This window comes from Tauraco erythrolophus, chromosome 16 (genome assembly GCF_009769465.1).
Source record: "Tauraco erythrolophus isolate bTauEry1 chromosome 16, bTauEry1.pri, whole genome shotgun sequence".
Taxonomy (NCBI): domain Eukaryota; kingdom Metazoa; phylum Chordata; class Aves; order Musophagiformes; family Musophagidae; genus Tauraco; species Tauraco erythrolophus.
This window is the reverse complement of record NC_141480.1, coordinates 5,016,513-5,145,179: the sequence shown is the minus strand read 5'-3', so window position 1 is coordinate 5,145,179 and position 128,667 is coordinate 5,016,513. Positions and strand designations below refer to the sequence as shown.

The 128,667-nt window shown below is 43.3% G+C and overlaps 5 protein-coding genes across 9 annotated transcripts; 1 reads left to right on the top strand and 4 right to left on the bottom strand.

Moving 5' to 3' along the window:
- Window positions 1-10,741: 10,741 nt before the first annotated feature.
- On the bottom strand, window positions 10,742-14,280 carry WNT8A (Wnt family member 8A). 2 transcript variants are annotated; one of them, XM_086621536.1, is made up of 6 exons: window positions 14,207-14,277; window positions 14,081-14,114; window positions 13,729-13,867; window positions 12,615-12,740; window positions 12,349-12,491; window positions 10,742-11,305 (listed from the first exon to the last, which is right to left on the bottom strand). In XM_086621536.1, exons 1-6 carry the CDS (start codon window positions 14,275-14,277, stop codon window positions 10,742-10,744), a joined length of 1,077 nt encoding a protein of 358 aa, XP_086477662.1. The 2 variants fall into 2 exon arrangements, with proteins under 2 accessions (XP_086477662.1, XP_086477663.1); XM_086621537.1 differs by having other exon boundaries at window positions 12,349-12,740; window positions 14,207-14,280.
- A 14,370-nt stretch (window positions 14,281-28,650) lies between these two features.
- Window positions 28,651-29,861, bottom strand: LOC104381940 (thymosin beta 4 X-linked). The gene is made up of 2 exons (XM_009989769.2): window positions 29,693-29,861; window positions 28,651-28,688 (listed from the first exon to the last, which is right to left on the bottom strand). Exons 1-2 carry the CDS (start codon window positions 29,859-29,861, stop codon window positions 28,651-28,653), a joined length of 207 nt encoding a protein of 68 aa, XP_009988071.2.
- An 11,163-nt stretch (window positions 29,862-41,024) lies between these two features.
- On the top strand, window positions 41,025-91,349 carry FAM13B (family with sequence similarity 13 member B). Of its 3 annotated transcripts, XM_086621359.1 has the most exons (25): window positions 41,025-41,104; window positions 51,757-51,923; window positions 52,891-53,081; window positions 53,552-53,764; window positions 57,635-57,812; window positions 58,430-58,574; window positions 61,120-61,277; window positions 67,789-67,830; window positions 68,839-68,994; window positions 70,952-71,087; window positions 71,325-71,348; window positions 74,882-74,949; window positions 75,674-75,728; window positions 76,145-76,292; window positions 79,280-79,345; window positions 80,399-80,609; window positions 81,775-81,904; window positions 82,392-82,473; window positions 82,751-82,980; window positions 83,342-83,425; window positions 84,608-84,703; window positions 87,010-87,093; window positions 87,191-87,363; window positions 87,751-87,852; window positions 89,112-91,349. In XM_086621359.1, exons 3-25 carry the CDS (start codon window positions 52,925-52,927, stop codon window positions 89,233-89,235), a joined length of 2,862 nt encoding a protein of 953 aa, XP_086477485.1. In that variant the 5' UTR covers window positions 41,025-41,104; window positions 51,757-51,923; window positions 52,891-52,924; the 3' UTR covers window positions 89,236-91,349. The 3 variants fall into 3 exon arrangements, with proteins under 3 accessions (XP_086477485.1, XP_086477486.1, XP_086477487.1); XM_086621360.1 differs by lacking the exon at window positions 79,280-79,345; XM_086621361.1 differs by lacking the exons at window positions 79,280-79,345; window positions 84,608-84,703.
- Window positions 91,350-94,371: 3,022 nt separating this feature from the next.
- Window positions 94,372-106,321, bottom strand: PKD2L2 (polycystin 2 like 2, transient receptor potential cation channel). The gene is made up of 14 exons (XM_086621480.1): window positions 106,264-106,321; window positions 106,053-106,154; window positions 105,619-105,749; window positions 104,149-104,405; window positions 103,187-103,408; window positions 102,359-102,587; window positions 101,306-101,476; window positions 99,672-99,853; window positions 98,085-98,205; window positions 97,246-97,347; window positions 95,986-96,065; window positions 95,824-95,893; window positions 94,926-95,047; window positions 94,372-94,489 (listed from the first exon to the last, which is right to left on the bottom strand). Exons 1-14 carry the CDS (start codon window positions 106,319-106,321, stop codon window positions 94,372-94,374), a joined length of 1,965 nt encoding a protein of 654 aa, XP_086477606.1.
- Window positions 106,322-107,988: 1,667 nt separating this feature from the next.
- Window positions 107,989-128,452, bottom strand: MYOT (myotilin). Of its 2 annotated transcripts, none has more exons than XM_086621589.1 (14): window positions 128,390-128,452; window positions 127,701-127,842; window positions 127,330-127,353; window positions 126,665-126,784; window positions 125,797-126,055; window positions 118,878-119,480; window positions 116,614-116,767; window positions 114,043-114,144; window positions 111,960-112,009; window positions 111,197-111,329; window positions 109,880-110,087; window positions 109,245-109,410; window positions 108,597-108,730; window positions 107,989-108,161 (listed from the first exon to the last, which is right to left on the bottom strand). In XM_086621589.1, exons 1-14 carry the CDS (start codon window positions 128,450-128,452, stop codon window positions 107,989-107,991), a joined length of 2,331 nt encoding a protein of 776 aa, XP_086477715.1. The 2 variants fall into 2 exon arrangements, with proteins under 2 accessions (XP_086477715.1, XP_009976772.2); XM_009978470.2 differs by having other exon boundaries at window positions 116,614-116,764.
- Window positions 128,453-128,667: the final 215 nt, after the last annotated feature.

Here is a 128,667-nt window from a genome sequence, read left to right as displayed (position 1 = left end):
TTATTCACTCTTTTTTCCCCAGCTGTTTGCACTTTTGCAGTGGTATCATTTGTGTGTCATGCACTGCAGGCCTGTGGTGAAGTTAGTCAGAAATAGCTTTCTGCTGGAAACAGTTACCTCTTTTGCAAAAAAGTTAAAAAAATACATTAACAGGTGGCAAGGAACGCTGAATGTTTAGAAGAAAAAAATAGTGCATCGTTGGCTACCTTATCTGTGCAACCTGAAGCTTTTCTTAAAGGTAAATGCTGCTGAAGGTGTTTCAGCAAAAGAACGCTTTGTAATTTGTCACGGAGGGACTTGCCATGGGAAGCATGCCATAGCAGCAGCCGTTGGGACCATAAAGTGCTATCTTACCGGGAAGTGAGGACTATTTCTAACCTAGACGAAACCAGAGTGGTTCTCCTTCAAGGACTGGTGGGTGGATTAGCAGTCAGGCCTCTGAGGAACAGGCTAAAAGCCTCTGTGTCCATGGCGGTGGGGACACAGTTGGAATTAAGGAGGAAGACTAGCACGTCCAAATGTTTTTCTAAGGACTTCTGTTGGTTTTTACCATTAGACCTTTTCTGGTTTTAGTTAGTTGTCTTGAGAATCCATGTCTTTCAGCAAGCAGAGTGTGTGTCTTCTCTGGTACATCAGAAAATAAGGATATGCCTTTGGTCCATCGCAGGATCAGCTACGCAGCAATGAGATGGGTGAGCTGGAGATTTCATGTCCCACTGGTCGCTGCCTGTCTCTAGTAGCCGAGTGCTCGTGGAGAAGCCCCTCGATCATTAGATAGCCACCGAACGATGATTGATGGATCCTTTGCTCAACAGAGCAGAGGACAATGCTGGCCTAAACCAGGGGAGCAGACCTGCCATCATGGCTCTTCCCCGCTTCTCTTCCCAGACATCTGCTACCACGGTGACAAACTACTGCCAAAACATATCTCCTGCATGGCCTGTTTCTCTGGTGAGTCTCCTTGTACCCCGTAAGCTCCCACCTGCTTGTCTCAGAGTGCTTCCCTGTGTTTTGGTTTCATTTTTCCAGCCTTTGGGCCTTAATTTTTTTTTCCCGTCACCATGTGGCTGTGAAAAAGAAGAATTTTGGGAGTGAAGAGGCACTCCCAAGATAAAACCTGCTTATTGTTCAAAACTCAGGCCAGGGTGGCATTTGTTCCAGAGAGTACTACCTGAAGGACAAGTCTGTTATTCCATGACTCCTTAGTTGATATGTTTTCCCAAAAGTTGGTAATCTCCAAGGAAGAAACATCCTGTCTGGGAAAATAAATCAAGACAGGTAGATTGCTTTAATGGGTTGCTCTAATACATTTATGTCTCCTTAAAAGGAAGCTACACTGCGTGCACAAGATGATAGATGAGTTTATTTTCACATGTGGATTTAATAGCCTACCAAGATGTAACTGCGTTTCTAGTGCTAGAAAAAGCCTCCAGGAAAACAGTTCCCTGCGGTGAGGTCAGTGTCCGCTTACAGCCAAATTTCAAGGGAATGAGTTGAAGAGTTTTTGTCAGCGGTTAGCTTAGTTACCAGGCAGGCAGTTAATACCATACTGAACAAATCAGTGGAAATTAATTATTTCTCCATGGAACAGAGAGAGTAGAAGTGCCCCAAAGACCATCTGGGGCTTAAAGCTCAAAGCAGTTGGAAGGAGCTGATTGCCACTCTTGGTTCTCTTCATAGCGGTATCTGTTACTCTTCCCAAATATTTACTTGATCATAGCTGTAATTAAATTTGTGCTGAAAACGTACAAAGCACCCCATACTTAGTTTCATGTGAAATCTGAGATCCTCTTCACTGAAGCAGAATGGTGGCGAATCCTTGGCCGGCGCAGTCCCCTCTGGAAAGCGAGATAATCTAAAATGATCTAAACAAGACTGCCCCACCGATACAGCACTTGCTGGCTTAAAACACAGGAAATTGTGAATTTTGGGCTCCATCCTGTTTGACCGTTTTCATTATCTCCTTATCAACATACCTGGCCTGGCTCTGGGAGATTGGATGGTGTCTGGATACGAGAGGTACAATTTAGTGTTCCCAAATCACTTGAAAGGGACCGGGGGGTGATTTGTGACCTCTCTGGCGATGGGTAAGATAAAGCTCTGCAGTGGGGATGTCCTCTGCCCTGCCACTAATCCTGGCCAGAGCCAGCCCAGGCTCCCCGTGCACACCTTGGAGCTGGAACCGGAGCTGAGCAAAGCCTGTGACCCAAATCATGGGCTGTCCCAAATCCAGATTCAAGTCTTGCAAGCCTGTAGTAGATCAGAGGATGGAGGGGGGGTGGAAAAGAATGTGCTGCTGTCAAAAGCATACAGATGTTTTACAGGGAATTTAAATAGTAGGCTGTTTGGCAAAACAGAAGCTGGGACTGCTGCCTCAGGTGACAGCCCCGGCACCCCGCAGGGGGAAAGCCCGTGGAACAAGAATCAGAGGGTAGAGTAGTCCAAACTGGGAAGTACAACTGTGTTTGCCCTGGGATAAGGCTTATTAAATTAAGCACATTAAAGTGTAAATGTAGCTGTTTTACTCCTGGACCCGAGCTGGCTTGAGCAAAGCCATCGTGAGAGCCTCTTCCCAGCGCTCCTGTCCAGGATCGGCTGCCGCCGGTGCTCCCACGCCAGCAGAGATGTCCCCGGGAGCCGCATTTGCAGCCGGCCACCAACTGGAATTACCTGATCTCCAGACACCTGCGGTGCCACTGCAGTACTGGGAACGCTCGGCACCTCAGGAGGCATTCGGGACTGAGTTAATTTAATTATTCTCTTGCTTATTGCCTTCGAAATCCACTTAGTGATAGGGAGGAGGTGCCTTGTCTCTATCATAGCTGATGGCAGGTGGCCAGCAGAAGTCTCTGCCTGGCAGGAGTGGGAATGGAGAGCTGTGTCAGAGTGGGTTTAGCTTCAAGGCACTGAGCAAAAGGGAGAAATTACTGTGTTTAAAGCTGTCAGCTGTATTCTTGATGGATGAGCCCCTAGAAGTGTCACGCCAGGAGCTGTTGTGTCGTGAGTTAGAAAAGTCTGTGGAATTGGGAAGAAACATGAGAATTGTTGTCTTCATCCTTGTCTGACTCCGACTGAACTGACAGGCTTGATCTGAATCAACGACGAGAGTCCCACCAACTTCACAACCCAACATTTCAGACCAAATAACTCAACCCAGCAGAGTTTGAGCACTGGCAGCCAGGCCCTATGGTGGGACGTGGAGTGCAGCCACTGTCTCAAGCAGAAGAACTTGCAACCAGCAAACTCGGTCCATGCATGGCCCGAGTTTGAGCCCAAGTGAGGTAACGCTTGTGCCTCTCCCCACTGTTTTACAGTCTTCTCTCTGACCTCGTCATTATCATCTTTTATGGCATCCCATGAGCTATTGAAAGCAGCAGAGGAGGAAATTAAGGGCCGTATACTGTCCAGGCTCTGTGGTCGTATGTCCCCTGATGAGCTATTCTCTCCTGGACGTGCCCACAAGTAGCTTCGATGAATGTTGCATGGGACACTGAAGAAAGGCTATAGAGAAAGAAAAGAAAAGCTAAAATACTACTCGAGATCTCCCTCTCTATTTCCCATCATGTTCTTCTGCTTGTAAACCTCCATGCTCCCCTTCTACACCAGATTTATACTTATTGTCTTTCATTTTCTGGCCCTGTTCCACTCTGTCCCACACGATTGCTACCCTACTTCCTAACTGCTTTTGGTGAATGTTTCCCAGCTGTGGTCATCAGTCTCTGCCCCTCACGGTGCATGGAGTTACCTTCCACTCTCTCTCCCTTCCTCTCTGTGTTTCAGACCCTCTGGAAGGGATGAGTTCAGGCCCGAGAAGTGATACGGGCTTTAGACAGAGTCTTTTCTAAACCCCAGAAGTGTTTGGACTGAGTCCACTCTGGCTGGGAGGGCTCTCGTGTGAAGTTGTCCCAGCAGTCACCTCTGAACCCAAAAAATAGTTTAGTTAGGGAACACGTGACCTTTCTTGTTCATAAATTATGGGTCACTGCGTGTGCTTGGAGGAAAGGAGAGTGGGATGGGAGAGGAAAAGAGGAGGAAGGAATTAATTTTGAAAGTACGTTGCAAGTTACATTTATTTGATGGTCTCTAATCTGTCAGTCCTCTGTTATATTGCTCATCTCCTCGGGGCTTGTTTGAAAAGGGGGAATTTACTGCACTGTAAGCCAGGGCCGTGATTTGCAAAGTGGGGGGCATGGGATGTAACCTAGGAGAGAGCAGGGAACCAGAAAAAGAGCTGGGGGAGCTTGTGAGTCCCTCCACAGAGGTGTAAATCTGCTGTACGCTACCAGCTCCCTACTCATGGTGAACATGGACTTGTCCTTTCAAGCCAGGGAGAGCAGATGGCGATGCCTCCCTGAAGACAGTTACTGTAGGTGTTCTCCCCAGCTGAGAAATGTTTGGGAAACACTTGTAATGCTTTTTCTCAGGTGTTGCAAAGAGGATTTGTTTTGTAAATAGTGAAGCTGTTAATTGCCTTGACTTTATTAAGAGGGAGCTGAAAAGGTGTTAACAAGTTTCTGTTGCTGTGCTGGAGATGAGCCACCATAGAAGGAAGGTGGCAAAGTTGCTGTGAAGGTACCTGTGCTCTCCAGAGAAGAAAAAAAAAAATTAGGCACCAGTTTAGCCAAAGACTTGGGATAGTGTGTGAATTTCATAGGAGGGATTTAACTTGAATGGCCACATATTTCAGCTCTAGGGGATTCCCTTTCTGTCGAGCAACGTGGACTGGAGCATCCTCACTGCAGCACAGCCATGAAGGTCCAAGATGGAAGGGCTTTTAAGGGTTGTGTTCTCCTGCTTCTCTCAAGAAGCAGGTAGAGGGAAGCTCCTGCTTCCTGACATGCTCTGTCTTACATGAAAAACCTCCTGGTTTTTCCTGGTTTGAAAACCAGGCTGGCGGGGTTCAGGGGTCTAACTTTAAGCACCTCACTTAGAAAAAGTGTTGCTTAAGATCAGAGTTGAGGTTTCAAAGACATTAACTGGTCACAAAAATCCTTCCTATGCACTCCAGCAAGGCAGACACCCAATTTCCCCATCTTTCCCTGAAAATCTCTGTCAATAAATCCTGCAGAAGGCATCGCCCAGATGCTTTTTCATCCTTCTCTACAGGACTGGCATTAGCAGGGGCTAACCAGGGGCTGATTAAGGCCCTTTAACTTTGTCATGCTAAGGGTTGGTTTTGCAAGTCGAAAAGGACCTGTGACTTGTTTTTTAAGACTTTAGGGAATTGCTGGCACTCACTGGCTTCACTGCACCAGATGCAGCGTGACCGGGAACCTACGCTGCATATGAAAAGGTCACTTACCCGGTTCAAGAGAGGAGATTCTAACACTTGTCAGCTTGAGTGATGGAGACTCCGCATTGAGAGCCATAATATTCATGTCAGAGAATTGCCAAGCCCCTGCGGAAGCGTTGAAGATGGATGGCTGGGGGATGTCCTCCTGACACTTTAATATGGGGGGAGTATACAGCACAAACATCTCATACGGAATTATAATCCATGAAAGGGCACTGGTGGTGTAAATTAAAGGGAATCTGCCAGGCAAGGAGTTTAACGGCTGAAGCAGAGCAGGCTGGGGTGAAGGAGGGCTGATGGTGGGGCTGCTGGGGTGGGAAGGAGCAGCGTTAGGCCAAAATCTGTCCCCTTCCAAACTGCTTTGCAAAGCCCATCTGTGCATGTGGCTCGTCTGCAGGCAGCCTTCCCGGCTCCGCTCCTCTCTCAGGCTTGTCGCTACATCAAGCAGATGCTGTCCTGCTCCCCTGCAGTTAACAGCAAAGCACTTCGTCAATTACATAAGCTCAATTATAAAATCATGGAATGGTTTGGGTTGGAAGGGACCTCAAAGATCATCTAGTTCCAACCCCCCACTACACCAGGTTGCTCAAAGCCTCATCCAACCTGGCCTTGAACACTTCTAAGGATGGGGCATCCACAGCTTCTCTGGGCAACCTGTTCCAGTGCTTCACCACCCTCAGAGTCAAGAATTTCTTCCTCAGATCTAATCGAAATCTCCCCTCCTTCAGTTTAAAGCCATTGCCCCGTGTCCTATCACTATATACCCCTGTAAAAAGTCCTTTTCCAGCTCTCTTGTAGACCCCCTTCAGATACTGGAAGACTCATCTTGCTGATGGTCACCGTACAGCAACGTGACCGTCGACCAGAGGGAGACTGGGGCAGGTATTTCTCACCGCAGTCCCTCACCCTCCAAGCACAAACGGCCGTGCCAGCCTGCCGGGAGAGACTGATGAGGCAGGTGGCTGATGAGCACGGTGGGAATTTTCCATCAGGGCTGTCCCTGCACTTTCTTCTGAGAGAGGGAGCAAAAGCAACAGCATGGATCCAATTTCTGCACCGGGTGACCTCCTCAGCTCATACTGGTGGCCCCGCGGTCTGCGCTGCCGCTGCCTGCGTGAGCGTGGGCCCCACTTGCCTCCGTGTGCTGGGGCTGCCCCGAGGACGCGCGATCCCTCCCCATCAACAGCGCCCGGGCACCACGCACGCCTCAACTCCACCGCGAAGGCGACCCTAGCCAACGCCGTCCTTCATCCTGCCTGGAGGGGAATCAGGGCATTTCCACCCACGGGGAAGAAGAAACAAGAAGAAAAGCTGGCGACTGCCGCTCCCAACAAGGGTGCCGGGACGGGCGCCTGGTCGGCAGCACGGCACAGCCAAGAGACAACAGACGAAAGGGTGACAGTGGTGATCCTGGGTTAGATGGGAAGGACTGGGAAAGCTTGCGGGCTCAACCTGGGCTGTTATGGTACAAATACCCCAACACTGATTTTCTGAAACCGTATTAGCTGAGCAGCACCTCTGACACACACCTGCCCTGGTCTGGGGTAACTCTGAAGCTGAACTTTATTAGTTCTTTATTTAGAAGATGTTTCCCTTTCTCGTTAAAAACAGAATATAAACCAGTCATTTTCCACAATAAAGGCACAAATACACTGCTGAGACAGTGGTGGCAAACCCCTACAAAGCCAATGGTGATTTCAGGTGGATTTGGCCACCGTCCCCCAGGTCTCTTATCACAAAGCTTACTCCTCCATGGCAATGGCTGTGCCCCTTCAGCGCAGTTCTGGAGAAGCCTGTTCAAACATGAAGGTGCAGCTCCAGGACCATCCAAGCAGCCCCACAACCCTGCCCATAGTGTCCCCTTGGATGACTTGGTGGGGTGCACCCGCTCCAGGGCATCCCTGGCACCCCCGCAGTGCCCCAGCACCACGGCCCTGATGGGGAGGAGCCATGCCAACGGCTCTTCAGGGACAGGCAGCAAGATTTTTGGTTTGAGTTCATGCAGCATCTGGCCCAGATAAAATTTTTACTTTTCCATTGTAATTAGGATCATTTCTATGGCTGCAGTCAGGTTCCTCATCAAGGATTTGCAGGACAGTCCATCCCTTCCTCCAAGCGTGCAGTGAATTACAGGTGGTCGGGATCAGGGTCCTCAATTGGATCTGCCGTTGGGAAATCATGAGTAAATACATTCAGGTTTGAAGACATCATCAATCCCTTCAAATGCTCTTTGGCTCTGGTTAGAGAATGAGCTTTTTCCAAACCAGCAGGTGGCAAAACTTTGTTCTACAGTTATTTATTTTGAAAACTGCTATGCAAGAGTTTGCTGCTCAGGTAAAATCACCACTAAAATGAAGGAATCAGCCCTCTGGGTTGAGTCCTGCAGGCTTGGGATGTGTTACCCTGTGCCACCCTTTGCACAGGACATTTCTGTGTGTGTTGTTATTGGAAGCGAGTAGCAGTGGGCAGGGGTGTTGGGGTCCCTGACAGCGCTGTGATGGATTAAGATGATCCTGAATTTCAATTGTTTTGTAGTGAATGTGGTGAGAATTGATGACACTTGTAGCCAAGCAACAACGGGGAGGCTGAGACAACTTCAGCTTCTCCAGGACTGTAATATCTCTGGCAAGGTGCAGCTCTAAGCCATAGAGTTGTCTTTGTATTTGTTCAGACTTGGTATTATTTCTGTGAGCTATAAAAAGGGAATGGAAATTTGTATCATGGGATGGCACGTAACTTTCTATTGAGTTTGCTTCAATTTGCATTTGATCTCTGGCTTTTGCATAAAACATGCATGTTGTCTTAGATAATCTGGATGCCAAGAATGTAAATGGATTTAAAAAAGCAATTAGACAAATTCAAGGAAGAAAGTTCATGTCCAGCATTTAGATGCAGCACAGCAGATGTGAATGCTGGCTGGGCAAGCCCCTGGCTGCATGTCGGTGGGAATGGGAGGGTTTGGAGGGGGAAGGATTGGTCTCTGCTGTGGTATCTCTGCTCCTCTCTGCAGCCCCTTTTTCCCGGATGGGACCTGTGCGGAGCATCTTTTTGGTCTGGTGCTGTGGGCACCTGTAAACCTGTCACTTCTTCTTTTCTGCAGTAGCATTAGTTTGAAAAAATGCTGCAGAGAGACATGTAAGACAGAGCATGTCATGAACATACCTGCTCATGGGGAGCCCTCATCTCCCAAGATTAACCTGTGCGGTTTATTAGCCCTGCTATTGATGTACAGCAAGATGTTTTTTTATGGGTGCTTGGGAGTTATCCTGGTGAAATACTGTTTTTCTCCTCCGAGCGCCCATCGGTAACACCTGTCCTGCGCTTTGTGTAACCTCACTTGGTGGCTTTATGGGATTTTGGCAGTGTGCTGTGCCCGGGGCTGCCCCGGCGTGGGGCAGCTTGGTGGAGCAGCAGCAGTCAGGACAACCACAGCTGATACTGCAACAGCAGAGCCCGTGTCTCTGTGCAGATGAGCCAGCCAGTGCACAAGATGCAGAAAAAGGGGTTTATTTGTGTGGTTTTATAATTTTTTTTTAGTACAGCCTGAATTTTGGTGGGTTGTAAGTGCTGTTGTGGCAACACTGCAAAAAAAAACCTTGTGGGGTTTTTTTTTTCTTTGGTGGTGTGGCCTATTAGTTATAGAAATCTTAGAAGCAGCTGCTCTGAAGGCAGCAAACAAGCCCCTCGAAAGTTGTGCTTCCCGTGTTGTGCATTTTACACCCTGAGCTTCCTGATCCGGCTGGAGTGCGTGTCGAGGCTGTGTTTGTGCAGGAACCGTAGGGATACCCGGATACAACAGCATCAAAGCATTTGTAGTGTGGGCGCAATATGCCAGCAGAGCTGTGGGTTTGGGGTTTTTTACTTGTCTCTCCTCCTCCCTCCCTGGCTGGGAAGCCAACCTGGCAGAGCATCCTTTGCCCTGCATCATGGGTGCGGGTGGTGGCACAGCCCCTGCTCCTCTTCAGAGCAACACTGTGACTCTCAGGAGCAATCCAGGCTGAAGGACGGCCCTGGAGAGGCCAGGAGAAGAGCAAGAGATGGCATCAGCTAGCCTGAGTCCCCTCCTGCCATCCCCACCGTGGCGTGGGGCTGTTTGCCCCTGGAGCAGCAGGGAACCAGCAGACACATTCACAACTGTCCCCAAATTTTCTCTCCTACCTCCAGTTCAAAGGGTTCCTCTTGTGCCTCGAAGAATTTGGCAGTGAGTGCCAATGCTTTCCACATCAAAGCGGGGCAGCCTCGCATTGTCTGGGGGATGTCGGGCCTGGGCAAATTAAAGAGGCATCGGGAGCTTCAAAATTGGCTTTAGCCAGGCAGTGCCTGCGTACTCAGCACTTGAAAAAGGTTAGATACTACGGTGATAGGTACTAAAGCCAACCCTCCAGGGATTGAAGGCTGCAGCCAACTTTTATTGAGGTCTAGGAGAACAACCTTTTCGTTGGCTTCAGTGGCTTTTGGATTAATGATGTGAAATCTTGGGAGTGCTGGGTTTACACAGAAATTTTGCGCCCAAAGTCCTTCTGCTAGGAAGCCAGAAAGGAGAAAGCCAATCCTTTTCATTGTGGTGTTTATTGCAAAATACAGTCCAAAATCTACCTCTTTAGGGATACCTTCAAAATATATAGAGAAAACAGATTGTGCTAAGCAATAATACAACTTAGTAATAAACAACATCAGGCATAAAGAATTCTGAATTCTTATTTGCTAATTAAAGAAATAAAAAAGTATAGGAATTGTCAGCTGCTTAATTTCATCCAGTACGAATACATGAAGCTACTGTCTATTGGGGGCAGGGGTTCTGGTATCAAAATACAAGATTTAAAAAAGAGGGGGAAAAACGAAAAGGAGGAGTGGGGAGAAATCTGTAAACACTGACTGTAAACTTATCAAAGCCCTCAGAAGGCTGCAGTCTCGTAATACACACCCTGACACTGCAAAACCTCCTCTCACATCAGAAAGTGCATAAGTTTTCCGCTAGAAACGCTGCCGAGCAGCTGCTGTGCGTGAACCAAGGGGCCAGGGCTGCTGGGATGGAGCCACCCAGCAGGACCCACTTTTGGCCACAGCACCCGTCCCCCACCACACTTGCAGTGGGGCTGAGACCCACCGCTGGCCTTGGCTGACCTGCTGGTGGTGGCACAAGGGGTTGAGCCCACCTCAAAAGTGAAATTCTTCCCTCTGTCCAATACGCAGATAAAGTGACTCTCAACAAGAAAGAAGATACTGGTAAATATTGAGGAAAAACCACAGAAGCAAGAAGGACCGCGGTCCCTCGGCGCCTGCGCCTCGTGCTTCCGAATCTCACAGCATCTGTCTGCAGGAGGACTCATCGCCTCGCGTTGTGCCCCGCTCAGCCCTCCGGACCCCGGGGAGGGGACGCTCCTTCCCACCCCAGCTCCGCCGACATGGGGACACCCAAGCGTCCTCCTCATGCGCCACGGCTGCCCTCTATCTCTTGTGACCTTTGTTCCTCCGCTTGATGTGGTTGGGGGCGGCGGCGGTGTCGCGGCGGGCGCAGAAGTGCTTGGCCACCAGCTGCCGGCACTGCTCGCACCGCACCGTGCAGCACCAGTGGAACTTGCAGTTGCAGCTGGCCACCACCTCCGTCCTCCTCTCCTCCACGCGGAGACCGCACTCGGTGCACAGCCGCCGGCAGCTCCTCTTCTCCCACTGCGAGAGGTTCTTGCCGGTCTGCAGGCACTCGCGGCCCTCGGTGCCGTGGTGGCCCAGGCTGGCGTTCCTCGTGCAATAGTCGGGAGAGTCCTCCAGGAAGACGAGCTCCGTGGCGTGGACGTGGTGGAAGGCGTCTGCCGTGGCCCCGCGGCTGTCGGCGCTGTTGCCGGCCCTTATCCGCCTCTTGTCCATCTCCAGCTTGTGGGCTTGGTCGTATTTTATCTTCAGGTAGTTCCCGATCTCACGAAACTCAGCGAGCTGGAGCCAGCAGGTCTGGATGCTGCAGCTGCCCGACACCCCGTGGCACTTGCAGGCTCGCTTCATCGTGGCTTTCACGGCCTCGGTGGAAAAGGTGGAGAAATCAGGAGCAGCAAGGCATCATCACTTAAATCCCCAAATCAGGCTCTATGGCACTTCTGATTCGGGGGACAGTGGGTCAGAAGCAGCCTGTGCTCGGTATGACTTCAGGTCCTTCCAAGACATGAGCTGATGCTCTTAATTCCTGGAGAACATCTGTCTCCCTTCACTAATTTAAAGGGCAGAGATAACGAGTGGGCACAAACTACTGTCTCCAGCCCTTACAGGAGCTGTTTCTTTGGGCCAGGAGAAAAGCCCCTTTGTCGGGTCATGCCCTTCTGGTGCTGCTCACCTCGCTCATCGCACCCATCATCCCTCTCAGAGGTTTCATTCAAACTGTGTGAAACTGCTTCTTCAGAATAATCATACCCAGCCTCTCTGCATCTCCTCCAGGCCAAGCACTTCACAGATATTATCTACCTATCTCCCTCTGGTATTTATAAGGTCCCAATCACTGGTATCTATGTGAGATTAAGCCCTGACACACCCTATGAGATAGGTATGTTAAGTGTTGCCGTCCTTGTTTTTACAGACAAGGAGGTTTGGCGAGATGCTGAGAGCCCCAGCTGGCCCAGGCAGGAGTGGGGGGTGAGTCTGGCAGCCAGCTTGTGAGCAGGGCCAGCTCACACCTGGCTCCCTCAGCCAAATACCTTGGAAATGCATGTTGCAAGAAAATAAGGTGGTTCTTGCTTTGTTCTACAGACCAGGCAAGTGCTAAGGGAGTATAAAACCTGTGCATTTCTGAAAAAGTGGTGCGTGCCAGTAGTTCACTGCATTACACACAGCTGCAGAAGCTGGAAGCGGTCACAACTCTTACTGCAGTTCCTTAAGTTCAGGTTTAGGGCCAGATTCTGGCTCTATATTTTTTTTCTCCCATGCACATACTAGATTGTCACAGAAAGCCAGAGACAGGGACCTGAACATCCTGCCAGATCCTCAGATTTTGTTTTCAATACAGACATTATTATTGTTATTATTATTATTACTACTATATATTTATAGCAATTATTATATATTTGACTTACAAGTCTCCCCACTTCATTGTTGTGCAGGTTAATCAGCGCGCGGGTATCATGTCCTGTTTCCAAAGCATCCACAAAGAGCTTGGAAATCCTCTCCCCAAACTCCACGTTGTCGCTGCATCCTCCCCAGACCCAGCCTCGGCCACCTGCAAGACAGACGCACGCTGAGCGCAGAGCCACCCCGGCGGGCCCAATCCTGCCCTGAAATCCCGGGGGCTGTGTGCAGGGATGGGGAGATGCTGTCGGCCCGTCTCGAGACGGCAGCTCACCGACGCGGCCGTTCCGGGAGTCGTCGCAGCCGCAGCTCTCGAAGTCGCCCATGCTGCAGTTCCTGGTGAGGGTGTACATGACGCCGGCCGAGCTGATGGCGTGTACGAAGGATGTTTCCCGGGTGGCTGCGGGAGAGGAGGAAAAAAAAAAAAAGCTGTCACAAGGAAACATAGACATTGGTCTTGGTTTGTTGGGAATGGAGCTCTCCTGTGCTGCAAAAGTGCAAGAAGGCAAAAAAAAAACAAAACCAGTTTGTGCCAGAGGTAAGATGCTACAGCAATCAAACGCTCATGACCGGAGTCTCTTCAGGCTTCAGCATCAAGGGTTTCAGCAATTTGACACAATATTATGCAGGTGTCCATGCACAGGAGGGAGTTCCTTGGCAAGAGCAGGATCTCAAAGCAATGCTCCAGTCCTGCTCTGGCCAAGGGTGGTTATCGCTGCCTTCACCTGGCACTCGGTTCATCTCTGTCCTTTCCTGCTTGGGGGGGGTTTGTTCCTGCTTTGATCTTGGCTGCTGGGGAAAATCGCCATTGATCTTGTTTCAGTCGGCGGTTGAACCTGTGCTAACAGCTGTCTGCACCTACACTTCTAATTTGGTTCCTTTTTTGCTTTTCCTAACAGACTCAAACCGAGATGCTGCTCTGGGGAAAAGAAGAGATTTCTGCTTGTTGAAGTAGATGGTATTGAAATACATCCACGACTTTCTTATGAAGGGGGTTTCTTAGTGCACGGCTCTGGTTTCTCCCTTCTTTTCTCCTGCACTTCTCCCCTTTGCAAGCTCAGGTGCCTTTAGCAATGCATTCCCTGGGATGCTGCGCACAAAGCGGCAGGAGCAAGCCCACGGAGCAGCCCTGCGGGAAGGACCGAGCTCTGGCCCTGCACGGGCACAGATCCCAAGAGATCCTGGGGTTCCTAGCAAGATGTTAGTGCTATTTATCACACCAATTAATACAGAGAGAGAAAAACAACCAGGATTTTGGGGACACCCAAGCCTTTCTCCATCGATCGGTTTAATTAGCAGCCCCAGCTCTCTCCAGGGCGTATCCTGGCTTGTACCCAAAGGCATCCCAGGACGAGGATGCTGGTGCTGGCAGGTAAAGGCACACTCACCGCTGCGGAGCCGGTTGTGGGTGGAGAGCTGCAGGGCACTCTCGGGGCAGTTCCAGCGCTCCCATCCAAATTGGAACTTGCACTCCTCCATCCCGCTGTGTGCCCCGGCCGCCACGCTGCTGGAGTAGGTCAGGTAGGCCTGGCATGGGAAACAGTGGGGTTAAAATCCGCCGTGTTTTGCCATTTATCAATGAAAACAGACACACACAGGTTGTGAGTCCTTTCCTTCTTTACTCAGCAGGACTTGGAGCCGACATCCTGCGGGAAATCTGGTTCCTTGGGAAACTCCTGCTTCCTATTTGCAAACCAAAATTGCTCTACTTAAATCCCTGACAGTCCGTGTGTTATTTACCTTAGGTCCTGTCATCAGAAAGTTATTCACAGACCTGAAACAAAGAAAAGAAAATGAATCACACAGCTTACCGCAGGCTGAACAGCATCCCTAAAAAAACGCCCTTTCCATTGGGTTGGACCCTACCATGCTGCTGCGTGGAGAACGGCACCGTAGACTCCTGCGATGGAGAGGATGAGGAAGGTGCTTCTCTTCATGGCTGTCACAAGGAGCGGGGCTGGATCCCTTTCGCTGAGCCGTAGCTCTCCGCACTCCGAGCGATCAGGGCCGCCTCCCTCCGCTCCTTCCCAAGGTGAGCTATCGGGATGGAAGAAAGCTGCAGGAACTGACAACCCTGATATTTATAAGGTGAAGTTGTGAATAGTCAAAAACCCCCCATTCATTTGCTACCCGATGACTTAATGTGGTAAAAAAGCTCCCGCTCCAATGGGTGACAAGGAACCGCCTAAGGTCGCACTTCAAAAGGCGGCGGGATGTCCCTGGGAGCGGGATGGTCCTTAGGAGAGCAAACTTCCCTAACAATGGGACACTTTTAACTCTCTTCCCCACCGCCAGCCATCCCTTTCTCTTGGCCTCAGGTCCGCTTGCCTTCTCCTTTTCATCCTCGGCTTGCCAGCCGAGGCTCAGTCCCGGCGTCCCTCCGAAATAACAAGCTGATGCATTTCTATAGTTCCCCTGCTATCTGCCCCGCTCCCTCCTACCAGAACTCCCCGAGGAGTTTTAACAACCCTTCTGTAAAGATCTATAGGGGATAGACCTCCCAGGTCTTCTCGATTTGAAGAGGCGCGTTTAACGGCGGGGCTTTTTTCCCCTCCTCGCCTCTTTATGATGAAAGTTTCTGCATTTCCATCCTGATACCAGCGTGCGCGGCTCGGGAGCCTTTGGAAATCTCTCTAATTGAGGCGGCTGCAGCTTGGGAACGCTGTGTGAATCATTTATGTGGTTTGCTCCATGCTCCAACGCTGTAATCAGAGGAGCAGTTTTCCGGGGTTAGCAATTTCCCTACGGCGAAGGCTGCCGCAGCGAAAGCGCGGCTGCTCTCGCTGGCTCCGCAGGCAGGAGCTCTGCCTGCACCCCCTGCACGGAGCGAGGGGCTTCTGCTGCTGCCAAGCCGTGGGCTGTGCTCAGGAAAGGAAAATCCTTATCAGAGGAAATCCAAAAAAGCCTCTTAATAGCTACAGCCAATATCATTAAGGGGAGCTGTGATGCTGCGGATGGAGCAATAATGAGATGGTGTTCGTGGAAATATCTTGGTCTGTTTTCCTGTGGCTGAATGGTCCCAGCTGGGGGCTGGCTCACTCCAGGTTGAGATGGTCAGTGTGGGTGCTTAGCCTGGAAGCAGTGCTGTGCTGTGCAGTGCCAGCTGTGCCAAGCAGCCCCTGGTTCTGCCAGGCACTGCCCCATGGCACAGGGGTGCAGCACCTGCATGGCAGGGCAGAGGTGCTGCCCTCCTCCTCCTCCTCTCAGCTCCCTGGGTGACCCCTGGATACCCCTGTCTGTGGGCATTAACAGCTGCTACTGCCGGGTGCCTCAGGAAGGGGCTGCGAATGTGGGGTTCAAGGGAACGGGACGGCGTGTGGCACCGGGGAGGGCTGTGCCACGAGAAAACGGGGCCACAGGGATAAACCCTGTCTTTGCAGCCCTGGCCAGTGGCACTACGGTCGGGCAGGAGGTGCATGTTAAACACTAAATGCTTTGCTGTCTCGCTGTGAAATGCACGAGAGCATCGCAAAGCTGGTACCTGCCCCATGGCTTTGCACATCGCGGCGCTGGGTGCCCGCAGCGCGGGTCCATCGGCTCGGGTCCCAGGCTGCTGGGGGGTGTCGCCCTTCTCCGTCCTTCCCGGGCACAGGCAGATGAGCTCCTCAGCGGGAGCAGAACCCCCTCGCTCCAGACCCTGAGGAAGGGAAACCTGGAGTCAGTTGGGCAAAGCCGCAAACAACTGTTTGCAGCTGGAGGATTAAAATTGCAGATTGGTTGAAAAGCAGGGATGCAAAATACCTTCCAAGTGAGCACAAAGCTGGTGTAGTCCTGCCAGCACTTCCAAACCCTCTGTGAGTCAGCATTTTAATCGTTACCATCCCGAACAGATCCTACTTGTTAGAGCTGTCAAAGGACAATAACTGGGAATAAAATGTTTCCCATGTATCGGTGAAGTTCATTGATTAAAGCCCACGCATGCGATTTGGAAATCTGCAGTGCATTTTCTATGTGCACCCAGGTATTTTTTGGGCTTGTGTCTGGCTGTCCCCAGGGGCATATTGATGTGTTTTTGTTTTTTTTTCTTGTCTGAGAGAGCTTGTAGAGCTAAAAAACCATTGGTGTGTCTGCTATGTCAGTTCACACACGATATTCCTATCACATGCCAGAAGAATAATAGCGTCCCTGGGCGTGAAGCTCTGCCGCGAGCCGTCGCTGCGGTTGGCAGGATCACACGGCTGTTTGCCTGGGCTATTAAAAATGTCCCCTCCAATTAGAGTCACAGGGATCTTAAAAGTCACTGGCAACGTTGTCACTTACGCTAGTTGTCAGCAAACAAAGCAGCATGCTGGGACAAGCCTTCCCACACTGCTGCAGGTTTTTTCCACATCTACAGCTCGATCCTGGCGAGTGGGAGCCAGTGCTTCTGTGGGGTCATCCCATCCTGCTGGACTTTCCCACCTTATGCAAAAGCAGACTTTGGTCTTGCCATCTTGATCAATTTTGCATTTATAGAGTGCTTTTTGCAATGTCCTCGCAGTGAAAGAGATTAAATATAGCTGTCTCTATTTCACAGTTGGGTAAACTGAGGCACAGAGCCAGGTGGTCTTGAGATCTCAGGGTAAATCAGTGGCAGAGCTGGACGGGGCATAGCTGTTCAGAAGCTGATTTTGATGCTTTGCTCCATACATCACAGGGTGCATGTGGGTGAAGCCTGGATGGGCTCAGGAGAGCTGCAGCGGGGCTGGGTGCTCCTCTGTCACCCGTGGGAAGAGCCCGCCTGTCATAGCCTGGGTTGCGTGACCCATAGGCCCCATCTGTGCAATGACACCAACGGGTTTTCTCTTTGGTTCTCCCACTGCCTAGAAACTTGGATGGAGGGGAAAAAAATCTGAAAGGAAAATTCTGTCGAATTTACCTGGTTATGCAGAAAACTGAGTTGTTCTTGGCAGCCTCAGAGCTCAAAGTGAGCCGTGAGCTGCCCAGCACGGTGGCACCATGGGAGTTTGCCTTGGCTACACATGAAGGCTGTTTGGAAAGTGATGTCCTGAGCGTCAGCTGGAGCCCCTTAGCTTTACTGATAAAATATTGAGGCTTTGTTCCTTATTTTCTTGCAACATGCCCAAACAGCCAGTGCTAATCATGGGATGATCAGCATCCTAAAATATGTGGGTATCTGCTGCAAGTCATGAGACAGTAAGAGCATATACAGCCCCATACACCCCTAAAACCCTCTTCACATCAGAATACGGGTTTTAAGAGAAGACAGACGTGAGATAAATCAATTTATACAAGTGCCACACACTCTGCCAGGCAGCGAGTCCCGCAGGGATGGGCTCTCGGCTTTCGGGGCAGCGAGCGCGGCGGCTGTGGACAACAGGGAAATAAAGCACAGACCACTTGCTAAATTGCCCTCGGCAGGTGACACATTCAGACCCCTACCGTCAAATCCTGCATTGCTGGCTTCGTCACAATAAAACCCCACCTGGGTAATCGCTCACTGGCGAGGTGGAGGATGTTTTATGGTGCTCTCCCACACCGCTCGCCCCAGGAAGCTGCCCGAGCCTCCGTGGGCCATGCCATGTCCTTGGTCCGTAGGCAGCCAGCTGCTCAGCAAAGGGGACGTGTCACTTTGCTTCAAAATACTCCATCGTGGAGGACTGCAGCTGTGGGGCAATCCTCCTGCACGCTCAGTTCCATATAGAAATTGTTGGGGTTTTTTCAGTCTTCTCAATTCTTTACCATCCTATATTGGGGAAAACATGTCCTCACTGGTCTGCCTGCTGTGTGGTCCCTCGTGGGTGGCTGTGGTTCCCAGCAGGAGCAACCACCAGCAGGACCCCAGCCCTGGACCTGGCAGCGCTGGTGGGAGTTTTGCCTGTACAACAAATACGTTTTGATTAGTGAATGGTAACTGAGGACGGAGGTGAAACTGAAATCAGGTTTTGTGCCACACCTATTCCACAGGCTCAGTCTGCTTCATTCCTATTTTGGCACATAGAAGTGGCCCGAAGTTCACTGAAAATAAGGTTAAAATGTCCAACTGTGACGGTTTAGGTGTGCTTTCCTTGTGACAGAATTATCTCAAGAAGATCCTGTCTCCTGCCTGCTTGCAGCAGTTTGTCCCCCCTCAGTTGTACCAATGCAACCAGTTTTTCTGTCTTATTTTTAATCCTGATTCCCAACACAGCCTCATGTGCGGCATGACGAGGCGAGCAGCGGACCTCAGCAGAGAAGCCAGGAACAAGCAAGTCCAAGGTAAGCGGCTCTGCTGTTGAAGGAAATACATCCTGGAATAGAATACGGGACCGTCAGGATGCCAAAAAAACAGGACCACAGAAGGTCGCAGAGTTCGGGCTTTACATCTTGGTGATGCCCGGATTCCCAGGTGATGCTGCCCATGGAGCGAGTGGCTGGTGGGGCTGGGATGGCTGCTTGCCCGCACAGGGCGAGCTGGGAAGGCTGCATCCCTCGGCCAAGCTGCCTGGGGAGGCTGCGGGTGCTGCTGTGCGGGAGGCGCGGGCGAGCTGCGTGCTCACGGAAGGAGAAGCTCAGACGAGCCTGCGAGACAGAGACAAAAACCTCAGCCCAGGAGCCGAGCTGGGATGTTGCTCACAGGCAGAACAAGGCTATTTCACTTGCAAGCAGATAAAGGGCATTTCTTCCCTTTCCTCCCTCCTGGTTTTGCATTGTGTGTACTTTTCCACTATCTTCTCACTCCAGTGACTTCTCCACTCCCTTTTCCAAGCCTCTGTCTCCCTGTCCTCACCCATTTCCAGGCTCCTCAAAGCAGTTCCCTTGCTCTCCCAGCATGGGGGCAATGAGCCTGCAGAGTCAAACGTCTCGATAGCAGCTCTGGCGCGTCCCTGTGTGGACACACCTCCCGGCCCTTCCAGTGGAGCAAAGCTTTTCCTTGCTGAGCATCCACCCCTGCGAAAGGGCTGTTGTGGGGCTGTTGGTCCATCCTGGCTGAGTTCCCTAAATCCCAACGGCCGCTCTGTGCCTCTGTCTCCACGGCTTCCAAAAACGATGCAAAGCTACTTGTGGGCAATGACGTGTCTGAACTTGGTCCTGCTGTGTCTCGAGCTGTCCCAAAAAGTGGGGCAGAGTAAAACACCCACGTTTAGATCAACCTCCAGATCTCAGCGACACTCCAGAGGGCTCAGCTGCTGGGTTGGCCCCGGGAGAGGCATCTCGGTGACCTGATCAGCCTCCCCTCACCTGCATCCTTTAGGTGTGTCCTTCAAAGACTATGGGGCTGTTTACACGATGGCGTTATAAAGTGGGGACAAGCATTTTGTTTTTCTCTCCTTCTTTAAAGGAAGTGTCATGCAAAACGGTGTTAGTGCAGCAGATAGGTTACTGCCTGGGCACCGACAGATCTCTGTCCTGGCAATGTGTCACCTCGGCAGATAAAAGCCTGTCCAGGAAGAGATTGGGCACTTGATACGAAGGAAAATTATCACCTCCTTCTTAATCGTTCCCAGCCAAACTCGAGTTAAATTAACTGATTAGAACCCGGCTCACGTGGTGCTCCCCGGCCTTTCTCAGCGGGGTTCCTCGCACTTTGCGGCCGTGGCTCTGTCACCCCTCCTGCCCCCCACCCACTTTGTGTCACAGAGAACAGATTAAGTCCAAAAATATTAATTTCTGAGCTGGGGACACATGTGTTGGCACTGGCTGTGTCTGGCACAGCGAGTGTGGGAGGTTTTGAGGCTCCGAAGAAAACGGTGATTTGAGCTATGAATATTTTCCTAAATCTCACCTTTATTTCTTTGAACTGAGGCAATTCTGAGTGCACAAAGCTAAGACTTCCTCTGGGATCCTGGGCCAAAAACTAACTTTGAAAGCACTTTTAGTCTTTCTGGGAAAAACAAAGTGAGGAGAAAACTTGCTTTTGGAACCTCCTTTGCCCCAAGAAGGCGGTGGGGTCCCTGCGCGGTGTGGGGGCTCACTCCCCCCATGGTGCCTGCTGTGGCTCTGGCACTTTGCTCTTCTCCTCCTCCAAGGAAGCTCTTCTTGTCCTGCCTGTCTTTTCACGGGTGTTGAGCTGCATATTCCATTTCTTAATGGAGCGGGGCATTGATGTCATGTTCATTTATACGCTTTAATCAGCCTGCGGATGAAGGCAGTGCCAGGCATTTATTAATCTTTGAGATGGGAGGAGATGTCTCCTGTGTTGCCTGATTTCAGAGTGAGGTGACAGCTTGTGGCAAGGTCTCTGGCTTTACTAAACCAGTTTTAAGCTTTTACTGTTTGGTTTCAAGTTGATCTGATGGGAAGGGTAAGATGGAGATCTGGCTCACCGGTCCGGCTTGTCAGCATCCTCCAGGCATGGAGACCTATTAGGACCCTCTGTAGGCTGAATTTTTCCCAGTGACACCCTTTGAAAACAGATTTCCTTGATCATATTACCCCACTGAAAACCTCAGTTGTGGTAGTTTTGGAGGGAGCTTTGCCCAGTCCCTTGGGGGATGAAAACAACCCGTTTTGCACCCGTTAATTCAGAGGAGGTGGAAATGGAGCAAAACCTTCAGTGCCAGGATCAAACACGATGGTGCAGGGTAGCACAAGCAGAGGGTGCAGTGGCCGGTGGGGATGGCCATGGCCATGGCTGTGTCCCCAGCAGTGTCCCCACAGGCTGGTGCCGAGGCTCCCTCCTGTGGGACATCCTCGCACCGCACACCTGTCCCAGCCTGTCCCGGCCACACGTGCACCCACCCATGTCCAGCAGTGCTTGGGTGGCTGGTAGACACATATGGATGGGACAGGCTTGCAAAGTCCCCTCCCATCCGAGGAGCTCAAGTGGCAGCTGGGATAAAAGTCACCCAGTGATCCCTCCTGATGGAAAAACTTGGTGATTTTTTGATGCTCATTGCTCTGGTTGGCTGGTCCACCCCTGGGTTTTTCAGGCTGTACAGATAATACAAAATACCTACATTGCAGCCCTGTGGTTCATCTGGTCAGGCTTGGCACGAGGAGAAGCTGTATTTTAGCAAAATGTCCTTTCAGGGGCAGGAAAGCCTGTCTGCACACAACTGCTGGGAAACAGGAGAGGCTGTATTTGGGGACTCTGTGTTGCACGAGACTTTGCTGCTTGCAGGAACAGGCGCGAGGCTGCCCAGGTGTCTGTGGCACATGAAGGCGGCCGGTATCACCGCTCCCGGTTCACACGTGGTGGAACCGAAGCGTAATGAGACAGTGAGACTTGCTCAAGAGGAGAGGTCCGGAGGGCAGGTTTCCTAAATCCTGTCTGGCTCACCTCCCTGGCAGCCCACCTCGCTGAAATCCCCCTCGGTGTGGTTGGTGTTCTTAAGGTATATTAACTGCGGGGTGAACTGGGTGCTGTGGGTCCTGAGTGCTGGTGGGTCCGGTGGGAGGCACCTGGTGCCTGTGAGGAAACTCGTCTCGGCTCCCATCGGTGCTTCAGTTCCCACTTGATTTACGCAGGAGTTAGCAGCGCCGGGGGTTAACCTCAAGGCTCAATAAATTGCCTTTCCGAGGGGTCTGAGTGCGGCACGGTCTCAAAGCAGGACCCCTCCCAGGGACTCGGTGCACACTGATACAGAGATCGAAATCACTGATGGGGTTTGCCCCAGAATTACGGAGAGAAACAGCATCCCTGCCATTTGGGCATCGTTCTGGGATTTAGAGTTTTTAGATTTTTTTAGCCCATTCTGGATACTGAGTGCTATTTTAGGTTAACCTCTTTTATTTCCTCCTTGGCTGTGCACCACTGAACACTTTGGACATAAAGTTTAGAAAAGCAGGGAAGTCAAAGCTTTATTAGTGCTTTGTACAGCTAGAAAATAAACGAAGCCGGAGTCAGCACCGTGGGAGCCAGTGCTCACGTTGAGGCAGCTCTGGTTTGAAATAGTCTTCAATTACCTATTGTGATCAGGGAGGCAGATTCCTGCGGCTGATATAGCCACGCCGGTGTCCTGATATTTCCAATTCCCTGGGTATTTTTGAAACATATTAAAAGAGAAATAAAAATTAAATTGGAGCCCTGGCTGTGTGCGTCGTGCTCGGGATGTTAAAGCAGCGGGATAATAAAATGGTGCCAGAGATGTTAAAACAGAGGCACGATGATTTTCGACTGGGAGCATTAGAAGATGCGATGCCAGTGCAGACCTAAACGAGGTGGCAGACCCCTGGGAGGGAGCACCATGCCATCCTGTGCCGTGCAGTGCCATGCCGTGCTGTGCTGTGCGCCCCGGGGCTGCCCCACGGCTGGGGGATGTCTGGGCAGGCCCGTGTTTGCTGTGCGGTCATGGCAAATCCCGCTCACTCACTCTGGGAACAGTTTCCTCCAGGTTTTTCCCACTCTGAAGCCCTGCATTGAGCAAACATCCCCTTTTGCTATGTGACTGCGATGCGGGGAGCGTTGGGTGGGCAAGAGCAATTCCCCAGTGGCTCCCACAGCCTTCCTGCACCCAGGCTGAAATAATTTCAGCTGCCCCAATCTCAATCTGGATTAACACTGCCAAAATCATTAGTGTTACTGGGGACGTCTGCCAACGCAGGAGAACCACACCTGGCACAAAAGTTGTTTGACGCCTCCTCCATCTGAGCGTCCTCGCCAATGCTGGTACCAGGTGGGGTCCGTGCCAGAGCTGATGCACAGGGCTGATGGCCGGAGCTGGCACGAAGCAGCGCCGCCAGCTCAGGTTACCCAGCTCCAGCTGAAATAGCAGCCTGGGCAGGACAGAAATAAACCAGTACAAGCCAGGAGGAGTTGTGGAGAGGCTGGAGCTATTATAAAGCCTTTACGGAGCTATGACAGTGCTATTAGCTATTGATCCTCCTCCTCCCTGGAGGAAGGGTCCGAGGAGCGATGCTGCTGCCCAAGGACACCCCTGCAGTCTCCATCCCCTCTCCTGAGGCTCGGCCCCGGAGGGGTGCACCTTCTCCCAGGGCATCTCATGGCTGATTTCTTCATTACTGAACAAAACGTGTGATACAGGACCCCGCACATGGGCTTCTTTAACATTTTGAGGTGGTGACTCTGGTGCTAGCAGGGAAGGGAAGGAACCAGCCGTGGTCAGGTGTGACCTGGGGTAGCTCCCATGGAAGCCAGAAAGAGAAAAGCTCAATTCTTCCTCTGAGGAGGAGAATTATTTCCAGCATCATGAGAAAACAAAGCAGACCAAGAGGGATTATTTTCCCCAAACAAGATGCTGTTTGAAAACACCCACTTGGAGTCACACATCATTTTTTTCTTCTCTGCTTGTTGCAACTTTGCCAAATCCAAAAATTTCAATACTGAGTTGGCCTCTAAATTCACGAGACCAGCTTAAAATTCTTGAGACTGTTGTTTTGTTTTGAAAAATCTGACTGTTTTTTTGTTCACTGCCTTCTTCTGGAGCACTGAAAGACCCCATTTTCATGTGTGTCTCTGACCACAGCAGCTAGAAACATTCTTTTGCTCCCTGCTCTGCTCCCTATTTTCCTGGTTCCCCATCAATCGAATGAATTCTGGAGCCAGGCCTCGAAGCAGGCACGGATCGTTGGGAGATTTGCAGCTGATGGTAGGAGTTGTCAAGAGCTGTTGTCAGCATAGCGTACAAGATGTGCACGAACCATCCCCAGCAACTGTTCCTTCCCAAGCCAGCTCTTCTGCGAAGACAGAAAGCACACGGAGCCGCCTTTCCCAGCACGGATACGTGCCGCAGAAGATGAAACGAGAGCTTACCCTGCTGTCAGTTTGAGCGGCGTTGGGTTTGAGCTAAAGAAACACCCCCGCACACGCACACACCTGCTCCCACACTCCCTGGCTCAGTCCCAACCGTCCCCACGCCACGTTTCACGTTCCAGGCTGGGCGGGTTTTGCTGCCGGGACACGTCTCAGTGCCCAGGATCAGGCCGGGACGGCCAAAGCTCAGCGGGGACCCACGGACCCGCTGGGTGGGAGCAGGTGGAGCAGCCGGGGCCGGCTGCCCGTGCCCAGGCTCCGGGAGGACACAGCAGCTTTGTTTGCCTGTGCGCGGTGTGGGAGGCTCCCCCAGCTTGGCACCAGAAGGTTAGTGCTTTTTAAAAGACTATTGTTTTCGCTCCATGGTTTTGGAAAAACAAGGAGCGAGCTGGGCAGAGGCACGAGACCCACCCTGACTTCTCCTGCCTTGAGTTTCTGCTGCTTTGGGCATTTCCCTGGCTGCATTCCCAGCCCCTCAATCTTCTCCTTTCCACAGCCTCAGCTCAGCCCCCCGATCCCGTTGAGCTTGGGTCAGAGTCCTCGTTCCCTCACATCTCCCCCTTGTTTCTCTGCCCGTTCTTCTCTTAGTAGGACAGTTCCCTGCCGTGTCAGGAGCACCACCACGGGCAGAGCAGAATCACGCAAAGGTGTTGCCCCAAAGCTAAGACTTCTCCAGCCTTGGCCTTGCAGGGGCATCTCAGCTTTCGTTGAGGTAAACCAGCCCCTGGCTAACGCTCATTGTCCACATTGCTGCAGAGCTGGACCTAAAGATTCGGTGTGAGATGCCTCAGCAGCTGTGGGGCTAATGACCCAAATAAGAGAGAACCCCCAAATATATTTGGAAAAGACCTTGATGTGCTTTGGGTCTCAGTCTGTCACATCTGAGCTGGGGTTGGCAGGATCTCCAGGGGGTTTTAGCTGGGGTCCAACCGAGACACAACACACACGTGCCCCTTTCTTAGGAGAGCTAGGTTCAGGGTTTGTCCTCCCTGGCTTTCACTGTTATCAAACACCTGCCTAACGAGATTTATTAAATCAAATAACTTCTGTATAATAACAAGAGGAACGCAGATTTCCTCCGCTCAGCTGAGGCTCGCTGTGACTTTGCAGAGCAATTAGAGGTGACTCACAGGTGCAGGTGGAACTCAGCCAGGATCCCAGGAGGGCTGGCCCTGTCCCCGGGATGCAGGGGGCAAGGTTGGCTTCATGGTGGTACCAAAAAAGCGGGTGTTTATCTGCACATAATGATTTTTTTACTGTAACAGGATTAGCATGGATGGTGTTTTTCCTTTGGAGGAGTTGCAAGGTAAAGTCTGGTTATGTAAAGGATCCAAACAGCAAAGGGCTGTTGCTAATTGGCAAAAAATATTTAAGCTCCCCACCTGGAGCTGGTTGAGTTTGCTGTGAAGTTGTCTGCAGCTCAGCTGCTCACCAGTATGGAGGCTGGGGAAGGACTTTAGCTCCTGGAGCGGGTGGCTGTTGGTGATCCTCAGCGCTGGAGGACGCTCTTCCCAGGAGTGAAGGTCAGGAGCAGGTTAACACCCAGAAGGTGTTTCCTAGATGCAGGTAAGGGGTTTGCTTTGGCTTGTAGGTCCCTTCCAATGGCAGGAACAAATATTTTCTTAGTATAATGACTGGAATGATGAAAATTCAGTCTTGGCCTTAAGTGATGAGCAGCTTCCTTGTTTGTGTCCCCAGCTTGCCCTGCAGATAAGGGCTGTAATGCCCTTTGGTTAAGATAACGGGGAACCAGACCTGTCCCTGCTCTTGACAAATTTTAATCTCATGATCCAGTTCCTGGGCTGAAGTGGTTTCATGCTGCAGCAGAGAGGGACCCTTCTTGAATTGGGGTACCGTAACTACATGTCTTTAACTTTAAGCCTCTCTTAACTGCTACTTGTGAAGGAAATGGTCTCCAAACTCTGCCATAAAGCCGTGTTCCACCTGGGGTAGGTGGGTGAAGGGGAGAAGATCCGGCCTTTAACCTTGAGTTTTTCCCAATGTGCAGCTGCTGCATACGCTGCTGTAGCTCGACAGTTTTTGCGGTCAGGTCCAGCGGAGGGGAACTTGGCTGAAGTTTTTCTTGTTTATGTGGCCGTTTCAGTGGGGTAAGATGCGTGAATAAAAGTGCTGAGACTTTGAATTTATGGTGTCAGGCTTTAAAAGCAAACAGCTAAATCAGGAGGAGGTTTCAGGGGGGCAGAGTGAGCCCTGCAGAGGCACTGGGAGCAGCTCCAATCTGCTTGGGCAAACTCGATGTCTCCAGAGCTGCAGACAGTGCTCTGATCTCTTGCATTGCTCCTTAGAGCCACGCTGCTAATCCTTTGTATCTGTGCAAATGTGAGAGGAGAATTTCTCTGTTGTTTTCTTGCTTTGGCCAGACCTTCTTTCCCTTCCCCCTGCCAAGTGCAGGCTTGAGGACACAGCCCAGACCTTGAGTTTCTGGAAGAACTTGGGAGCCCAGACACCGGCCATGGGTTCAGTTGCACCAAAGGGTTTTTTGGTGATTTACAGCATATTGTGCTGAGTGAGTTGGCAGATGCTCTGAACTGGCAGAGAAGGAGGGAGATGATCACGTGGAACAAAGCGCTGTCTCCTGGCAAAAACAAGGAGAAAATCTAGTCAGGGGGCTTACCCGCTGAGTGCAACGCGGTGCTGGAAAATCATCCTGCAGAGAAGTAATGGATAATCTGGTTGCACAGTATTAACTACATGAGTTTCCAGGAGGTGTTGTTGCTCTACATGCTGTCTCTGAATGCTCTCTCCATGAAGGAACTGTCATAAAAGTAGATATTTAAGTCATGTCAAAGGCTCTTTGACCCCAGTGCCATGTGCGGGTGAGGGGAGGGCATGAGTCACAAAGAAAATAGCACTGTTTTCCTTATTGCTCAACCTTTCACATTCTTCACCCTTTATATAAAAATGAGTACTAATAAATCCAGCAGACCCTAAAAAGCCCCCTTAGAGTCAGGTGCCCGGGGGAATGAGGTCCTCTAAGGAGAATGTGCAAAAAAACTTGGCCATGAAAAGAAAACAGCAGCAATGTTGAACTGATGAGTAGTGATTGAAATGTCAGTCTTGGCCCTTGGAACACCACTGACATCAAGGAAGCTCTAACTGAAATCCGTGGTCCTGCATGCCCTGCCTTTTCCTTTGGCCTCTGGGCCACCTCTGTTTACTTTTCCTTGCCACTGAAAGTCACCCATTTCATGGCTACGCTGCTATTGTTTAATTGTAATTCGGACTATTCACATTAAATATCAAGTGTCAAGCAACCTTTAAGTAAACAAGAGCTTTGTAAGCAGCCCCCTCAGCCATTCATTTCTGTTTTCTGAAGCCTGTAGGCTGTTTCTGCCTCGTCTTACACAGGCACAAGCCCAGGGTAGCCCTGTTGAAGTACACCGAATTATTCCTGTTTCACAGCACAAGTAGGATCAAACTGAAGCTCCAGGGACAGGAGTTTATCCTCCTAGAATAAGCACTTGTTTTTCTAATATGATTGCAAATTAATTCCAGAGATAATGTGATACTGTGTAATTGAGAGTCCCCTGAGCTGGTACCAGAGTGTATTTTTGCTAAGCCCTCCGCAGACGGGTGAGGATGTTATTGCACCACCAATAATGAAGATTTAGGGAGTCCTTGCTTGCTTTGAAGGTTTGTGTCCTACACCTCTGTGCTGCTGAAGGTCTCTTTCTCATCCCAGAAAATCAGTGCAATAATAAATTTTCTTTCCTTCTGCCACCTTCCCGTATTCCTATATTGCTTGACATAAGAAGGGCCGAAGGCTAGGTGTGTGGCAGTTAACCCGAGGCTGATTGGATCTGGGCAGGCTAAAGAGAGAAAAAAGCTGCAGAGAGGATACTGCAGCACCTCTCTCATCCGAGATGCTAATTTGAGTATTTCCTCAGCCCAACCACCAATTTTTCGTGGAATTTGTAAGCGGGTACTCATCTGAGGCCTCTAATCTAGTGTTGGACAGGACAGAAGCAGGCCAGCAACTTCCCGTTTTATTCATGCCTGCTGCCAAGCTGGAGGTGTAAAAGCTTAGGAGCTACTGGCATACAAAAATTGTCCCTCAGAGTTCCCCTGAAATGTTCTTTTGAGTGAGATCAAGAGAGGGAGTGAAGTCTCCAGGCTGCTGCGAAGGCAGTCAGGGGATGGCTGGGGGTTGGTGCCATCTGTGGCTCCAGGAGTCTGCAGGATACAGATGTATGTGCTGATAGAGATGGGCTGTGCACCAGCCAGGGGGATCTGTGGGTGCCTGGGGTGACTCTTCTCAACCTGGCCATGCTCTCTAGATGCTGTAGCAACACAAAGTGAGAAGGATGCTAGCAAGAGTCACAGTGTAAACCTTATTTCTGCAAGGCTCAAAGACAGCTGATCAGAAGAAACCTGTTTATTGTGAGGTTTAGAAAACAATTTTTATGCAAATTGCTTTTTTTGGCCCGTAATGGGGTTGATACAGAACTTGGAATCACAGTTTTAAGACTACAAATACACAGTATCTCGTTCAACAAACATAAAAAACCCTTCTTCCCTGGGGAACATTAAATGAGCAAATGTTTGCTAAAATAAATGGGCAACAAATACAGGATGGTGGTGACAAAACAAAACAACCCGAATCGGAAGCCAAAACCCCACTGAAGAAGCAGCAGTCACATCTTCAATTTTATGCTCAGGCTGTACTTTCACTTTGCTTTTCCTGTTCGATAGCTGTCAGAAAAACAGAGGAAACAAAACCATCGTCAATAAACACTACAATGATTCTGCAGGATGTAGATTTCTACGGTCATTCTTAAAGCCAGGGGATGGTAAGTCCCCACCTGCTTTCTTTGGCCACCCTGGCAATGTCAACTCACTCCCACGTCTGTGTAGCTAGTAGGGTGCAACTCGCGATGTGCAAACCTCCTTTTGTACTTCCAGCTTTAGAGTTGGTGGGGATAATAAAACAGGGACAAAAGAGGTATCTTATGTCAAGGGACAGTGCGTCTCCATGGCTATCTATACTGACATATCTGAAGTGGTTAGAGAGACCCTTTTGAAGGAAACTGCTCACAAAGTCTGGTCCAAATACAGAGAAATGCCATTTTCACATCCAAAGTTGAATGTGAATCACAACCCTCACCTGGCTGCCTGTGCATGTTGCGTGTATGGGAGAAGACCCTGCACAAGAAAAGCCCAGGAGTGCCTTGTTAAGGAAGATTACCTGTTAGATGAGGATGATGATGGGTTTCTCTTGCAGTCTTATTCCCAGAGAAGGTACCTGGAGCTCTCCTGGCCAGGGCTGACAGCAGGTACCACTGTGGAGCAGCAGCTTATCTGCCTGAAAACATGTTAAATCCAGAGCCCAGGCACCTTCTGGGGATGCTGCCAGGGATGTGCAAGGGTTCCCCTGTGCCTCTGAAGAGGCTGGTAACATGGCAGTTACAAACAGTTTGATCCTATTACCTGCAACCAGCAGAAAAACTGGTCTTGCTCTCAGCAGAAGCAAGAGCAGTCCTATCAGAAAGAATATTTCAGACAAAACACACCATCAATTATAACTGCTTCTATCCTTGGAAGCCCAGCATAGAGTACAAGTCTTAGTATTATCCCCAGTTAAAGTCAGGGATGAGTTTGAGCCTGTAATCCTGTGATTAGTATTCATTTTGCATATGAACTGCAACACAGATTGTGTCCTTGCTACTCTTAGTTCAAACAGCCTCATAAACACTTACTTTCTTTAGTGGGCAATGGATTTTTCTCTCTGGTTTCTGTCTTCTTGAGCTTGGTCTTGTCAAACGTTTCAATTTCTGCAAAATCTGGTTTGTCGGACATGATGGGTCCTGACAAAGAAAGGAAAAACACACCCGTGGCTTCATTAGCTAGTGCTGTGATACCAGCCATCTGCAAAGCATTTTATGTTCAAAAGAAAAAAAAAAAAGAAAATACCATAAAAATGTTTACTCGAAAAACATCCCACAAATCTAACACCTCAATCTGGGACCTCTCCCCGAGGCTTGGCTCTTTCAGAGCAAAAGAGGAATGGCATAAATATAATTTTATCTAGATTTCTCAGATGAAATTTCTAAAAAATCATATTTTGCACATGGAAACAAGAATATCCCAGTAAAGACAAGATAATGCATTAATTGCCAACAATCCACAGTACCTCCTGACGTAAACCTCTATTCTAAGGAATGCTGCTAAGCAGAAAGTCTACGATAAACCCCCAATCCAATACGAACAAAGAGCTTCAATTATGATTTCGTTTTAATTAACAGGATTTGCCTTTAATTCCGAGCACCCGGTCCTGAGTGCGTACCTACCCCTGTATCTGGATGAGCTGCTGTGGACACTTGTGCTTAACAATAGAGGACCAGTTCGCCCAGCCCTTTGTTTGCTCTCTCGCACTCAATATCCCAGTCCCAGGCTCAATGGGTTTCATTATACTCTATTATAGGAGAGATCCACAAAGAACACTGGCATTCAACGCTTCACCTGTCAAAACTTCCCTAATCCAATTCCTGTTTTTAATGGAAATTCAAGTTAAAATCCAGCCTGGGTGTTATTCCCCTTATTTCAGTGGAGTTTCCCATCAAGGCAAGGCTTGGCCCGGAGATGGCTGATATAATTTTTTTTTTTTTCCCCTTCCTGAAGACAATCAGATTTCATTGCTATCTGCACTGACAGAAATAAATATTCACAGGAAAAAAAAAAGATATATGAAAAGCTACTAAAACCACATGGTATTACCGTCTGGCTGCTCTCTCCTCAGCTGCTTGGTGGCCGTCTGAGGCAGTGTGAGTTGGAAAAGGTCAGGGTAATCCCTCCTCTCCTCGCTTCTCCTCCCCCCGCCCGAGCCCATCGCTATTAATATTGATTAGTTTGGTGCCTGGATTGCTCAGCGTTCAGGGAAAGGACAGATTGCCGCTGCAGAAAGTGCACTAGGGAGGCAAATGGGAAAACTGACATGGAAAACTGCCAAAATACATCTTGATTTCCACCCCCCCCCCCCCCCCCCTATTTTTCTTTTCTTCTCGTTAACCAAGACAATAATATTTAAGTTGCCCTTCCTGCCCTTCTTTTCCAGTGCTGAGGTTCAGAGTTGATGTGAGGTTTAGAGTTTGTTTAAGGGCTCGTGCTGCAGTTTGTGAGGACATTATAGGTGCATTCAGAGAAGTGCTTGGGATTCGTCCCTGACCCATCCAGGCTGGCAGAAGCACATGCTCGGGAGGACTCCGAGCTCAGTGGTGGTGATTGCCACAATCATTGAATGGTTTGGGTTGGAAGGGACCTTAAAGATCATCTAGTTCCAACCCCCCTGCCACGGCCAGGGACACCTTCCACTACACCAGGTTGCTCAAAGCCTCATCCAACCTGGCCTTGAACGCTTCCAGGGATGGGGCAGCCACAACTTCTCTGGGCAATTGAGGGCCAAATCTGAGATAAGCACAGTCTGAGCACTGTGCTGGCGTCCCAGAATGTGTCCTGAAAGGAAAAACAACTAATCTTTCATTTGCTCCCATTTTGGTAGCTACAAACCTAATTGCTGGTGCCTCCCTCAGCCCAACGGTGCATGGCTCTGCAAGCCAGAGCAGGCAGCTGCCTGCAGCTGACCTTCCTGCCTTCACTTTGCAAGAAGCCACATTCGTCCGTCCTGCTCGCGTGGCCGTTTCCTCTCCCTGTACTCCACCCACCTCGATGGCGTGGACCACGCTGGACTCGCTTGCAGGGAGCTTCTTCAGTTGCAGCGAAGGCAGAATGTGCTGTAGGTGCTGAGTGACATTATTTCAGAAAAACCTTTAAAAGGGAAGTGGTTGAGTCACCATCCCTGGAGGTATCTAAACGATGTGCAGATGTGGTGCTTAGTGACGTGGTTTAGTGGTAGACTTAGCAGTTTGGTTTAGTGGTAGACTTGTCAGTGTTAGGTTTATGGTTGGACTTGATGATCTTAAAGGTCTTTTCCAACCTAAATGATTCTATGAAATAGCCCTTATTTAGCATTTATTTGCGAGATATCTTCTGTATTAGATGAGAAGCTGAATGGAGACAAGATGTGCTGTTGTGTGAACAGTACCTGTACCAATCTCCTAGAGCCACTGCTCTCGAGGGCTGTGGACAACCCCGTGGCTGTGACACGGCTTCAGCTACACTTCCCACTTTGCAGCACAAAATGACTTGGGGAATCCTTTTTCAAGGCCCTCTGGTCTGGAAGGGAAGGGCTGTGCACATCCTCCTAGATCCTGGTATGGGTTTCCTCTTGTGCAAGCTCTTGTAAGTCCTCAGGACTTGGTTCTCTTGCTTCCATCCCCTTACTCCAACTAGTTGCCAAAAATAGAAAGCTGTGCTTTTGACCGAAAACCTCTGGGAATAAGCAGGAAGGCGGATGCTGGGTGAATACTCGGCGTAAGCCATAGCTGAGATCTGGCACTGAACAGTCTTAGTGTCTATTTAAAGAGAGTGCATTAACCTCTTCTCGTTAGGCTGGACACCAGATTTAGAACGTCAGAAAAAACTTTAAAACACAATGTGAATGATTCATGAATTCAGGCAGTTCACGAGTTTCAGTTTTTAAAATATCTGTCCATTTTTGCAAGTAATAGAATTCTTATCTGACAAGAGATTATAAGGGGGAAAACTCCAAAACTTTTAGACTGGAGCAAATTGTCTCAGATGTAGAGAGCAAACAAAGTGTCCAGGACAGCAAAGGAGAAGAATCTGGCTTCTGTTTTTCTGTGTACAGTCACAGGTTTGGCCCCTACGATCTACAGCCGAGCTCAGACTTCCTGAAGCAGTCTTGTGTTTTCCCCACCACCATTTTATTCGCCCAGTTCATTGGCAGACCTAGTATGAAAAACAGTTTGGAGTGAGTTGTTTGGGTTTCTAGGCTGAAGATGACCAGCCTAGAAAAATTTTATCAATTTTTAACTGATATTGGGTTGAGTTTGTGAGGAAGGTGCAACAGTGTTAGTCCACGTGACATGATGATGAGAAATATACATGTTCTCACACTCAGTTGAAATCAGTAGATACTCATCGCCATAATGAACATCTTGACCATTGCCTAAAGTGCCTGTCAAGTTTCTGTAGCTTGTGAGTACGGTACTGTGGGCAAACACAGCTCGTGTTGGATTCAAGCCTCATGTTTACATATTCCGTGCAGGACAGACAGCTGTATGTAGCTTTTATATGGAAAGTTTGGAGTTTGGCCTGAGAGCATTGCACAGTGCGTTGAGGCTGGTCCTGGGACGGAAAGATGGGTAGGTAATATTTTATTCAGATGCCTTTTACTTTCACTGGGAACTAAGATATTCTTGCTATATAAGCAGCAAAGCAGCTATTTGTCAGGTTTTTAATGGTAGGATTAGGAGTCACTGTCATCAGTAAGGGGAATGTGGCACTTACCTGGCCTTGGGATGACTGTGGTAGCAACAAGCCACAATGGTCTTTGAGGTGCACGGAGGCAGCTGAATGATCCAGAATATAGAGGGGAGAAAAACCAGCAAGCCAGCCAAGCAAGCAAACTATAGGATCTTTACAGATCCTATACACACAAAGCCATATTGGTATGGCCACATCTGAAAAGCTGCCTCAGACACAATGGAAATTGCGTTTTATTTCAATCTGCTGCCAAAAGATGAAGGGCTGAGTCAAATCTGCCAGGACTGACACCTCTGATACCAGTGAGTCACCCACCACTGGCAGCATTAAACTGTGCCTGGCAGCGCAAAGCCACCGAGTGTCTGTCAGACACCCACAGAGAAACAGGGGAAAACAAATACTCGCTACCAGGATGCAGTAACAGGTGAGAGGAAATGTTTAAAGGGAGCTCAAGTGCAAAGTAAAATTTGGAGGAGGGTCTGAAGAATGAGGCTGGGAGGTTTGGAGCCTGCTGCCACTCAGCTTTTTCCCTTGGCTGTTCTTGCTTGGAAGCAGCGAGCCCAGTCTGCACGGGGCTGGGGCTGCAGGAACATATATATATATATATGTATATATATAAGGGCTATAGCCTTTCATGGGCTGGGGGGATGCTGTGCTCATGTTTGGCACAAGAGGTGCTCAGGAAATGCAAAGTTTCATGGAGACTAGGTGGGCAACTGCAAGAAAGAAGGGATTTCTTTCTCTTTGGTGCAACAGTGGGAATCAGATCGCACCTACTCCTATACGGAGCCGAGGAGGGACAAGGCACCCCAACGCGAGCAGCCGGTTAGAGGAACAGACGCTCGAGCAGATCAGTGTCTGTAGCTGAGCCAATAAGCTGACACAACTGATTTTATAATCACATTAGTGCTGCCTCGAAATAACACACCCACTCAAATGTAACAGTGATTTCATTTTCAAAATGTTGTGGTATTTTTTGGTGCGAAAGGTAGGGGATTAATTTTGCAAGGTCAAAAGCTGAGCTGGAATCCGCAAGCACCCTAATTCCTTTAGGTCCTTATGAGTATTGAGCACCTTCCAGAAAGGTGTCAGGATTGGGTGTGTTATAAGCTGTCCTTAGAAGGTTTCCCGTCCTTAGGGGAACAGAAAAATAAGACTACAGCTTCATTGAAAGGGTTTTCTTAGTTCTCTTTGTGCCTTTTGTTCCGTCTTGCTGCCAAAAAAAATATCCATGTTTGGGAACGGAGACAGGTTCCCAGGCTAAGAGACAATGAATCCTGGGGGTGTAAGGAAGGCAATGATCTCTCTTTGGCAGTGTCTGCTGCAATGCTGCACTGTTAGTGGGTAAATGCTCAATACTTGTCTTCTACTGTATGATTTATCATTACCTAAGGCGTTTCATTTTCCTCATTGAGACCACTGAGCCTTAAGGGTAGGTGCATACAGAGGATGAGGGGAGAGGAGAGGCTGGCTGTGCAGAGTCCTTTTGCTTTGGCTATTTTTTTCCCAACCTCATGTTTTCCAAATTGCTCTGGAGTTTAGAGAGTCTATACTACGAGTCCCATTGCAGCAAAGAGCAAAAAGAGAAAACATAAGCTAGTGGAAGTGAAAATTTCCCCTCTCCCTCTTTTTTGGAAGTGGGAATTTCCATTCTCCCTCTTTTTTTGGTCTCATAAAACTTGATATGGGGGTGAATTTTTAAAAGCTGAACCAGATGGGGATTCTTGCAACAGGACTTTCTTGAGAACTGACCCAAAAGTGTGTCTTCCAGAATAAAGTACCTGGCTTTGGCCTGGCCTTTTCTAGCAAAATGCAGTGACACATGCGTGCATTATTAAAGGAAAAAAAAAAATACAAAATGTCCGTGCACATGCTTCTCTCCTAAAGACAGGATGGGGAAAGAAGCATGTGATGTATTAGTCACTTAGTTAATATGCTATAAAGCACATGACAGTTGTGTTGAACACTGGTCTAGAAACACTAGTTTAGCATGACTTGCAGTCTTTACTAACAGTCTTTGTTTTCCCTCTCTCCTTTTCTATCTCTGGATAGAAGCACCTCTTGCAAGCAGAAGCTCTTAGGGAAAGAGTAAGACTGAGAAGCCTCAGGTAGGCATTGGGAGTGTGCTCAAACATGGCTCTTCTCAGTGCAGCTGGCTGCTCTGGAATTAAACAATCCACTGTTGGATTTCTTCACTCTCTTTGCTTTAAACAAATAGAAAATCTGCATTCCTTACGATGATTAAACTGTGGCACCCAGTGTGCAGCAAACAGATAACCAACATAATCCAAGATAAGATGATCAAAGATAAGATAGTAAAATCCGAAGATCTACTAACTTGATTTTAACTTCAGATTTTCTTTTTGTCCAGAGGAAAAAGGAGACTAGGTGGGTCTGTTGTTACAACCCATGTTGTGCTTGGGGTAGATACAGAGGTGGGGTATCCTTGACTTTTGACACATAGAGCTGTAGATGTAGTTCTGACGGGTGCCTATCCAACACTTCTCTTTGTGTAGACAAATCATCCCACTTTCAATAGCCTGGGACTTCCTGGCGGCTTAAATATGTTTTATGTTTTGGGGAAAAGAAGATAAACCCTGAAGTTTTTCAGCTGCTTAAGGAAATGAGGAACAAGGCAGCCAAGTATCTGTTCTAGCTGATCTCTGTGAACAACTTCCAGAATAAGAACTTGTATTTCTACTTGAACAGATTCATGCATCATCTTTTCCAAAAACCCTGTTCCAATTTTATAAGCTTGTTATATAGAGCAAGCCAAACACACAGGTATTACATACTCTTCTCATACATAATTGGTGTACAAGGTCACCAATTATGTAAGGAAGTGGTAATCACAAAGTTCCACATTTGTTAACTTCTACCTATTCAAATGAAAATTTTAAGTATATGATGATAAATGCTGTTTTTCTTCTCTAAAATATGGAAAAAAGGAAAAAATAAAAGATACTATCTTCCTCTCATGGCATCTGAAGTAAACAGCCACCTTTTCAGAACCTGACTGAACTAGAGCGTTTTCAACAACTACTTTTACGGCTTTCTTTTGCAAATACATACAAAGTGCAGAAATCAGCTGCAGTCTTATTAAGGCTATGTCTTCATAACAGGGTTACCTCGAGCTTTGAACACTCAAATCAACTCCTCTGGAGTTAGTATACTTGGAGTGTGAGTGACCACACCATGAAATAACACGGGAGCAGCAGAAACTGATTGTGTTGGCAGCAGACAAATTGTGTTACCTTGAACTGTAGCCTCTCACCAGCTCCAGGTAAAAGCACCGTGGCAGCTCAAGTATAGATCCTTGTGAGGAAAAAGAACAGGGATTCAAAGGGGATGGGGACATTCAAGCTTTAATTCAAGTTAACTTTTAAGTGGAGACTAGCTTTAGGGCATGAGTTCGTGTCTGTCCGCAGCCCAAACTGGTGAATGCAGAGAAAAGCAAATAGGAAGTAAAACTCAAAACTCTGCAATATTGTAATTTACACTTGTCTGATGCATACATTGAATGATTTTTCCCTTTGGATGAATACTAGCTTGCATAAAATTCAAATAAGTCAGCTGTCTACAGATGGGAGGGGGAGTGTGGGAAGAGGAACAGAAGGAAGGAAATGGAACTGAGAAGATTGAATTAACCTTTCAATGTCTTGAATTTCAAGAAGGGAAGAATTATCTCTGTTAGGTCTGCAACCATGCAATTAAAATGTGAACAAGCCTTAAAAGCCACATTTTTCCCATATTTCTAGATCTCTACTTTAAAGACAGATCTTCCAAACCCAAGACTCAGATTCAAAAAGTATTCAAAGGCAGGGAAAAAAAAAATCTTATGCTGTAAATGTTTGTTTTAATCACAGAACTCTGGTAGAAAAACAAGTGAAAAATGTCTGACATTTATGTAGCACATGTGCCTTTGATATTGATAAGAGAAATCCTTACATATGTGTCTAGTAATGGCAGACAGTCTTTGAAAATATTTCTCTGAGGTTTTCACTGAGCTGGAGTTTCTGTTTCCATAAAATAGATTCTTTCACCTGTTTTAACATTGTGAAGCTTGATTTGTTAATACAGGGCAAAGCTTTAAAAATGGACTTTGATTCTTAGGTTCTCTTTTGGACACTGTGAGTCAGGAGAACTGTTTCAGGAGATGCCATGGGGAGTTATGGCTATCCAACACAGCCAAGTGTCTTGTGCTGGATGGGCATCCTGAGACAAAATGTTTGTTAGAAAATTTTATAATGCTGGAAAAGACAAACAAAGTAAAGATTCAGTTTGAGGACATGTCTCTGTTTTTGGAATAAATATGCAGGAAAGGAAAGCGTTTTGCAGAGCAAGCAGCTGGAAATGGTTACTGTTTGCTAATTCTTCTTCAGTGTTTAAAGGACTCACCTTTGTCAATATTTTTGCAAGATATCAATAGGATCCATTTTAGACAAAAATTGAGCAATTCCCAGTCCAGGAAGTGTATCAAATAATTTGTTTGTAGATGGACAATTAAAACCAAAAGCAAATAGTTTGCTGACACATGGACAACTTCCCCTCTAAGTAAAAACTGTTGGCACATGAAATACAGGCATTACAGCAGTGTCTTGCTTTGCTGTGCATCAGATTTCTATTTCCTTCTAGAAAGATAATGACCCAGTATGAAGGTAAGGAATTGCAGGGCACGCTATCCACCTTCAAAGGACTGGATGGCATTGCAAAATTGATTCTGGTTCCGGAGTATTCTAGCTCAGTTTGTACTAAGCCTTGTACACCAGTAAGCACAGCTGGGATAGGGCTATTTTTCTTTTATTTGCTTCAATTTCTGATGAGGAGTAATGCAGGGCTGTTACTGGTGCTGGATTTCATTGGAAACTGAAGTGTTCAGAGACTATTTATTCTAAAGTCATACTAGGTCAGGACTGACATTGGGGACCCAGGAAGGAAATACAGCTCCAGTTCTTTTGCAACATATACTGGTAATAATGACTGGTGCTCAATGAATAGCTCCTCCTGAAAACAAGGGAATTACGCTAGTAATTGTTCCAGGTCTACTGAGTCACTTCGAGAGCACCTAGCAGTTGAATCTATGCAAAACTTTTAGGCTGAGCAACTTAGCTGGACTTGAAAGATAACACATGGAGCTACAGAAACGGCTCACCCTTCGTGGTGTGGCCCTGGCCATGGATTTACCGATGAGACAGGGATGCCATGGCACCCTGGTCCTAGGAGCCGTGTGCTGACAAGACGCGTTTGCCAAGCTCCTGGAGCTGTGCAGCAGCTGGGGAATGGGTCCTCCTTCTTGTGAGCAGCCCCATGCTGCGGCCTTGTCACTGACTCTGTGCGAGGCAGGGCATTGTCATATGTCCTGACATGTGGGCGACGGCCCGGCGCCACGCTGCGGGACTGCAGCCATGCACCTGCACAACCCCTGCTCACGCTGGGGCTGCTGTGTGCATGCCTGTGGGTTCGGAGAGGGTTAATGAGCCTGTGCGAGCTCCACACTGCCTTGTCTAGACTGCAGAAACCGGGCTGGGGGTCTGAGCCGTGCAGCAGTCTGCGCTCCGTGTAAGCGGGAGAATGACAAACGCTACCATAAAATTTGAGCTGAGCCCTGAGATAGTGGAAAACGGGTGGGGACGGTCACCACATGCTCCATTGTAATTTTTAGCAGTGATCGGAGAGGTGGACACTTTCAATAGCTGTATTTTGGGGGTGTAGCCAAGCAGCTGCTCATTAAGTTATTGTTTCCCCTCCCTCTGTATTTACTACCTTAGGAAAAGTGGCTAAAACACCAGGACTCCCAGGTTCTCCCCAGGCTTTTAGAAATAGGCACTGAGAACATAAAGTGAGCAGAAAAGACTAAAATGGCAGCCTGGGACTGCATATGTCTGCCCCCTGCAAGGCACGTTGGAAGTGTTTGAAAGGAGGTAGGATAAGCTGGCACAAAATGGCATACTCGGAGCCAGTTCAGAGAAGGGAGGACACTGTCTTGGACTCAAAACCAGCAAACAGGTGCTGTGTAGCGCCTGCCTACCTGCCTGCCTCTGCTGTGTGCCTCCTTTTGCCACGTGTGTTTTCTGTGTCAGGTTTCTTGCAGTTTTATTCCTGTCAACTGGCCAACGTATCTGCTGAAGAGCCAGCTGGAGTCCGCTCTCTCCCATGTTTCATCAACAAAATTGCCAGCTTGTTCTGATTCAGTATCTTTATTGTTGTTGATGAGGCTAAATGAATCAGAAAGAACACAGCTATGTATACAAAATACAAAGTTGGAAACCTCATCTTGATGCGAGGGAATTTTATTAGTTGTTCAAGTGGAGAAATCCGATGTGGAAGCGGACTGACAGCAGATACAGACCTCCTGAGAGGCTGTTTCCTGGCCCCACACATTTCGTTGGTTTTGTATGGCACGTCCTAATGATACGCAATCTTCTAGTGGGAAAATACAGTTTTAGATCTGATTAAAACCAGGTGAATTTTCTGTGGGATTGTGCCTCTCCCTTATTCGGATTCTAAATGTAAAAGCTCTTAATGAGTCTTATAAATGTATCTCTAGATAAAATGTAGAATCCATGTTGGCAAACCTGAAACAAACCCTCCCAGCTATCAGCAATATGAGTTTCAATTAATCCCATCCTACCTCTATTGCTTTTTTTTCCCAGTCGTTTATTCTTTTGTCAGTTTTTCACGGGAAGAAAAGCTTTTCCCGAAAGGATTTTTTTACTTAACTAAATTTCCATAAATGCTTTATTAAACCCACCACCTATGGCTGCTGGCACAGCACGACAGAAAAAGCTGTTGTAGTTTCAACATGGCATGTGGGAGCTGCAGGCTGTCAGGCACGGCGCTTAACACTTCTGGCGTGCGCTCGCGTCTCCTCGCTGACTTACGCTAACGTGGTTTCAGGGTGCTGAATTTCGTTATTTCAAAACGCGTTAGCTCTTTGTCAAAGGACACTGTGTTACTTCTGGTGTGCCTGCACTTGGGAAACGTTTCGGAGCGATCGCTCTCGACACTTGAATTCAGAAAATTTCCAGGAACTGCGTCCATACTGATAGACGCAGAACCGGAGCGGAGCAGGAGGCTGCACGGCGACGGCCGCGGTCGCGCTCTGGGAGCCCTTGAGCGCGCACAGGCCGCGGCAAGCAGCCGGCTGAGTCACTGTAAGGTTAGGAACGAGGGAAAAAAGTCAATCCCGGGGTCATTGTTTGTTGTTACCGGGCGCGGCGTGGCAGCGGTTGGGGCTCCCTCAGCCGGGCAGCCCGCGGCCATAACGGACGGCCCGGGGCAGGCCGCGCCGGCCCGCCAAACCGCCCCCGGCCGCCAGCCCCCTTCCTCGGGCGGCTTCTCCAACCCGGGGCCCGCCACCGGCCCGAGGCGGCCGCCCGCTCCCCTCAGCGCCGCCCCGCCCCGCCGCCACCAGCGCCCCCTCCCCGCCCCGGAGCACGTGACCCCGAGGGAGGGGGCGCGCGCTGCACCTGTCAGTCAGCGCGTCACTTCCGCCAGTTGCCGCCGCTACCGCCGGGGACCCCCCGCTCGCCGAGGCGCGCTCGAGCTCCGGAGCGGCTCTGCGGACGGACGGACGGACGGACGGCGCCCGGGTCGGCAGCGCGGCGGCCGCGGCAGACGGCTGGGGCGGTGGCGGCCGAGGGAGGAGGCCTGCGAGGAGAGCGGAGCGGCGAGGAGAGGCCCGCGCCGGCCCCCGGGGTAGGAAGAGGCGGAGGAACCTGCTGCTGGTGCGGAGGGCGGCGGGGAGGGCGAGTCACCCGGCAACGGTGAGGGGCTGCGGGGCGCATGCGCGGGGTGGGGGGGGTCGCCCCTCCGCCGCGGGGGCGGCGGGGCTCCCGCTCCTGTGGAGGCGGCCGGTGGGGCAGGGAGGGCGTCCCGTCAGGCTTCAGGAACCTTCTGGGAGCCGCGCCGCGAAGGGGCGCGGGAACTTCCTCGCCCGGGCGGCGGGGGCGGCGGAGCCGGGCGCGGTGCGGGAGCTGCTGGAGCCTCTCGGAGGGAGCTGTCAAGCGCTGCCTTCGTTTCTCGGGTTGTGTCGGTGGGACCTTGGCGGCAGCCCTGGCAGCCAGCGGGGATTGCTTGGCTCTTCCAGCGCAGTCGTGTGCCGAGCCTGGTCCCCCCTCCCGCGGTGGGTCGGCGTTGTCCCCGCCTGCGGTGGGACTTGGCACGCTGGCAGCGCCCAGCAGCTCCCTGCCAGCAAAGTTGGTTCCAGAAGCTGAAGAAGGGCAGCCACTAAACCTTCTGAGAACACCGAGGCATTAAGAACGCTAGCGCATGGACTTAATGCTCCCGCCTGGGACCAAACGTATCTTCCCAGGAATCTGTCAGTGCGGGCTTCCATTGTTCTTGGAAGCTCCTCAGGGATTTAAATATTTGAGTGTAAATGCTTCTTGCTACCAGAAAGTTGTTTTAACATGAGATGCTCCAGTGTTAGGGGTCTTCTTCCAGGTTTGGGGAGGAAAAAAAAAAAAGGCGACAAAAAAACTGCACTCAAACACTGCAACTTGAACTTTTAATACACAGTCCTCTGACTCTTGAGTTCCTTCGTCTTCCTGCGTTTTTAAATTTTTGTGAAATCTCTTACTGCTGTCAAGCTCAAGGAGGGGAAAAAGGTAATGAAGAAAGTAGATACCACCTAATCACTCTTGCCTGTTTAAAAAAAAAGAAATTGAATGTATCAAAACCTGCACAGTTTTATTTTTTTCAGGCATATATTCCTGAGTATCCTTAGGGATGGAGCAGTTAGTATGTGACTTTGGAATAAATTGTTAAACTGGATTAGCATTTCGATTTGGAGTTTTTCTGTCTTCTGTGTGGTTTAATCTGCCAGCATAAAAAAATAAAGGAAAAAGATAGGTTGCCTTATATTATAACAAATTCAGCTGTCTGCTTAGACTCTTTGTTTTCTATATATTTTTTTTTACCACTCATTGCTAGTAAATAGCTTTATGTGTTCTTTGTTGCATGGATTTGAAGATATTTAGAATCTCTTTTTTTTTTTTTTTTAAATCTGCTTTGTCTGTATTTTGTATATTGTCTAGCATCATATAGGGATCCTTTCCTTGTCTTGACGACATTACAATAAGGAATCAAATATCTTAGTGTTTTGAAAGCATCAAGCTGGAAATTTACAGTATTACATTAGAAAAATCAATCAAGTAGAATGTTTCATGGTTGCATGACTAGGAAGAGCTCCTCATAGTTTTTAATGCTTGCAAATTTTGACATGGACAACATGTGAAAATATCTGAGTTTGACAAATTACAGGTTTTATCTGCTCAGTCTTAGTTTGGGCTCCTGCTGTATGTGCTGCTTGTAACATTGGAGGACCTTCCAACTATTAGCTCATTAAAAGACTTAATTTAACATTTGTCATGTGTGGCTTATAATATGGGACCTGTGCAATCAGTGAAGCTTTTCTTTCTAATGTACATAACAGCATGTTTGCAAAAGCAGGTGAGGCCAAAGAAACATTCTGTGCATTTGGAACAGATATCAGTAAGTTCCGTGAAACTCCTTGCTTTCTGTCTGTGAAGGATTTTTTTTGGTGTTTTTTTCCTTTTCAAATACTTAAACTTTTGATCGCTGGTCAAATGTTGATAGCTCAGCAGTGATGCCCTTTCCTAGGGCTCGTTAGAAAGTGAGTAAAACCTTCCAAGTCTGAGGTTATTTTTTATTTTGGATTTTCTTTTGTTGTTGTTTTGTTTTTTCCCTTCCCCCCCCAAAATAAACTGCAGCTCTAAGGAAGAGGAAGTGATGTTGGTAAGAGAATGCCTTCAAGTTGTCTTTAAATTCTGTGCGTAACACCAGATTATTTTTTGCTGTCATGTTAGTAGGCAAAAACCCCAAAATCTAGCGGACATTGGGATGAGTGTGAATTGACATCTTGCAGGGCAATTCAGTATTTGGATCTGTAAGGATGTAAAGATGAAACCCTTTAACTTTTTTCCTCATATTACAGACCCAGTTCCATGTTTATTAATCGTTTCAGCTGTGAGCACTGTTACTTAGGAACAAAAAAAAAACCACTTTATCCAGAACATCTGAGGAGGAGATAGACAATTGAAGGAATATTAAATCCTCTATGAAGGGCTCTGAAAGAGGGAGATCTACTTGTCATGCAGTTTTTGAAGTGATGGATATATCAGTTATTCAGTGGAGAGGCTGTATGGCTTAGGTCAAAATTGCATTCAGGCAGAGAATACAAGAATTAGGCAGAGAATACAAGAATTTTGCATTACTCCCTGGAAAGTTAGTAAAATCAGGCAATTCATTTTTGAGTATCTTGCTGATTGTATTATTTTCCGTAAGTTATAAATTTTACCTGCAAAAACTTTGTTTGAGAACAATGACTATCTGTCTCAAGGCTTTAGTAAATTCAGATTTGGCTTTGTCGTATTTGTTACTGCATCTTCTACTGGGCTTTTTTTTTTTTTTGTAGAGCTGATTTGTTTTAAAGTCTTAAAAAACGTAGTTTAGACAGCGAATATGGTGCTGAAAACCTGTTATGTTTGCAAAATATGAGTGGAGCCATTCAGTACAAGAAATGGGTAATATTTTGGATCTAGGACCATATTCTGATTACAGGGAAATGAATAGTTCTGTTGTGATAGTAACGAACAATCCTGCTCTTATGGTCTCTCACCTGTGAATGTGTCAAATTTTGTCCTGTATGTTTGTCTTAAAAGAAGAAAAACATGACAAACTTGAGCTTAAAATACAGACACTGCATTATGCTTGTGTTCCAACAGCTTGTAAGGAAGACTGGTTGCAGAGAGGTTGGAATGGTTTATTTTCTTCACTATCTGGGCATTTAGGTGTGGCAGCTGCTTGATCCGAATAGAGAATCCAAGGGGAACCCTGGATCGATTGTCCACGTTCTGGTCTCGCTGCTGCTCTCTTCATATGTCTGTTCTGTTCAGTGTTCCCTGCAGTGTGGCCAGGATTAAAATTTGTGCTCAGCTGTGTAGGATAATAATAGTTGGACAAAATTGAAAAGATGAAAGCCGGAATCTTATGAATGTGATTCTTTCTTCCTTTATACTCTTTTTTTTTTTTTTTAAAGTGGATATATTTGAAAGGTTTTTTCCCCTTTTTGCTGAATGTCACATTTCATTAAATCTTTTGTTGTCTTGTCACTCTTTAATTTAATCAGGTTACTTAATTTTAGTCTGCAATGTAATTTCTATTCTTGTGATTTCTGGCGATATCTTCAAATTTGGTCATGATCAACTTGCAACAAGAATTGGTTGTGGAGGAGACCTCATTAGCAGTCCTATTTTTATTTTTTTTTTCTCCCCCCCTCCAATGATTCAGAGTCATTGCTACAGAATTGAACTCTTCATTGAAATGTCTTGCTCCTTGAGTGTGGATGCTAAGACTGTCCTTTATTTTGGTGGCACGTGGTCATCGTTACACAGAGGCACTGTTCCTGTAGTGAATGGGCCATGTACTACAGTTTGTAGTGTTTTGAACTACAATGTTCCAGTGGTGCATTTCTTCCTACCTGTTCGAGAGGGGGAGAAACGAGCTGATGAGAAATGTATGTAATAGGATAACTTATGTATAATAAATTAAGTGCATTATATATTTATAGTTTGCTTTTTTGGTGTCTCTGAGGTAGCTGGAGTTCTGTTCCAAAGTCTGTCTTAAAGGCAGTGACAGTTGTTAAGCTGCTTTGGTTTTATAATGTGAACCTCTCAAGTTGCAGAGTTTTGCTGATAATTTCTTCCTGCCTGTTACTGTACTTTTATAACGCCATTGCACTCAAGTGCTGTGTTATCTGATGCAGTGGCAATTCCGTGTGTGGCTGGTGGAGCACAGCTTTACTTTGGGGGGAGACAAGTAAGATGAATATAATTAGCTGTTACACAAGATACAAAAGCCTTTTTATTTATTAGCTACTGTTGTTAAGAACGTGATGGGATCTGTGCGAGCAGGAAGTTTCTTTATAATTCTGCACATGTGCATTGGCAGCAGCGGCGGAGAGCAAATCTGGCACTGCTGATGCCTTTAATTCCTCTCACTACAGTACAGTTGTAGAAGGATTATGAGTTGCTGTAATGCTGGTAAAAAGCCTTTGGATTTTATCTAGTAGGTGAACATACGTGTTATCTTTGCATATTGAAACATTTGAAAATCAGCTGATACATTCTGGTCATCTCTCAGCTCGCTTGTTTTAAATGTAAAATTTTTTTGAATGTTGCTTAAATCAGTCACTCTACTTGAGGCTTTACTGATGTTACTGCAATACAGTTGCTAAGTGCTTAATTAGCTTCTTAAAATTTCAAGTTTTATAGTTTTTTCCTCTGAATTTTGCATTTAGTCTTAAGTCAAGCCTGCCCACTTTTCTGGACATTGGATATGCCTCTCATGAAGATACGTATTTGATGATGGGTTTTTTCAGAGAAAGTGTAATCAGGTTCTCTCAGCTGAAATTGTAGACTAAACTTTGGTGACTGGAAATAAATACTGATCAATACTAAGAGTTTCTTGGCTTGCAAATTTTAAAAATAAAATCCAAAATTCTATCAATTTTATTAATATCTTTTTCAGAAGAGCTTTCATGAGTTGTTTTGTTGCTTTCTTCCAGGATAATGACCTAAAGGGTTGATTTGAATGGTTGTAATTTGTGAATTAGAAGTCTTGCTACTGCATTTCCAGGAAACAAAAATTGCATTACAATTGCATCCCACTGAATCTGATGATGTATTTTTTGTGCTTTTATTTGCTTTGTCAGTACAACCAGTATTATGCCAGTTGAGTGTTTTCTGAGGCTCTCAGAAGTGCTGGTGGCAGGTGATGGAGAACTTCTCTAGTGTGGGTGAGAGCATACGCGTGCAAGTAGGGAGCTTATTGATTAAAGAGCTGGTGTGGCAGTCTCTTCCTAACTCCTTCTGTGATTGCAGACGGAACTGCAACAAGCTCCTTTCCTTTCCTGTTTAACCAGAAGGCAGACCTGTCAGTGAAGAGTTAATAATCGTAGTAAGAAACGAAGAAAAGACAGTTATTTTAGCGTGATTTCCTTCAATGCTGTAGTTACACTTACTTTAAAACATTATCCTTTATGGGGATGGGGAATATATTCTTAAGACGACCAGCTTATTAAATTTAAAACAATAACTGGGCCCAGTCGTCTGATTTGCCAGTCCAAGCTTTTGACTAAAATGCCGTTCCCTGAAGCCGATTTCACTGGCAGTCAAAAGAGGAAGTCTTGCTTTTAGAATCTATTTTAAGCTAATCTTGCTGGTTTCAAAGCTTCTTTCTTTAAATATTTTTTGTTTTGACTACTCAAATATATTGATGAGTACTTAAATGTAGCTTTAAAATTGATTATTCTTTTAACATGGAGGATATTCTGGGTCTCTTCATATTCAAGCTCGGCCTGCTTTGAGCTGTGCTCTTGAGACAAGTCTTGTTTGTCCTTTTCTGTGTCCTAAGTTTGTGGTATGTTCTGTTTGTTTGCTTAAAGCTTGGGATGTTTTTTTTTCAGGTTTTGTGTTTTTTGTGTGTGTGTTTTTTGTGCCTGTGTTTTTGTGTTCGGTGTTTGTGGGGGTTTTTTTTTGGTGTGTGTGTCCCCCGCCCTGCTTCGGGCTATCCCCTGCCCCAACCTGACAGCCTTTTCAATTTTGACTGGATTAATTCAAATGAGCAAAATACTCTCTTTTTCACTTGCTAGCTGAAGGAAAAACTGAAAATCAGGTGGGCTAAGGCTCTTGTGCACAAAAACATTTCATCATTGGGAATACTCCCAGTAATTTGAGTAGACAAATGGCATGAAAATCATCAGTTAGTGTCAGTTGGTATGATCATAACGTTACATTAAGAAGAACCAGTTTCCTTTTATCTTGATAAAACTTAAGAGCAAAGAGCGGAGTGCTGGCTGCTGTTTTTAAAAAACCCTAAATTAAATAGTGCGTAGTACAGCGGTTGCCAAATGGGGCTGTGTGTTCTCCAGTGAGCTGGTACACAGAAGTTTCCCAGGAAAGCCTTCCTGCTCACGCTCACACCTGGCCGCTGGCTCTGGACGATGGCAGTACGTGAGGAAAGTTTCTGTGATTCCAAGTTGGAATATGTGTCATAAGTTTAGGCCGTCATTTTGAAATTCTTAGTATCTCTTATAACTATGAACATTTCAAACTTAGCTAAGAAATGTATTATTTATTTGGATTTAAAAGTGTGTTTACTATATGCACCTAGAGGGACATTGCAGATTTTGTCTAATTATAAGTAACATAATACATTCTTTTTATTTATCAAATATAGAGTAAGAAATTAAAAACTAATTTTTGAGGCACCTTAATGTTTTTGTGGAATTCTGTTTGTAAATAAACCTCCTTTTATTGCAGAAAACGAGCACTGGTCTCTTTGCACGGGAGGTGTTCACGTGTTCTGTTGGGACCCTGTGCACAGGGATGTGGGGGGCTTACAGGATAACAGCACTGCAGGCTGGAAAAGCCCAAGTCTAAACTTGAGGTGTGTTTCCTGAGAAGTAGGGATGAGTGATTTTGTTGCCCTATACCACTTTTTTTCCTATCTAAAAATGTTATATTTAGTTTTTACTTTTCAGATGTTACGGAAAAAAAAATCACTCATGATGTCTGCTAATCCCACAAAATAATATATTAAAAATAGAGCAGAACAGCAGCACTGTTAGATTCGGTTTTGGCTTCACAGATGATACGAATTATTTGCTAGATAAACCAAGCAAAAACAAAATAAAAGAATTGCTCAAATAGTTGAAACTTGTGGCAGAAATTCTACACGCAGTATTAATGTTTTCATTCCTATGACATGGTCTCAGTTTGTAGCCTTTTTTTGTTGTTTATTTTATTTTTACTTCTTGTTATTTCATTCTTTTGCTTTAAGGAGAGACGGTGGAGCCCTGAGGACTTTAATTTAAAATGATACCCATATATTTGTAGTTCAGCCAGTAACGTGAAAGCTGAACTAAATTTAGGCCTAAACTTTCATATATATTGCTCAAATATTAAGTTAGCCATGTATTCTGTGTTTTCTTTAGTGGCATTTCATCTGTGGGTGTGAATACTTCTGTAGTTGCCAAGATAAGTGAATGCTATTATGATGGCAAAATGAAACTCGTGGTGCTGTTTTCCCAGCAGGCTCTATGAAGTACTTGCCTTATTTGAAAAAAAAAAAAAAAACCCCACCGAAAAACACCACAAAAAACCCTCAAAACCATTTTTTTTTAATAACAGATGAGAGCAATGAAATACACAATACAGAATGAAACTCAGTGTTTTACCCTCATTTAAGATGCTTGGGCTCAAGATGTTACGTAGGACATAGTGTGTTTTTTTCCAGCCTCTTGTAAAATTGTGGTATAATATGTGGTCGGAGTAAAATGTATTTTTAATTTTCTGTAGTTAAGTTTTGTAGAATGTTATTGTAACTTAGAGGATCTTTGTAAATGTTTGTAGTAACAGGGAGGGGAGTAGATTGAGAAAGATGCAACCAGAATATGTATAATAGAGCATAAACTAGTTGCCTTTTTTTTTTTAAAGTATTGTTTTTCACTTGATGGGACCTGTGCTTCCCTCTCCCAGCTTCACAACCTACACGCTTCACATGTTCAAAAAGTTCAGGATAATATGAACAGAAGTAGGAATAGTTGACTGAATACATCAGCTCCTGTTTTCTGAGATGTTTGATCATGACTAAAAAAAATAATTAAAAAAACCCACAGTATTGCTTAATATTTCTAAAAGACTTTAGAGATAATTCTGAAATTTATATATCTTGTCCTAGTTTTTATACGTGTCTGCATTGAAATGATGTACATCCTGAGTCAAGGAAGAGCAAGTGGGAAAGCTGCTGATTGATATAAAAAGTGGAGATATAATGTTTAATTATTAACAGTTTCTGAGCCTATCCTTCAGTTTTACAGTGTTGGAAATAACAGGAAGTAAAACTAACTGGAAGTCAGGTAACTCTTTAGAAGTTTCTAGCTTTCTCTAAACTTGGTATATGCCAGCTGCGTTGTATCACAGCCTGTGAAGGTAACATCAAAGCCTGGACTACAAGGCAGAAGACTTCAATGCTCTGAGAAGAAAGTGGTGCATATAGTCATACACTGAAGTGTGTGTGTATAAGGATGTGTGCATGTGAGAGGGTGAAAATCAGGCTTTCACTACTTCTTCTAGGTGATGATGAGCCATATAAAACTTTGTTTAAAAGTATAAGCTCGTGTTGTAAATCCAGTTTTGCTCTAGCAGTGAGACAACCAGACTGTTTCAACTTCATTGTTACGTTGCCAAGCTACTTAAAATAGAAGTTTTTCTTTTTTTTTTTTTTTTTTTTTCATGTTTTCGGAATGAAATTAATATTCAGGTAGCTTATTTGTCTGCAGCACAGACAAAAAGGTAAAAATGGTTGTGCTTTTATGTCGGCTAACTAAGCCGAAGTTATCTTTGCTAAGAAAGCTGGACCTCAAGATTGTTCGTTTGGTGCTGAATCATAAAGAAGTGGTTGCTTCTAATTACTCTTTTTATTAGGTGATGTTTGTTTTGAAGGTTTATTTGTTTGTTTTAGCAAGGCAGCCTGAAGCATTGTGGCAGATCTGTCAGAGATTGTTTTTTTCCCAGCTGCCATTAGCCCCATGGTTGACTAACATGAGTCTTTCTGGTTCGTTGTGGATAGACTGACTTTGGTAGAACTTGAGAAAACAGACTGTGTGCCTCTTCGTACTTTAAAAATGGTATGCTATATTGGGATTGATTAAAATCTACTTGCGTGCGAATATTATATTGACGGTCACTTAATATACCAAAATAATGAGAAAAATGGCTGGGCAGTGTCTTCGTAAATAGTAGGAGAGCCATGAATTGTGACTGCTTCACTGTTGAAATCTGACAGCATCTTTTAGGAACCAAGAATTCACAAGGACAGATTTGAACATGACTGATTAAAAAAAAAAAAAAAAAAAGTGAAGCCTGTTGCCTTCATTTTCTTTTGTCATCTCACCTGGAGTCCTGATCTCAGACCAGGATCCACTTGTGTGAGACACAACAGATTTACAACCTGTGTGTAATACAAGACAGTAGATAGAGACAGATGACAAAGAACAGGAAAGAATATTGGTCAGTATTACTTATCAATAGGCAAAGATTTAAACACTTGTAAGCCTGAAATATTTTTTCCTCTAGGCCTGAACACAAGAAAATTTTGATGAGGACGAAGCAATCTTGTATAGAGCTTGTGGCCAGCTGCCGTAACACATGGGTGTGGTTTGGGGAGGGTTGGGAGCAGGAAAACATTATTTATTCAAACTGTTGGAAGGTCTCTGGATTCCTGGTGTCATAGGCTGATAATGACTGGTACTGAAATGAGAGGAGCTGGTTGTCAGGACTTTGAAAGTGAAGATGAGGTTGGTTTATTCTGATGTGGAATAGGGCCAAGAGCCAACGGGGGGGGAACAAAGAGAGAGAACGTGCTTTTTTCGAGTCTGTCAGATGAATTCTCATATCGATCTTGAATTATGAAACAGAAGGTTTCAATATGTATACTTTAAAGCCAGAGAAAGCCTTTTTATTGTCTGGTTTTTGTGGTATGTGTTGCATTTCTGTGTGTGCATGTATGCCACAAGCTAGTTTTGCCCAGTTATAGTTGCTCGAGTCTAATTAGAACAGGTAATAGGTGAGATCAAGGGACTGGGATGACCCTTTGGCTGTATCTGGACATTAAATCAGCTCCATTGTGTCATGAAGCTGCAATTTACGTTTTTAGTACCACAGAAAACCAAAAAGGATAGTACTGTGGTCTGTAGCTATTTTGAGAGCTGAGAACATGAAAAACATCTAGATAATCTGGATTCTAAAAGGTGGCAAAAATGTGGGTGGTTCTAGGGAATCTGATTTGGGGAAAGTTGCTTTCTGTATCCAGATCTGATGATGACTTGGACGTCGAACTGGCAGTTAGGACACATAACCAACTTTAGAGAAAAGATGATCTGTACCACTGGAAACCGGTTGACTTTCTGTGTTGTTCCTTACTTAGGGCTTTGTTTTGTTCATGCCATTTAAAGATAATATGTTCAAACCAGTGCCTGAGATCCTTCTAAAAATGTTATAGCCTTTAAATGTTTTAGTATGGTAGGTACCATAAAACTTCTGTCTAACCTACTTAGCCCTTTGTTATTCTTTGGAAGAAGAATGTATGTCTGAAAATTACTTCAGAATTGTTAAGGCTAAGATGTCCCATGCTAACTTTCTCTTTGTTTGATTTGGATTTTTTTTGCGTGTTTTCCCGTGAGCCATGCTAACATGGCCTTTATGCTTTCTTGTTCAGAACAAGAAACTGATGATTTGACGAGGAGAATTCCTCAAACACGATGCTTAGACCTGTGACTGAGTTTAAAACTGTTGAAAACTTTACGGTCTAATAATATTTTCCTTATTTTCAGATTAACTGCTGAAGTACTGATCGAGTTCTGCTATTCTTCAATGAGGAACTATAGGCTGATCTTTTGCCATAATCTTAAACAACCATAAATGACAAAAGAATGTTTGGTCAGTGAGGGCAGCTGGCGCAGAAAACGTTTTTCAAACTCGGCTGTTTAAGTACTCTGAGGTAGGTTTCTTAAACTACTTTATTCAGGCTATGCAAAAAAGAATCTATTATTATCTATCAATCCACTAGTAAAGAGAGAATTAATTTTGGTTGTAGTGCTTTGACTAACAGTATGTACTTTTTATTCTATGTGCCGTCCTTTATGATGGTGATTACTTGCATTGAAGCAAGTATGTTGTGTGGGTTTTTTTTTAATTTATTTTGAAAAGACAGTTTTTTCTTTGCTAGAAGAGGTATTTTGGTTTTGACAGGATAACAGTTTAACTGAGTGACTTACACTGCCTTTGATAATACCTTTGCGCTCTATCTAGATCCTGTATCAAGCAAAGACTTGCAAGTAGAGCTTGAGCTTCTGCATGATAGGAAGAATGGTTTCACTGAGCACCTAGAAACTAGTTTTGGGGGTTTTATGTTCAGTAAAATTTTGAATTTGATGCAGGTGTTGAAAGCTTTATTGTATAGACCAGAAAATGCCAAGTATATATGAAGTTGATTGCAGTGCAGTTGTGTGTCACAAAACACTTAAAATCATTTCAGGTAACTCAGACTTGGGGTTTGGTTTGGCATGATCCACTAGGTTCATTTCCTCTGGATAGGCTTTTGTGTTGGATTTCCAAAGCCTGACTCATAAATACTGTCAGAAAATTTACTGAAGAATCTAGCCTCCCAAAGTACCTTAGAACTTGAGTAACGATGTTGTAACTAGAATTTTATGAATTTGCTTTGCTGCTATATATGTTCTTACTGGTCCTCTATTGAGGATTGAACAGAACACCTCAGTAAGAGTCATTTATCTGGTTAGCTGTATCTGGTGGTGTTAAAGAACTTTTAATTAATTAGTGAATGGATTGAGAGAGACTGGAGAGTATTTGCATTAGGTAATTAAATCACATTGTGTTATGGATCCTTACATTCAACAGTATACACTAAAGTGTGATTTTTGGTTTTCATTCCTCTTATTTGACAGAAAAGACAGCTTTGATTTTTGGCTGCAAAAAGATATGAGGAAGAGTTCCTCCCCTTCCTTGAGTAACTGCAACTCTGTTCTTGCTAACAAAATATTTGGAATTCCACTTGATGAGCTGCAGCAAGAAGGGCAACCAGACAATGAGGTTCCATTCATAGTCCGCCATGTTGTGGACTATATTGAGGAACATGGTATGTACTATCTTGCTGTACTTTTAATAATGGATTTAGCTGTTATTCTTACAGAGTAGGTTGTAGTTTTTGAAGAGTATTTGTTTTCTTAAGTTACTTACATTTAATTGGGTGTGATTTGGGTTGTTTGGGGATTTTTTTTTTGTGATACACATTTCCTTTCTTTACTTCTTCTGTTATGTTTGATAATAGCTGTTTTCTAGCTAACACTAATGCAGTCAGCTCAGTAGGGTACTTTATAGGAAATTGTGTCTTTTAGGTACTCCTAACATTTACCTCATTAGTGTATTGTTACCAGGGCACAGGAATGTGTTTGCTGGGAAAAGGACTGCTACAAGTCTTGCAAAACTGTTGTCCAGAAAGTCTTTCATTCAGTATGTGAATTGTGCATAGCTGATAATCAATATTTTCTGATATATTTGTCCATGCTAGATCTAAAAGTATATTTCTGCAACTTTTTTCTAACTCAGGGGGTCTGGAACAAGAAGGACTTTTTCAAGTCAACGGGAATGCTGAGACAGTGGAGTGGCTTCGGCAACGATATGATAATGGAGAAGATGTGGACCTGGTTAAAGAAGCAGATGTACCCTCAGCTATTAGCCTTCTTAGATTTTTTCTTCAAGAACTTCCAGAGCCAGTTATCCCAGGCAGTTTGCACGTACATTTGATGCAACTTTCTCAAGGTAATAATTATTTTTGATTCAGTGTTTTGATTTTATTACTTTAAGAGTAAAAACTAGTATTAAACAGATTTGTAGTGGCACCAGGGTTTCTTTAGTGTTTTGTGTAATAATGATGTGCATCAGGAGGCATTCAAATACACCTTTCTTAGCACAAACCCTAAATAAATAGGTCTTTTTTAGGAAACTCAGTCTGGGTTCAAAGACACAGTTTACCCATCATGCAGGAAAATAGTGAAGCTGCCACGTATCATGCTGGTTAGGTCTGAATATTCCATGTTCTTGTATGTGAATACTGGGATGCTGGTCAAAGCCACTGGAATCAAAGTTGTTTGAAAATTTCCCACCACTAACACTTTAAAAGTGCTAGGGAATGCTTCGTCTTATTTCCTCTAAATTTCACTCTGCTTGGGCTGCCTTGGCCCTTAAAGCTTTTGTGTACTGGAGAAGAGACCTCAAGCTCTATCCTTGCATCATTTGCTCTCCCATTGTGGATTTTTTTCATTTTAAAATTCATTTGTAGGAAGAAAAAAACCTGCCTGTCATCAGCGCATTGTTGCTAAGTATGTTTTTTCATATACTACAAAACTTTGCCCTTTGAGATTGACACCCATATGTTGGCACAGTGTCTTCTTCACCAATTCCCAACTTGTCTGTCTGTATCCAGTCTCCTGGGTCTTTTTGCCTCTGCTCTGCTGAGCGGTGTTGGACCTGATTCATGACTTGACTAGTAAAGCCCTTGTCTTGCAGCACAGCGTTAGTAACGTCCTGGAAGTCAGAGTTCCGCCACAACCGAGGGCTCTGCTGGTTGTTGCTTGTTTTCCAGTGTTCATTCCTACTTTTCTTCCAAGTGCTGGAATTGTTGTGCTTTGTAAGGTGCACGTTTTCGTTTGATTTAGTTTTCTGGTTTTAAGTTTGTTCCTGATAAGAACTTGATAATGCTTATGCTAGTGCCGTTTGTTCAGAGTGGGAATTGGTTTGTGGAATGAGTGAGTGTAGCATAGTTTTCATGTGCTGTTATGCTGTATTTACCAAGTGCTGAACTTGTAAACTTGAACTTGAACTTCATTTTCACCCTTGGTAGCCCGTATATCCGAAACTTTCAATGTGGGGTGGTTATCTGGATGGCTGGTGAGCAGAGGCTCAACACTGATGAGTGAGGCACTAGTCTTGTGCTGGAAACAACTTTTGGAAGCTGCTGACCAGAGAAGCTTGTTAAGGCAAAGTTCTCTTTGTTTGTTTGTCCTGTGCAATAATGAGAAACTGAAGTGGATAGAGCATTTCATTAGTGATATCTCTATTTGATTTGCGTTGCTAATATTAATGTTAATATATTAGACCTAGGTAGCTAGTAAACGGTTTGTTGTTTGGTTTTTTTCCCCCTCCTGAAAAAGATGATAAATACCAAAACGATTGTTGAGACAGTAAAGCCGAATGCTGCTGGTTGCTCAGCTAATACTGCTGCGTGCTTTGATTTGCAGTGTTATCTATCAGGACTGGAAGTGGGATGGAGGTATACTCACTTGGTGTGACAGTGTAGTTCTCTTTTATGACTTGTCATATATAGTGTGAAATCGAGATTTTTTCCATCTTTGAATCGATGACTGTGGAAAGATTTACGTATGGGTTGTTTTGGGAAAAAAGCTATTCTTCAGCAAATAAGTCCCCGCTTATTTCCCTTTTGTTAAACATGCAGAGAAACTTCACTTAAGCTTGCAGCTTGTCCTTGCTGGCTTTTTTAAAGTGTAAAATAAAGTGAGTTCAGAAAGATTTAAAGTTAATCTGTACCAAGGAAATCAGGGCACATGAACCTTTAAACATTGTTTCCTGATACTAAAATTAGAGTTTCGGTTTCCTCCGCTCAGGTTTTGACTTTTGATATTTTGACTGTCTGATAGACGTATCTGTGGTAGTTTCTAGAATTACAATATCAGCTGCCTTTTAGGCAGAGATGTTGCTTACAGAAGTGCAGAAGATGGTCATAATTTTGGATCCGTATGTTACTTCTGGTGTTTCCCTCCTTAGCAGACTTTCCGTGTCGTTACGTTAAGCTTAGCTCTCGAAACGACTTAGGCCACACCTTGTTGTATAACTGTGTGCATCTTTGGAGGCTCGTTTCGTGCACGCCTAACGGGGGGGTCCTCAAAGGCAAGTGAGTGTAGTAATTGGAGTGTGAGTTTGACCCCAGTACGCTAGGCCATGTGTCCCACAAGTGTGTATCCATGGTTTCCTGTCAGAAGACTGCAGTTACAGATAATGTTCTCACTTCAGGTCTCTGGCTGTTGTTCAGAACTTAAATTTTAGGACAGATTGGTTAGACACAGCGTCTATATGTGTATGTGCAAGGTGCTCTGACTATCACCTCTCTCTCTTGCTCTCTTTCTTTTTGAAGGTCCACTTTGTGAAAGTATTTTTTAGGGTCTCTTTTGCTGTTCTGTTTCCTAAACCTGTTTCCAGAGTGAAAACTAACAGTACTACATTCGTTTTCTTGTGTTACTTTGTTGAGAGAACTGTTTTTCTGTGCCTGGTTACCTGCATTCAGATACTGAAGATGTTGACTGTGTCTGAGCAGATGAAGTCCTGCAGAGTTACTGTTTGGTTTTACTGTACATATGCTTCAGGGATTTTACTCACTGCTTTGATTTGATGTTAAGGACTAGGATGTCTCAGATCTCTCATCTAGAGAGGCAGGGTGACTGCTCATCATCTTCAAATATCCTCTTCCCTTTCTAACTGATCTGAGAAGAGTTTTCAAATGTTTGAGAAAGAAGGGGAGGCCTGTTAGTATCAATTTTTCTCCTGTTTTGCTTTCCTGACGTTTCTTTCCTCTATATGAAATTTCTCTATTAGGTACAGACAATTGTAAACTCTTTGAACCTTGTTGCCTTTAAGGCTGATAATGTAACAAATGAGATTTGTGGGGAGGTATTTTGATGAAGGGTATAGTTTGATGTAGAGTGAGAATAATGCAGTTTTATGATGAGCCTTTTTCGGGTCTGAAATTGAATCGGCAAGCTTCACGCTAAGTATGTGTTAGAGTGATTGCATTGAGGTTGCTTGCGTTTGTCAGCCAAGGATTACAAAAGGGAGTAGAGTTTTGAGAATGAATACTTGTAGAGGAAAAAGTGACCACGTGGTTAGCTCATCTGAAATGAGGACAATTTGACTAGAGCTTTTCTGCAAAGCTATTGTTGTAACAGTGGTGAAATGAAAGGCTATGGAGGATCTAGTCCTAGGTGATCAAGAACCTGTCTGAGCATTACTTGGAGAAAACACGCTGAAAACTACTGGTTGGACTTGCAGATGGGAATGTGGTGGAAATCATTGGTGTAGGTTATCAATTTTTGCTTTGTAGAGGAAATTAAATTTACCATAAGGGAAGGTAATCTGATGGCACCGTTCTATGGGAGGGATTTATTTTATGTTCTCCCACCTCTTCACCACCCCTCCAAACATCGGACATCATTGAAGAAGAGTGATGGAATAGGAGATGAGTTGTCAGGCTTTCTTGGAAAGCTTGGAGAGGAAGAGACTAATCCAGAGACTGAAATGAGAGGATGACATGCTGGGACAGAGAGAGTGTTCAGAAGTACTGCCACTATAAATTTCCTTCAGATACACAGGCTGGATGCTTCAGTTTTTGGGTTTGGGGTGCAGTGTTGATTTTTTTTTTCTTTTTCCATGGAGAAATTTAGTACGAAAATCTTAGACCAAACAAATGCAAGTCAAATTCTCATATTTTGGGCTGTAATCTGACCAAATTAGTCGTACTTCAGAAGTAACTAATTGTTATCAGAGTTGATCAATATCAAATGGGAAAAAGCAGATATTTTATTTCTGTGAATAAAATATATTTTTTATTACATTTTTCAGATTATAATAACGAAGATGAATTTGGAAGAAAGTTGAGGTTCCTCTTGCAGCAGCTTCCACCTGTTAATTACAGTTTGTTAAAGTTTCTGTGTAAATTTTTAGCTAATGTAGCATCGCATCATGAAGAAATTTGGTCAGCAAGTTCTTTAGCTGCAGTCTTTGGCCCGGATGTTTTTCAGTAAGTTAGTTATAAAAGTTCATGCCGTGTTTTTATGTGAATTTGACAGTGTACATCTGTAGTCTAAAGTCTTTCCTAGCCCATGGGTAGCAGGAGCAAGTACACAATATGGTTTGCGCAGTATCTTTGTTCACCCCACTTCCTCACCCTAGTTTTGTCTTACAGTTTTTGCTCAGATCTGAACAGCAGCTTATCTGTAAACTACGACGTTAGAAACCACCGATTTGATTGTTGCATTACTGAAATTATACTGAGGTTCAAATTTTTTAGAGATATTATGTAAGATGGCTATTTATAGTGAGAAAGCTGTTTTAGGAGGAAGCTCTTAACGTATGAACGTGAACTGCGATTTCCTCTCTACAAGAAAATACTTGAATTTTAAATATTCCTCGTGAAAAGTTAATTGACTTAATAGTTGTTACTTCATAAGTTTTAAATATAAACTAGTATAAAGCTTTATAATGCAGTGGTGGGAAGGTACGCTTAAAGTTCCGTATGTTCAGTATGGATTAGGGATAATGAAGCGTAGCCCTTAGTCATAGGGGTCATTCACAGGAGTTCTTTGGGAAAATAGTTGGATTTAGATTTTTAAACTAAACCAGTGTTGAAATCTTCAGCATTTACACAGATGTGGAGGATCTGAAAGAGCAAGAAATAGTTAGCAGAATAATGGCGGGACTTCTGGAGAACTACTATGAATTCTTTGAAAATGAAGAGGAGGATTTTTCATCTACTAATGATTTAAGCTCAATAACTGAGCAGGTAAGAATATTTTAAATGGCAATATATTATCACTTAAGTATCTGTTACACACATTTATGTTTATGAAAGATATGTTGAAATGTAATTTTCTTCAGTATGCCTTTTGGTAGTTTCTTGCAAACTGACAAAACCTGATATTTTCTTAAATGCATTTTCTTAACAAATATGCTTGTGAAATTGTTGCTTTGTAGTAAATATAGCTATGCTATATAGAAAAATACGTAAGAACTAAACCAACGATGTGTTGCCCAACACAGACACTGTTATGCTCTGTAAACAGTATAGCTTTTTAACTGCCTTTTTAAGAATGGAGAACTGTTTTTTAAGCAAATGCTGAATCATGCTGTTGTTGGTCTTGGTCCATAATATTTGTAGATGTGTGTTACAGAAACGTGCAGGGTCTCGCACTCCTCTTGATGATTTTGTCAGTTGTATTTCCATATACCAAAAGTTTTGAATGGTGTTTCTGATTCTAAGACTTAAAAATATCACCTTGATATTAGTGGGGAAAAGTGTTGAAATTAAAGAAACAAAGTTGAGTGGAATAGAAATACTCTGAGTCCTGGTACTCAGCTGTCAAGACTGCCAGATTCACCTGTCCATGTGACTGATGGTATCCATTATTCTTCTGCCTTTTCTCACAAGAAATTTAACTTTGTGAAGTAAAATACTGTGTCATGCTGGGATAAATAGAGATGGAGAGTTATTAGGGAAATGAAAGCTTGTTATTGTGATACAGCCTTCTTCTGTTGGCAGATATTTTTAATTCTAGCAAGTTGTGGTATATAAGTGATTATACAGAAGTACTACTTCCATGCATTATCAAAGCCAGGTTCACGAATTACTAATAAAAATCTTGGCTCAAACCGTTCCTCAGAAACATGGAAAGCTACAAACTGTATTTTCTCATTTTTGGTTGGCTGAAGAAATTATGTATTTTTTTTAAGAAGGAAAAAGGGTAAATAACCAGCAGTTGCTAAGGAAGGTAACAAGAAATACTGAATTTTTAAAGCCTAATTATCCCACTAACCCCTCCTCTAGCAAGACAGGTAAGGCAAGTACTAGGGCAGCTGGTTGCTTGCTCTTCACTGCAGTAGACACCTCACCCGTTGGTCTGGTGTGCCAAGTGTGGGCAGCAGGTTCTGGATGGAGCAGCTTCTGTTCTGCTAGCTCTTCTAGCAAGGCGCTGCAGCTTTGCAGTGTTTGCTGCCTCTTCAGCTCTTTGCAGGAGTGTGTCTAGCACTGGGAACTGACACAGCCCTGCTGTAAATAAAGCTGGGCTGCAACTTCTGCAACCTGAAGCTGAGGACTGTCATCTTGGGTTGAGATGACTGCTTTTTGAAGTATAGTTGATCTGTACTCTCATGCTTTGGAATTACTGACATGTCTGTGGGTCATGATATGTTTTAGCAAAAGGTTTTTCCAAGCATAACAGTCTGTGATTTGTTCCCCCTCACACCCCTCCCCCCACATTGAGGTCTGGTGGGGTGTCCCTTGAATTTCGTGGTGTCTCCACCAGATGTCAACAGCGCACTTCTGTTGGATCCCACTCCCTCCTGCTGCGCTGCGGGTGCAGCCCCACTGGCAGCTGACTTGTGTGGGTGGGCATGCCCTTGGCTCACTGGCACATCATCTTGCAATTAGTGAGGAAAGTCAGGGATAAATGTGTTTCTTACCCTGAATGTAGTGCCATATAACACTTTACATCCCTTTAAAAAATAAACAAACACCTTCTCTCTGCCTTCTGTGTAATCTTAAACTTCTTTTCTTCAGGCTACTGCTGCTACTTTATTTTTTGGGTTTGCAAGTTTGAGAGATCAGTAATCAATCACATAGAGGCTTTGCAAATCAAGCTATCACTTTTTTACATTTACCTCCGTTTTAGGCATAGTTGCTTTTTAAAAAATGAAGGTGGCTGTATAGAGTTGTCAGTTGGCTCTATTTTTTTACTTTTAAATTGACTATATTTTATTGCTTCAGTAAAAGCATCTTCTGTGTTTGGAAACAAGAAACAAAAAAACCCCAAACAAAAATAGACAAGCAGCTTCACAGAAACTTCTCAATGCTCTTGCATTTTCCTTTAAAGTACTGAGTAGATACTTATACAGTTTGGATTCTTAGACTTCTATATTGCCTTCCATGGAAGGATTTAAAAATGCTTCTCATATATGAATAAGGCTACCTGTGGAATAGAGGAGGATTAGATGTTCCTGTTCTACACGTAGAGTAAGAAAGGTTCTGTGCCTTGTGACTTCAATGCGGCCAGGATTTTTTTGTTCCTTGATTCTGCTTGCGTTCATTTACTGCATCGAAGGTGCTTCTCTTTTCAGTCTTTGTCTAATGTTTCAAAAGGGTTATGTAGCTTTCTACTGATGTGGAATGTACGATTTTACATAAAGGCAAGTCTAGTGTGCCTGTTTTTCTAAAATTGTAAAATATTTCCCTCTTACATATATGTTCAGTTTATGCCTCTCATGCTCTTTTAATTCCCTGGACCTCTTGAAAGAACTTTTCAAGTCATTAACTGTGAATAAATCTTTATTAGATAAATGATCTCTTGGAAGAGGAGGAAGATGTAAAGCTTGAGCAGTCTGAAGAACTTCCAGAAGATGGCACAGAGAAACCTGTAGAAAGGCCCGCTGTGGTGCATCTAGATATGACAGGGAGTCTCTCGGATTCCAGGAGCGTTACAGCATCGACAAGGTAACTTGTTCCTGCTTTGGTGTTTGGATTTAAAGTTTGGAGTGTAGTCTGTCCTGTCTGAGAGACAGAAGCTGTCAGGCTTTTGAGATATGTGGTGGTGTCTACAAAGTGAAGCTTTATAAGTAGGTGCAGTTCTTGTAGTAGTAAAATATGGGATAAAATAACTGTTCCCAAGTTCAGAAGAGGAATGCCTGTAGAACTCAGATTGGATTAACTGTGGTGATTTATGCAGAGAAAGGGAAAAGGGGAATATTATACTGAAACTGTAAAGTCATATTTAAACAGTAAATTTTGTAGCAGAAATATAAAAAGTATCTGAATATTGATAGATGCAAACCTATTTTGTGCCATCTGTCCACCGCTCTCTTCCAGAGGGAAGTCCTAGGACTATTTCTTGTTACATGCTAGTGAGCTGGGATGTGTCCTTACATGACTCTAATTCATTTCTAACCCTGTGAGAATTTGTTTGTCCAGGGTTTTTTTTATGCCCAGTTTGGTCAGTTGCTAAATGAGGAAAGTACTTTCTTATTTCACTAGAGTACAGTGAAATATGTTTCACAAACAGTTGTAATGAAGACTCAGTAGATGTGATTACCTCCTGAAAATACAGTAGAGAAAGAAAACACCAGGGATGGTATATGACCAAAGGGATAGTGGCGAGCAAGTGGTTTAAAATTGACCATTAATGATTTTTAGGTTGGAATTTAGATGTTCTAGAAAGGCCTTTAGTAGGAGCAACGGCCAGGAAATTTTGAGAACTTTAAAGATAGCGTTTTTTAAGGTTATATGTGAGAATTTGTAGAATGAGCTGCTTGCAAAAAAACTTGATTTGAGAGTCCTGAAAGTCTCCTTAATTTGAGTTGAAATGAAGGTACCCTGTCTATGAAAGTTGACTTGCTAATATGTTTGTAAAACACCTGAAGATCCTTCTTCAAATAATTTAAACTCTGCTACCTAAATTTATCTCGGAGGCTGATGTTTATTATATCAGTTTAGGAGCGACATGACTGGCACCTATGCACAAGCCGAGGCTTCATTTGTTAACTACTTTTTAGAAAAAAGTTGCTAGAAAAACGCATGGAAAGCCAAAGTATCCATTGTCCAAACAGGTGTAACAGCTGCCAAAGCTGGAGGGACCTGTGTTACCTGCCTAAGAGCTGGACTCTGGAGAGGGATCTGTTTGGATAAGCTCTGCTGGTAGAGAGCTGTGAGCTGGTTGGGAAGTTGCAAAGTACAGTACAGGCAGGAGTGTGGGAGTGGGAATCACACCAGTCCTCATAAAGGAGTTTCATGAACTTAAAATGGTATTTCTATTTGAAAACTTATTTGCACTTGCTTGTAATACACAGGTTTATGTTTTGTGGGTAGTGCCAAAGTTTTAATTTTTAAGGCAGCTTTACTTGTTATACAGTTTACGTAGCTCTACAGCATGTGTTAAGTATGGACATTGCTTGTAAGAACTTGCAGGGAGGGGCAGGAAAAATCTTTAGTAAAAGTGTGACTAAAAGCAGAAGAAATGCAAGAAAAATCACAAGTAAGTTTACTGCCTGAGTAGTCTCAGGAATGTGGATTTCAAGTTGAAATCTGTTCCGCTGCTTGGCTGCACGCTTCCTTCTACTTCATTGCAAACATTTGTAAAATATAAAACAATGAAACATAATTTGAATTATATTTTAATAGTTAATTATCCTTGTCAGTAATAGAGCTGTTTAATTTGAGTTAAATTAGAAAAAAATATTTTCTGCTGAAACTGGAATTTCTACAAAAGTGCTCCTTCTTCCAGTTCAAGTTTTAAAGCAATTTAACTGTTCACAGGTATTTAGTTGCTTGTGGAACGTGTAAGCGCAGCAGTAGTGACAAACTCAACATGTCTGAGAGTTTAAATTTGATAGCCTGAAGAGAAAAACATTTTTACTCGATGTTTAGGGATAATTAAAAATTAATAGGCATTAATTATGGTTGGCATTTTACATAATTTGTGGGGAAGGATAAGGAGGAATTCTGTAGAAGAAGAAAGAGAATTTTGACTGTAAAACCAGAGCAACTGCAGGAAACATTTAAAAAAGAATAAATTACAGAGAATGAGGAAGTCTGCTTTGTTAAACTTTTAACCACTACAAATACTGTTAATATTTTTCCAAACTTAAAGGCTTTCATAGTGCATTTAGTGGCCTTTTTTTGGTGTGTTTTAGTTTCTTGATATAAAAAAATTAAAAACCCAAATGTTAGTGCAGGTTTATTGGGATGTTTGTCTTGACATAGGGCCTGCAGCAGCTTATAAGGAAAGTGGGAGGAGAAATAGATCTTAAATATGATTCTTGCAGTTCCTTATCCTAGAGTTTTGTTACCTCTTTGCTGTTGTCACATTTTGGGAACTGAGGATGTGCGTATTTTGGTCTCTTTGTGGAGAGAAGGAAAAGAATGCTGAGGTTGCATGTTCCACATCTTAAAGATTGGTTTCATTGATGGGTATATGACCTTCCTTCTAGTTATTTGGACTCTAACTTGTTATAATATTCCTCACTACCTTTTTTTTCTTTACTCATTCTGTTTGTATGATTGTATGATTCATGCACTGCGTGGTGTTAATTTGACTTGGAGTTAGATCTGGTGAGAATGTGGGTAATCATTAGTGCAGTTTGATTTAGTGACTGCTTGAAAATGTTGTTGAAGAGAAACCTGTTGAGTCGTCTTGAAGCCTGTTAGCTGATCGGGGAGCATTTGTTGCACACCAGTTGACATGGTGTTTGTAAAGGAAACATGGTGTTCTCCATTATCTGAAGCCTTTTCACCAGGGCTGGTTTGGTTTTCCTGTCCTGGCTTTTGGAGAAAAGAATTCCTGACTCAGCGTTGCAGCTGACTTTTAAGATGTGGGGTTGAAAGAATCACTTTAGAGTCCTGCTCTGTCATTATTGCAGTTTTTTCATCACTGCACTTTGTCAAGCAGTGTTTGCTTTACTTTTTGCAGTTCATCTCAAATATTGTCTATCAGAAACCTAATATAAAAATTCTCGATATGTTCTTTGGACTTTTCAAAATTCTATATATAAAAATATAAGATATGACAAGTTGTAAGTTCTGTAAACAGTTTGCTTTGTCTGTATTAAATGCAATAACAAGGGTGATATCCTCACTGCTTGTGTGATATTTTTTAACCCTTTTTTGTTTTAATTAGCTCTGATCAGTGAAAGAGAAGCAGTAATAATATCAACAGCAACAAAGTGAGACAAAATGCACATATAGTAAAGCTCACCAAAGACAACAACTGCCTGAACTGCTAGAAAATATATTATTTAGTTCAGAGCTGTCTTTAACATCCACATACTTGTCAAAAATCTGTGAACAACATGTTAGGAAAGCTTTCAAGTGGTGATTGGGCAGCGTATTGTCAGGAGTGACCTCATGTTGCAGTCTGGTTCTATTTAGACTGCAGGGTTTAGTGCAGCACTCCAGAAGTGCTGCCTGACAAGCAGGATGCACAGCCAGCAGCCAGCATCACGCTTTGCCGTCTTCCAAATGAAGCATTTTTACATGAAGTGCTCGTTTGGGCTAGCAAAAATAATCAGAATGGCCTGTAAAGTTCTGCTGCACAGGTAAATATATGAAAGGAAAATGTTGCTTTGATAGGATTTTAAATAAGACTTTTTTTAACTTGAAAATTGTGTGAGATTAAATGTGGTTTTGGAGATATTGTGAATTGAAATAATGTCACAACTGATTTTTTTTTTTTTTAATAAGAAATAAGAATCTGTGTACAGTCAGTAAATTGCCAAGAAAAACTTTGAAATGTTTTATCTCTAGTTAATGTATTTTTCTGTCTCAAGGTGTGTTTTTACTGGGACTTTTGATGGGTAGGGAGACAATGCAAACCAGATCCTCGGGAGTGGGTTAGCATTATGAAACAAAGATGTTTACCTTTCTGTGTCTTGCTGTGTCATGCTGCGTTAAGGCTCTGTGTAGCAGGATAAATTACAGCTTTTAAAAAGTATCCTTGAACTGTGGTACATGGCTTCAGAAGTTGTAATGTGTTTTTGGGGAAGAGCGATTGACACATTTCTTTCAAAAAGTGCTTAATTGCTGAAGGGATTAATTGAAGACAGAAGATATTCTTTACGTAGTAAGAGGATTCTTCAGGCTTTGCAACGCTGCTGATTTGTGTACATCTTTTGCTGGGTGCCTCTAATGCATCTAAAGGTGTTTAACAAAAGCACTGGTGAGCAATCCTGCGCTGAGGGCTGAAGGTTACACAGAGATGGAAAATTTTGTTGTGAACCATGGCTGAAATCTTTTGGATTCTTTGGAGATGAGTTTGATTCTCCCCACTCTTGACACAGTTCATTGTCTCAAGGGGTAGAATAAAAGGATTCCAGGTCATCATAGTTTCCTATAAATAGAGTTTGTACTTGTGCCCTTGACTGAATTTTTTTTTGCTCTCTTTTACAACTAAAGTGTTAGTGTTCTGTGCTCTGGTTGCTTTTTTTCTTTTTACCTCCCTCCCAGTTTGTCCTAGGAGTGACTGTGTTTTAATAGCAAGTTGATTTCAATGTACACAATTATGTATTAGTACTTTTAGAAGATAAGCATTCCTTTTATAATGCAACTTCTGGAGAACTCACTGACAATACTGAGATTGGATACTTAGAAGTACATTTTTTGTGTTTTGAAATCTTACTTTTTTTTTTTTTCTGAGATTCTTCCTTGTGATCCTCCTCTCTTTTATCTTGTTCATGAAACTGCTGAACTTATTCAAAACTTCATGTCCTCACTTTCTTTATTTCAAGTATTGTCAAACTAAAATGTGTTTATCAGAAAACTTGCTTTGTATAAGTAATAGGGCTATGCTGAACTTCTGTGCGCAGAAATACCAGTGAAATGTGAAAATCTGAAGTTGTAAACTTTTTCTTACCATTTCTGTGAAAGAAAAAAAATGAAATGCCAGTGTGTTCCCCCTCAGTTGTTTGATCCAGCATTTTTGAAATTAGTGGCTACACGATCTGACTTCTATAGAAGGTGTTTTAATTTTTCAAAGCTGTGTGGCAATATCTGTCTTGAAATAGTAGTTTAGAGCTACCTGTTCTATCAAAGCATTTACAATAGATCTTTGTTTTTTTCACCTAGGCAAACACACATACAAATCATAAAATGAGCTTGATGCAAAATCAAGTTTCCATTAGAAGAAAAAAGAGGGAGACAAAAAATAAATTAAAAACTGTGAGCACCTGCTTGCTCAGTTGTTACATGGTGGTGGTTAAATACAGTGCACTCTGCTTTTGGCCCAGTACAAGTAGTTCTAAGGCAAAAGGGCATAACTATTTTAAAATGAATACTTTAACCACTTCCCTTATCAGCTATTGCTTAATTGAAAGTCCTTTATTGCTTGTGTTTCATCTACTTAGAGGAAGAAAAAAATAAAGTCTGCTTGAGGTGGTCCAATTATCTTAACTCTCTGGTGGTGGAACTACTAATAAACTTAATAAAGTCTAACCAAGATATTCCTTGCTGTATTAAAACTATTCCTGGGTAAGGAGAGAGACTGTCCACATTTTTTGGTGCAAGCAAGGCTAATATCAGTCAAAACTACCTCGCAGAGGTAGTACCTGTTTGGTTCCCCGGTGGAACGGCAAGCTCCTTCCTATTTCAGAGTTCACTTCATCCATTCATGACAATAATATTTAAAATCAACTTTGGCTGCTAACAGTGTTGTTGCATGGTAGAGGGTAGACTAAAATTTTGTTTTTCAGCTTTTTGAGCTTAGTTATATATATAATAGGAAGAAAAGCATTTGTTCACCTCCCTCCCTACCTCCTAGTTGAAATGAAGTTAGTATTTTTTTTTTTTTCCTCCTGAAAAAGATAGATAAATTGCGACTTCCACCCATCCACCCTCCCTGAGAGGTTAACATCCTAGGCTGAAGGGGCTGATGCTAGGAGATTTCCAAATGCTTTACAGATGGCTAGCTCGTGTCTCAAAGCCTCTGGAAGGGACCTGCCTTGCACTTGAAGTGTAGCTCTTCTTGGAGAGAGCACTGCAGATCTGTTGAATGTTGCAGAATAAAATTATGCAACAGTCTGAGAGGCAGGGAGGAATCTCTATGAATTGCAGCTGTGGAGGAAAGCAGAGTAATTTGGAATTTGCTTTAGGCAGCAAGGTTAAAATCTGCATTCTTAAGCGAGGTGTCGGGAGATCTTTGGAGACCGAGTGATTAGTATTTCCCATGGGAAAGACCGTATGTCTGAGAGCTTATAGCTCTGTAATATACTGAGTGTTGGCTTTTGACAGACAGAAATCTGCATTGCTGCTTTGGCAACTTCCTGTCTTGCCATGACATTCTCCAAGATTTATCTCAATAATAAAGGGGCAGCAAATCAGTGTTTTCCTTACGTACTTGTTCTGCTTTTATTAGCTGCATTACTCCTTAAGTATTTTCTAAGCTGCTTTCTGTTGACTTCAAGACTTTTATTTAGTGTGGTAAGTTTTTGCATTACTTTAACTTATTTGTTCTTTATTGCAGTGCTCATATCTCTCCCATAAGTATCTTGCCAGCCTCTGCAGAGTAAGTATAATGAAAATATGTTGGAATTGTGATGTTACTAGAACATGCATAGAAGATAAGTCTTCTTTCAAGAAAAAGAAATGCAGTAGGTTTAATGATTACAGTTTTTAATGAAGATGTTCTAGTGTGACGTATTTCGATTATGGCATTTAACACTAATGCAGGAGGAACCTAATGTTTGTCAGTGGTGTTGACTGCGGAAGCATGAGAGTACAGTAGGGTAGAATGTAGATTCCAAAACACTTTGACTTTATATATAGGTACATCATAGGTGTTTGACTTTAAAATTATGATAGCATTCACATTGTATCTTTAGCATCACTTCTAGTTGTTGATATTGAGTACTGTTCAGTGGAACTGGTGTGTACAACTGTGAAAGAAAAAACTCACACAGTTCTAGAGTTAAAAATGAGGTAAAACAGTTTGATTCTTACACGAGGGTTTGTTTATAGGCCTGATTGTGTATTTTAGATGAGCTGGCCAAGAAGCAGTTAAGAGAGTAGTCTGTTTTTGAAGAATGTTGTTCTCTTCTTGATTTATTTTTGGGTATATCCTGTGTCCTTCATCAGGTACTTGCTCATTGTCTCTGCTGTTGTTTGCCTCTTGCCTTTTAAGATTACAGCCCTGTTCAGGAGGGGTTACAGCCAGCTGTGCTGAAGTGCTACCAGCCCCAGGATTAACTCTAACCTGTTACAGAAAGGATTTTACTGTCACATTAGAGTATTAGGCTTCTATAAGTTTTTATGTATAGTTATTAAGAAAAAAAAGGAATTGTGTTGATTACTCTTAAAATGCTGTTAATAGACTTCATATGTAAATCTTATGAAATAGAAGATAGTAGGTGCAATAATTTCCTCTGCCTTTTGGAAAAGTTAGTCTCTCTTTGCCTTGAAGTACTTGTCATCAGATTCCTGTTGTGTGTAAACTTTATAATCTCTGCCTTTCTGCATAGTTGATCAATGCAAAAGGAGAATTCTTAATATGAATTTTCTTTTTTTTTCTTTTTAGCATTTTAGAAAGAACAATTAGAGCAGCTGTAGAACAGCACCTTTTCGACCTGCAGAGCAGCTTAGATAATGATCTTAAACATATACAGCAACACAGACTGGGCTGCAACAATGAAGCAAAAAATCCCAGTGGGGATGAGGAAGGATCTAACAACCAGTAAGATTTTTTTTTTTTTTCATATCTATAATGAATTCCATTGTATATCTTATCTCTTCCAAAGCAAACTACACCAGTCCCCCACCTCATCCTGAACCAAAAGTTATGACTTTTGCTGTTAACTTCAATTTATCTTGTGTGTTAAACCATATCAGCTTTCATCAGTTGCCAGTAATCAACAGCTCTTGAAGCAAATATTTTAAATTGATCTTATAGCTAAAAATGTTGTGAAGTACAGCTGCTTCACTGCTGAATTTTGTGCACGTAGCAAGAACTTAAATTTACTCCAGTGCTTTCATTCTTATCTGTGATGTTGCTTGTTGACACAGTTTTACCATATGAAAACTGTTGTGGATGCTGTTTCAGTTTCTTTACCCTGTCTTTCCACGTCAACATAGCTATTCACTGCTCTGGCTGCCAGTGTCATCAAAACAGCTAAAAATGAGTAGAATGAACACTGTGAGTTTATTTGCATAGAGTTTCAGTCTCATTATAAGTCTTGCCAGGTTATGGCTGTAGTGATTGCCATGGCAGCATTGAGAAGTTGGTATGTTTTGGTACTTTATTAAAAATAAATGGTCACGATTAATACCCAGGCTCCAAAAACGTGTAATTAAGTAAGACTTCAGTACCTAAATTCCTTTGTGGCTCGGAGCCTGAAATACGTGAAGTATTCAGAGACTCGAATGCTGTTTTCTAATTTGTTCAGTCTTTACTGGTTTTAGAAGTCTTATCTGTGACAAGAGGTCAGACCAAAGTTAGCAGTTGTTTGTAAAAGCAGTAATCATTGCTGGTGATGATCAATTAAAACTGAGTTTTAGTGTTAGGGATGGAATGTCTTTGGAGTAATTTATAAGTAAGTGAGTAATCGCCCGAAAGACCCGTTGTAGCTGAATTCCTCTGGTTACAGCGTAAGTGCTCTAAAGGCTGACTGACTTCACAGAAGCAGAGGCTGGAAGTACCATCGCTGCGGATTTGAAACCAGTATACTCTTCTGGCAGAGTGACTGTTTCAAATGCTTCTGATCATCGTTCCACTGTGGATTAACCGTAATAGAGGATACATGATAGCATTCTTGAAAGAGGTCGTCTGGGTCCTTTAAAGCAGTGCTGCCAGCAGATTATGCACAAGGCACATACACAGTTAAATGAGTAACTACAAAATACAGTGATCTAGTCCAGATTTCTTAGTTCTAACTTAAAATAATTGCTGGAATTAAGAAAAAACAGTTTGAATGTTAATTTTTGAAGCATCCCGTTCAGTATCTATGTATCTATAGAGGAGGAGCATTTTTTAAAGTAGTTTGGAATCCCTTGTGAGCAAGGAGAAGGAAGGCAAGGAAAAGGCTTATGAGGAATTACAGAATCGTGTGGTAACAGGGATGGTGGCATGCAAAGAATATATAGCCATAAATACGGTATAAGTTTTAATCTGGTTGTACTGTTACAAACCTTAAGTTGAGTTCTAGGAAGATTAAGTGTTAGAAATAATGAGATTTCTCACACAAGGGGAACATAGCAATGCTAGCTGTAAACCAGCTGGCTTCAGCAGTGAGAGGGGTGTAGCCACAGCAACTTCACCAAGTCGTGGTAGTTTCAATATGTTGTTGCTTCTGGCTGTTGGCACTTGTACTCCTTAGCTCAGCACAGTAAGTGGAGGATGTATGACCCTTAATACAGGAATCAAATAAATACATTTTAATATGTCTGTCAAGTACTGTTGCAGAAAACCTCAGAGCTATATATAAACTACATAAATAATAAAATTTACCTACAGGTGATTGAAGTTGTAGATATTACCAGTATCTTTGGTCAGAATAATTTTGTTGGGAAAAAAAAAAACAACCCAACTCTGATGTTTGGTACTGTTTAAAGGGACGCGGAGGGAAGCACTATGGGTTTTTTCCTTTTAAAAGTGGAACAACAGGTTGATAAAGTCTTTCTGTTCTTATCTTTAGGAATGATGTTATTGAAGATAATGACACTGGTGACAGCGAGAACGCAGGAGACTGCTCTGGAGTATTGGTTTGCACTGATTTAGACAGTGAAGCTATGAAACATGATACTGTAACTGAGGAAGAAGAAAGCGTTCAGGTGAGAGGATGAGTCTCATGTATATGAAAATCATAACTTCCCCTGACTTGAGGAAAGTGCTTTAGAGATCCGAATTTTCCTAATATCTCTGATGCAGCCTTGCACAGCGGCGTTGCTCTGTGCTGTTAATTGCTTTCACTGCTGTGCATGTTTTGTAGACATGCACGGAAAAATTTTTGTGTATGTTGGTGCAACTTGTTTGGACTCTGACTAATGTTTTCTATTGCTCTTTCACAGGTACCAGCCCTTCCTTCTGCTCAGGTAAGCCAGTGTTATCGGCAAGCGTAACACGGGTTAGAATAGCATCTGAGGAGCAAAAGATCTAGAGCTGTGATTGTAGCATAGTCCACAGTCAGTCACACCTTTTAATGTACCAAGAAAGAGCAGAAGTAGCAGCCACCTTGAGACTCTACAGCCTCTTGACTATGCTTGTGCTAGGAAGATGTGGTTTAGTGATTAGTTAATTACAGCCTTTTCTCACTGTTTCTGATTTCTTCTGTGATAGGCATAGATGTCCCGTTCTTTTCAACACGGCTTCATCCCCTTTCTAGTTGAAAGAGGTTCTGTTACTTCTCCTTGGACCTCTTCACTTATATACTTGACTTGTGCTGTGCTGATAGCTCGTGTCCCTCCATACTGATGTGTTCACTTAAAATTGTTACACTTGAGGTGTTCAGCAGAAGAAAAATGAAAGAAAATTAGACATGTGACCTCCTGAAGAGGTTCAGTGCTTAATAGTGTCATCTCTAAAAGTAACAGGATTGACCGTTTGAATTCCAAAGCAGAAAAATCTGTCTAGAGTGCTGCATGAGCACATACTAGGATGTGATGCTAACATGCTTGTAAAAATAAAATACTTGGTTGTATTTTTTAAAAAAACTGTTTTGCTCAGAAAATACATCATTAATGATACTTGAAGTTGCTGTTGAAGTTCAGAAAGCAACTGAAAATGTAAACAACAAACCAGAGGATAATCAAGTGTTATAGATTTAATTTTGGCTTTGCTTTTATGTATTAGGCTTGAATTGAACAACTTCATGTCACTGAAAGAAGTAAATGTTGTATACAGGTTGAATGGAAGGACAGTACTGTAGCAACTGTAATTGTATAGGGCAAACAATTATTTCAACAACAAACATGCCTCAGTTTTGCTTTGAGCTGCAAATTATTAGATCTTCACATAGAATCAAATGTGAAGGTTTGTAGTATGTATGGCCTGAATTTGTGATGATGACCCGAACTGTACCAGCCTTTTTTCTGAGCAAGCAGACATCAGCCTCTCATTCAGGTTATCTTTATGCAATCAAGCAATGCTATAAAATAGGTGTTGACAAAAATGAAATCAAGTATAACAGTAATACGCAAGAGAATATAGTTTCTACCACTCTGTGTGAAATAGCACACATACAGCTGTCAAATAAGCACTTCTAATGAAAAATTCAAATCTATAGTTCCTTATTTATTCGGTAAAACTTCTGTTGTCATAAATCTAAATGATGAATTCCGTGGGTAGAGAGATTTGCTCTGCATGTGTAGAGAACTTTCTACAATGGTTTTTAGCTTCTTGCCTAAGAGTCCATAAATCTTTCTGAGGGTTTCCTGAAAGATAACTAGATAAGCCAACCTATTGTTAGTAGACTTAAATTAACTAGAAGAATTTAATGGGTCTGTGAACTTGAAAAGATAGAAATGGATGCCTTAGCATAGTGAAACAGTGAGTCTTGTCTGGAATCTATGATTTTATTAAAACAAAATGTTGCTGTAGCACTTTTGGTGTTGTAATGTGTTCTTCTCCTAGCCTTCTGTTTGCTTTCATGGCTCCCAAATTACTCTCTTGAATTACCTAACAAGCCAAATTTATCAATTCTTCTGGCTAACCTCCCATATTCTTTTAGAATCCCATCTGTAAATGAAAATTTCACAGAATGTATTGATTGTCCAGGTTCTTTCCTGATGTATTAATGCCAAATCTTACCATAAAAAAATTACTAGATTGTTCTCCTGCAGTACAAAATGCACAAAACATGGTGTTGCAATTAGATGATATTTTATCTGATTCAGGTGAATACTATGTTTGCAAGAACTCTGTTGAAAGTACAAGGTAGAGTTCCATATATCTGCCATAAGTCTTTTTCTGACTATTTTAAGCCTTCCTTTATTTGTAGTATTTGTTTTAGGTTTTCAGTCTTTTTCCAATGAAAGCCTTCAAAAGCAATAGAGAGCAAGTTTCTCGTGTTAACTCTAACACTTCACTTCCTCCTGACTTCCTAGTTAGAATATGTGCTGAGCTTTAGAAATGGAAACTCAGAAAATACAAATGTAGATGGAGAAACAAAAATTGCAAATTGGTGGCTTTTCGTTGCATTTCATACAGTTTCGATGATTTCAAACACCCGAGAAATGTGAATTACGCTTCTGATGAAGTGTGTGCACTTTGAAGTTCCAAAAATGTTACATGCTAAGAATATAAAAGGGAACATGATGCTTGGGAGCGCACGGTCATGTATAGATACACTTTTGTTGTCATACCCGATGTCATTCTTGGCCTTTTTTGCTTTTTGATAACGTTTCTGTCTGTTGGTATCATTGGTAAGGTGGCATTCTGGGATGAAGTTTTGTTTTTTCAGTGTTAGTTTCTGCCTTCTACCATTTCAAATGTTATTGGAGAGTTGTATCTTTTGGGGAGAGGTTAAAGGGAAATATACTGATTCTTCTGTATGGAAGGAGTTTGAGAGGGGCATATAGGGTTGTAGGAAATGAAAGATGTGCACGTGAGCTCTCCTTTGGGGCTGAAATGGAAACTGAAGCAGCTGTTTCCACAGCTACAATAAGTGTGACTATGCAAGACTTGCACAGCTCATCTCCAGGGTGGAAATTATCTGCTGGAGTATGACAAATGCACTGCAATTAAAAATCGTTTTCCCAAATTGGAATTTGACTTGAGGACTGAAATAACATAAACAAAATAATAGATTTTTGTCTGATAAGGGCGAATAACTACTGTCAGCAGTGTAAAACTGGCAACTGTTATGTGTATTTCAACTCTCCGGGTAACTTTATTTTATATTCAGACATTTTAAAGATCATTTGTGAGAAATTCTTGAAGTCTGAAACAAGATGTAATCTGTTATTTTAAACTGTCATATTTTATATTTCCAATTTCAAATAAGACACTTTTTGAAGCAATCAAGTGTTGGAATTTGTAAATGCTTAAAGTAGTCAGTCTTCCTGTGCCAACTTTTAGTGAACAAAATGGTGACATGTATTTATCTGAACTTGTTTTGTGAGATGATGTCACAGAAATGCCAGCATTTCTTCATCCCCTTCCAGTTCTGTTCCTGCTTTATTTAGTAACAGGGATTAGTAGCTCCTTTTAGAAAGTCTGTCAGACTTGTTTCATTTCTAATATGCTGAGCACAAGTCTGCATCCAACTCAGTTATTTTTGAGACTGGGATATACTTTTACTGCCATGATTTCAGTCACCCCAAACTTCATGCTGTGGTAGACAATTTGCAGTAGAACTGGTGGTGGTGGTATTTAAAAGAAATAATAAAAAAATGGTTTGTCTGAAGATAGAAAGTCATTGTCTGTCTTCTAGTGATTAAAACACCTAGTTACTGGCCTTACTTTAGATGTAAAAATATTGCATGGGTAAAAAGTATGATTTCCAGCCCCACATAAAAAGCTGTGCTTTTAGTTCTGGAATGTTTTTAGTGGTCAGTGATGATTACAGAAATGTTTTCAGCTGAGAATGCCATTCTCAAATATTTCTAAACATACTTTTTGCCAACAGACTGCAGATGTATTATTGAAACCATGTGATAAAGGTGCAGATGTTGATGGAGAAAACAATAGTGAAAGGTATGTATTTTTCTTTCATGGCAGAATGTGTAACTTCAGTCTTGAAAAGTAAGTGTGCCAAACTGGTGATTTGTGACAACACAGTATATCCTAAGGGAGGTGAAACTAAACATAGAACTTCTCTGAAAACAGAGAGGATAAGATGGAGTTACCTTTTTATGATGATACAAAAGACGTGGAAATTTATACACTTCAAAGAGAAAATAAGTACAAGCCTATATGGTATATATCATGGGGTTTTTTGGTGAACAGCCTTATGTTCTGGGCAAGAGAAAGAGAAGTTATTTTCTTTAAAATATTTTGGCACATTTTATTGCTCTTGATAGAAGAATTACTGCTGGTAATAGTGACTAGCCAGAAGACTTTAAGTTCATTTGCAGCTTGAGTTCAGCACTGATTGAATTTCAGTTTGAGTTCAATTGACTTTTAAAATATTTACTCCTATTTTGAGAATAAAGGCCTGAGCTGGTTTTATTTCCAGCTTAGTTTAAGTCAAGTTGTTGTTTACATGCTTCAGCTTGAAATTCTGTGTGGAGAACAAAGGAGGGGGAAGCAATGTAACTTTTCCTGCCTAGAATTTTAATTCTCACTCTAAGGAGATACATTGCATATCTGCTAAAACTGGACTGGGGTATGTAAGAAAAAAAGGTTAAGGGAATGTCTAGTATTTACAGTCCAGTAAGAACTTGTATTTAAAATAACTATGTCTGTGTCTTCTTTTTAGGCAAAATAGTATATTGCTTGATGGCAATGATAGAATATCTTCAGAGCTGTTTCTGGTAAGGTTATGCTTTTGTTTATATACAGACACACAGCATCTTATGAACTTACATGAAATACAGATATGAAGAAAAACAATAAATCTAGCTTTTAAATCTTATTCATTGACCTGCTGCAAGGTTTGCGAAACCTCTGTTAGAGATCCTATTATCTCGCTTCACAGAAACTTTTGGCAGCAGAGCAAGCTTATACTTATGCATATCATGTAAGGAATGTTTTGTAATGCAAATAATTGACTACTATTGGGGGTGGGAGGGAAGCTTGTTCATAATTTCTTGAGTTAGGAAAGAAAAATTTTTTTATATTTTTTTTCCCTAGAGAATTTCCAGAAGTGTTGGAAGTGGCACTGATTAAGTGCCCGATTTCCAGTTGCTAAAGAATAATAAAATTGTTCTGTTATGTTATTTAAATACAGGATTCAAGTAGCAAGACTTGTGATCTTAATGCAAATACTGATTCAGAAGTGTCGGGGGATGGCAACGTTAATGTTTCTGAGGAAGCTCTGAGTGTCCAAGTACCACGTCTAGATCTGAAGAATGTGTCTGATGGTGACAAATGGGAAGGTAATTTTCACCCATTAGCTCGCAGTACAGTTAGTTAGTACTGGTAAATAGAACATTTGACAAAGTGGAAGCAGACAACTTAGACTATTTTTTCTTTAGTTCAATCTGAATACTATGTTCCTACACACGTGGTAGGATCGATCAAGTCATGACATAGGTCCCATCGAACTCTTTGCAACTTAATTAAGGACCTTAAAAAACCGTAAAGAAAAAACAGTCAAAGGAGCAACTAAAGAAAGCAAAAAAGCCTAAGTTTCCAACTAAAGGTTTTTGTTTAGGTTTGTTTTTTAAAGTGACTTATGGTTCACAGGACCCTGAGTCTCTCATCTAAGTCCTTAAAAACACTTTCTCTGATTATGTCAAGTAGTTAATATTCACATTGTGTCTTGTTTGTGTTTTTTTTTTTTTTTCTCTTTTAAATGTAAGCTACTGGAGTTCTAGTATTAGCTGAATTTGGCTTAAAATCACTAAACTACTCAACACAGCAATTTATATTTCATTTATTCTGAAAAATCTGTTGGTTTTGTTAAACATTGGAGGGTGTTTAAAACACTAACATGTCAGGTGTTGGTTTCCATGTCATTGGACGACTTGAAACAGCTCTAAATTTTCAAATAAAATTAAAGCTGTAGGTGCATAGTATTTCTGTGCCCCTTCTCCCTCCATTGTTTGGATTTTAGGAAAAGCAAAATGTTTGAAACATGACTTTCTCTGACAGGATTCCTTATGTTTGCAACCTTATTCTTCATGGCTTTCCAGGTTCAGCCAGCCTCTAAGCTTCTGACTTTACTGAGCTTTTTTGCTTAAATGTCTGGTAATAATTGTTTAGACTGTTGTTTATTTGTGTAAAAACATAACCCCTTTGTAACCAGAGCAAAACACTCTTGTCAGTATCTTCTTTTCAAAGTACTTATCTTTTTACATGTTACTTATATTGTTTCCTCTGCCTAGTGTTGATATTCTGAATCAACACACCTTAAAAACCACAAGTGATACAGTTTGCTAAAATACTGTGAACTGTCACCGACAGTACAATGACCACAGTCCACTTGTTTCCAATTTTAAAAACTTGCCAATGCAACTTATAGAATCATAGAATCATAGAATGGTTTGGGTTGGAAGGGACCTCAAAGATTACCTAGTTCCAACCCCCCTGCCATGGGCAGGGACACCTTCCACTACACCAGGTTGCTCAAAGCCTCATCCAGCCTGGCCTTGAACACTTCCAGGGATGGGGCACCTACAGCTTCTCTGGGCAACCTGTTCCAGTGCCTCACCACCCTCTGAGTGAAAAATTTCTTCCTTATATCTAATCAAAATCTGCCCTCTTTCAGTTTAAAGCCATTGCCCCTTGTCCTGTCACTCCATGCCCTTGTCGAAAGTCCCTCTCCGACTTGGTAGATACCATACAGATTTACTACGCAGAGACGAGGTTTTAACTTCCAACAGGCTGTTCCAGTGACAGCTCTTCTTTGGGATGCCTGTGTCATGGTCAAATGTTAGTAAGACACTGGTAACCAAGAAAGACTGCACTTAACTTCTGGTCGCTGTGTTACAAATATTGAAATTAGTGAAATATACCTGGAATGTATGTAGTTTAACAGTGCAGCATGTATTTGTATCATGTCATAGAATCACAGAACGGTTTGGGTTGGAAGGGACCTCAAATATCATCCAGTTCCAACTCCCCTGCCATGGGCAGGGACACCCTTCACGACACCAGGTTGCTCAAAGCCTCTCCTGAAGCTCAAATGGTGATAACTCATTGTTAATTTGTCACCAGTGTTGACTGCTTTCCAAATTAATTGCCTGCATGGATCCATCGTTCCTTTTACAAATGATGAGGTTTGCAACTTGTGATTGGCTTGCTTAGATTTGTAAAATATTTGCTGGTTGGCCTTCTTGAGCCCTAGCAAACTGTACATTCAGAGTATGTCGTGTCATATAGAGGTTGATTTGCAGGCATCTGAAGACACTGAGTCAAGATTTTCATTCTTGTTGCCCAAGTTAATAACTTTGTTTAAGGTTTTAAAAATAAAAAAATCATGCTTATGTTCTTGGTGTTTTATTTACATTACTTACTTGCACATTACGCTATGTTGCATCATCTGTTTGTGTTAATCTGATTTAATATGTTCTCAGAAGGTTTGTGGCTTCCATTTTCATTATTTCCTTAAATCTGCTCATAAAAGTTGCTTTGGTTTTACTTACCCAAATAGCTTTTTAACCTTTACTTTGAAAAGAAAGTAGCACATCTGTATATAAATTTATATTATAAGCTTCTTGGTAGTAAAGTCATGATATTTTGCAAGAGGTGTTATTTCACTGCAAAGTATTTTAACTTTGGCTATTCTTCAGTCCAATTTAGAATGGTCATTAGGATCTGAGCCTTCTAAGGCACTGCAAGTCCTTGTGGCGTTCCAGTGAAGTAGGTGGGGTTTGTGAAGAAATCTGTACTAGTCCAAATCTTGTTACAAGATTTGAGTTATTAAAGCCTGTGTGATAGAAAACTTAAAGGCTTGTAACCAACAGAGTTCTTGGAAATGGACATCAAATGCTTGCTGGCTTAAGGCAAAAATGCAGATCAGTTTGTTTATATTTCTGAGGTTTTTTCCTGCATTTGTCCTGCTTTTTGGAAATTGCCACCATCTCTATTTTACAAGCTGTGAGCAAAAACATATTTAGAACTTGTCTTTTGTTAATGTGAGGATGCATGAGACTCTTACTAAACTACAGTTAAGTCTTTACTATTCCTGTGTCAGTTCTTTGTAAACCTTTTCAGTGAAAAGTTCAAATTTGCCAAGGACTGAGCATCCTTACCTGCCATTGAAATTACTTGGAAGCTGAGAGTGCTCAGGGCCTGGCCCAAAAGATGGGATGTTTTTCCCTGGTACTGTATCTTCCTGCTTTACATGTTATGTATAGTTTGTTCTGACTGTGCTGTGTGTTCACTTTAGTATTTTTGCCATTCTTTTTCATTTTATTAGCGCCATGCCCTATCACTTTTCCCCTCATTGATTTCAAAACAATGCATCTGCAGAGAGAAGGGGAGGGTAAGTATGGTTCGCCATACGTTCAGTTATCTGCCTTTTGATAGTTTATGGTTTGCTTTCTAACTAACCCTTCACCTGCTGTCCCTTATATCTTGGGAATGTTCTGATCTGCCGGTTTTTTGTTTACTTTTTTCCAAAAGGTCCCCTTCTTGTGTCTTGTACTGTGTAAACAGGCAAGATTATACCTTAAAAACAAAATGAAAAATCCCAATAGTACTTAGTAAACAATGGAAAGCAGGTACAAGGGTTATTTTTTTAAAGATTACTTTGTGGGTTTTATTGTTGTTCTGCACACTTTGAACCCAGTTTTCAAATTTCTGATTTGAACTGGAAAATGTAGGCAACTCTCTGAAAGGAAAAGGGGGGTGGGATTTTAAATTTAAGTGCTTGGAAGGCCATATCAGCTTTTTGTTAGACAGTGAGAAAACCATATCTGAGAACTGTAAGGGCTGTTAGCAACTAACTTTTTATAGGGATTTGAAAAAATTGGTTGTTTTGGAATCCCCTGCCTAAAAGAAATCACCTTCCACAAATTAAGAAATCTCTTTTTCTCAGTGGTGTCAAGATGGATTTAAACTTAAAAACCCAACAGCGCTCCCTTACAAAGACTTAAGCCAATAGGTATTGTAGTTAAAGAGGTATTGTCAGGCTTATCTGCTACCAAACCAAGAGGATGATCTTTCAAAGTACATGCATAAGGTATGAAAATTAATTTCCACAGCAAAATTTTGCAACAAACAATAAATTTGATTAGTGAATAAGGCTCTTGTACACCGTTGAACTGTTCAGAAACGCATATTCCCAAGATACACTTTGAAAAAGGGATCCTAGTGTGCATACTTCATTTCAGTACCTTTTTCTTTCAGTTGTTATATGACAGAATTTGTAGCTTTCTGATGTATTTCAATGTTTTTATTCACGTTGTGTATGACACCACATCCTTTATAGCATACAAGACTAAGCATTGACTATGTGTTTTTGTTTCCTTTTGACTCTTGTTTATAATTCTGTTAACAGAAAAGTACCATTTTGTGTCACTTTTTTATCTTCTAGATCCATTTCCTGCTTTCAAATCTTGGCAGGAGGACAGTGAGTCTGGAGAAGCTCAGCTTTCCCCACAGGCTGGAAGGATGACTAATCATCCGCTGGAAGAGGACTGTCATCCGATATTGTCGCATCGTAGTTTGGATTTTGGGCAAAGCCAACGTTTCTTACATGATCCAGAAACGTTAGATTCTTCATCCAAAGCACTTTCTTTTGTTAGGTATGTATTTTAATGCAATGTGTTGAGTGGCAGGGTAGGAGATGTTACTGCCAGTATGAAAATACAGCTGTTTAAGAACCTCATGGGTTTTAATGATATGAGTTAATTGAAGACCAAGGTCAAATATAGCATTATATGGCCATTTGGCTCTTCTGCCTGCCTGGGAACTGCCATAGTGAGCCAGACCAGAGGTTCATCTGAGTTCATGTCTCTCAGTGGCCACTGGCAGATGCTGAGGGAAAGAGTATAAAAATAGGGCAAGCTTGCACAGATTTCCCTGGCATTTCGTCAGGGCTTATGACAGTCTGCTGTAATGGTGCTTCCTGGGCTGAAGATACTATTCGTATCCTTTGTTTACCAGTCTTTAGTGGACTGCTGGTCTATGATTTTATGTAAGTTTTTGTCCTTTTTTTCAGTAGCATGAATATCTATTTTCATGTTGCATAATTTTGGATTTGTTTTGTATGTCATGTAAAGAGAGACAGATTCTACAAACCATTGCAACTAAAGGGTGCAGTAATGGTCTGGGCAGGTTCTTCACTTGGGCTGGGGAAAGCCTTCGTTCAGAAGAGTTATAGCTGTCAGAGGGAGAGGCGTGGGGTAGCAGTACAGGGGAGAAGTAGGGTTCTTAGTGCAGGTCCTCTGCTGCAGATTTAGAGGTTCAAGCCTGTTTAACCCAGCGTATGAAAGCAGAGTTGTAACTAAACAAGCTGTGATTTATTTGTGTGGCACTGAGGAGTGCGACCCTCCAAAACAGTAAATGACCTGGGACCTGTGCTGTCTATCTGTAACCTGTGCTGAGTATCCAGTAACTTAGATAAGTAGTTTAGCCACCAGAAAGTTCTGAACTGCTTTAATGACAATGTAATTAACAGTACATTAGTTTGTTACACTTGAATTTCAAATGCTGTTTTTCACCAAAGAGCTATTTCTGTTCGGGGTATTACTGAAATTAGAGAGAAAAAAATAACACGTCCCATTTTGAAGGCAGCAGATCTCAAAGCATTTTGATTCAGTAAGTAAATAGCTGTGACTGAAAACATGAAAAGAATGAATTATGAACTGGAGAAAAAAAATTGAAATTAGTGATCTGTTACTCAAATATACAAGTTGTTTGTACTCATTTCATTATTTAAATGACGTTTTAAAAATGTTTTTGATGCAGAACACGAAGAGCATCCTTTAGCTCAAAAGATGACAAAAGGGAAGACAAGACACCTTATCAGCTTGTCAAGAAATTACAGAAAAAAATAAAGCAATTTGAGGAACAATTTGAAAAAGAGAAGAACATTAAGGTACATTATCCCTTCTGCTTGTACTTGGGATAAATGACTGCACAGTAGAGCTAAGTTACTTCTTGTAGTTCATCACTCATGAACTAACTGTGGGATCACAGGTGATTAAAAATTGTTACACACTGCTGCCTACCAAAGTGAACTGAATGGCCACAGTCGTAGAAAATGTGCTTTAATGCCTGAGGTCAAAGAAGGGCAAACAGTGACCCTTATGCACTGAGGCTGATGGGACATAGATGAGACGTATGGAGAGAGAAAAGCCTCTTACCACTCTCTAGCTCAACTGCTGATGTCTTGTTTCAAATTTGTTTTCACAAGTGTTGTCCGTTACGTTGGCGCAGAGATCTGATCTGGTACGAAGAGTGGCATCCAGGTTACTAGTCACATTCGCTGTCATAAATATTACCAAATCTTGAAATAAACATTTATATACAAGCTTTAGTGTGTGTGTTTTCATAAAACGTAGTTTGTTTGTGTTACTTTTCAGCCCTCCTATAGTGATATTGCAGCCAATCCAAAAGTTTTGAAGTGGATGACTGAACTTACCAAATTGAGAAAGCAAATAAAAGGTAAGGGATGCTACAGTTTCTGGCTTTCTACAAATGCAAATGAGCTACATGACTAAAACGGCTAAGTCATTCAGTCAAATTCCACAGGACAGTAAAAATATTTCATTTCTAGATTCTGAACTATTCAAAAATTAAAATCAAATTATTCTTGTGGCTTTGTTTTTAGCTCATTAGAAGAGAAACTTTCACTATGCGAACTGTTATGTCCCTTTATTTGCAGTTGAACTGAGAGTTACGTCTTTTAAACCTTTGGATTGAGTAATTTTTCTTATTTCAGATGCAAAGCAGAGGAGCTCAGATGGAGAATTCATACCTCAAACACGTCCACGAAGTAACACACTTCCAAAAAGCTTTGGTTCCTCTCTTGACCAAGAGGATGAAGAAAATGGAGATGAGATGCGGGTTGTGCAGAAAGAGAAGAAGCCCACCAAGGAAGCTACACTTGAACTCATTTTGAAAAGATTAAAGGAAAAACGAGTTGAGAGATGTTTGCCAGAAGATATAAAAGTAAGCATGAAGTTATGGATAGGCTGTTTCAAAGAGAATAACAGAGGGAAGTAGAGCGCTGCCAGATACTTCAGATAATCACTGTATTGACAAAGCGATGCCCCTGTCTAGCAGCCCTTTACCAAGCCCTCGTATTTCACTCTCTGGGGAAGTGATTGAGATGAACCACACTTTCCTTGCTCACTCTTTATTGAAATATTTACAAGTATGTGCTGACAATATTGGACAGCTTTAAATAGCTGAAGGTAGGATGTGTGGTATTAACCAAGTAAGTTTGGCTAAGGCATCTGTATAGCTGATAATGTAGAAAAATTCTTGACGTGAATTGTGCTTGAGTAAACGTGAATTAATCTTCTGACAGAAAATGACAAAGGACCATTTGGTAGAAGAGAAAACATCTCTCCAGAAAAGCCTCCTGTATTATGAAAGTCAACACGGCCGGCCGGTAATACTCGGTTTACTTCATCAAACTATATTAACGTAGCGTAGACAACAGTAACTCTTATGCAGTAGTAATACCAGAACTTAATGCTGGTGTGAGGATTTTTTTTTTTCTTCTCCAAAACACAAAAGCTATCCATTGGTTTCCATGTTGCCGTCAGAGGAAGTTATTATGTTGACTTCTAAAAAAAAAAAAATTATGTATTAATAGGCCCTTTTTCCACAGAGCAGTAGATTATTGGAGTTTGCAAAGTGATTGGTGTTGTTTGGTGCCTTATTTGTCTGTGAAACAAAGAGAAATCTGAAAAATAAATGATGCTATTGAATTTCTTGGGAAGAGACCTGAAATGTTGTTCTGGATTTCACAAAAATAGAAATGAAAAGACACTTTTTTCTGTTTTGCAAGTATGTGGCATGTATCTTATATAATTGGAGATATGGAAGTTAGAGTAAGCGACTAGCAATTAGTGCCTAAAATTCTGGGTTTTTATCTTGGACAGTGATCAGCATCACTAGTCCAGTCACAAGATCTTTCCAGTTACTAGTCTATCAGCCTTCTGGACTTGGCACACTAGCTTTATAATCAGCACTGCAGTATAAATCTCATCAAACCTCTCGGCCTAAAATCCAAGGAAGAATAATGATCTTGGAGATACTGGCACTGATTCTACAGTCCCCTTAGGGAGAAAATGCCAGTAACTGTTCGGGGTAGCCTTTAGATTCATTATGTTAGTGTACACAGTGACCCAGAATTGAGAGTAAATCACGTATCAGATAAAATCTCTCTATAGTTTCATTTTTTTTCTTCTTTCCCCTGTCGTTTCTGTAGAATCATCATCATTGCTAGGCACACAATCTTCTCCTCCAGTTCTTGGTCCCTTTTTTTTCTTCTTTTCCATAGGTCTTTAAAGGGTTTGCTTCTACTGAAGCACTCCTAACTTATAGGAAGTCTTCAAAACTCCTTCCTGAAAAATGGAGGGAGTTAAAATGAGAAAAGAGAGGAGGAAAAAGCACCCACTTACTCTCCTTTGTCTGCATAAATGCCATTTCATACACACAATTCAAACTAATTTTGAGTTCCTAATTGGAATGTATGTGGCCTGGCACGAGAAGCATACCGCTTTGTGTTTGCTTATATATTATTGAGTGACTGGTATAATTAATTCTGTGGTTTCTCTGCCTTTAGGTTACTAGAGAAGAAAGACATATTGTGAAGCCACTTTATGACAGATACAGACTTGTAAAACAAATGTTAACTAGAGCAAGCATTACTCCTATTCTTGTGAGTAAAACAAACGCTGTTTCTATTCTTTTCCACTTCTGAATTGCTAGGCTGCCTTTAGAAGAGCTAGTAGTACTGTTCCATAAAATACACCTTTCTTGTGCAAGTTACAAGATGTTGTTGTCATCGTACTTGAGGCGTTTGATTTACTGCTGAGAGCAAAGCAGTTCAAAGCTGTCTGTGTCCTTGATGGCTTTTAGGAGGTAAATGGTTCTCGATGGAAGTAAATAAGCTGTTCCGACTTGCCTTGGCTCAGATGTTCCCAAGTCACTGCGCTAGGCAGGGATCTGCGGTACAGATTGTACTCCAGTCCTCCCAAGAATAGTAACACCAGTTGCAGTGAAGCTTGCCTCCCTTCTGCACTGCAGGTTACTGTCACCAGAGGCATGAGTGATAGGATGTCCGTAAGAACCATTTCATTCCTTCATGCTTCCCCAGTGTGAGACATGTTATCAATGTCTGCACCATCTGTACAACATCTGTGCTTTTTCATTGTGTTTTCACTTCATTTCCTTCTGACTTACAGAGCTTTCTATTCTTTTCTTTCCTCTCTCTGTGGTCTTGTAAGAGATGAGGAAGAAAAGTTTTCATACTGTGCAAGGAGATTGATGTAGCGTTGTTTATGGTACCTGTAAAACGGGGAGGATGACAGCCAGCTGGCTTTGTTCTTCATGAGCTATAATCAAAACCTTGCATGCTGACCCAGACTTGCAAGAAAACAGTTCTGATATTGGCTGTTTGACTCTCGTAGAAGGGAGGGACTGCATAGCTGACGTGAGATAATCTCTTTACATACAGAGAGTTCTCTGCCAGATTTACATAGCTGGGCAGGGGCTTACTCAGCAGGAACCTAATCGGCTGTTTACGTTGACTTTGACTGTCCTTAGCTGTCCCCTTTAAGCTGAAGTAAGTTGACACAAAGGAAGCAGTTCAAGATCATTCCTTTCTTGCACATACGTTTTTGGGTAGCTGCTCTTACAGAAAAATGTGATTTACATTGCAGTCATGTTTCAGTTTAAAGGCTGTTATATCAGTATCACTTTTTGAACTTCAGAAACACAGGTTGCTCTTAAATAAGTCTGCATGACTAGTGAGTCATAGGCTATTGGTGGTGCCCTTGACTGGTTGTTTTATCCCATCTCTCACCTCAGAAATCTGACTCTTCAGCTGAGATGCATTTTATATTATCAGTAGCCTTATAACTAATATAATAGTAATTCTTTTTTTTATTATTAATTTTTTATTGTGAAATAAAGGGATAGGTGATAGCCAACTAAATGGATTTTAAATTCAGAAGATCTTGGTGACATAATTCCTAAATCTGTGCTGCAGGCAACATCTATAAAATATTTCTCACAGGCCTCTGCTTTTGAAACCTCTAAGATAGAAACATGGAGTTCTCTAATGACCAAGGATTGTTCAGTGGTAGCTTCTAGGTAGGCTGTATTCAGTGCTAGGTATTTCAAGAATTGCTTTTTGATTTATATGACACTTGCTTGCACGAGATATCTCCTACAATACCACAGTGTACTAATCACATACACTGAAGCCTGTATGGAAATGTCCAAAGAAACAGGATGCTATTTACCTTCCATGAACTAAAGTTTTTTGACAGGTCGTTGTCTGCGTGGCTTTCCTGTTCCACCTTCCTCCTGTTCAGATAGTCCGTCTGTGGAAATTGCTTATGTTGTCCAGGCATAATGGATGAGCAGGGCATAGTTGCATGTGTGCAACAGGCAGGTGATAGTAATACCTGTACAGCACAGTGGCGCCTGTCTTAGGCTGAAGTTCAAAGGCTTTTGACTGTGAGGTGGCAATAGATCACTTCTATGTGGCATTTCCTATTGCTGGGCTTCAGGAGTGATCTAGAAACTGGCAGTAGTATTGCCAATGTACGCCTGGCACAAGGTAAAGAACAGCTTTGGCCTTGTGCAACTTAATTTTTATAATCTCCCTGTGGTTTGGGAGGAACAAGAGGTAACATGACATTCAGAGATATCTTTGTGCTTTATACAAATGCTTTCTACAAAACATGGGGGAGGAGAAAGCGTGAGTGCTTTTTATTTCAAGCCAGAATGAGAATATTAGAGTTTCAGGTATTTTAACTTCGAGGTCAAGGATACTTTGGGCATCTGAGCTTTTTGGGTTATGTGGTTGTTTTGTCTGTGCTCTGTAAATGTTTGCAGTCTTTTATTCTTCTGAAAGAAGAAATACCTTTAGGTATTAGGTGACTTGAACAAAATTCTCACTGCATGCAGCATTTAATGACTAATTGCACATAATGAAACAAACTTAAATATTTGCAGGGGTCACCATCTACCAAGAGGCGGGGGCAGATGTTACAGCCCATTATTGAAGGTGAAACTGCCCATTTTTTTGAAGAAATTAAGGTGTGTAAAGTGCGTTTTTAAAAAATACTTCCCACCACTTGTAATCAAGAACTACAAATATTTCATGTTTGTTTTGAATTTCTGCTTTGACCTTCAGGAAGAAGAGGAGGAAAGTGATGGTTTGTCTACAGACCTGAACGATATCTTAAAAACTGCTGTCCAAACACAGTCTGTTTTAAGCCCAGTTGAAAACTCTGAATCTGATGTTGAAGATGGTCAAGAGAAACTGACCCGGGACCTTAGGCTGTCAAGCACCCGCGCCGCTTCCATGTGTGTAAAATTAAGAAATGGCTGATTCCATTCTAGAAGTTGCAATTATTGCCCTTGCAGTTACAATGCCAAATATGTGGTGTTGGGTGGGAGTGACACGTTCAGCACTTCTTAGGAAGTGTTTGGCTTGAACAAGTGTTCTTTCCTCTGGCGTGTCTGACTAAGATCTTTTTGTATTTGGTGAATTGTTTAGTTCTTCTAAACCTTCTTCAGCCTTACTTGAGCTGTGTAGACAGCAGAAAATTTACACCCTTTTATTGCATGTTCTTTATGAGCAAGACAAATTTATTATTAGTGTAGATGGCTCAGTTGTTTTTGAGTACGCTTTGAAGAATTTAAATTTTATTGCATGACCAACAGTATTTTTGTTTCACTTGAAATCTTCAGGCCTGAATTATTGGAGCAACTGTGGAAAGCCAGAGCTGAAAAAAAGAAGCTACGTAAGACATTACGAGAATTCGAAGAGGAGTTTTATCAGCAGAATGGAAGGTTTGTTTAGCACAAAACCAGATGCTGGACAGCAGCCTCGTTTTGTAGCCAAGTTGTTGTTGTTTTGTTTTGGTTTGTTTTTTTTTCCAACTTTCTTTGGAATGTTGGATAAATGTTGCCAAATGGAATCTGATCTGTTTTAATCTCTGCTATGAATATAATCTCCTGAAGGCGATAGCATTGTTGTGTATTTTTAATAGTGGAGGAAGCCTGCTCCTAAGTTTTGCTTCCTCTGTTACAGTCTGTAGAGCATAATGATGAAAATGGAAGAAATTATGAAAATGGAATTTAAAAAAATAACATTTTAAAATACTTATTAAAAGGGTTTTTTTTTTAATATTTAAAAAACCCCTCAGATTATCCCTCTCTTTTTAACATAGGGCAGGGAAGTTTGCCTAAGTAGGCAAACTGTGTTCCAGTAGGTCAGTCCTGACAGTGAATATTTGCTTTACCAGTAAAGAGGTTGATCGTTTTTCTTCTTCTCTGTATTGTTTAGTTCTAGGCTTCTTATTTGAGTATATGTTGTTATGGATTTGATTGAGCTGCTGCCCACTGTGTGTAATGTGAGGTTTTTTGAGGTGTATCACCTCAAAATGAAACTAACAATACTCTTAAGAGGTCAGTCGCTTTCTAGACTGGCAGACATTCTCACTTAACTGTACTTTTTATTGTATTTCTCCTTAACTATAAACTCCTGGACCATTGGTCACACAAATTCCACTAACATGGCTTCATCATGCACAAACTGAATTTGAGACATAACTCCTTTTGACTTTAATGACAAATAATGAGGTTGTTAATGAAGGGTTGATTTATAAATAAGTCAGATTAATTTATTATAGTCCAGTCTTAGATAGCAGAGAATTATTCTTATTTATCAATTTGTGGGTCAGTCTACATACAGTGAAAATGCAGATCGAATTAAATTTGTATTTTTCTGTAACATCTACACAGGATCTGAAACTAAAGTCTTCATACCCTGTTAATAAAATCTCCAGAAGAGCTTAAGAGAATGATTAGTAAACAATGCTGCAACAATTGTGCTGTATAAACGCTGCTGGGTTTTTCTGTTCAGTTTTTTAGGTGATAGCAGTTGTAACTACAATGAACTAAAATATAACAATGTCTCTTATTATTGGTGAACAAGCTGCCAAAAATGTTTTTATCTGCCCTAAGATAACTGCACATAGCTGCTTTTGTGTTTGGCTTGCTGCAGGGTGGAGGATTTTCTTGAAACTTAGATGTGCTTCTTTTTACAGGAACGTACAGAAAGAAGATCGAGTTCCGATGCTTGATGAGTACAGGGAGTACAAGAAAATCAAAGCCAAACTTAGGCTGCTAGAAGTCCTTATCAGCAAACAAGATTCTTCAAAATCCATTTAAATTGTGTTCCTCCAAACCACTGAATAACATGCTGTTTCCGTGTACTACCACTGTACTTGTTGGGTGCTGGTGTTCATTTGTCACGCGCTGTTGAAAGAATCCGGTTTGTGCACTTTATCGTGGTGCCACTATAACACGTTTGAAGGGTAAGTAGGTCTTGTCTAGAGAGCAAATAAGATTTTTCAGTTCGAGACTGCTCTATCCAACTTTAGCAAACACAGTTTCCATCAAAGTTTTGTAGTACAGATGCATCCATCTTTTTCCAAAACAACCATTTTTTTTTTCCTTTAGCATTCAAGAACTTTGAGACTTTTGTTATTACCAACTTTTTACATTATTGAAGAAATTATTAATACCATAATGCTACACTGAACTACTCCTCTTCCCTATTTTTTAATTACGAGGGAAAAAAACGTCAGCAAATTAAACGTACAGCTCTTTTTCCTGGAACGTTTTAAAAAACAGACTGAAATTCCTTTCCAAGGACTGCTGTGGAACAACTTTAATTTTTGTTATTCAAAATTGCACCTGTAACTCAGTAATAATTAACATCTATGGAGTTTGCTCATTAGTGGTCACGTTTCCTCCTTGATAAAGATGACAGTGGACAGACCAGAAAGTGACCTTGCTTAGTGTCTTTTAAAACTTGGAAAACTGACAAGTTATATCACACGCTGCCTACAGGACTTACGTTACTGCTGTTCATTTTATCATTTTATCGGTTAATCAGCTAGTGGTGACATGGTGTTTTGTCTGAATTGGATACTGCATCTCCACTTTCGGAAGATTTGAGGAACATAATGAACATTTGGGTGTGTGGGAAAGCTGATGGCGCTCAGACTTGCGTAGCTCCAGCAGAAAAGAGCTGGCTTAGGACAGTTAAAATTCCACTGTACCTGAAATAAGTATGGTATCAAGGGCTAAAATCAGTGTAGTTAATGCACACCACAGGGTGAGCTGTCGGTTTCGAGGGAAAAAATTAACTGCTGTTTATCGCCGTTTTGTTTTACAGTTGGAGAATAATAATAATAATAAGTTACCTAACCCTTATGATATAAGCAAAACAGTTTATGGGCCTTGCATGATTTAGCTTCAGAGTTGAAACTAAATAATGTTTTGAGTATCACATCTGCTGTGCTGAATGATGATTTAGCTACTCGCTTTGTGCTCTGCAACAGCCATCAGCAGCTGGTTTTGATCTGGCAAAATCTTAAGTGTTAATTTTAGCTGGTGCTTTCTCAGTTGTTTTTTTTTTCTGCAGTGTATGGGTTTGATTGTGGCCATGTTTTGCATGCACCTACTCTCACTGCATGTTTTTATGACGGGCTAATGTCAACGTAGCTGTTATTCACACTGCTTTATGAAAGACCAAAAATGAACTTTGTCACAATGTCAGAAATGGCTAGCATGTAACCTCATAGGCTTGCTGTTCTGTCATGAAGCATATGAAATAGGTTGAAAGTAGGATTTTTAGTGCTCAGAGTTCATCTGCGTACTGTAGAATACTTCTTGTTTTGTTTTACTCTGCTTGTAGGCATGTAATTTTGGAATTCACAAAAAAAAGCACTAAAACTATTGAGCACTGGTGGTATGCCTTTTTTTTTTTTGTTGTTTTGTTTTTTAAACTGCAAAATAATCTGGGACCTTAGAGAATTATGAAGTTAAACTAGTCTTGAGACCATTTATCGATTTTATTCAGTTCCATTGTGCAATGTACACTTCAGTTACTTTTCTATCAGTCTGCAAACACGGGTGTATCCAAACATTGAAACTAATGTGTACTGTATAGTGTTGTACATGAATGTTTGTGTTTTATATACCACATGCAAAATGTCAATATGCACTATTTAAATGTTTTAAATAATATATTCCTCCTTTATAATGCTTAAATCTATATGATTCCAATATTTTTATAAGTGAGTGAGTGATCAGACTGGTTCCAATTCAGAATTAACAGCTGCTTTGTGTTTGTTATGCAGTGTTTGGCTGTTTATTCAGTATAGTAGATAAGCATGGCAACAGTTATGCTGCGTGTGTTTTGTGCCATCCTTGTTGAGCAATAAATAAACGGTAGAGCTAGGCATTTTGTGATATAACAGTTTTACTTTGGTAAAAGCAAAACCTATATATCTATATGGATATATAGATATGAAATATATATAACTAAACCAGATATAATTGCATTGCTATGTCTGGTGCTCATTGTATAGACTTTTATAATAAAAGTACCTTAACCTTTATTGTCATATATCTTTGTTTCTCATCATGCTTTCTCCTCCGCTGCCATCTCTCAAAAAAGTGCTGAGTCCTTCGCTATTCCTGGACGTGTTTGTAGTTTCAAGGTGTTGCTGAGGCAGGTCCAAATTCCGCAGCGTGCCAGCAGAGCCACTCGCACTGGCGGTGTCCGACACAGCCCTTGGTGAAGCTGCAGCAGTTTAAGTGTTATTTGGCCTGTTTAGACTCTGCTTCTCAGCAGCCACAGCAAGAAAGTGACCAAATCGGCTCCTGAACTGGCAGCTTGGCTTATGGTGTGATGAGAGCTTCAGTTCCTGCCAGGGTGCCAACCTGCTGTGGGGTGACGCAGGAGCAAACCGTGAGTCTTGCTCATTCCTGTGCCAACAGTGGCAGCTTTGGGAGTAGACGGGGCAGAGAAGCTGATTCAGCCATTACTGGGCTAGTGAATTCACTGCCAGTGAATACACCTTCAGCTGGTGAGCAGTATTTGATTGTGTCTCCATATACATAATGATCTCTTGGCCTTAAAATCAGTATCACAGCAGTCACTGCTGCGTTTGTGGACAGAAAAAGCTGTTATTGCACACGCTTCTGTAAACACAAGATGATGCTTTTCCTCTGGACCAAATAGATATTTTTTTTTTTTTATAGTATATTGATGTAAGTTCACATGAAAAGTGATTGTGCTCTTTCAGTCTGACTCTTCTGTTGTATTTTGTGTAAATCCACCTTTCTTCAGTCTAAGGCCTGGCAGGGGACAGAACAACTCCTGAAGGTGAAGACTCTGCTTGTGGATCCGTAGCAGTGCAGGTGAATGGGAAGAAGAAAAACAAGGAGGAAACAGGGAGAGGAAACAGAAGGCAGCCTTCAGTATGCTCTGTGGGGTGGGACAGAATAACCTTCCTTCTGATCACATCTTTCTTCTGAAGATGGGGGGGAAAGAAAGCACAAATTCTTAGGACACTGGCTTGAAGAATGAACAAGGTTGTTACAGATCTCTTCTTCAGTCCTCCATTTTTCCTTAGCAGCATTTATTCAATGAAGCTTGCTCTGATCAAGATGCTTGTGAGAAGACAAAAATCCCTCAAATAGTGGTTTGGTGGGAACTGTTTAAAATCCATTCACTACAAAGCAATGAACTAAGATTTTAATGAAGGAAAATAACCCTGTGTTAAAAAAACATTAGCCAAAAAGGAGGAGGAACAAGTATTTCTGAGGCTGAAAAAAGCTCAGTGATGCTGGGACAAGCCTCGCTGAAAAAACAGCTCTGAGACAACAGAAGTCTACAGTATTCCAAGCTTTACCTCTGTAAACAGGTTTGCTTGGAGCTTTTACGTGATTGCAGGGCAAGAAGCTTGCTGGGAAAAGTGAGGCAGGCTATAAAGAGGGTTTCCCGTGCCCCAGAGGAGTAGAGCCAAGGATGAGGAATGCTCGAAAGTCTTCTGTGAAGTCCCGGGTAAGTAACTGGGTCTAAGGGTTTGGGGACTTCTTTCTATGAGAGATGTTGCCAGGAGGAGGAAAGGTCAGAGATGCCAAAGGTGCAATACATCTGCTTTCCTGCATGTCAGGCTATTGAATAATCAATTGAGATCATCAGTGACCTGTGTTTTCTGAGACAAGTGGCCTGGGAGACTGCATAGTAACAAGAGCCCTTGGGAAGGGAAGAGGTGGTTTTATTTTAAACTGGTCCCTTTTAGAAGAGAGAGGATGTTCTGGCTTGGCCAGGAGACAGAAGTACAAACTCAGTGAACCTTCACAGGCAAACCAGTACTTGGCTACATCGTGCTGCTGGGCTGAAGTGATCTCTTTCTGGGTCCCTTCAACTGCCCATCTGCTCCCCTCTCCATGAGACAGCTCCTTGACGGCGTGATTGGACGCAGAGAGACCAGAGACCACGTAGTAGTTTGATAGTGCTCTGCAGGACGGAAGATGAGTTTCAGGATACTTTGGAGGCTGCAGGTTGTGCGTCATGTGCGAGCGGAGATGTACAGCTGTAGAACTTCCCTCGGGCAGGGACTGCGGGGTGAAGTGGGGTCTGGCACCCTGGTGATGGCCCTGTGTTTTCTCATGGCATGTTTGGCTGGCATTTGGACATGCACTTTATTTGTTTCTGTGCCTGAGTCCCAGGATTGAACAAGTCTTAATGGCTACTTACAGGCAGATAGCTTCTGGCCTGAACATAACACCTTGTCTCTAAGGCAACGGGTACAAATGGATTTAGGAATAAAAAGGATGTTCTGAACATTCAGGCTGGTGCAAGGGTGCAGCAAATCGCCCTCTAGTGGTTCCAGCTGTTAAGGCTGATCAAAATAAATGATTGATGGATCGATTGCCTGAAAGAATAATGTAGTTTTTTTCTCTGAAGACAACAATGTGGAACAAGAATTGCTGAGAAATAAGCGTTAACTGTGGCAGCAGAGGCACTAGCAAAAGCAAGCGGTCCAGGGAAGCGAGGGCTAATGAACAGTGTGCTGGACTGTGCCCGGCGATTGAGGGTGGCACTGACCTCCGTAGGACCAGAGATGGAGAGCAGGGTACGGAGCAGGCCCAGGGTGCTGCCACCGCTCATGCTCTGCTCTCGGTTACAGGAGCAGGTAGCTTCTAGCTGTGTCACAGCAGCCCCAAAACAAGGCAGGTGAATACCTGCCGTTCAGGCATTCATGGAGACTACCCAGAACCCCAGCAAGGTTTGTCAGTTCTTCTCAGACTTGAAGAAGCACCTGAAACTCTCAGAGAGAAGTCCCAGAAGCAACAACAGTATATATCTTTATTAACATTCCTGCTTCTCTTACCCAGAAATAGAAAAACAATAAGGGTGCCGGGGGGTAGATGGGGACTCCACATTTATTGAAACCATGTGAAGAGTCAGGCCGTCTCCGTAACCGGATGAGCTCGTGCGTTTCACTGTGCCATCTTGACAAAAGTATCCTTCAGTCGTTGCGTGCTTTTTATATTTCTCCCGAGTTTTTCATTAGTGTTATTTAATTCTTTCCCCAACTCAGCTGTGTACCTGTAGAGCCTAGAACACACAAATACAGCCACAGGTCTACTGCCTTTACACTTGGTTTGCAACCTTCCTCTTTGCTCACTGGTGCCAGCTGCCAGGGATCGAAGTCCTGAAATACCCCTTCACCAGCACAAGGTCTTACAGTCTCTGTCCCCCTCCCTGGGCAGCCACAAGGAGATGTTCTGGAACAGCGACAATATTTTAAATTCTTGTCCCACCTCTTTCTTGACTATTGTCCTTACAAGCTGCTCTGCTAAATTCTTTTGATTCCTTCTTCCGTCCCTGAGGGCAGCTGTTGTCAGCCAGTATAAGAGCACTAAAAATATCTTAAAATCACTGACTTTGCATTGATCTGGCTCTCAGGTTGTCACCTGGTGAGGGTTCAGCTAGGGCTGCAGCTGCCTGGGGATGGGAGTAAGACTGCAGGAACAGACTCACACACACTTACTGGTGAAATTCTGCAGTGGAGACATAGTTCTGAACTGTGGCTGAGTCCGTGTCCTCAGTCGATGGATACATCTGATGAAGTTTTTCCTTTCCTTTTGGTAGCTTTGATAACTTCAGATGGCTCTATTCAACAGCAGAGGGATTAAAAAAAAAACCCCGAAAACCAACAAAAACACAGAAAAACCCTGCATGGCTCACTGGGACACCTGTAACAGTCACTCATGCAGAAAAAGATAGATGCAGCTTTGGGAGAAAAATGCTCTCTTCTCCATCTGAAAGTAGATTTTCTTTCTGACCCTTCCAAAAAGGCAGGATATAAGGATACGCATTGCATTTCAGAATTAAGATTGCAAGCATTGTGTGCAGTAGAGTTTACAGCTAGCCAAGGGCTTTTCCCTCTCTTGTAGAAGTGATTTTTAAAAAATGTTTTAGAAGTATTTGCACTGCTTACCCTAGATACAGGACTACCAAAGACTGCTGCTTTTTGTAAAAGGAAGCAGTAATTTTTCTTCTTGCTGTAGATGCAGCCTATGACCCACAGACTGCTCTAAAACTTGTTTGTTTTCCATACATCTGTTTCTGTTTAACATTTGGGCAAATGCCCAGCTCACAACTTTATACTATTGCTAAGACACACTGACCTCACCCTGCTGCCAGGTCTGCTATTGTAGTGTATGACCTTGCCTGGGCAAGCTTTCATTTGAAGTTTTGGGCATAATTAGTGATTTTTCTTTTTTTATAGGTCTAGCTTTCGCTATTCCTATGATGTTAAAAATACTATCCAGTGGAGAAATAGCTTTTGTGAGTAACAGTGGGGATAACTGTGACTCCTTTTGTATTATTCAACTTCTGAAATATAATCAGCAGTTTCTAAGAATACAGGAAAGAATAAAGCCTACCTTTTCATTAGCACTTTCTCCATCGGAAAGCTGAGAAATATCCTCTCTTTTAGTGGCTGAAAATTCCTCGCTTGTCATTCACACAAATGAGGAGAGACAGAACTCCTGTGAGAATACGTCTGTGCTCCGTGCAGGGGGTAACAGCGCATGCTGAGATCCTACCTTTCCAAGTTCTCGTCCTCTGGATTTGTATCCGTCTCTGGTTTCTTCAACTTCAGCTTGACGAGGGCCTTATTGCAGCTCTGAACACAGACAGTGAAAGTCAGGCATGTTAATTGGCTTGTGTTTAATCAGAGACGCTTTGCAGGAGGACCTGAATGCAAGGACCAAACCATCAGCATCATGCCTTGGCAATGACATGGAAATCCCACCAGTCTATCGCTTTCCTTGTTCCCTTAGCTCAGCTCAGAGCTTACCCTGCTCTATGTCAAATTCGTCATGAAATCCCTGAAGGTAATAGCCAACTAAATCCAGTAAGAGTTTCTGTTTTCAGGCATATTCAGTTCAATCTTATTGTAATCCTGGATAAGTAGGAAAATGAGCTTGGGTTGGGGAGTCTAAGCTGTGCTTCTCCCGACCAGACTGGCTGTATCCTGGCCAGGGAATCCCCCTTCCATTTCCTTAACAAAAGCTAGGCTTTGCAGAAGCCACGTAACCTGTGTCTATGCCACTCATAAAATCCTACAGGAAAACTTCAGGCGGGTACGGCTGCCAGCCCTCTGCAGTGTGGTCAGTGTAGGCCGACGTGGAGAAACACGGTATGAAAGCTCAGGTCTCTCACTCCACACCTATCTCAGTCTTACTGATCTCACTGGTGATGCTGTATTCCCCAGTTGAAGTCAGGTTTCCTAGGCGGAGGTACTGGCTTGTCCCAGCAACAGAACTGCATGCAATCTCTTTGGCTTCAGCGCATGCATTTGGCAGCAAAGGAGGAGGTCATAATTTCAAGTTGAACTGAAAAGTCAGGGGAGGATTTGTTCCCCTTTTGTACTCGTTTCTGGCATATAAAAATGGTCTGAACTTTACAGTGGTTTAAAGGTACGTATTTCTACTTGTTTTGTCTTCCCATGCAGAGACAATCTTTAGTTTCGCAGTTTGGAAGAGCAGCAACAGTAAGCTCTGAAGAAAGCTGATGATGGGATATATGACAAACCAGGCTGGTCTTAAATATTTCTTTTAAAAGGGTGACGCAAAGGTGGGCTCCTTGCACCCCAACTCCTATGTTGCTCTTACCAGTAGGAGCTCCTGCGCATTTGATGGAAGGATGTTTCTGTCAAATGTTTATTTAAAGTGAAAAAACAAATCTTAGGCATTCTTAAATGGTTATGGCCCAGCTGTTTAGGGCTCTTTGCTAGTGATTTAGCTTAGAATTCCTCCTCTTATCTTGAATTATATGAGGTGGTTATAGAAGTGCTTACTTACCTGTCTAAAGAGGTTTCTGATCTGAAGTTCTTGACTGGGTATCACTTCAAAGTCTGCTTTGACTTCGGAATAGGTGTCGTTTATAATAGCCAAAAACATGTTCTGCACAGGAAGGATACAGTTATTAGATACTTGTTTCTTGAAATTGCACTTGTATTGTGCTGGGGCTGTTGGTCTGGGGGCTGTTCCGTGCTGGGGCATGTAACTAATCGAATTGAAGAGCTTTGCTGGGTGCAGACGTGCTCCTAATGCAGTTCAATTATCTGATAATATTAGGATCTTAGGGAATATTTTTGGGAGACAAATCACTTGTTGCCCATCTGCAGTATCAGCTAAAAGACCCAGTTCCTTGGCGGTAACGGATTTCTTGTCGTATACTTGTCGCTTTTTCAGATGGTGTTTCAATCTGAAGTAATTAATGAAAATATCGACCTAACTGATAAAGCAAAGCTGCGCCTGCACAGTCCCATCAAAGTCTCTTTAACCTTCCTACCTGACAAGACTGACATTATGCAGTTTTCAAGGGCACCCAGTTAAGTTTTCAGAAATTAAAGTCTCGAGAAACGGGTGGTGCAGTAGAGGGAAAGGTGCCACATGCTTGTTCTGTGGTGCAAAGCGCCCCTTCTGCGGCTGTTTGGAGGAAGGGAGAGCTGTGAAATGTCTTGCCTGGGAACTCCTGCAAAAAATGTTCAGACCATCTCTCTGCCCAGGTGTACTGAGGGGCAGCCAGGGCAAGCCCAGTGTCATCCCGGAGTGGAAAACCCTGTCTCGGAGCACTGTGCAACAGTTCTTCTCTACTGCTTACGCAAAAGGATAAGTATTTTTAAGAGGATACCTACCAGCAACACGAAGAAGACAAAGAATACAAATGTGATGAAGTAAATAGGTCCAAGTATTCTGTCTGCTGCTTCTAAGCTTTCAAAATTGAAATCTCCCAGCACAATACGGAACTGTGTAAAACTGGGAGTAAAAAATACCAGAATGAGGTTGACTGGCTTCTCCTGAAGAGAAGTATTGTAAGCATTATTTAAAAACAAAAAAAAAAAAGGCAGTAGATACAATTGAGACTGATTCACCATTACCTTAGTCACTGAAATCAAAAGGCAAGCTAGGATAATACTGCAATTGGAAATTTGGCATTTAGCATATATTTGAAAATCTGAAAGTACAAAGGAATTTTTAAATGGCTTGTATGAGAAAATACAATACTCATACTTCTGTATGAGAAAATACTCAATTTGCATAAATCACTTGGGTTCGTGGGGGTTTGTTTTGGGTATTTTTAAATTCTTTCCTTCTGTTCTAGCTTCATGTTCTCTTATCTTCTGTTAGTACAGAAGGTAACATATATAGGATATATAGGGGGATAAATCCTATATAGGATTTTATTCCTAGCTAAGACAAACAAATACGTGGCGTCTCAGAATTCTCTAAGTGGAATATTTTGCAAGTGGATGTAAAATAAGCTATTTTGCTCATTTAGAAGTTCCTTAATTTTACATGAAAAGCTGCTTTCAAACAATCTGGTACACTAAAGATGCCTGTCTAAAGTTTTAAGAAACATGGCCATGGGCTAAAACACAAGGCACGCTGCAGGTGCCAGGTTAGGGTTGCCACAAGGTTCACAGACCATAGAATCACAGCATGGTTTGGGTTGGAAGGGACCTTCAAGATCATGTACTTCCAACCCCCCTGCCATGGGCAGGGACATTTTCCACTAGACCAGGTTGCTCAAAGCCTCATCCAACCTGGCCTTGAACACTTCCAGGGATGGGGCATCCACAAAACCATCAAAACCAGCTCCAGCTGGCACTGGCAGTTGATTTGATGTTGTTGATACAGCAAGCAGCTGAAAAAAATCTGGGGAAGAAAGTAACAGAGCCAGCAGATGGGATCTGGGGACTCTTGGCTATGCAGCTGGATGTTTTCTTAAAAGAGCTGCAATTCCTGTTTCCAAACATGCTCAGCTTGTGCTCTGAGCCACTTGGCTCCCTCAAGCAGTTCTGCTGTGGTTTTCATGCTGGGGACTGTATCACATACCCACTGGCACGTCTGCTGGGTAGTTTCAGATTCTGGCTTTTGAAAGAGGCAAAAGAGAGCACCCTGCTGCCAGGCCTGCCTGACTGCCCAGGGGCCTGGTCACCTGTGGCAAGGTGGTGCTGAGAACTGTGGGGACTAGTAGCTCCATTGGGTGAACCACTCTTGAGCTTCCCCTTCTTACGCTTCCCTGACCTGTTTAACGTACCTGTGGTCTCTTTTGAAGATACGAAGGTTTTGGGAAATAGATACACAGACAACAAAATTGGCTTTACTCTATGAAATAAGCTGTGTTGGAGACCTGTACTCTTAAGTTCTGCTTAGCAGAAACTGGTTTGCACCTGCACCAACTCGGGGTTTTGCATCAAAAAGTTTAGAAAGTAGCATACATGCAGTTTTGGAAAGTGGAGAACTCTTCAACTTGCGACCCGAAGACCAGATAGCCTAACTGGGCATAGGCAAAGAAAACGATGAAGAACATGACGGCAAATCCAATGATGTCTTTGGCACAGCGAGATAAAGTGGAGGAGAGCTGCGCCATGGTTTTGTTAAAGCGTATGTATTTAAATATCTGCAAGAGAACAGAGCGTATTGTTATTGGGGGATCACAATATATTGCAACTTCTTAAGAGAATTTCTGGAATGTTATCTGTAATCATAATTTACAGGTTAAGTCTCACCTAGAAATAAGTTACATGGTGTGTATCTGTAAGGAGGAATAGGATTGGGTGTGTTTCTGGAGAAGATGAATATTCTGCAGGGCAAATGTGCCTATATGCTAAAGCTAATATAGTATGTGGACAGGTCTATGCTGGGTACTGGTGGAATGAGCTCTAGCAGATATGGACCCCTGGTCAAGGAGACTGCAAGACAAACCAGCCTGCTGTATCTGAGGATTCCCTGATGGGCTGAGTGGGTAAGGAGCTGTCTTTTACTTTGGGTCTGAAACAAGCCCAGAACAAAAGCCTTGTTCAATGACATTAATTATAAACACAGTTGTGCTGCTAAATTAACAGTAATCAGTCTGAGGGGCGGATGATGCGAGGTACAGAATGGATGTAAAAAGGAAGAACTGGTTAACCACCAGCACTCCCAAACAGTTCCTTCCTGCAGCCTTAGCCTGGGAGGTGGCAGAAAGCCAAAGAACGTGACATTTCATGATAGCTTATGTTCAGGTACTTGGGGCATGGTTGTAAAGCGTGGTCTCTCCTGGCAGATGTGAACACCTCCTCTGCCTGCTCCGCAGCCACTTTGTGCCAGGGGTTTTACAAATACCTTGGGAGACAGGGGGCCTGTGAGCAGGCTGGGATCAGGCAAAGCTTTGGGAAGTTTCATCTAGCCACTGGGAACACTGAGGCCACCCAAACCAAAGTCACTGATGTCTGCTGGGTACAGGAGGAGGAGTGCAGACTCCATTTAGGGTCAGCAGGATTTAGTAGATGAGGGCAGTGGCATGCAAACATGCAGGGTTGGTTTGGCCCCAGAGCACCTGGTTAGGAACAAAAGTAGTCCCTAATCTTAGAGAAGTTTGCTACTCTGTCCAGATCAGCAAATCTATTTGCAAGTAAGAATGAAATTAAAGGTGTCCTGGCACGAAGTCACTTTGGAATCAAGTTCTGACACGTTTTGCCTTCCTCTACAGTTAAAAAGTAGCTATGGTTTTCCTAGCTTTTGGCAACAAAAGCTACAAATAGCTTCACCTATTACAGCCAAGCTGTCTGTATAGGTCCAGCTGTGACCTGGACAATTTGGTCTAGGGAAAGACTAAGTTTGAGGAGGCTGTTTGGCCATGGTAATTTCCCAGCTGCTCCAATGGAGACAGCTGCCGAGGTGCAAATTTTTTTTCAGAGGGGCTTGGAATTTGTGTGACCCGTGTTTATGAGAAGGAGGTAACTTTAAACTCTTCTGGAATCTTATAAACAAAATTCTCCCATTTAGCCCCACCTTCGCAGCAAACATTTATGCTGTGCTTAGAAACGCTATGATTCTCGAGTACAAAAAAAAAAGGAATAAGAACCAATACCTTTATCCAAGCAAAGAAGATGTTGACAGCAATCATGTTGTTGTAAAGGACTTGCCAGAATGCAAGGAAATAGAAGTCTGGATATACATGGGCATCAGACAGCAGCTTTTCCATTAGCAGAGACACTTTTACAGTGCGGTAGATGTTGAAGGCAATGGCAAGGATGGATACCTGAAGGAAAGCAGAAGCCAGCGAAACTGAAGTCCAGCTACATCCCCTCTCTTCAGACTGGTCATTTTGCACAGGAAAGACTGTATTGATTTCAAAAGGCCCTTGGTTAGATTGGAAGAACCTGAGCTGCTTAGATGCTTTCTCATGAACTGTATATAGGAGACTTTATTGGCCAAATCACTTGCAATTGTACCATGGTAGCTCTGGGCTTGTGCTGTGTGTACGTTCTAATTTCACTGCCTTAGCTCTGATACGCGCTACTGCTTCCCTGCTCTGCAAAGATTAAGGTTAGGGCTAAAACAAACAAGGTGGATCATAAAATCATAGAATGGTTAGAGTTGGAAGGGACCTCAAAGATCATCTAGTTCCAACTTCCCTGCCATGGGCACCTTCCACTAGATCAGGTTGCTCAAAGCCTCATCCAGCCTGGCCTTGAACACTTCCAGGGATGGGGCAGCCACAATTTCTCTGGGCAACCTGTTCCAGTGCCTCACCACCCTCTGAGTGAAAAATTTCTTCCTTATATCTGATCTAAATCTCCCCTCTTTCAGTTTAAAGCCATTGCCCCTTGTCCTATCACTACACGCCCTTGTAAAAAGTCCCTTTCCAGCTTTCCTGCAGGCTCCCTTTAAGTACTGGAAGGCTGCAAATATCTGTTTGGATAACAAACAGAAAGGATGTGGAGCCACAGCAAGTTGACAGCAAGGCTAGAAAGGAGTCCAGGTGTGCTGAACTATGGTGGCTCACGTGGCCTCTCCAGCGTAGAGCAGTGGGTGAGCGACTTTAACCAGGAACAGACGGGCCGTTCTGGCTCGTTGGCCGTCTATCCAGTGCTAGCCTAGGCTGGCAAGCACGGAGGTGAAAGTCAAGGGGTTGGCTCACCACCAGCAGCAGCAAATCCAGCCAGTTCCAGGCTCTTCTGAAATATTCCTTTTTCAGTTTTGCTATTTGTAAAGTTTCCTGGATTATGAATGTGATGATAAAGAGGCAAAAGGTGATTTCGCAAAAGGCCAGGAAGTAATCATAATACGTGATGTATCTGAGGAGCTTCACAGAGCAGATTTGTGAGGAGGTGAGAGCACCCCCGGTGGCAGGGAACTCTACCACCAACCTGGAAAAAATTGGGTCTGGCGTTAGTTACCCTTTTAAATCACTTCAGCCCTTACTTTTCTAATATTAATTACTAATACATTAATAATACCTTACTGGGACTCCTACACCTGTAAGACCATCTTGTAAGGGTTATACTAAGTCCCCGATGGGAAGAGTATGACACGGTAGGGAAGGCTAAGGGGAAAACAAGAAGCTCCTGGGATACCCGAGCTATGGTGTTTGGTTAAAAGTCTTTAAAGAAACTATATCTCAGAAGAGCAGATGTTCACCCTACCTTGATTCTTTTCCCTCCATTAGCTGATAACGGGACTAATAAATCCAGTGTTTGACCTTGCAAAAGGCCATGAAATCTATTCCAACTGCAGCAGCTGTACAGACCAGACACCAACTATTACCAAAAAAAATGGAAAGGAAGGATCTAGGTCTGTTCCCAGCACTAACTGAATTTCTGCATTTTTAATGAACTACTGTCTTGCCAGCTGCTACCTGAGAAAGGAAGCTACATATGTCTGAGGTGACCAGCCTTTCCCTGTGTACCTACGGAAGCATCATGCCTCAGTAAACTGGATTTCACATGTAGTAAAGATAAGAAATCACCTGATTATACAGAAGAGGTTTATGTTGGCATTGTATGTTGAGAAGTCGATAAATACAGCCCTGGTTCCTCTAGTGAGCCAGCTGTTCTGCCTGAGAAACACCAACTTCTCCACGCTCTCCTGCTTCGATTTAGGTAAGGTGAACATAAATCCTCCGCTGCTGTACAAACCCATAGATCCCCAGTACCATGGGGATAACGAGGAGGCTGAGGTGTATTTCCATCTATCAGAAACGGGAAAACAAAGCAGCTCAGCGTACGGAAACTAGACTGAAGTAAGATTTAACTGTTGTACAATCCTTGTTAGTTCTCGTGATGTTCTGTATCCACAACTGACCGTCTAAGCCAGACCTTTAAATAATGCTTTTCTTTACACCAAGTATGCGTGAGGCACACAGCCTTAAGATATTCCCATTTCTTTTATTTAGCTTTATCAGTACGATCACAAAACAGCAATTCCTTAGGAATCTGGATTTCTCCTAACATGGGCCAGACAGCTGATTACCTTAAAACCTTCATAGGTAAATAGAACATCTCTGGTGTACATAGTTCATTGTTACTGTGGCTTGTTCACATGTTCTTTCATTGTGTTAAATTGGTGCTAAATGACGTGTACAAAGCAGGCCTTGTGGCTATTTCCAGAGCATTTTAGCACGATTCCAATTTATAAACATGTGCTCACATAAATGAGCGTTTCTCCAGATATGTTAGTGGAGACAGGCCCACTGACATGTGCTTCTGCTGAACTGGGTGCGCTGTTTCCACTTTTTCCTGTCTATAGAATTCCCATGGCAAATTCCCGTCCATAATGTTGGCACAAAAACAAACCCATGGTTTATCTCACTGTAAACAAGAGGAAAACTCGGCTAATTGCATGCACGGTTGTTACCAACTGAAGAATACTGGCATTAAGGATTTGGTCAGGTTTTCAAAAACATTTCTGTGCTGAAGTAGGATGACTTACTCGGATTCGTTCCTTAGGCCAAAGTCAGACCTGTCCTCAGCTCGGTAATGATATTCACTGTAACAGCCTTCTAAAACAGCATGGAAATATGGGTGGACGGAGCAAGTGTTGTTGCGTACTTTCAGCTGGCGAATCTGGGCTACTCCTAACAGCAAGTTCTCATAGTAAATATGGCTGTTGTTGTTCTGGAGGGTTGACGTCTTGTTGTTGTACCATTTTTCCCAGTAGAGTCCATCCAACAGGGGTCCCTCTGCAAACTAGACAAGTGAGGTTAAAGTTTCAAAAGAAGATTTAAATACCACTATTACCCCACTTTTTAGCACACAAATCTCCGCAAGGTTCTCAGGTTAATTATAGCTACGGAGTCTATGCTAGAATACAAACAACTCCCACATATGTACTGTCTTATAAATACAACATATTTACATCTTTTTGCTATGAGTCAGTTCTATTCCCTACGCAATTCTATCAGAGATATGGAGTGGGATTATTCAAGGTAAGACTACAACATATGTCTGTTTGGGCTTTCACTGAAAAATTCTGCTGAATTCTAAACAAATATGTTTAAACACAAATATTATATGTTGTTTTAACAAAACCTGTTGGTTAGCTTAATCTCCGAAGATCTGTTTTGGGATCCATTTCTGACTAGGTTTTTAGTCATCTGAGTCTAAATGAAGAAGTATTTATATCAGAAGGCGGGAAAAAAAAAATTCCTCCTTTTCTGGGTGTTTCTTAGATGCAGATAAAGAGCATTAAACTTGGAGAGAACATTATTCTGAGTGGAAAAAAGCATGCCCCCACAGTTTGGCACCACCTGAGCATGTATTACAACCATTTCTAGTACATCGCACACGTGTTGTATAGCGAGGGCTCACTATTTTACACACTAGCAATAACAGACACCAAGATAAGGGGGAGTACAATTCTTCCTAATTGATTGTTATAGCCAGGCATTTCCATTTTTAAGGAAAAGTAGGGTGAGAAGCTTTGCCTTCTGCTGTCAGCTGGCCAGTGCTGGTAGCTTTGGGAGGTCCTCCACCTAGTAGTGAAAACAGAGATAAGCATTTTGCAGCCGTCACTGAAATATGAGGTAATGTATCCGCGAACGTATTTTCTTTCCACGTTTTCACAATTTTTTTTTTAACACTTGGAATTCAAAAGAACCCAAAATCTTTATGTTTTTATTGAAGCTCTTTTCAGACCAAGTCTAATATGGACAATATGATGCAGCAATTAATGGGCCTATTGTTTTCCTCGACTGATTACTCAGAAGTATCAGTGCTACTGTTTGCACTCAGAATTTCTCCAAATGAATTTCAGAAGTTATTTACCTTTCTTCAGCTGAAAGCACAATATCTAGCACATAGGATTTAGGAGAGCTGTGAGACTGTATTGCTCTGAATTAACAGCCGGAGCTTCTTCACTTGTTTGCTCTCCAAGAAAACATCTTTGCAATGAAAGCCTTACCCTCCAGAAATCAGCTCTGCTCCTAATACTCCGGAAACCACTCCCGTCATCCTCAGAGGAGGGCTCCAGGAAGACACGGGACATGACTTCGTTCAGGTAATACATGTCAGTGCTCACCATGCTGAAGGCCACTGGAAAAGAAGGGGCAGAGAGGGCACGCTGGCAGGCTGGAATGAAAGGAGTAAGTCTCGCTGCTAGAAAAGGGCAGGTAGAGCAATTTTGATGGAAGTGACACATTTAGGTGGAAAACAGGCAGAGGGAGGTGTACATGCTGAAAGGAGTACAGCTGATGCGTTGATCACTGGTGTGGTGGAGGGTGTCCCTGCCCATGGCAGGGGGGTTGGAACTGGATGATCTCTGAGGTCCCTTCCAACCCAAACCATTCTGTGATTCCATGATTTGCAAACAGTCACCTCGGTCGCTGGATGACTTACGGATACAGAGGTCTGTCAGGAAGACGATGTAGATGACCAGCTCCCGTAAGGTGCTCTTCAGTTCCAGCTCTCTGCTGCAGCTCACCCGCGGTTTGACGGCACCTGCCCGGGGAGACGGCGGAGAGGGCGGAGGGGCGTCAGCGGCCAGAAGAGCCCTCGGCCCCGGGCGGCGCCGGCCCTGGCCCGAGGGGAGCGGGGCCGCCTCACGCACCGGGCCCGCTCAGCCTCCGCTCCACCGCGGGCCGCTGCTGCGCTGCCGGCGGCTCCATGGCGGCCGGGCCGGGGCGACGCGCGGCGCTGCCCCGCGCGAGTCCCAACGGGCGGCGGGGCCGATCCCGCGGGAGGATCGATCCTCCCGCCCTCCCACCTTACTGGTGTCGTCTCTTTATTTCTGTTAGTGGCGTTGGGCGGCTCGGTCCCGCCCTGCCCCCTGCGCAGCGCCGCAGGGCAGCAGCGGTGCCGTCGGGAGGAGAAAGCAAACCAGAAATCGCAGCGTCTGGTCGCTTCCAGGTTAAGTTCAGGCAATTGGGAAATTCCCTCCCTGCTGCGAACATAGGGTATGGTCATTCTAACGTAGTTTCGTGCAAACGCTGCGAGCTCAGGCGCTGCCGGGGCTCCCAGACCGTGCGGGAACCGGGATGCTCCGGTGGCGGACCCGGTGCTGCGGCTCCCGCGCCCCGCACCGTCTTTGCCTTCAAAAGAAGCCTGTGGGCAAACTGGGCGTCCGTCCGGCTTAAACCCGCGCAGAAAGCAGCGAGGGGAGTTGTTTTAGTGTGTTTCATTGCTCGGGCAGCCCAGGGGAGAAGCGTGGAGGGAGAGCTGCGGGATTTTGGTGGGAGTTTAGTAGTCAGCGTTGCGCAGTTCAGGTTTGGGGGTTTTATTTAACGGTACAGCAGTGTGGCGTGAGGCTGAGACCTCGTTTCTTCTCTTCTGGAAGATGCTCGTGGGGTTTGCTGACTACCAGCAGTGTTACTGTGCACCCCCCGGGAGGGGTTCAGGCTAGTTCCACCCTCAGAAATTTTCCTGTAGCAACTGCAATGGAACAGTGTTCAGAAATTAGGTTTGTTGGAGTTTGGCAAAATCCAGTTTTGTGGTGTTTGTTACTGTTTTGAGCAAGGTGGCTGTGAATAGCAGCGTGCAAACTGTTGGGATGATTCAACTCAACAGCTTGTCGAGAGCCAATGGTCAGGTAAGTCACAGCCACCCCTCGATTAAAAGAGTAAGAAGGGGAAAAGGTGGTAGCCTTTTCACTTCATATTATGCAGAGTGACTTTTGGGTCAGGTGGGCAAGGAGAAAAATATATTCACTGATGTGTTTTAGTCTTAAGGGAGCATCAGCATCTAGTTCATGCTAACTAGTTTATAGCTATTGGAAGACAAGTAATGGGGAGAGTAGGAAAGGGAGGGAACCAGTGGCAGACAAAGGTGGTAAGAATCCACCTTTGCCAGGCTGCAGCTGATGCCAGACATCTGTAGCTGGTTTTAACAGATCAAGGGAGATGCACAGCCAATGTTGGATATTTAAAATTTTATTTGCCTCTAATTTATTCTCATAAAAACACTCTAGTCTATTTGGTTTTAGTATTTAGACAGCACAGACTTCTGATATTATTAAGAGTGATATTAGAGAAGCAGTACAAACCAATCTACTTCAGCATGTAACCAAGAACAGGTGGAACTAAAACCACCCACACTTGTAAAAACTAATTGGCCTGCTTGCTTAGGCTTTGCAGTTAAAATACAATACTCAGTAAATGGTTATATTCACCAACCCATATAAATGAAATCTAACATGGTAAAATGGGAACAGCTGAATGTGCAAGAGTCAAAGTAAAAATATGTAGATAGGTATTTTGCTAATTAGAGCAATCACCAGTTAACTGTATCTATGTTGTAATTGTCTCTTATAGGTATGACTTTTCCTCTTCGTTTCCAGTTAAAGTTCATCACTTTCATACAGTCCAGACTGCTCAGCCAAACGCTGAAACTCTCCTTCTGGTGAGAAAGCTTGTTTCACGTCCAGTCCTCTTCCATTAAGTGCCAAATACTTGCTAAAAGTTGGTCGAACCCGTAGCTGCTTTGGGGCTGGAACTGGCTTGTTTGCATGTGCTGGAAGAGAGAAAAAAGCCTCTTTCAGTGTCTTCCCCAACTCTGGAAATACCCGTGGTAGAGCAACCCAATTGCTTTTTATCTGCAACGTAAACCAGCAAACCCTTAGGAAGAATTTAACAGACAAGCCCGTATCTCAGACAGCAGAGATTTATGGGAAGGACTGTGTTCACCTTCTTGGTATCAATCACATTGTAGTCTTTAAAAAGTGCAGAATAGCAGGTGCAGACAACGTGCAACAGACACATCACAGTGCCTTGGTACCAAACAAAAAAGTTTTTCCTGGGTTAGTTACTTTTTGTCTAGTTCAGCATCTTTAGAAAGAAATCCTCCCCACGGTCTGAGCTTCCTTAGGTTAATCTTGAGGGTCTGTTCTGAATGCAAGTGCCAGCGGCAGTTTCAGTTGTGGTCGTGGCACTGTGATGTGGTACTCACTTGCAACCTCCAGCCTGGCATGGCACGTGGCCACGCCTGCTCCGTTGACAGCAGATACGGTGTACCAACCCGCGTCTTTCTTGTTTGCATTATGAATCAGGAGGCAAATCCTTCCGGTGTTGTCATGTAACAAGCTGAAAAATGAAGGTGTTTATGTGTAAGTGCTTGGAGGGGGAAGGAGAGAAGACATTGAAATCAGAGTCACTTCGCATGCTGAGGAGCTGAGAAAGCCCTAGAACAATTCTTGCAGGGCACTGCAAGCTGTTTAGACATAAACATTGCATTTGTGTTACAAGCTACCAGTGACTGACATCATGATGCCGTTCAGATGACATCAAGGCTCTTCTGTAGCCCCGTAGCCTCGCAGCACAATGACTATATTGCATGTTTCAGTGCTAGAGCCCAGTTTCTCCATGGGCCTTGTAACTGCTGCTAGAATTCAGAGTGGCATCTGGTCACAGAGTTTGCTTTCCATGCCCTCTGACCATCGTGCCTGTCCAGCACATGGGTCTGTTTCACCATGTGTTGTAAACAAAGGGCAGATCTAGCGTTCCAGCTTGCTGCTTTAGAAACCAGCCAACTCCAATTTGACTTAAATACTGGTTATTGTTTCCTAACACACCAACGGCCAATTCATTCATAGGTTACCTTATTCGGTCCGTATTATATTGTACCATTTCGTTGTTTCTTTTCCAGTAAATCCGGGGTGTTGGGATAGCAGAGATCTGGCATTCGAGTCTGGCTGTATCTCCTTCGAAAACCTTTTTGCTTTGTGGCTTGAAGATGAAAGTTGGAGGCGTGTGATGTTCTTTTGCTAAATTAAAGAGGAAAGGTAAGGTGTTACTGTAAGTATTGAACACTAGTATCAGGCTTGTTTTTAAACATTTTAGAATGTTAAATTCAGAAGGGCACATGTTCCTTACTGCAACTCAGCCTACAGGCAATTGCCATGAGCATAAGGGTGTGGTAGACCTAGTCCACTTTAGGAGGAGAGTTAATCAACATATATCATCAATTCTGGGATATTAATAATTCCCAAATTCTGGACATCCCACTACATCTAAATATCCTGCTAGAAGTGCTTTGAAGAAATATGGCATCCCATACGTATGTATTAAAATAGTCTTGGAATAGGTAAGCTGTTTGTTATAGTTTGAGGCTGAATATCTGGAGATCTACCTCTGCTTCTTAATTGTTTTATATCTCAAACACACAGAGGAAGGCATTAAATTACTGAGATTTTCCATGTGTGGCCAGGTAATTATCCAGGCTCTCAGCCTTACCAATTACTTCCACTTTTACTGCGAAAGATGCTTCTCCTGCACGGTTGACAGCCACACATTCATATGTCCCTGCATCGGATGATTTGACTGCTTCAAAAATAAATGAGTGGAATCCCTTTTCTGACACTATCATTTTATGGAACTGATCTTGATGAATCATCCTTCCATTCTGATACCACATTACATCTGGAGTCGGCAGCCCACTAACCTGTGAAGGAGAGAAAAGCAGTGAAGAGTTAAACAGCTGTAAGATAATAAAAGCCCTTCGATGCTATAAGGGAGTTTGATGCCAATAGATGATCCTACTGCAAAATTTTACAGTCTTGCCTAGTTTTGAATATTATTGTGGTGTTGCACAGAAAGGAAGGCTCATGAAGCGCTGTGGAAAGATGAGCTTTAGCTACAAGACAGTAGATGCTGTTCTGCAACCCCCTCTTGTTCCCATCTTGTAAGGTAGTTTTGATTAGGCCAAAGATATTCATTGTGGGTTCATAGAAACGGGGAACTGACCCTTTTAATCCCACAGCTAGTGCTGACATCCATACTGGTTTGATAATGTATGTAAGGAAACTTTCCTGCAGACATGCTCCAGGTTGTCCATGACATTCAGAAGTTAAGCAATTTGTAGCAAAATGGCTGAAGACCATGCTGAAGTCTGGCAAGTGTTTACTTAAGGAAGGAGATTGGAAGTGATTAGTAAAAACTAAGCCAAACCACAATCAGCAAACACCCTTTGCAATGAAGTTGCATGTGCAGAAGACCTAGGTACTTTCTTACCCAAAGGCTGGTACAATAGCCATGCAGTTTCAGGCCATTCTGGTGTTTTGTTTGTTTGTACATAGGGCATTTCCTTGCCAGGTTGTTTGCTCCAGCAAGGGCACAGTTACCTCGGAGGGGACTCATTAAAGGCGGGCTAGGACTAAACAGGCCTTGCTGGATGCGTGTTCAGCACGCGTCCACTGAAGTCAGTGGAGTCCCAGTGCAAAGCACAAGGTTCTCTCCCAAAATGCCTTCCTTTGGCAGGACTTTAGTATTCATGCTGTGGTCTAGAAGGTGTTCTGTGGTGGTCCATATTTACCACTATTTAGCTTTAACCATATTCTTATGCAGCTGATTCCATTTGCATTTTCCAAGGGAAAATGCTGAAACGTTTAGCCATCTCCTATTTCTTCGTTTACGTTGCTTGGGGAGACTCTGCACTGTCTGCCATTAGTGTTCTGGCTTATTAAAGTGCAAAGGCACAGCAGCTCAGAGGCCTCTCTTCATGCCACCCCCACCCCCGAGCTAATGGAACTGAAAGTGAAAGGCTGGTATTACTTTGAAGTCGAGCCTGCAGAATCGCCCCTCCTCAATAATGACGTCTTCAGGCACTTGGGTAAAACGAGGCTGAAAAAACTTTTCCTGAATTGAGTCATGTCCACGTTCATCTCCTCTTGAGGATGGTCTGCTCCTAAAAAGTGAACAGAAACAGTCAATTTTGCAAAAGTTACTGCGGCGCAAATAACATTAGCTGCAATCAGTGCTTCAGAGTCCCTCAACACATTTAGGAATCTGGCACTACAGTTCTGGTTTGTTTTTCAGCTGTAAGGCACGAGTTTGGATCAACCACTTATCTTGGCCAAGTTGTTCAGTTCACCACAGAAGCATAACGCAGGAAACCTTCGTCTTTGGCCTAATACCCAAAAGAATTTACAAGAGTAACGTAGGCTGCGTTTCATCATGATGTGTTTCATCACGCTGTGTTTCATCACTTACATTGTTGGACCTTGCTTTTACTAGAGATTAATCTTCTAGAATAATTGTTGGACCTTGCTTTGACCGGAGATTTATCTTCTAGAGCGTATTTGCTCTAGGTACCTGGAGTCTTCAATAAACCTCTAGTGTTATGCTGAGAATTGACTGGATTAAAGTCATAGGCATCATCAACCATCCACAAATGGTAGTGTTTTAGTTGAAAGGAAGTGAAGGAATTTAGTAATTACTACTTTAGAAAAAGTGGCAAGTAGTGAAGTAAAACTAACATCTAGAAACGTTTGGAATAAGGTTTTGAAGAATAGCATGACACAAGTTTATGCATTACCTTACATGTGTTGTAGGAACCTGCAGCCTGATGTTTTCTGCATTCTGGTGCTTGGAAACAGAAAGATCAGAGGTGAGTTAACTTGAAAGAAAGTTTTATCTATAAACTGAACGAGAAGCCATTTTAAGTTCGTATACTGACTGCTGCTTAAAAGCAAACTGAATACTTCAGAAGTCATTGGGACAAGAGGTAAAGAAACTTGCATCAGGAGCTGATATGCTCTGTTTTCACCCTAGGCTTTGCCATGACAGTGACAAGTACTATTAATAGAATAGCCCAACTTCTCATCACTACACAGGTGATAGGTGCAGCAGTTTTGTTCAGCAAACAAGGCTTTTGGCCAGCCAATAACCTTTGTTAGAGGGGAGTAGTACTACTGGCAGTATCTAAAACGAGAGCTAAGTACAGAGTGTCCTTCCCTCTAGCAGGAATAGAAGTGGAATCGCTGGCAAGAACACTGTATTGTGCCCACTTAAATATGGTACCAATAGCAATGAACACATGCTGAGCTGGAAAATATTTTTCTTTCTAGATCACAGCACCAACTAAGCTTGCTGACAACTCCACAATCACATGAGTAAATCTGCTAAAGTACCCAGGATTGATTCCTGCTAGGAACTTGGATGTTTGGAAAATACAAGAGGAGTTTATTACCAGTGACTCATTTTAGCAATGGAGGAAAAGCCTGGAAATTTCTTTGCATCGAGCCATTCTGATGGTTGGTTCTGTGCTCTGTAGCCCATTGCTGTGGAATGTTTAAGCCTGGGTTTAAATTTTGAGCAGAGAAGCAGTTTTTGTTTCAGGGGAAGCATTATGTGAATGAGGGTTTTGCTGGACTGAGCTCGATGCTGAGTCCAAAGGCAGTTGCTTGTATCTGCTCATTTACACAAGTTCTGTACAATTATTACTTGTTTTGTGAAATGATGCTGTAGCGATGAAGTTGCTGATAATTCTAATGCTCTATTGTATAGACTGACTGTGTGGTTAAGCTCCTGAGGAGTCAGGAGGCTGAATGAATCAGTGACTACAATATTTAAAAATAAGACTGAACAATGGGAGTAAGACATCCCAAACATGAGCCAACCTCTCCTTCCAGTAATCTTTTTGATGCAGCATTCCACACACCCTGAAAAGTCAGTCATCTTGTTTTGACTGAATGTTTCCTTGTTCTCTGCAAAAGATGAGGCTTCCCTTGCTCTCTGACATCCATAATGTTCCCTCCTTGCCTACTGTTGTCAGGTGATTGTAGGGGAGAAATAGCTCAAATTGTGTATTCCTCCCTTGCTGTGATCTTAAGTGTCTCTTGCATCAAAGAGTTTTGCTAACTATGTGTTGGAAGGTGTATGCCAGCCTGCTGGCTCTCTGCGTGCATGCAGCAGGAGGGATGTTTTGTTTGGCTGCACAGGTACCCAGTGCCAGATCACAGACATTTCCACTAACTTTCATCACAGAAGTGCCAAAGAGAGCTTTTAACTGGCTGGAATGACCAATGAGTGATGCAAGCCTCCAACTAAAACACTTTTGAGAATGCCAGTAGTTATAGATTCTTGTCTATCAGCATGTGGGCTGCTAAAATAACTGCGTTGCCTTCTCTTAATGTTTGCAGGCCCCTGCAAGGGCTAAAACTCAACCCATCCCACCCTAAGGCCCTGACCTTTTCTAGTCAATGTCACTTATTCCAAACAGTGACAGGTGTAAATCTTGCTGTCCTGGCCAAGTCTGAACTCGGGCTGTTAGAGAGTGGGTACCTGTATCCCTGGCTGCGTGCTCCCTGCCTGGGACAGGCAGGGTGTAACGTGCTGTGCAGCAGCTGTTACAATTCCTCCCTGGAGAGGTCATTCCTACAGTTCAGGCCCAGCAAGAGGATGGTGCTTAAATTCCCCCCCTCTTCCACCTACTCCTCACCCAAAAAAACCCCAACCCAAATCCCTGCTATGCAGAGCTCTGCCAGTGAGAGCTGTCCCCTTCCCTCCCCTCCTCTGCACTGGTACCAAATAAACCCCATCTCTCTGCCCTGTTCAGGTGCACGCAGGTCACAGCACAATGCCAGGAAATCATTGTTCTAGAGACAGGACCCATTTACCTGTGCGTTCTGCATGTTGTCTTCGCTTTGTCCTTCCAACACAGAGGCAGCATTTACTGGTCCGAGCAGCCTGCGAGCCATTCTTTCTTCATAAGTTAATCGCTTCAAGCAGAGCAGAGAGGAATTCTAGTCAGAAGTCCATTTACTACTTCAGATCAGCTTGTAAGAGGGCATTAATGTGTTGCAAATTCAGGGTGTTGCCAATGAAAGCAGCGGCTGAAGAGAAACACGATGTCTATTCCAGAGGGTTTGCAGTCTATGATGCCTACTGAAGTCAGCCTCAATATATACAGCGCTGAAATGCATAAAAGATTATACTGCCTGTTCATCAAAGCCTCTCTAATGCCATCTGTGGCCTTCCACTCCTCCTCTTTCTCCGCTGGGATTATTTATGGGTAACTGATGGCATTATCTCAGAAGCCAGAGTAAGTCCCAGGGTACCTTTCTGTTAGCACTGGGAAAACTTCCCAAGTCATTCAGCTGTGGATTTACTTCAGGAGCTAGAGGCATGATGGATGCTAGCTACTCCCAAAAAAGCAAAAGGCACAGCAGAAGCAGACACAGCTCGAGAGGAGCAGCACCACTACCCCAGGCAGCAGAAGGGAAGCTGATGCCAGCACAACAGCCGCCTTACGGAATGCTGTGTGCTGCCTTGAGAGGAGGCAAGAGCAGGTTTTGGTCACATAACAGTAAGTTCCTACAATACAGACGCAGCACTGGCACAAACATGAGCAGAGTTAAACTCAAGCTCTGTCAGTTGGGCTACTTTAGAATAGTATGTTAGTCCCCTGAGCAGCAGAACACCTGACACTTTGCTCCCCACAGACTTTACCTTGGGTTTGAATTTTGTGACCCGAGGACAAGCTTTAACTGAATTTCTCCTGTGTACAGGACATATACGTGGCTACTCCTGGGTTTGGGGAGGCTTGTGGGACTCTTCTTTAGAAGACAGCGAGAGAGACCTTTTGCAAAAACTGTGAGAGCTTAATATCCCTGAGGTTGTTACGGCTCTATCAAGTGTGGCTGATATTGGCCAGTTGGTTCAGACATTGTTGGAGGACAAGGGGAGGAGGAGACAGGCTGGCGATTGCATAAGCCTTATTTTTAGCCTGGCTTTCTATGGGAAGAAAAGCTGGCTTGCAATGGCAAACTTTCTTATAGCAGACAGGACATTCTTGTTAGGGATGCATTAAGTCAGAATTGACCTAATTTTTTTTTTCTCCTTCAATATTCAGCATTATCTATATGACACAAACCTGTACCCGCTGATGGTAATGGAAAAACTCCTTTCTGCTTCAGGGGAAAGCAGCTGGAAACTATAAAAGCTGGGCTTTTACCAGCCTGCCTCCAGCCAGTGGGAAGGTTCCCACATTAGAGACCTGCTCACCCTGGCTTGCTGTAATGTACTTCCCTACTGGTGAACAAATTTTTCTCCCAGATTTGGATATCTTGGTAAAAGGGATTGCATTTTGTCCCTTTGCAGAAAAAATAAGTAGTTACTGAGACTAAGTGATCTTATAGAAGAGAGACTTTTATGATAAAAGCTCAAGTAATTTCTTTGATCTGTTGTTCATATAAAACACCAACCAAACAACAAAGAGCTTTACCACATATGGTGATGGTCTCTAGAATGAGCTTTCAAATATTGGTACTTCTCCAAGTTTCTAATGTTTTGGGGTGGCTTATTAACCCTGGCATTGAAAGCCAGGGTGAAATTTTGTCTGGATAACTGAGAAATTCTCCTTAGGTTTCTAGTTGTGTGTGGTTGGGATGTTCAGCAGGATCCCCAGCAGAGAGTTCAAGTTTGTGCCACGGCTCTAAACATGTACCTTTCTCCCGTCCCTAGCCTCGTTAATTTGACTGCACAAATTCAAAGACAGCTTGAACGGTGTGTGCTGGCCAAGAAGGTAGGGTAAGAGGGAAAGGCAATAGCAGTTCAAAGCCATCTTGGTGCATCAGATGGCTTTCAGAAGTCAATGCATCCCTTACTGAAGTCACAGGAGATGGAGACATTCAGTTGCCACAGTAGATGCTTACAAACAGACATGCAGCAACCGTCTCTCTTGCCACACATTCGGGCCAGCTTTCATCATGCACTGGCCATGTGCTGCCCCTCTACTGGGAAGGGCCTTCTCAGGGCTGAGCTGAACCTGGCCCACCACTACAGCTATTTGCATTCTAATAGCAAAAATAACTGTGAAGAGGGTGTTGGGAAATGAAGATGTTGGATTTAGGTCTTTCAGAACCTCACCTTTTACACCAGCCCTGGGCCATGGTTAAAAACGGAGTCACTATTGGAAGATATGTTTTTTTACATTTCTAATAGAAAATTTCAGCCACATTCTCACATTGAAAGAATATTCTGGTCATAAGTGGCTCAAAGAACTCTTGCTGGGATCTATTGAGGTTCTGAGTAAAGGTGTTTGGGCAGTGTTGCCCTTGCATTTCCTTCTGCTTTCCGTGCAGTTTGGAGGCTCCAGCCTCTGGGGCGCTCGAGCTAGTCTCTGCATCCCTGCTTGCACTAGCGAGAGCCAGAGCAAACTGGTTCTTTAATTAGCAAGTTTTCCTTACCTGGTTGCCATTCTGAAGAAGGTTGTCTTTGCATCGGAGTTTCTTTTCCAAGTCCTGAATGAGGGCCTCTTTTGTTCCTCGAATTTGTTGGTCTGATGTCTTCTTCATAGAGCCGATGCTAGCTTGTTTGTTATACATTGGTTGTGAGTAACTACTCATGCAGGAAGAGAAAATAAAGTTACTCCTGTAGGCCTGCTTGCTACAGCTTCAGAGAATACACAAAGAATGTGAACCTGCTGCCTAGAAACTGTGGCTCAAACAATCCCGTAAAGCACTCAGGAGATAGACAGGCTAGGTGACAAAATTGAGTATCCAAAATTTAAGTGGAAGCATCACGGTCTAGTCAAGTCATTGAGCATCCTTCTGCAACACTTGCAGTAGTTTGCTGTGGGTTGCTGATCAGCATCCTTGCATTCTGCAGTGGCCTCTGCCCTGACTCAGATGTGTGCAGGAAGGCTAGCAGTGTTTTGAGGGAGCTACTAACTCCACCAAGAAATGTGAGCCTGTCCAGGAGCAAGTTCTCACTCAAGAACTTAATTCCTTTATGATTTCAATTGTTAAAAAGGCCGTGGGTGCTGCAAGGTCACAAGCTAGTTAATTAGGTATGAACAAGTAGCTTATCAGTTGTCCTCTTCTTGGCCCCAGAAAGTTTGCTTCCTATAGCGTTTCTGTCCAGATGTTCAATAGCCAAGCTTATCCCAAGCTAGGCTGGGTCTTTAGGAACCCTTGCTGCAACCCCCCACATAGTCTGATCCTGTAATCTGTAGTCAAGAGACACAATCAAGTCTTGGAGTTAGTAGACTTGATTCTGAAAGGTGCTAGGAAAAGAGGAGCATCCCTCAAAACAGGTTATGAAAGTCTAACTGGGGGTCACAGTGCTCTGTGCTGACAGGATCTAACCGGGTTCATTCTATGCAGCGGGGCCTCGTATGCTGCAGTTGTGTTAGCAATCATTTATATTCAAAAATTCTCTTCCTCCTGTTGTTTTGGTATTTGTTCTGCTGATTAGAATAGAGCAGAAGGGTTATAATTCTGGTACTTATTCCCAGAGCTGCTTGGACTTAATAACTTGCCCATGTTATAACTTAGAAACTTTAACAATTTGCCCAACAGATTAATATGTCTCATGTCCCCGCTTGCCCATTTGTAGCACAATTAGAAAAATAATTCCTCAACTCACAGGATGTTGCATTTAAGAGCAGCTTATCTGAAAAGCATAACGAGGCCCCAAAGCCCTTTGCTATGAAAGCAAACCACCCTACCCTACGTACACAAACCCCGGCAGTTACTCCAGATGCCTACCTAACCCACACACACTCCTGCAGTACTTTTAAGAAACGCTCCTGAGTGCCCGAGCCAGCCTGCTCCGTCCTACCTTTCCACTTCCCGCAGTGCTGGGATTCAAAAAACACCCCAGAAACATTCAGATTCCCTGAATACAAACTGACGCTTAAACCTGAGTTTATATCCCAGCCAGCAGGACCCCCCCTGCCCCTCTCACCTCAAACCATGACATTTATCCTCCGTTGAGTGTTGCATGTTCTACACTGACTTTCCCCCGGACCTCCAGCTCATATTGGCAGGAATACAAGTTGGTGAGAAGGCAAGACCCAGCTCCCTTTGAGATCTCGCTGACCTTGGGAGATATTTGGATTGCAGCCCAAAGGCAAAATGATATAATACATATTCAGGAAAGAATTTAGTCTTGGGTCTGAAGGGGTAAAATTTTCAAGTGGCTGCCTTTCTGTTAGCACGTATGATTAATGGAAACCGTATTGTAGGTCAGCGTAGAGTCCCATCGTGTTGTGGAACCTGAAAATACTGCTGAGACTTACTAGGAATCTTGAAGTTGTTTATATGTGGGAAATACTACTGCCTTCCCCCCGCCACCCTGTTCATAAGCCATGTTTGTCAGAGAAATTCATTTGAGATGGGTGTCCATCTTCTGTTCTGAATACCCTTAAATAAGAGATTTCCATCAAATCAAACTAAACTGTTCAAACTGACTCCAGAAAACCTGCCCAGTAGCCCGTGACATGACCAGTTTAATTCCTGGTGGATACTTGTCTCTCCCACACAGACATCAAGGGCAAGCGCTCAGCCTCCTAACCCGATTCACCCAGAGTCAGAAGTCAATGGGAGTTGTGCCATTGGCTTCGGCCAAGCTGGTGTTTCACCAGGCGGCTGGATTTGGGATGGTCAGTGCACGGGAGAGGCCAGGCCAGAGGAAAGCAAGGAGAGGTTAGAAGCCTGGATGTACTTACTGAGGTTCCATAGGAGAAGGAGTTTGGCTGTTGTAGTCGGGCTGCGAGGGTAGCACTGAGCACAGGAATGCTGCGGGGGGTTGGTTAGGCATGGATATAAGCCGTTGCCCAGATGATGAGCTAGCAGGAGACTGCGCAGATGCAGGTGTGATGGGATATGTGGATTCCTTAGGGACACTACAGGAAGGCGAGGAGAGCGTGATTGAAGAGCTCAGCGATGACGAGGAGGAGAATTTCTGCCCACTGGGGTTACGAGGCTGTATTAGGATGGAAGACTGTTTGATTTGTCTGCTTGACTCTGTAGAGGCTGTGGGTCCTGGAGGCTGCTGTTGCCCTTGACACACATTCTTAGACTGGATAAAGTGTTTTGGACGTTCGTAGTTAAACATGGTTGGTTGGCACATAGAGGAAATGGATGGGAAATTAGGGACACTCATAGGAGAGGTTTCACGGCTGTCCTGGGTTTTTGTTGGTGATAACTGGCTTTGGATAGGTGGCTGGTAAAAACTAGGTGGTAGGCCACGAAAGCTTTCTTGGCTGGGCTCCTGGATAGAATGGAACCCTTGCCTTGCAGAATAGAGGCTTTCTTGGAGTGGATTTTCCCTTAAGGAAGACAATACAGATAAAATAAATCGCACATCACCATTGGAATCACAAAAATAACCATGTCGTGAGCAGTCATTAGCAATCCAAAGAGTATGAAGTTCAGTCAACTGACAGTTAAAGCTTGAACTTAAAATAAAGAGATTTAGGATTGATTAGAACTATTCCAGAACTGTATGAACGTTTCAGATTACAATAACAAGTCACGCACTCGATCCAACTTAGGTGCAGTGCTCACCACGGCTATCTTATCTGCAAGAGCCCAGTAAATTCTAAAAGAAATAGCAATTGGTTTATTGAGATGACCTACCACCTGCCTAAGTCTACAGATGACTGTAGATACTACTGCTAAGCAAGGTAATTTGCCACATATCATCTTAACTAACGATCTCTGGATCCTGCAGTTTTGTGCCCTGTCAAAATACTAAATGTGCAATTACTTGGAGAATTGGCTGTTTGTGCTGAGAAATTCCTTACACCGTAGGGAAGCATGAAACAGGTTCCACTTTCTTTTAAGCCTGAAACTAAACCTTTGAAACAGAGTATCCTGATTTCTTCTCTAATTGTTTTTAAATTCAGAGCTTTTTATATCCAGTTGAGATTTGAGATTGGAATGCCAAGGATGGCGCTTCTACATTTGAAGTGATTTCCTGAGATTTGCTGTTAGGGCTAATAATTGCCAGAATGACATAGCTGCAGGATAAAGTGGGGCAAGCCAAGCTACTCAGAGGTCCTGCATTTATTGTGCAGGTCCTTGATAGCTAAACCTGGGCTTTCCATCAACTCGAAAACCAGGAAAGTTTCATTAGAGTGAACTGAGCAAGTTCGTTAAAACTGACAAACAACTTCAGCTCCAGGATAAATAAATAACCCCCCAAAATAAACCTAAAGCTACTAATAAAAAAAGAGAATATAAATCCACACAGTTACATGTGCTGGAAAAAATTGTAATCTTGCTCCACTGAGATCAGCTGTTTCGCTGCTATATATACACAGTATATTGTATTCCTCTCTTTGGAGAGCCCGAAGAAGGGCTCCACGAGGTCATAAATTTCATGGAGGGACATCAACTGAAGACATCGCTCTCGTTTTAAAGATTCAAAGCTTTCATTTTCTAAAGGTGATTATCAATATTAGTTGTAAATTAACTGTAAGTAAAATGAGGTTTTCTAGTAAAAATTCCCTAGCTTTTCTCTTGTCATGCTCTTGGAATTTGAAACTGGCTCAAATTTTTGGAGCACATCCACACTATGTTCTCATTCACTGGTGCAGAAAACTCATTGAATCTTGGTTTTACACCATTTTTATATCACTGCCTGTGTACAGATTCATTCATTTTACCTACAGGCTATGTACAGACACCAGCATTTACTTTGCTTTCTAGAACGCTGCACTTAAACGAGATACCGCACACAGATTCACTTGTCACTGCAATGGATAAGTTACATTCTCCTCAAATCATTCCACTTTGATTTGGGTGGGAAAAGAAAATAAATCCAAAGAGACTTTTAACCTTACAAGACAAGAACAATGAGTAATAATAGAGACATTTTGCTTTCTAAAATAATAATTCTTTTTTTTTTCTTTTCCTTTGTTGCCTCCCAGATTAACTTTGACGCCGCTGTACCTTAAAGGTACGTTTTCATCTCAGCATTACCCAGCACGTCGCAATTTCTGATGCCAGCTCCCTGACCAGCGTCATCGAAGTAAAAAGTGACGTGGGAAAAAAAAAAAACAACAACAAAAAAACCCAAACACAGCACCTTACCTACAGCCTAGAAGTTGTCACCTGGGCTTTAACCGGTATTTTGGGAAAGGACCGTCACTCCCTGACCCGGACTCCCATGGCAGCGCTCCGCGTAGCGTTGTGAGCCCGGAGACTCCAACGCGGTGCCCGCGGGTGGCACCGCGGGGGCGGCCGGTGTCAGAATAAGAGTCTGCCCCGGGGCGCTTCATTTAAGGGCCGGGCCGGGGGTTTGGGCAGGTGCCCGCGGTCAGCAAATCACCTGCCTGCGCGGCTGCCCGTGCCCGCCGGGAGGGGCCGGGGCTCCCGGAGCTCCGGCCGGGTCCGTTCCCGTTCCCAGCCCCGGGAGCTGCCGCTCCGGCGCTCCCCGCCCCGCGGTGCCGAGGCGCAGCGCTCTCGCTCGCCTCCCCCGCTCCCGGGTCCGGCTGTGTTCAGCAGGAGAAGGGGAAGAGTTGAAGGAGGTGACAGCTATTGAACAGAACAAGCAGTTTGTGGGGGTTTTGTTTGTTTGTTTGCTTGTGGTTTGTTTTGTTTTTTTTTTCCCGTCAGGGAGCAGCGAGGAATCACTGCCGCAATATGTGTAAACATCCCTAAATCTCATTTCGTTACCTCGATAAAATTCCTTTTTAAAATTCACTTACTAATTGGCTGTAGCTAATTGCCTCTGTAGCGACAACACTCCGCCACTGCTGTGAAGGCTGCGTACTTTGAGGCGATAGATACTTGAAATCCAGATGTAAACGTTGGTGAAAGAACCACCCAGCAGCTCATCTACCCGAGCCCTCCCCGCTTCCCGGGGCTGCCCTTATCCCTCATCCCTTGCTGCTGCCCTCACCTTCTTTCTAGGACGGAGCTTCAGTGGTGTTGCTCATGGATGCTCATCCATGAGCAGTGGTGTTGCTCATGGATGCGTCTGAGGAGCCATAAACTGAGTAACACAAAAGGTGCTTGATGGTAAAATATTATTTGGTGATATTTTGCTGTTTGTGTGTATTATTACAGATATTTACTTAGGTTAAATGTTTGCAGCAGATCCTGCTAGCAGGTTAGGAGATTTGTATCCCTTTAATCGAAGGCTTCAATACCTAATAAATTAACATTATAGTGTTTTAAGTGTCTTAATTACCATTTGGCAACTCTTGCCTAACGTACATGCTATTATTTATAAAAACCCCAACCCCTTAAGTAGTGCAGCTCAGGCTTTCAGTTGCCTCTTCTCTCCCTTCCCTGTGCAGGTGAGTCTCTTAGCACAGCGATCTTCAAGAGTTAACTCACACTTAGTATTTGTGTTTAAACATCAGCCCACTGTGAACTAAATCTACATCGCAGGTGTTAATTGAGTGCTAATTTATTTAGATTCCTCGTGATGAAAGTGATTAAGGGAGGAAGCGCGTCACTAGTTGTTGGAGACTTATTTGCTTTTTAAGTTAAAATAAGTAGATTTGTAGTTTGCACAGAGAGAGTTGAGCGCTTGAAAAAGGTAACTAGCATGATACGCCCTGTAGGAAGCTGTGAGCATGTCGTAGGTCAGGCTGTGCTCAGACATCCCTGGCTTCCCGCCGACTTCAATGAGGGTGCAGTATGCTCGTTTGGGAGCTGAAGTTGGCTGCAAGGCATCAATTTGAGGACAGATTTATGCACATAGAAGTCTGGATGCAACTAGGACGACTTGTATGAAAGAGGAGGAACAGAAAAAGGTGAGATCCAGAAGGTAGGAAAAAAATTGAAAGAACTAGAAGCTGAACTGATAAAGGCAGAGGAATAAATCTCATAGCCTTAACTATTAGGTTAGGTACTCTGTACTCTGACCAGCACTGTGAGGTGTTAGAAACCAGATTTTCTGTACTGCTTCAGTTTGCTTGCTATGGATGGTGACCCATTGTGTCTGGTCAGGCTCTCCTAGTTGCCTGAATCATATAGCAGAAAATGTCTAGAAAATATCTTATGAATCTTTTGCTTATTTATTAGGGAATCTTGAAACCTACCTAAAAATCCTGCAGTATACTCGGTGCCTGAAGCCTCCTCTTTTGCTTGGATTAAATTCCTTTAATAAAGTTAGTAATCAGTATAGGTTTTGTTCTGCTTCTTTAAGGCTCTTGAGAAGGACACTGTAAGCTGCAGATATAAAGGGCTCGGAAAGGAGTAGCTGGTTGTGGCAGCCTTCTAGAATTGTGTTTTCTGGCTTTTGTAGAGTGGCTGTTGCTAAGCAATAATTTGGAGAAGTATGAGTACAAGGACTTCATTCATTTTATAGTTATTTCCGCTAATAGCTTTGTTCTGTCATCACTGTCTTTGTTGGTATTTCTTTTTGTCTTTGGTAATATAGATGCAACCGCATACACTACTTGAGAGAGTTATATGGCTAAATCTGTCTAACAAGACAGTTATTGTGCAGCTGGTCATTAGAGATGATTGCTTAGTTTGAGGTAACAGCAACGTTTACCACATTCAGTCCCATTCATAATGATGGTTCAAAGCACATGGCAGTAAGACTGTGGGCTTTAAATGCTCACAGATGGGTATATCTAGACATTTCAGTAGTTTTTTGTCTCTATCTTGAGACATAAATGCCTTCCAAAATCTAGTTCAGCATCAAAAGCCCTCTTCAGTTCTATACACTAGTTTGTTTTTTATATAACCCAAATTTTTAAAAGATACTACATAGCTGATTTTGGCTATAAGTTATATCCCCTCATGCAGAACATCAGGCACTGCATTTCAAACTAACCAAAACTATAAAAATAAAACCACAACTACAGCTTATTGGCACTGCTGCAGGCAATAAACTTTACGAGTAGCCATCCTAAGCAGCAAGTATCATCTAAAAGAGCTTTCCCACAGTTCGTTTGTTAGAAATGCCAAAATACAGCCTTCCTGCTGCCTTTAAGAAATCTGGAGAGAGGCTGGAATACTAGTCATGTTCTAGAAGGACAGCTAGCAAATGTCTCCTACTGCTCCATTCCTTCCAAGAGATAATTATGCCATGGATTTTATAAAAGGCTTTAGTTTTTGCTTGGCAGACAACGGTCTGCCCTTGTTGAAAACAATCATCAGGTAAGGATGATAAGTGATGTGATGCTGGTCCGTGTTAGATACTGCCAAGCAATCTCAGCCTTACTCAAGGTGTTTGGACCTGGAGTAGTTGAGCATGACTTGAATATAGTGCTGCATTCACGTGCTTGGCTTTTGCTGTTTGCAGACAACAGCAGCACATGCACAGCTTCATGGCAGGCTGCAGACCAGCCCTCCGTGCTGCAGCCTCCTAAAGTGCACCCTAGTGAGCTTCAGCCAGCGTTTTGATTCTGCACTGGGGTCTGCTTAGGGTCCCAGCTGATTTCTCTGGAGCAAGCCTGGATTTCATGAAAAGATTTGGAGCTAAACTGACAGCCTCCTCTTAGAGATCTGCAGGTTATTGAAGCAAACTTGTTTTTACTCAGTGATTTAATGAAAAAAAATAAATCTCACGCTTGGAGAAAAATCTATATTGAAATATGATCTGTCCCGTAGTGAATTTGGAGGAGGGTGTTCAGAATTGTCAAAATAACCGGTTTAGTTATAGTAGCTGAGTACACCCAAAGTAGTCTGTGACACAGAGAATGCTTTCCGTCACGGACAGGGATTTTACGCACGGTGTAGCTAACGGTCTCGCTGCAATGCAGCGCTGGCGCTCGGCTGAGAGGAGGCACATGTCTGCCTCGCAGCTCGCCCCTTCACAAACAGGACTGAGGACACTCCTCTGTAGTGCTGGGCTTGGACCTCTTACCTGTCACTGTTTGAGGTCTTCATCATGCTCAAAACACCTGAGAAACATGACAAAAATCTGGGATGGAATTGCTAAGATGTGCGTTCTGACTTGTTTTGTTTCTCTGGAACAATTAAACAGGATGACTAATTGCAATAAGTACATAGCTACTTGAGAGCTGCATTTGGGACAGAAATTGGATCGAGTCTTGTTATGAGATGGAACACTTTATTCTTGGGGGAAAATCCCCATCTCCTGAGCTGAGAGTGTCCCTAACTCGTCATAGGACAGTTTTTGTTCTACCCAGTGGGTCACTGGTCCAGTACCTTTTCTCCACAGAGCGCTTTGTAGGTACTGTCTGCACCACACACACAGGATCTCGAGTTTTATTGCTGCCTTTCAGAACAGGAAACAGAAACACGAGGTGATGCCACTTGGCCAAGGCTACAGAGGAAGGTGGTGGCAACAGAATTGTACCTTGAAATCTTCACAGGTACTGTGATCTTTGCCTTGAGCTCTGCTGAGGAGCCAAAGGCTCATTATTTGGAGTGATGCTTTTAAAGTTATTTATAGATAGGCATTTCTGAAAATGCCATTAGGCTTTTACCTGAGCCTTTAGATAGTTACATACTTGGCCAAGTCGAGCCTGGTGTTATATGTTCCTGTTGTCATTTAGGCAAACACCTGAGGTTTCTGCATGTGTACATTTCCCTGTTAGGTTATGGGATGTGGAAGCTTTGCAGTTGTATTTTTGGGGGCTGCTAGAAGGCTCATTTCCTAAGTACTGTGTAAAACTAACCCAGGGGTGTAACTTTTTCTCTTTGTCTTACCGCAGAGGTGAAGCCTGAGGAGAATTCTCATAAGTTCCGTGAAAATCTTCATCTTCGCTCTTGGAGTTCATCTGGCTGAAGTTTGTGGCTTCTGCTCGCCTGCCCAGCCCTGGGGTCTCCGTGCTGTAGGATGGCAGGCCAGCGGCGTCTCGGTCCTTGGCTCCTGCTTGGCTGTTCCTAGGGAAGGTGGGTTTCTTCGTGGTGACTTGCACTGCTGGCCTGTGGGCAGCACCTGCAAAACTTTCCAGCTCTTTAGCTCCTGGAGGTAGAATTGCCCACAAGTTAGGTTGAAAGCGGTGGTGGTTCACCAGTACAGCATGCTGCAGTAACAGGGGAAGGGAAACTGGTGTGTCTCTGCAGGTGGATGAGAGTTCAGCCCACCTGGGCTCTGCATAGACCAAAACCTGCACAGCTGCATTAGCCAAACCTGACTTCTCACCAGGGCTGGTGAGCTTTGGTTTGCACACAGGATGTTGTTCTGTTTGGAGATAGCTTTCAGCACAAGCCAGACAAGTCATGTGTTACAATGAACAAGGTATTGATACAGCCAGGGTGTTGAGCTAAGCTGGAATCCCTGAAGCGGTGAAGCTCAGGGATGAGACTCCTCCGAGAGAGGAAACATCATCTCCACCTTGTCATCCTTGAGCCAGGAGGAGGAGAGGCCAAAAGCAGAAATGCAGAACAACTTGCATCCAGCTTTGAGAGGTACCCAAGCAGACTGCGTTTTTGAGGCACTTCTCTTGTCTTGAGCCTATGGAAGTGTTTTGGTCTGGCTTCTGCTTGACAAATATCTGTGATGCTGCCTGATGCTCAGCAGCAGCAATTTCTCTTGTGCTTAGTGGCTCAGCTCAGAGGTCTATGTGCTTACCTGGCGAAACAGAGAGACGTGCACTGGATGCTGCAGATCCAAATTCATTTTCAGCAACGCATTTAAATATTCCAGAGTCTTCTGGAAAAGCTTCTGTAATAACCAGGGTGCAGACTTCCTCTGAAATGACAAATTCAGGCATGCTGTTGTACCATAAAAACCAAATGTTAACTTTAGGAGTTGGTCCTTGCAGAAGGACTGCTATTTAGTGATGGGGCTTGGCAGCAGTAAAGTGCAAAAAAAGTGATTTAAAGGGCTTAGGAAGTCAAGGGGTTCAGAAGGAGCAAAGGTGAAGGAAGGTTCTTTCTTCCCGTGACTTTAAAGCAATAGGGTACGATTTTTTTGCTAAATGCTGTCTTCTCTTGCACAAGTATAAACCCCAGAAAAGATCACAGGTCAGACCAGTTGGTATGTTTTCCCTTAACGTGTAGGATGCTCTTCTTTGAATGTAAAAGGGACAACACCTTTTTGATTGTGTTGTGAAATAAATTGGGGCCTTTCAGGTGTTTGTGTCAAAACCAAGAACTCGAAAGCTCTTAGCCTGATGCTGAATGCTATCTTTTGGCTCCCCTTTGAACATTATTGTTCTACCTGGGATGAGGTGGGAAAAACTAAGCTTGGGGTAATTAACTGATGTCTGACAAAAAAATGTGCAGTGTACTTACCAGGAACAGCTGATGAACAAGCCTCTGCTCAAAACAAGAAAGAAAAAAATTAAATGGTTTTAATACCAGAATGGAAGAAGGACTTCAGCCCTCACATCCTTTCCTGCCTCAGCTGTCACCCAGGTACAAAAATGACCATGTCCCTTTCTGTCCGTCAGGAAAACACCACCCAGACAGGGGAAGCTCAGGTTTGGCTGGAACTTGATGGTACAAACGCCTCTCCACTGAGGTGATCAGACACGGTGATACGTTTGATACTTCTAAACTTAACTCTGCCTCTATGAACATGTACAATCTCCTAATTTTTATAGCAGTTCTTTCCACTGTCCCAATAAAATTGCTGCACACCAGGCAGATATAGTAATACCTACTTTTTCGTAGTATTCGGAAATCGGCAGAATCTATTATCTGGTCATATTCTCTGTACCAGTGAACCTGTAAGGTGGGTGTAGAGCGGATGCGACATTCAAATACCACTAATTGACCCTTCGTAGCTCTAATGTTTTGTAGACCCTGGAGGAGGAAAAATTGGTGTTAAATGGCTGACATAAGCATCTCCCCATCGAAGCAATTATTATGGAATGATACACTCTTCAGTGAAGAAGATGATCTCATGCTGATATTTTTATTTTACTTACAATAGTTGGTTTAATTCTAAATGCATTTGCAGTGGGTGGAGGTTTTTTTCACCTGTAGATCTATGCTCATTAAAAGGCTTTAGCTTGCTTATGCATTTAAATAAAGATACAAATGCAGGAAAAATGTCTATTCCCGTGAATGCGACATAATGAGGGAGGTTACTATGAGAGGTTTCCACTTCAGCCTCCTTTGTAGGAAATAAATGAGGTGAATTCATGTAAGTGGTTCTGTCTGCCTGGATCATTTATCAAATAAGATATTAGTTTGATAGCATCACTAACGAAACACGCTGGCTTTTTTGAATTGTAAATGAACCAATGTCCCAGCCTTGAAATACCTTCTGATGGAGTGAGAAAACTCAAAATCTCATGCTGGCAGTTGCAGAACAAGCTATGTCGTGCAGACAACCTGTGCTCTTTACCTTTGTAAACACAGGCGTGCTTCCGTAGGCAGATCCGGTCAGGTTCGCTGAGGGACTCTGCATCTGTACAGCAAAGAAAATTGATTTTTTATAGCTTGAATTTCTCATATGCTGAAACCTGGCTTGTTGCTGGCATTTTGCTTTGAAACAGAAGGAAATATCAGAGTGTTTTATCTGTTGTTCATGTGCCAACCTAATCAACACTCTGTGGAGTGTCTCCATTCAAGTGGTCCAAAAGGAAATGCCCCCCTGGACTGTGAATACCAAGTTAGTGGAAA

Excerpts from the sequence above, each read along its gene's own strand:
- WNT8A (XM_086621537.1), bottom strand. The coding sequence starts at position 14,277 with ATGAAGAGAAGCACCTTCCTCATCCTCTCCATCGCAGGAGTCTACGGT. Across the intron at positions 14,115-14,206 it reads GTTCTCCACGCAGCAGCATG|GTCTGTGAATAACTTTCTGA; the intron begins GTAGGGTCCAAC and ends TCTTTGTTTCAG. Across the intron at positions 13,868-14,080 it reads TTCTGATGACAGGACCTAAG|GCCTACCTGACCTACTCCAG; the intron begins GTAAATAACACA and ends TTCCCATGCCAG.
- LOC104381940 (XM_009989769.2), bottom strand. The coding sequence starts at position 29,861 with ATGGCTGGTATCACAGCACTAGCTAATGAAGCCACGGGTGTGTTTTTC. Across the intron at positions 28,689-29,692 it reads TCCATTGCCCACTAAAGAAA|CTATCGAACAGGAAAAGCAA; the intron begins GTAAGTGTTTAT and ends TTTTTCTGACAG.
- FAM13B (XM_086621359.1), top strand. The coding sequence starts at position 52,925 with ATGAGGAAGAGTTCCTCCCCTTCCTTGAGTAACTGCAACTCTGTTCTT. Across the intron at positions 71,349-74,881 it reads CAGCCCTTCCTTCTGCTCAG|ACTGCAGATGTATTATTGAA; the intron begins GTAAGCCAGTGT and ends TTTTGCCAACAG. Across the intron at positions 76,293-79,279 it reads TGATGGTGACAAATGGGAAG|CGCCATGCCCTATCACTTTT; the intron begins GTAATTTTCACC and ends TCATTTTATTAG.
- PKD2L2 (XM_086621480.1), bottom strand. The coding sequence starts at position 106,321 with ATGGAGCCGCCGGCAGCGCAGCAGCGGCCCGCGGTGGAGCGGAGGCTG. Across the intron at positions 103,409-104,148 it reads GGCCTAAGGAACGAATCCGA|ATGGAAATACACCTCAGCCT; the intron begins GTAAGTCATCCT and ends CGTTTCTGATAG. Across the intron at positions 94,490-94,925 it reads TCCACTGCAGAATTTCACCA|GCTCTACAGGTACACAGCTG; the intron begins GTAAGTGTGTGT and ends TGTGTGTTCTAG.
- MYOT (XM_086621589.1), bottom strand. The coding sequence starts at position 128,452 with ATGCAGAGTCCCTCAGCGAACCTGACCGGATCTGCCTACGGAAGCACG. Across the intron at positions 111,330-111,959 it reads GTTCCTACAACACATGTAAG|GAGCAGACCATCCTCAAGAG; the intron begins GTAATGCATAAA and ends TTCACTTTTTAG. Across the intron at positions 108,731-109,244 it reads TATAATACGGACCGAATAAG|CTTGTTACATGACAACACCG; the intron begins GTAACCTATGAA and ends TTCATTTTTCAG.